The sequence below is a fragment of the Aotus nancymaae genome, unplaced genomic scaffold, assembly GCF_030222135.1.
Source record: "Aotus nancymaae isolate 86718 unplaced genomic scaffold, 86718_ANA_hifiasm-v0.15.2.pri h1tg000036l, whole genome shotgun sequence".
NCBI lineage: Eukaryota > Metazoa > Chordata > Mammalia > Primates > Aotidae > Aotus > Aotus nancymaae.
The window spans coordinates 91,413,383-91,534,824 of record NW_026988450.1 but is presented as its reverse complement, the minus strand read 5'-3'; the positions used below and the strand labels follow the sequence as shown (position 1 = coordinate 91,534,824).

At 58.4% G+C, this 121,442-nt stretch overlaps 2 protein-coding genes, 1 long non-coding RNA gene and 1 other non-coding gene across 4 annotated transcripts; 3 read left to right on the top strand and 1 right to left on the bottom strand.

Annotated features, from left to right (window-relative positions):
* Positions 1-1,146: 1,146 nt before the first annotated feature.
* LOC135277994 (uncharacterized) lies at positions 1,147-4,627 on the bottom strand. Its single transcript, XR_010345520.1, has 2 exons — positions 4,584-4,627; positions 1,147-4,066 (listed from the first exon to the last, which is right to left on the bottom strand). It is a non-coding gene; the product is annotated as an uncharacterized LOC135277994 (long non-coding RNA).
* Positions 4,628-12,128: 7,501 nt separating this feature from the next.
* Positions 12,129-106,340, top strand: ZC3H3 (zinc finger CCCH-type containing 3). The gene is made up of 12 exons (XM_064384677.1): positions 12,129-12,212; positions 13,770-15,087; positions 16,607-16,803; positions 43,153-43,306; positions 73,425-73,612; positions 80,079-80,121; positions 80,198-80,356; positions 80,459-80,528; positions 83,019-83,150; positions 103,235-103,419; positions 103,971-104,317; positions 105,942-106,340. The coding sequence occupies exons 1-12, from the start codon at positions 12,167-12,169 to the stop codon at positions 105,971-105,973; spliced, it is 2,871 nt and encodes a 956-aa protein (XP_064240747.1). The 5' UTR covers positions 12,129-12,166; the 3' UTR covers positions 105,974-106,340.
* LOC135278226 (U4 spliceosomal RNA) lies at positions 19,607-19,747 on the top strand. The gene has a single exon (XR_010345762.1). It is a non-coding gene; the product is annotated as a U4 spliceosomal RNA (small nuclear RNA).
* A 7,670-nt stretch (positions 106,341-114,010) lies between the features above and the next one.
* Positions 114,011-115,075, top strand: MAFA (MAF bZIP transcription factor A). Its single transcript, XM_021672068.2, has one exon. The coding sequence runs from the start codon at positions 114,011-114,013 to the stop codon at positions 115,073-115,075; it is 1,065 nt and encodes a 354-aa protein (XP_021527743.2).
* The last annotated feature ends 6,367 nt before the right edge of the window (positions 115,076-121,442 follow it).

Sequence of the window (121,442 nt, the reverse complement as noted above, 5' to 3'; positions counted from 1 at the left end):
CTTACAGGCATGTAGTACACTCTATGTCCTTGTACCTTAACCAGGATATCTGTGCTGGACGTGCTCACAGGCATGTCCCAGCTCTCCATGGCTTTTACCTGTTTAGAAAAGTTGTAAGTTGTTAGCCAATTGGGTTTTAGTTTAGATTGTGCGGTCTGGCTCCAGCCAATGAAGATCAGACACAGCAGTAAGGACGACCCCAAATGCATAAGGAGTAAATTTGTGTGTTTCCCTTTGTTCATTGTACTCATGTGGCATGATGGCTAGCGAGGTACCCTTCCTGCAGTCCAGGAAGTAAAAATTGCATTGCTGGAAGATCCTTTGTCTCAGTGTTGATTTTTCTTTGTGGCACTGAGCATCTATTTCCAACATCTGCTATCAATAGACACCCGTTTATTCCTTTACTCTCTCTCTCTTTTTTTTTTTTTTGAGATGGAGTCTTGCTCTGTTGCCCAGGCTGGAGTGCAGTGGCATGATCTAGGCTCACTGCAACCTCTGCCTCCTAGGTTCCAGCAATTCTCCTGCCTCTCAGTCTCCCGAGTAGCTGGGATTACAGTCATGCACCACCACATCTGGCTAATTTTTGCATTTTTATTTTATTTTATTATTATTTATTATTATTATTATTTTTTTGAGACGGAGTTTCGCTCTTGTTACCCAGGCTGGAGTGCAATGGCGCAATCTCGGCTCACCGCAACCTCCGTCTCCTGGGTTCAGGCAATTCTCCTGCCTCAGCCTCCTGAGTAGCTGGGACTACAGACATGCACCACTGTGCCCAGCTAATTTTTTGTATTTTTAGTAGAGATGGGGTTTCACCATGTTGACCAGGATGGTCTCGATCTCTTGACCTCGTGATCCACCTGCCTCGGCCTCCTAAAGTTATGGGATTATAGGCGTGAGCCACTGTGCCCGGCCCGGAATTTTTGTATTTTTAGTAGAGACGGGGTTTCACCTTGTTGACCAGGATGGTCTCGATCTCTTGACCTTGTGATCCACCCGCCTCGCCCTCCCAAAGTGCTGGGATTATAGGTATTCCTTTATTTTCTTAATACAGCTGTGTAGGGGGAAGACTCCGCAACTGCCGTGGCAAGGTCTGAAGCTTCAGCCTGTTCCCATATAAATAGTGATTTAGAAAAGAATTAGAAATGTAGGCACATAGTTATTCCTTTATATAATCATATAATCTTATAGTTACTCACTTATAAAGATATATACTCAATATAACCTTTAATTTTACTAATGACTATTGGGTTATGAAGCATAGAACTGAGGTGACATCGTGAACAAAGTGACCCTAAGGCAAGATGCTCTAAGCCCTCTGTCACGTCCGCATAAGGGCTGCTGGATGGCACCTTGGCTGTTAGGCAGCACCAGCACTGGGAAAGCCCTGCTGTTTAGCCAGCTAGGGGAGGAGATGCCCAAAATGGCCGAGACATCTCCTTCCTGGGGAAGTTAGGAGAAACCTCTGCTTCTCCACGCCGTTGTCGTAGGCCTGACAGGTATCTGGGGGCTTAACTGTCTCTGTGTGACGCTGTGCTTCAGTGGTCACGTTCCATGTCCACTCTCACGCTCTCCTTCCGCACCTGGTTTCTCTTTTTCTCAGAAGATAAGAATTAACGTTTGACGCTTCTAACAAATATGCAAAGAGCCCTGACACATTAGGTTTTCTCCTTGCCTGGGCTACTTGAAAGCCCTGGGCCCCCTATCTCCAAGACACGTGATTTACCTTGTTATACCTGAGCGAGTTAAGGAATGCGCCACACTCTTGAGATTGAATTATGAGTCCTTTAGTTTAGCCGGCGACTGAGAGGTGGCCAATGCCCAAAATTCTCTAGGCTCTGAAGAAAGAGTCGGGGGGTTTCTTATACCCCAGTTTGAAAAGGGAGGGGAGAACCCAGCTGAAGTAATTTTTTCACAGAAGCAGTGTAAGCAAAAAGTTAAAAGATAAACTAGTACGTGAGAAATAAAACAGTGCCAGGTGCAAGGGCTAGAGCTGCCGTAAAAAGACATACAACTTACAGATATGGGGGCTCTGGGCACTCGATGCATTCCCAGGCTCTGCTGGTGCAGCTTGACTCGGCCTCTCATCAGCAAATGCACTCCAGGATGCGCCCAGGTCATCCCGCCCCAGCTACATGCTACAGTTGCATACTTAATGAGTGGAATCACTAAAATGAAGAGGCTAAGATGGAGTCTGTCCGGCTCAACAAGCTAACATGAGGCCCAAACAGTTCTTAGCTAAGAGAGAGTCAGTTTAAGCTAACAAAAAGCAGGTTATCACATTCCCCACTTGTGTTTTTGGGGCTTCAAATCATTGATTCCTCAGTTATAGTGATGGGGTTATATTGGGTTCTAAGATACATAAGTTTAACGGAAGCTATGTGCTGTTTTACAGAATTAATAAATCAATTTAATAGACAGGGCCTGAAAGTTAACCCCAACAAGAGGAGGAGCAGAGGTCCTGCTAATCCAGTTATTGAAGTAGTCAGCCAAGGGGTCCAGCTAAACATGCTTTCGTACCATGGCGTGCTTTTTTTCTCGCTCCTGTTGGCGTCTATCTAAATTTTCTCCAACGCTTTGAAGAGTATCCCTTATGACTCCAGACTGGCTAGCATAAAAACAAGAGCTTTCCCCTAACGCTGCACGTAAACCCCTTTGGGAGAGAAACACCAGGTCCAGGCCTTGGTGGTTTTGAAGGATAACTTCGGCTAAGGAGTCTACCTGGGCATGCAGTGTATTTATGGCTGATTGGAGATTTCTTAAGTCAGCATCTACTTGTTGAGTTAAGGACATTAGTCCAGTTTCTCCTCAGACTAGGGTGGCAGTGCCGATTGCTGCTGACCCAGCCACACTAAGGCCGGCCAGAAGGGGCACCAGGAGTGGGGCATCCCAGCGAACCTGTGTGGGGATCGCTCCCATGTGAAGCCCCTCGGAATTGGGCCTCACCATATGGTGAGCTTGAGCCCAGACACAGTTTCCCGTTGGAGGCAGTCGAGATCTGGGAAAGTTAAACCGAGATCAAAGGATATCTAAAAACAACTTTGCTAGACGATAAGGTGATACCTATGTGGTCTGAGAAGACATGGTGTTTATTTTCTGTTTCTGCATTTTATGACTTTGTCTACCCATTTGCTGGGTCCTGTGCTTGTTCTTGTGACTGCTGTTTGCATAGATAACAGGCTTACTGCCTCTCTGGTGCCCTGCATAGATAGTTAACTTTTTAACTTTAGCCTTCACTGCTGTTTGCACAGTTAACAGGCTTACTGCCTCTTTGGTGCCTTGCATAGATAGTTAACTTTTTAACTTTAGGTTTCCCCAACCTGATAATGAGACCCACCTGGACGACTTGATTGTATCCGATTATGTACCTGATTTTACTATTGTGTTATCTGCTGCCTAAGCTTGTATCCTGAGGACTTTCTGTTCCCTTTGATGTATGAGATAATGGTGTCTGTTCCTGCAAACGAAGTAGGACAAAGATATATATACTAACTGTGTGCAAAATAAATTTGCTGTTTGAGCAATCGCTTACTCAGTCCTCCAGACCTCGCTTTCTCTCTTTTCTTCCTGCACACTCCCCTATTCAGGTTGGAACCCTCTTGCTGGCCAAGAGTCCCCGGCAGATGTGCCGGCCTCTCGGGAACACAGAGACCTGCGGTGCAGTTCAGGCAGGGCGATATGGAGTTGTCCCTCTGGTCCGCTGAACACATAAACCTGGGGAAGCACGTGAATAACACGCACAGGAGAGGCCCAGGTTCAGTCCCGGTGACGCGATGGCTGAGGCCCGAGGTGCAAGCCCGTCATGTACTGTTGGGTTTTGTTGGCCTTTTTGATGTGAGAGTGGTGAATTCAAGCAGGAATGCCGTCAACTTTTAGGGCTGTGGGTGTGGTGATGATGGCAGTGTGAGGTTCTTTCCAAGCAGGGACGAGTCCTTCCCTTTGAAACTTTTGACATACACCAGGTTACCGGGACGGAAGGGGTGGCAGGGCCCCATCGGGTCAGGAACTGGAGTAGGGGTGCTCCCCGGATGAGCAGCTGGATGTTATCTTGAACCTGTTGGAGAGACTGCAGGTACCGTAACAAGTTAGCCTGGGATAGCTCTGCTATCTGGGTGTCCCTCAGTTTAGGTAAGACAGGAGGGGCCCTCCCATACATGATTTCAAAAGGAGCGATCCTGCCTTATAAGGGGTGCATCTAACTGTGAGAAGGGCTAAAGGAAGGAGCTTTATCCAATTTTCACCAGTCTCCAAAATTAATTTTGTAAGAGTACTTTTTAAGGTACGATTCATGCGTTCTACCTGGCCAGAGCTCTGGGGTCGGTAGGCACAATGGGGTTTCCATTGAATATTTAATGCCTTGCTGACCAATTGAACTGGTGAAGGCTGGCCCGTTATCAGACCCTCTGGTGACAGGCAGCCTGTATCGAGGGATAATTTCATTGAGCAGGAACTTAACTACCATAGTGGCAGTTTTGTTCTTGGTGGCAAATGCCTCAGTCCATCCAGAAAAGGTGTTTACCAGCACCAGGAGGTAACTGTACCCCGCCTGGTGTGGGTTTACTTCGGTGAAGTCAACTTCCCACCTTTCTCCTGGGCTACATCCTCAGAGACGATGGCCCAATTCAAGCTTTGGACCTGGCTTGGCATTCATCTGGGCACATGCTGTGCACTGGGAGGCCACTTGAGTAGTTAAGTCCTGGAGGTGTGGAAACTTAAAATGGCTCCTTAGAAGCTGGGCTAGCATTGTTCCTCCCAGGCGGGTGGATGAGTGGAGGCAGCTGACCAACGCTTCTCCGAGGGCTCAGGGCAGGAAGATCCAGGAGTCTGGGAGGATCCACCATCCATCCTGATTTTTACTGGTCTGAAGATCCGATGCTTGCTTCTCTTCTTCAAAGGAGTATGTCGGGTGGTCGGGTAGGTCAGGCTGTGGGAAAGAGACGGCTGGAAGCAGAGTTAATGGGGTAACTGGGACAGCAGCAGCTTCACAGGCTGCAGAACCCGCCTTTTGGTTTCCCCGGGCAACAGCGGTGTTTTCCTTCTGACGTCCTTTGCAATGAGTTATAGCCACCTGTAGGGGGAGCCAGACAGCCTCGAACGGGGCTAAAATCTCTTCCTTGTTTTTAATACTTTCTTGCTGAAGTGAGTAGCCCCGGCTCCTGATAAATGGCCCCGTGATCATGCACAGTAGCGAAGGCATATCGGCTATCAGTGTAGATGTTAACACGTTTGCCCTTACCCCATCGGAGGGCTTGAGTGAGGGCGATTAACTCAGCCTTCTGTGCAGAGGTGCCAGCTGGCAGTGCCTGGGCCCACAGTACGTCAGTCTCCGTGGTAACGGCCACACCAGCTTTTCTCAACCCTTGCTCAAGGAAACTGCTACCGTCTGTACACACGGTGGCATCCGCCTTTTTTAAAGGAGTGTCCTGGAGATCAGGTCTACCCGTCTCTGTGGTTTCTAGTAATTCCTGGTAGTCATGGTTAAGGGTGGTGAAGTGTGGATCAGGGAGCAGAGTAGCTGGATTTGAACACCTTGTCGGGGAGAAAGTTAAGCGAGGCTGATCTGACAGCAAACTCTGATACTGCAGGATGCGGGCATTAGACGTTCATTTGCCAGGAGCACCTCGTAGCAGTGCCTCTATGGCACGCGGTGCCGTGAGGGTTAAATTCTGGCCCAGAGTGAGCTCATCGCCTCGGGAACTAGGCTCGCAGACAACCTGGCCATCCGGAGGCCACAGGGTCTAATCTTTTAGACAGATATGCTACTGGGTGTCGCCATGGCCCCAAGGTTTGAGTGAGCACCCCTTTAGCCACTCCCTGCTTTTCATGGACAAACAGGTGAAAGGGTTTTGAGATATTTGGGAGGGTTAAAGCAGGGGCCTCAGTTAGCGCATTCTTTAAGTTGTGGAAGACCTGTTCTTCTGTGTCAGTCCAAACTAAAGGGCCACTTCCTCCTGTAGCCGTGTACAGAGGCTTGGCAATTTCAGCAAACCCCAATATCCACAGGCGGCAGGATCTCACGGCCCCCAAGTATTCATGTGCCTGTCTTTTGGTAGTGGGGGTGGGGACCCGCAAGGTGGCCTCCTCTCCAGCACTGGCGAGCGCTCTTTTCCCTTGGTTTAGTTCATAGCCCAGATAGGAGACCCTAGAAAGACAAAGCTGGGCCTTTTTGGCTGAGACCTGGTACCCAAGCTCCTGGAGGAGGTGAAGAAAGTCTTAGTATGTTGCAGGCAGCTTTCAGTAGTTTCAGTAGCCAATAACAAGTTGTTCATGTACTGAAGCAAAGCACAGTTGGGGTGACTGGCTTGGAACATCACAAGGTCCTGCTGAAGAGTTTCCCCGAAGAGTGGGGCAACTCTTCTGAAAATCCTGAGGCAACCGAGTTTAAGTTTATCGGGTTGTTTCCTGAACCAATGTCTGTTCATTCGAAAGCACAAATAGGTTAGCTTTCAGGAGCCCGAGGAATGGCGAAGAAAGCATTTCTCAAGTCCAGGACGGTGTACATGGTGTGTTCTGGTGGCAGCCAGCTGAGCAGTGTGTCAGGGTTAGGGACAGTTGGGTGGACTGAGACTGTCCGCTTGTTACCTTCCTGTAAGTCCTGCACTGGCCTGTAATCATCTGTCCCGGCTTTCTGAACCGGCAGGAATGGAGTGTTCTAAGCAGACTGGCAAGGTGTAAGTATATTGGCTTGTAAGAGCCTTGAATGTGGGGGCTGGTTCCCTCTCTAACTCGCTGACTCACAGGATATTGCTTGACCGGAACAGGCAGGGCAGCAGCCAGAAGTTCTACAACTACCGACGGATGGTGCTTTGCCAGTCCTGGAGGATTGGCAAGGCCTGTTTGCATGTTTAGCTGGACCCCTTGGCTGACTACTTCAATAACTGGATTAGCAGGACCTCTGCTCCCCCTCTTGTTGGGGTTAACTTTCAGGCCCTGTCTATCCTCTGCCCAGACCCAGGGAAAAAGAGTTTGCAGATCTAGTAGGAGAGGGTTAGTTTTGTCCTTTTTTGGCTGTGAGGACAAGACTAAGCTATTCCTCTGACGGGGGCAGTCCGCAGGAGCTGAGCAGGAGGGGCCTCTGTGTCCCCTAACTTGAGACGAACTTGCTGAGCTGAGAAACAGATGGATGCCTGCAACTCGTGAAGCAGGTTTTGCCCAAGGAGAGGGAAGGGGCACTCTGGAACTACCAGAAATGAATGAGCTACTCTCTTTTGACCTAAGTTCACCTCACATGAACGGGTGACAGGATATTCCTGAATAGCTCCAGTAGCCCCCTGTGCAGCCACCCTTCTGTTAGAGACGCTGCCCAAGGGTGTTTGCAGTATAGAATGTTCAGCCCTGTGTCGATTAGAAAACGTACAGGCTGGCCCCGCTGTTGGCTTGCTCTTAAATTCTTTCCTGTGTGAACTCAAGAACCCACGTGCCCTCCTGGCCTGAGCCCCAGTCTGGCGGTTTACCCTGTGACACACAGACACACAGTCACTTGTTTTCTCTTCTTTCTCTTTCGTTCTCTTTCTCTCTCTCTCTCCCCCAACCTTCTTTTTCCCTTTCTTTCTTTCTTGCTTTTTTTGAAACAGGATCTCGCTCTGTTGCCCAGGCTGGAGTGCAGTGGTGTGATCACAGCTCACTGCAGCCTCGACCTCCTGAGTTCAATCAATCCTCCCACCTCAGCCTCCCTGGTAGCTGGGACTACAGGTACACAGCATCATGCCTAGCTGATTTTTGGTATTTTTCATAGAGATGGGGTTTCACTATGTTGTCTAGGCTGGTCTTGAACTCCTGGGCTCAAGTGATCTGCCTGTCTGGATCTTCCAAAGTGCTAGGATTGCAGGCATGAGCCACCACTCCTCGCCTAACTGTCATCTTACTGTGTTATCACATGGCGGAGAAAAGAGAGCTAGTCTCTGGCGGCTGCTGTGCTGCGGCTTTTTTTTTTTTTTTTTTTGAGATAAGAGTCCTGCTCTGTCACCGAGGCTGGAGTGCAGTGGCGAAATCTCGGCTCACTGCAACCTTCGCGTCCCTGGTTCAAGCCATTCTCCTGCCTCAGCCTCCTGAGTAGCTGGGACTACAGGCATCTGCCACCACGCCTGGATAATTTTTTTTTAGATGAAATCTTGCTCTGTCACCTAGGCTGGACCACAATGGCGCAATCTTGGCTCACTTCAACCTCCCTGTCTCAGGTTCAAGCGATTCTCCTACCTTAGTCTCCCCAGTAGCTGGGACTATGGGTGCACGCCACCACACCTGGCTAATTTTTGTATGTTTAGTAGAGAATAATGTTCACTATGTTGGCCAGGATAGTCCCAAACTCCTCGTGATCCGCCCACCTTGACCTCCCCAAGTGCTGGGATTACAGATGTGAGCCACGGCACCCAGCCCCACCGTTGCTTCCTACAGGGCACTAGTCCCATTCATGAGGGCTCCACTTTCATGACCTAACCACCTTCCAGAGGCCCCACTGCCTGATACGATCACATTGATGGTCAGGATTTCAACAGATGAATTGGGCACGTGGGGACTCACATCTTCTGTTCTCAGTGCTCCACATGTGCTGGTCATGGCCGAGCAGGCCAGCCCCAGCTGTCACGAGGTAACGGTCACAAGTCCTGAGGGAAATGCGACAGGGCTAGTTCACTGCATGAGTGCTCATCAAGACCTCTGATGGGAAATTTCATCCCATTCATTCTCAGAGTCCTCTCATGGTGGCCCACAGGCCTGTCTACAGGCCACTCCTGGCCACCTGGAAGGAGAGAGGCAGAAACCCTAGCTAAGTGTTCAGCCGGGAGTGTTGCAGTGGGAGAGGAGGAGGACGAGGAGGGAGCATAGGACTGGGTGGTGCCTGGATGGGGTCTGCAAGGCAGCAGGAAGCAAAGATGGCTTCAGATGGATTCCGCCTCTCCCTAGATCCACCTGGGCTAGGTGGGAGTCCTGGCTGGGGGTCCCATGGCCTGAGTTGGCCTGCTCTACTGCATCGGCTTCCCAGCCTCCACTCGTCCTTCTGCTTGGGGAGCCAGCCCTCTCCAGCCAGCAAGCTGTCTTTGCCGCAACCACTAGAGAAGCCCCCACAGTGCCTGTCACTGTATGTGAGGTAGAGTGATGCCAGCCCCCAGTGGGAGGTTCAGATGCTGGTCTTGGGAGCAGGCCAGAGGCAGGCTGGGTGGAGGCCACGGACTGCATCCTTACCGGTGTGCGCAGGGGCTTCTCAGATGCACCGTGCACGTGAGTCCTCTGTGCCGCTGCTGCCGCATGTTTCACATCTACATGTTAGAAACCTTGATGTCTTATTTTTGCTGCACCTACTTGTTTTATAGAAAATAAAATTTTTTCTAACACATTTCTCATTTCCTATACTCTTCCATCTTGTCTGAGTCTCCATATTGTATCACCTTGTATCATCTTCAGCCTGAAGAAGTTTTTTTTTTTGAGATGGAATGTTACTCTGTTTCCCAGGCTGGAATGCAATGGCATGGTCTTGGCCCACTACAACTTCCACCTCCCAGGTTCAAGCAATTCTCCCGAGTTCAAGCAATTCTCCCGCCTCAGCCTCTGAGCAGCTGGGACTACAGGTACGAGACACCACACCCTGCTAATTTTTGTGTTTTTAGTTGAGACGGGGTTTCACTATGTTGGCCAGGCTGGTCTCGAACTCCTGACCTTGTGATCTACCCACCTCGGCCTCCCAAATTGCTGGGATCCCAGGCATGCACCACCATGCCCGGCCTTCTTTTTTTTTGAGATGGAGTTTCACTCTTGTTGCCCAGGCTGGAGTGCAACGGTGCGATCTTGGCTCACTGCAACCTCCACCTCCTGGCTTCAAGTGATTCTCCTGCCTTAGCCTCTTGAGTAGCTGGGATTACAGGTGCCTGCCACCATGCCCAGCTAATTTTTCAATTTTCAGTAGAGACAGGTTTCACCGTGTTGGTCAGGCTGGTCTCTAACTCCTGACTTCAGGTGATCCGCCCACCTCAGCCTCCGAAAGTGCTGGGGTTACAGGCGTGACCACTGCACCAGGCCTGAAGAACTTTAATACTGCTTATTCCTTATTCACTGTAGTAAAATTTTTACAGCATAAAAGTTGTCATTTTAGTCTTTTTTTTTTTTCTTAGAGTCTTGCTTCGTCCCCCAGGCTAGAGTGAGTGGCACCATTTTGGCTCGCTGCAACCTCTGCCTCCAGGTTCAAGCAATTCTCCTGCCTCAGCCTCCTGAGTAGCTGGAATCACAGGTGCCTGCCACCATGCCCTGCTAGGTTTTGTATCTTTAGTAGAGACAGGGTTTTGCCATGTTGGCCAGGCTGGTCTTGAACTCCTGACCTCATGATCCGCCCACCTTGGTCTCCCAAAGTGCTGGGATTGCAGGAGTGAGCCACCTGGCCCAGCCTAGCCATTTTAATGTGTACAATTCAGTGGCATTATTACCGTCACAACTTTGTATAACCATCACCACTACTTTCAAAACGTTTTCATCACTCCACAAACAGAAACACTACACCCATTAAACAATGCTTCTTCAATCCTCCTTACCCCAGCCCCTGAACCTTTAACCTAATCTACCTTCTGTCTCTAAGAATCTTCATTCTAGATACTCCATGTAAGTATACCACACAGCATCTGTCTTTTTGCGAGTGGCTTATTTTACATAGCATAATGTTTTCAGGGTTTATCCATGGTATATCCTGTGTTAGAACTTCCTTCCTTTTTAAGGGTGAAAAATATTTCATCGTTTGTATGGACCACATTTTGTTTATCCTTGCATCCACCCATGGACACATGGGCTGTTTCCCTTTGGCTCTTGTGAAAAATGCTGCAGTGAACATGGGGGACACAAATTATGTCTGAGCCTCTGATTTCCATTCTTTTGGGACTATAGCCGGAAGTAGGGTTGCTGGATCATACGGTAGAAAGGCAGATTGTCACATGCAGCGCCTCATCTGGATGTGTTTGGAGTCTTGACAACCCTACGTTCTCCTACAAATGGACCCTGAGCGCTGGTTTGGAGGTTCTAGCGGGGGAGCGCAGCTCCTCTCTCGGGTATGGTCGTCCTCTTCGACCGAGCCGCAGCTTCGGGAGGGACGCACGCGAAGCGCTGAGGAAGGAAGGGATACCTGCCCAGCCAGCCAGAGCAGCCAAATCAACCCTGGCGGTTACTGGGGTGACAGATGTCGTAGCCAGATCACCCTCACGTCCGGCAGTTCTACTTTTTTTTTTTTTTTTTTTTTGAGACGGAGTTTCGCTCTTGTTACCCAGGCTGGAGTGCAATGGCGCGAGCTCGGCTCACCACAACCTCCGCCTCCCGGGTTCAAGCAATTCTCTTGCCTCAGCCTCCTGAGTAGCTGGGATTACAGGCACGCGCCACCATGCCCAGCTAATTTTTGTATTTTTAGTAGAGACGGGGTTTCACCATGTTGACCAGGATGGTCTCGATCTCTTGACCTCGTGATCCACCCGCCTCGGCCTCCCAGAGTGCTGGGATTATAGGCGTGAGCCACCGCGCCCGGCTCAGTTCTACTTTGAACCTCTTGAGGAATCTCACTAGTTTTCTGCGGCGCTGCGCCATTTACATTCCCACCAACAGCGCACGGAGGTTTACACTGGAACACGTTTCTACTGACGAACCAAAAGCTTTCATGCTTTCAGAGCTACAACATGTCTATCCAAGGAACCTTGCTCTCCTACGTCTTCTCCTCCGGCCACAGTAAAAGAGCGTCCACAGAGCTTCCCGGGTCAACAGTAACTGTTAACCGGCCCTTCTCCCATGGGGCCCCCGCGTAGAGCCTAACTCTCAACCGGCGCGAAATGAAACGCAGGGACGTGGGAAGGAGCTGCGGTGCGGCCTGCGACGGCCCCAGGTCTCGCCCCTCCGGCAGTCTCTCAAGGGGACGCGAGCCCGCGCGGCACAATCCGAGCCGCACGACGCCCCACAGCCCGAGCCGCGGCTTTCCAGTCACGACCGGGCCACTTCCGGGCGCTCACTAGTGACGTCCCGCCTTCTCTGCGCGTGTGCGGCTCCGCCTCCCGCTGCCACTGCCAGGGCGACGGCGGGTCGCAGCGGCCGGCAGACGTCCGGGCCTGCTCCCCGCGGCTCCGCCCCGGCCCGCTCCGCCCGCCCGCGGGGAAACGGTCGCGGAGCGATGACGTCGCGGGGGCCTGGCCGGGCGTCGGGGACTCAGGAGATGGAGGAAAAGGAGATCTTACGGCGGCAGATCCGCCTCCTGCAGGGTAGGTCCTACCGGGGCCGGGATGCGAGTCCCTTCTTTCCCCCTCACCTCGCGGCGGGTCCCCAGCCCCCCTCGTCGGAGGGGTCGCTCTCCGTCCGCGGGCTCCGAGTGTCGGCTGGGCTGGGGACGGTAGGGTCTGTCAGGACTTGCGGGCCGGCCCGGGGCGCGGGTCAGTCCCCTGCTCCAGCTTTGTCGAGGGAGCGGTGCTGGCCCTGCGGGGGCTGCGGAACGTGGAGGCGGGGCCGTCGCTTAGTGACCCGCGGGAGGCGGCGGCCCACCCACCTTCTGAGCTGCTGGGTTCCCCGGTGCCCACCCTCTCTCCCCGCGCCCCGCTGCGGGGCTGGGACTGGTTCCTGGCTCACTGCGGCAGAGCAGGCTCGGGGCGCACGCAGGTTCCTTCCTTGACGCCCATTTTTATTTATTTGTTTGTTTTTTAGAGACAGGCTTGCTCTGTCGCCCAAGCTGGAGTGCAGTGGCGCGATCTCGGCTCACTCTAACCTCCGCCTCCCTGTTCAAGCGATTCTCCTGCTTCAGCCTCCCCAGTAGCTGGGATTAAAGGCACGCGCCACCACGCCCAGCTAATTTTTATATTTTTAGTAGAGACGGGGTTTCACCATATTGGTCAGGCTGGTCTCTAACTCCTGACCTCAGGTGATCCACTCGCCTCGGCCTCCCAGAGTGTTAGGATTACAGGCGTGAGCCACCGCGCCTGGCCTCGACTCCTGGTTTTGATGCCCCTTTTCTCCATACGGTCGCATTCCCCTTGCTATTCCAGGCACAGACTCAACAGGCTTCAGCTTCCACACTTAAACATTTTAAAACCCAAACTGGTCTTTCCAAACTTAAACAAAATAAAACAAAAAAAATTCATGGGCAGATGCAGTGGCCCATGCCTGTAATCCCAGCATTTGAGAGGCCGTGGCAGGAGGATGGCTTGAGCCCAGGAGTTTGAGACCTTCCTGGGCAACCTGGCGAGACCCTGTCTCTACAGAAAAATGTTAAAAAAATGAGATGGGCATGGTGGCTCACGCCTGTAGTGCCAGCTACTCAGAGGCTGAGGTGGAAGGTTCGCTTGTGCCCAGGAGGTCCTGGCTGCAGTGAGCTGCATTTGGGCCTCTGCTCTCTAGCCTGGGCAACAGTGAAATCCGTCTCAAATAAAAAGCCAAAACCAACCAACCAAACAAAGACTAATAAAATGAAAGTGAAAAACCCTTTTTGCTTTTATTCTCACAAAGGAAAGGCTTAAGGATTGAAAGCGTGTATGGAGGAGAGGCCAGGTGGGCTGCCTCCCACTCGGGGCCACTTCTCGTTTCCGTGTTAAGCAGGCAAAACTAGGACTGACGTGGAGCTGAGGGAGAAAAGGCTCATGGAAGCGACAAGCCCACGTGCCATGGGCTGAGTTGTCAGTGAGTCCCAGGCACTGGGGGCTGTCCCTCCTGAAACTGGCAGGGGCTCAGACGTGAGACGGGGTCTGGGGGTGTCTTGCCACTGATGCCCTTCGGGAGCGGTCTGTTGCGTTACCCTCTGGCTAGCTGAGCCTGTGGTTCTGTCTTCTCAGGGCTGATTGATGACTACAAAACCCTCCACGGCAATGCCCCAGCCCCAGGCACGCCAGCAGCTTCCCAGTGGCAGCCACCCACTTACCACAGTGGTAGGGCCTTCAGTGCCCGCTACCCTCGTCCAAGCCGGAGGGGCTACTCCTCACACCATGGGACTTCGTGGCGCAAGAAATACTCCCTCGTGAATCGGCCTCCGGGACCCTCAGACCCACCTGGCGACCAGGCTGTGCAGCCGTTGCACAGGGCCAGGGGGTGCCGGGCTCCTGACCCACGGCAGCATGTCCTTGAGAGACAGGTCCAGCTCAGTCAGGGTCAGAACATGGTCATCAAAATTAAACCACCATCAAAGTCTGGCTCTGCTAAGGCTTCAGGGGCCCAGCGGGGCTCTTTGGAAGAATATGAGGACACCCCCTGGAGTGACCAAAGGCCCCAGGAAGGTGAAAGTGAACTCCCTGGGGGACAGCTGCAGCCCTCAAGACTAGCAAGAGCCAGGGGCACCTGCAGTGTGGAAGATCCTCTTCTGGTCTGCCAGAAGGAGCCTGGTAAGCCCAGGGTGGTGAAGTCTGTGGGCAATGTAGGCGACAGCCCCCTGGAGCCCTGCCAGACTGTCAGTGAGAGTGTGATTGCCGTCAAGGCCAGCTTCCCATCCTCTACTCTGCCCCCGTGTGCTGGCATGGCCCTGGGCCGGAAGGTGGGTTCTTATTCTGTGCCCAGCTGTGCTGCACAGCTCCTTGGGGACGGGAGAGTAGATACCGGCCACGCAAATCAGCCAGTTCCGTCTGGCTCAGTGGTGGGCCCAGCCAGACCGGCCTCAGGACCCAGGCAGGCCCGGGAGGCCTCGCTGCTTGTGTCCTGTCGAACTAACAAGTTCCAGAAAAACAACTACAAATGGGTGGCCGCCTCTGCGAAGAGTCCTCGGGCCGCTCGGAGGGCGCTCAGTCCCAGAGTGGCTGCGGAGAATGTGTGCAGGGCTGCAGCCAGCACGGCAGGCAAGGTGGAGAAGCCGCAACTCGGAGCCGACCCAGAGCTCAAGCCCAGGAAGCCAGCCGCGTCCTCCCAGCCAGGGTCCGCCCCCAGCAAGTACAGGTGGAAGGCATCCAGCCCCTCTGCCTCCTCCTCTTCCTCCTTCCATTGGCAGTCGGAGGCCGGCAGCAAAGAATGTGCCTCCCAGCTCTCCCCAGTCCTGTCTAGGTCCCCGTCGGGGGACAGACCAGCAGTAGGACCCAGTGGCTTGAAGCCCCTCTCTGGGGAGACCTCACTCTCAGCTTACAAAGTGAAGAGCCGCACCAAGATCGTCCGGAGGCGGGGCAGCACGAGGTGGGCGTCTCAGTCGGCCGGGGTGGAGTGTGAGGGGCTGTGAGGAGGGTTTGTTGGCACTCAGGTGCATCCGCTGAGCTCGGAGCTTCGCCTGCAGTCAGGTTCACGTTTCCAGCAAGGAATGAGGCAGGGAGTGCTACTGTCTGGCAGAGCTTGTGGGTCAGGCTCAGGGTGGTTCGGGGGCTTGCCTAGGGCCCAGCACAGACTGGGGAGGGCAGGTGCCTCTCCCTCATGGTGCTGGTAAGCCCGTCCTTTCTCCTGCTGGTGAGAGACGAGAAGGTTGCTGGGGGCAGCTTCTGTTCCAGTTGCCCAGGGTTCACAGATGGAAGGCTTTGTGCTAGGCCAGGTGCAGGGGGAACAGCCCCCAGGGACCAGACCAGGGTCCATGTGTCCCGGGAGGTGAGACAGTGAGAGCAATGTGTCTGCCCCTGGCCTGGAGCTGCCGGCCACAGGTCTGTGCTGGGAAGTGGACTGGGGCTCTGGGTCCTGCCAGGGGTGCCTGGTTTTTCCTGCATGCCCTGAATCTGGGGCTTGGGCTCCAGGAGGCCTGGCCTTTGCTGCCCCCAGGCTGAGGGCTGCTCCTGCTGGGCTGAGTGGGTGGAGGCTGGGGGGTGCTGGTAGGCGGCAGCCTCCTTGGGCGTTCTTGGTTTTGGGCTCTGTGGCCTCCCTCGAAGAGTGCGGAGGCCGCAGTTGGCCTTTGGCTCCAGGGTGGGCAGATTGCTGTTAGGTCCCAGCCCCCTTGGCCAGGCAGCTGGGCAGAGTCACTCCCTTGCTTGGCACACATCTCTCCTGGCCTTCCACCCTTGCGGACTTGGGATGAGACTCAGAGATGGTGTCATGGCAGTGCTTGGTCTGGGCTCAGGGACTCCCAGCAGGTCGGCAGCTGAGGTGGTGGCTGCACCTGCTGGGCAGAGGGCAGAGGTCCTGCCTTCATCGTCAGACACGGTGGCACCCCGTCTCAGAGGCACCTCCTTGCTGTGAACCCCTGCTGCCTGGCCTAGGTTGCTGGCTTGTGTAGCTCATTCTCTCTGGCCCTGGTCCCTCAGACAGGCACTGTCTCGAGGCTCAGAGGCACCCGGATCCTGCTCCTGGCAGCGCTGATGTAAACCATGCTGGTGGCTCTCTCTGTCCAGGAATTGTGGAGAGGGAGTGTAGAGAAGCTGCTCCCTTACCGAGGGGGCTCGGAAGGCCACGTGGAGCCGGCGGCCGCTCTCCTTGCCCCACGCAGGGGCTCCTCTGGCCTGGGCCGATGGGGAGGAGGTGGCACGCAGGTGGGGATGGGGCACTGAGGCCCCTCTTCTCACCGTGGCAGCCTGTCCTAGCTCGGGAGTCATCTGGGCTTGTGGGTTCAAGCCCACCACCTCAGCCTGGCTGCGGAGGGTGAGCTGAGCTGCTCTCCGGGAGGCCTGGCCCTGACCTTCTGGGGGCTGCTTCCATGCCTCTTGAGTCCTGGCGAGGAAGGGTGAGTGGGCAGAGCCCCCAGGGCCTGTTGAGAGCTGCCTGCATTGTGTCTCCACAGCCTTCCTGGAGACAAGAAGAGCAGCCCCTCACTTGCCACCACTGCCAAGAGCCACCTCAGCCTCCGGCGGAGACAGGCCCTCCGGGGGAAGAGCAGCCCCGTCCTGAAGAAGACCCCCAACAAGGGCCTGGTACAGGTCACCACACACCGGCTGTGCCGCCTGTCCCCGAGCCGGGCCCACCTCCCCACCAAGGAAGGTACGATGGGGACAGCGGCGCTGGGCGCTGGGGCTGGGCACGCCTGCACTGGCCCTGCCGGCCTGTTGGGAGCCATGGGCACCTTCCCTGTCTCGTGCTGTTAGGGGCCCTGGCCAGGAGGGCACTGCCTGGCAGGCAGTGGGTGGTGGGCTGGCGGGTAGAGGAGAGGGCCTGGGTGCTGTACCCTGTGGTCCGAGTGTGGGACGTGTTGCTGGACAGGCGCTGTGGCCTTTTCCATGTGTCCCTTGGTGTGTACCCAGCTCTGTCCCTCCTGAGGGAGGAGAGGGTGGCTGCTGAGCCCTGAGGGGGGGTGAAGCCCTCGCTTGTGCTGTGCTGGGCACCCCCAGGCCTCTGGCTCCTCCAGGGCCCTTCTGTGCTCTTCCGGCTGAGGCTGCAGACCTGCCTGCCCTGCCCTTTCTGAGTGTCACATGTGCTGTTGTGTGTTTTTTCTTGAGACAGAATCTTGCTCTCGCCAGGCTCAGCTCACTGCAACCTCCAGCTCCTGGGTTCAAGTCATTCTCCTGCCTCAGCCTCCCGAGTAGCTGGGACCATAGGCGTGCACTACCTCGCCCGGATAATTTTTGTATTTTTAGTAGAGACAGGGTTTCACCCTGTTGGCCAGGCTGGTGTTGATCTTTTAACCTCGTGATCTGCATGCCTTGGCTTCCCAAAGTGCTGGGATTACAGGTGTGAGCCATGGTGCCTGGCTCATGTGAGTGTTTTGAGTGGCCTCACAGCCGGTGTGGTCTCCTGCCATATCACTCAGAGTGTGCCTGGTCCCGTCTGGAGAGAGCTGGTCTGAGCCCCTGTGGTGGCCTGGGAAGGCCCTGGCCTGCAGGTTGTGGGGCATAGCCCTTTTGAGGTTGACCCTACCTGCACTGTAGTGATGGTGCCAGGACACACTGGGGGTGCGGCCTCCAGGCGGGCACGTGTTTGGAAGATCTGGAGCCCTTGGATGTGGCACCCCCCAGACACTGTGGGCGTCAACATGGAGCCACGTGCACCTGGTCCTGTGCAGCTCTGTGGTTCCCCTGGGCACGTTAGGGCAGTGGCTTCCCAAGTTCGTATTTGTGATGTCTGGGGAAGGTGGGGCGTTGGGGATTGAGCAGGCTTGGACCTGGGCATGCTGACTGGGAACTGGTGCTCAGAAATCCAGCCAAGGCTGGGCGTGGTTGCTCACTCCTGTAATCCCAGCTCTTTGGGGGGCCAAAGCGGGAGGATCACTTGAGGCCAGGAGTTCAAGACCAGCCTGGCCAATGTGACAAAACCCCGTTTCTGGCTGGGCGTGCTGGCTTATGCCTGTAATCCCAGCCCTTTGGGAGTTCGAGGCGGGCGGATCATGAGGTCAAAAATTGAGACCATCCTGGCCAACATGGTGAAACCCCGTCTCTGCTATAAATACAAAAATTAGCTGGGTGTGGTGGCACGTGCCTGTAGTCTCAGCTACTTGGGAGGCTGAGGCAGGAGAATCGCTTAAACCCGGGAGGCGGAGATTGCAGTGGGCCGAGATCGCGCCACTGCACTTCAGCCTGGTGACAGAGTGAGACTCCATCTCAAAAATAAATAAATAAATAACCCATCTCTACCAAAAATACAAAAATTAGCCAGGCATGGCAGCACACACCTGTAATCTCAGCTACTGGGGAGGCTGAGGCACGAGAGCTGCTTGAGTCTGGGAGGCTGCAGTGAGCCGAGATTGCACCACTGCACTCTAGCCTGGGCGACAGCACGAGACTCTGTCTTAAAAAAAAAGAAGAAACCCAGCCAAGGGTACTATCATCTGGGGAGGCTTCAGAAGGCTCAGGAAGGAGTGGGGCCTGGGCAGAGCCAAGAGCTGTGTGGGGGCTGCCACGGAAGGGCAGGGCTTGGGGTCCCAGAGGGAGGGCTGCCGCACAGGAGGAAGTGAGGCTGGGGAGGTGCTGGCTGGCTGTCCCCATTAGGTGACACCTGCTGCATGCCAGGACACATGTGAATTTCATCCTGGTGATAGGGAGCAAGCAGAGACCCACAGGGTCCCGGGCGGCCACAGTGAGGTGGCCGGAAGGGGCTTAGGTCTGGAAGTGGACAGTGGGTGGTACCCCCTGGCACTTGGGGAGGCGGGGTCAAGGAGGCCTCCAGCTACGGGAGGCCAGCAGGGGCTGCTGAGTGGGAGGCCAAGGCTTGCAGATGGCGTGGTGGTTGGGGTGACAGGCTCCCCACTGGGCGCAGGGTCAGCCCTACTCACCTGGCCTGTTCCCTCTTCAGGCCTTTAGTAGAGTGGGGCATAGGCCAGGGACGGTAGAGGCTGCTCCTGCTGGCAGGGCCTTGCTTGGCCCCCCCTGGATGCCTGCAGGGAGGAGTGTGGGCTTGGGAGGCCACCAGCTTTACCGGCTGAGCGTTTCCTAGTGTACAGCTGAGGGGCTGCTGCAACCCTGCCTCCCTGGGGGAGGGTGTAATTGATCTCATCGTTGTTTTTTTTTAATTTAATGTTTTTAGAAACAGGGCCTTCTCTCCCAGGCTGGAGTACAGTGGTCCAATCACGGCTCACTGCAGACGCCCTGGCCGTGCCTCACCCTCCTGGGCTTAAGTGATCCTGCTGGGTAGCTGGGACTACAGGTGCATGTCACTATGCCTGGCTAATTTTTAATTTTTTGTAGGGACAGGATCTTGCTACGTTGCAACACATAGTCCTAGGCTTGGCAACATAGCAAGACCCTGTCTTGAACTCCTGGGCTCAAGTGATCCCTCTGTCTTAGTCTCTTAAAGTGCTGGGCTTACTGGTGTGAGCCACTGGGCCTAGCCACACTCGTAAAGACCAACATGAAGCTTTGCGCAGCGACAGCATTGTAGCCTATGAGGTTTATCTGAGGCGCGATTATTGCTAATTGAAAACTTTTCCCAATACCCTGCCATGATGACTTGAAATATAGTCGGCACTGGCAATTTTTGCCAGTCTCTATGGAGACTGAATTAAAAAAAAAGGGAAAAAATAAAAAAAGACCAACACGAGGCTGGGCGTGGTGGCTCATGCCTGTAATCCCAGCACATGGGGAGGCTGAGGTGGGTGGATCATGTGAAGTCAGGAGTTTAAGACCAGCCTCGGCAACGTGGAGAAACCCCGTCTCTACTAAACATACAAAAATTAGCCAGGTGTACTGGCGAGCGCCTGTAATCCTGGAACTTGGGAGGCTGAGGCAGGGGAATTGCTTGAATCCAGGAGGCAGAGGTTGCAGTGAGCCGAGATCGCGCCATTGCACTTCAGCCTGGGTGACACAGTAAGATTCCGTCTCAAAGAAAAAGAAAAAAGACCAGCATGATGACTGCATGGAGCGAGAGGAGAAGGTCCTGTGTGAGGAAGGGCTGGGGAGGTGTCTCACTCACTCGACCACCACTGGCCCGTCTGGCAAGTTGACCCACTGTGCCTGGCAGCCTGCTGGCTGCTGGGGATACTGCGGTGAAGGTGAAGAAAAGATGAGGCTGGAGACGCTTTCCACTGGTGGAGACAGGCAGCCACCAGAATGCTTGTACATAGGCCAGAAACGTGCTTCAGGCGGAAAATGCCTTCTGAGGAACAGGCAGGGGCATAGCATTGGGCTAGCTGCAGAGAGCTGCTCTCCGGATGGGAGGGCTTCTCTGAGGAGGGGACCTGAGCAGAGAGGAGGGAACAGGGCTCAGCTCTGCAGGCTGAGGTGGAGGTGGGAACAAACTTACTGTGTTCCAGGAGCACAGGGAGGCTGTGGGGCCAGTTCACTGTCCAGGAGTGTGGCTTGGAGGGGATGGAGCCAGCGGGGCAGAGGACCAGGGCCCAGGAAAGGGTCTTGTAGGCCACAGGAGGGAAAGGGGGTTGGTTCTGGTTACTTGGGAAGCCAGGGAGGTACAGGAGAGGACCCTTGGAGGGGAGGATTCAGGGCCCCAGGGTGTCTGGCCTGAGTGGGCAGTGAGTCAGGAGGGCCTCTGTGTAAGGCTGTGGACACCAGGCCGAGGAGCAGAGCCTGCAAGCTCTGAAGCGGGCTGGGAGTGCGTGGAGGTGAGAGGCCAAGCCTGGCCACTCACCTTGGTGTGGCCACTCAGGTAGCTGGCTGCAGGGGAGATGGGCATGGCCAGGGCATCTGCTGAGGAGATGGGAGGCTGGGGCCCAGGAAGTGGGTGCGTGGGTCCCTCAGGTACCCTCCTGCAAGGCCCACCATCTCCCTCCCTGCCTGCCTAAGAACTGACGTCTGCCTATCCTCAGCCCTGGCCACGTGGGCTCCTGGGCAGGGCCCAGCTTTGTTTCGTTTAATGCTGCAGTGTCTGGAGAGCCAGTGAGCTCTTCCCAGACCCTCCCTCAGCCCTCCTGGGTGGCCAAGGCCTCCATCAGCTGGAGCGTTGCTGGATGCTGCTGTTGTGTGGGCTGTGGATAGGGCTGTCAGGTGGGGCTGCTCCTTCATTTGACTGCTTGGAGTTTTCTCTTTCCCCGTTTTCTGCCCAGCAAAAGCTCAGTTCCAGCTCCACCTTTCCTCTTAGGGAGACTGCAGTGTCCCAGTGTCCAACGGGGACTGCCCTGTGGGCTCCTGCACTAGGGACAGGGGCTTCTGGAAGAAGCCAGACAGCGCTGCTGTGCTGCCCAGTGGCCAGCAGAGGGCGCGCTTGCCCCTCCTATCCGCTCTATCCGCCCTTTTTTGGTAATTGATCGCCTAATTTCCTCTTTATGTGAAAGAAAGCAGATATCAAGTAATTTGCAGCAATAACCTGCTAATGCTGGGCCAGTATCGAAACTCCCCTGTTCATTTCAAGTGGTAGATAAAACGCTAATACATAATTATCCTTGCAAATTGGATTATTTTAAATAACCAAAAGGCTACGACCAGGAGAAAGCGATCCCATCTCCCCTGAGTTACTATTGCAGCATAATTGCCGCGTTCAATCAATTTCCCTGGCATTAGAAATTCCATCACAATCAACATTAAGCTTTATTCATTGTGATGGCTAAGAGCCGGGCCATTTCTCCTCTTTTTCTTAACTGGCAAAATTAATCAGGGAAAAGATTTTAAACATTTACCCGTGCGAAAGAGGTCAGCTCTGCCACTATATTGTTCAGCAGATAAGGGGACTAATAAAAAGAAAATTGAATTACTAATGATCACCAAGAACAGAGTATATAAAACCTGGCAATCGCCAGTGCAGGAAGAGGGAGAATCAATTTTCTCAGGACAAGGTGCGTTCATTTTTTATTTTGGCGCATATGATCAGCAATTTAATTTGAGAGGCATAAACAGGAGGAAACAGTTAGGAAATAATGAGCCTGGAGGTGTAAAGTGCTGCAGGATATATGCTGTACACAATTTATTTGGCACAACAGATAATCGCTTTAATTGAATTCAAAAGTGCATTGTTCAGCAGCAGTGTGGCCGCTCACGCCTGGGGACTGAGGCTGTTAGGAAGGTTGCAGCCTGACTCTTCGGTGCCTCTCCTCCCCTCCCTGCCTCCCCGGCCCTCCAGAGTCCTCTGGGCCTGGAGTCAGACCTCGGCTGGAGGCGGGGCAGGAGATTCCTGGGGGTCTGTCCCTCTGCTGTCCATGTGCCCCTTGCCTTCTGATTCTTCCTTCCCTTTTCTCCCGGGGATGGGTCTGTTGGCAGCTGTGGGATGAGGATATGAGACACTGGCCAGGCACTGAGGCTCATACCTGGAATCCCAACCCTTTGGGAGGCTGAGGCAGATGATTGCTTGAACCCAGGGGCTCAAGAGCCTGGGCAACATGGCAAAACTCCATCTCTACAAAAAACACAAGAATTAGCCAGATGTGGTGGCACATGCCTGTAGTCCCAGCTACTCAGGAGGTTGAAGTGAGAAGATTGCTTAGGTCTGAGAGTTTGAGGGTTATAGTGAGCTGTGACTGGCACCACTGCACCCCAGCCTGCGTGACAGAATGAGACCCAGTGTGGGGGATGTGGGGCCAGCTTCGTGGTGCGTCCTCCTGGGGCCTGTCGCTGTGCTCGGCCACCTTGAGAGGACAGGCATGATGCCCTGAGCCTGGCCGGCCTGTGCAGAGGGGTGCTGTCCAGGCTGTACACTTTGGGCCAGGCCAGCTCTCCCACCCATCACCCTGCACCCAGGCTGGGGAACTTCTTGGTGGCAGGAGGTGATGGGGCTCCTACCAGCCACGTGGAAACGTCTGCTGTTTTATGCCAATGAAAGGTCGTGGCAGGTGGGTGGGCAGTGGTGTCGTCATCTGCTGGGATGGGAGGGCCCTCTGCTGCATTCACCTGGGACGGGGGACACATGCCGGTGGCCTGCCCCCTTCCCTTATGGCCTGGGATGAGCCCTGGGCCCTGCCTGGGAAGTGGCCGCCTTTCCAGATTCGTCGCCAGCATACTGGGTGAGCATGCGGGCCTGGCAGGGCCTGGGCACACCTGTGGTGGACAGAAAGGGCCCAGCTTGCAGAGTGGACTCATGTGGACAACCAGGCTGACTTGAGGCCTGCTGACTGCCCAGGCTTTGACGGGAGCCAGACCAGGCATCTGCATCTGGCCCAGAGCTTGGTGGACACATGAAGGGCGTTTCCTACCTGACCCTCAGTCTGCTGTGCCGGCCCCGGGGCGTGGAGGAACTGCTGTCAGCTTTCCCAGAGGAGAAGCAGAGTCTCCACTCACCCCAGGTCACTGGCAGCAAGGGCAGGTCTGGGTCTTGGACCCTACTCTGGCTGGTGTCGGCAGGTTCCAGGGCCGCCCTGCCTGGGTGAGTCTGCTGGGGCCCAGATGCCCATCCTCATCAGCCCGGATGCTTGTGAGTCCGAGTTTCTCTGAAAAAGTGCCCAGGGAGACCCTGTGTGAGCCGTTGCCCCTCAGCCCCTCCCTGCTACTAGGTGGTCATCATGGCCTTCCCCAGCCCCAGCCCAGGACCCAGAGTGGGACTTGAGGGGCTGGGGTCCCTTGATCACACGGTGCTCCCTGGATACTGGGTCTCACACTCTTGCCCTGGCAAAGCCGAAGGCAGCCTCCCCAGGGCCCTGGCCGCCCGCCCAGTCCTGTGTGGGGTCCCCCCTACTGTGGTGGGACAGTTCCTGGACTGCTGCCTCCTGGCTGCTGGGTCTCGAAAGGGCCTGCCTTGGCGGCTGTTCAGAGGGCTGTGACCCCTCTGAGTCCTCAGCGGTCCCTAGGGCCCTCCCTGTGTCCTCGGGTTCTCCCCGGGCACATGGGTCTTTTCTGTGTTGCCTCCCAGTACCTTGGGGAGGGGGCGGTTTGCCAGGCAGCCCTGCGTCAGAGGCCTGGCTGGATTCTGCACCCAGCCCATGCTGTGGCTTTGCACTGTTTGGCCACAGATACTTATGGGGATGTCATTGAGCAGGCACCTGCTTGGGAGTATGATGGCCCCTCTGCCCCTCTGTCCCCAGCAGCTTCTCCCAGTGGCCACCGCAGCCTGTGGATTCCGGTGTGTGGGAAAAACCCAACTGCTTTCTCTCGACTGACCCTGCCCCCTCTCGAAGGCCCTGCCCAGCTCCAACCAGGCCCGCCCTCTGGCCAGGCCCCTCCCCATCCATAGGTGTGCACAGTTTGCTCCCCTCATTCAGGAGTCTGTTAGGTGGGCCGTGGTCTGTCTTCCTGGGCCAGCTCCTCGCTCCGCCACCAGGGGCATTCCTTCCTCCTGCCTGTTTCCTATTGCAGGAGTTGCTGTGTATTGTCCATCCTGCCTGTTAGGAAGGTTCTTTGGGGAGCACCCTGGCTGCCCTGTGTGCAGGACGGTCACCACACTCAGTGGGCAACTGAGGGGTGAGGGCCTGGCAGAGGGCTGCTGCCCAGCAGAAGGAAAAGCCACAGGGTTCCCTGCCCAGCCACTGTCCTGCCCCTTTGAACGATGCAGGCTGGTGGAGGTGGGCAGCAGCACTCAGAGACCCGGTGAGCGAGCCCCGGGTCTGGTGCTTGTGGCCTCGATCTTCGCTGGATGCCAGGAGGATGGTTATGAGCCCCCAGGCGTGGTGCAGGCATGGCCTGGCGGGAGACTTTGGGTCCCATCCGTCTGTTCTTGCCGGTGCTCGGTTCCGTATCTGCGAATGGGGTCGAGAGTTGTTGCTGTGGGGCTGAGCGGTGCCTTCGGGTGCTGTCCCCGGTGTGGTGTTCCTGCCGGGCTGTGCTGGCGGCTAGCGTTGGCCACCTGGGAGGCTCTGCCTGGCGCCTCTGGGGTCTGCGATCCACCATCGCTTGCTGTATGCAGCTGGGCTGTTCGATTTTACTCTGGTGAACCCCGTGAAAGGGCATGAGAGCAGTTACATCTGGAGTCCTGCTTTCATAAGGAAAAAAGAAAATGCTGAATTAGCCTTCAGGAAAGGCAGCCACAGCGATCCTTGAATGTTGCATAAATTATCAGACATGCTGGAGGCCTCCACGGAACTGGTGTGGGATCGCGTGCATGCTGTGGTGGTGCTGCACTGGTCTGTGGGCGCAGAGCTGAAGACCTGGGCTGCCTGGTCAGGGTGGCATTCTCAGGAGAGCCAGAACTCACACTGCCGCAGGTCCCTGGGTCCCCAGGCTGGGACAGCATGGGCTACTCCTTTTGTTGAATGGATTGTCCCTCTCCTCCCAGCCCAGGGCTGGCACATCCCCCAATCACGTGTCCTGGCAGACTTTGAGTTGAGTGCAGGACACCTACCCGAGAGCCCAGGCGGGTCCCTCTCACCCTGGCGGCCTCTCTCAGGAGCCCACCGGGCAGTGGGCACTGGGGTTCAGGACACAGGCTCTGCTGCCACCTGTGTTGGGGCTGCATGAGCCCTGCCACCTGCTGACCCTCACCAGGCAGCCAGGGGCACACTGCCAAGTGCTTGGGTGGCTGGGGGACACGGCCCACGGCTGTCCCCATGGCCACGTCTGCTGGCCTGGTCCTCCTCCCACTCTGCCCGCCTGTGCTCTTCTGTGGGCGGCCTCTCAGGGGTCTGTCTCCAGCATGGCCAGTGCACCTGCCCCCTGCTTGCCTCCTGGCAGTGTCTTTTCACCAGCGCTCGGTTCTCCTACCTGGGGAACGGGGGATATGGCTCTGCTAGCCTCAGCCGGCCTTCTGTTGAGGGGATGGGGAGGGAGTGTGGCTTTGGGTGCCGAGGCGGCCTCCTGCTGGGGATGAATGTGGCCTGCGCCTTCTGGGATTTGGCCCCATCTCTGCATAGGGTCAGGATGTTGCTGGGCCCCCGTCTAGGCCCCTGCTGGGGCTGTAGCCTCCTGTGCCCCATCTGCTGCCCATAAGCGGCCCCTGCCAGCCTCCTCTGTCTCTCCAACTTGACCCTTGCCTGAGGGCACTGCTGTGGCACCGCTGGGTGGTGACAGTGCTGGGTGTGGTCAGAGTCCACGTGGACTTGGGCATCGGCTGGGACCCCTGTGATCCCCACTGGTTGTTTCCCCTGCACGAAGTTCACATGCGTGTTGGGCGGGGTTCTGATGGGGAGTCCTGCTTCCCCGAGGGGTTTCCTGCTCTGCACCAGCAGGTCTGGGAGAGGAAGCAGCCTCTCAGCCCAGTGTCTCCTGCCCACGGGCACCTGGTCTTCCTGCCACTCATCCCCCAGAGCTGACCCTGCCTTTGTTCACTGGGCATCCACTGAGCTCTGGTGCTATGCTGGGACTGTGGCTGGTGAGCCAGTCTGGCCCGGCAAGGTCCTGATGGCACCGCTGCGGCTCTTGGTGGGAGGTGCTGGGCTCTTGCCTGATGGCAGACAAAGAATGTCCAGCCAAGGTCTCTCCCACTGGACCCCACTGAAGTCAGTGCCCTCTGTGGCCCCATTGGGGCAGCAGCCTGCACCCTAGCGTGGGTTTTGATGTGGCCCTGGGTGGACTTGAACTGTGGTGGCTGTGGGGGTTCTCTAGGCCCCCTACACCTTCAGTGGGTGTACCAGCCGCCTGGCCTCTGGGCCAGCCGCAGGCAAATGCCACTGAAGTGGGGCCAGTGCCAGGCCCAGGCAGATGGCAGGCTTTGGGTTGTGTGGCAGGCATGGCATCCAGATGGGTGGGGAGGCCTTTTGGGAGGGTGGTGCAGAGGCACTGCCCGCCCCCCAGCCCCGGCCTGGCCGGTTCCCTGTCCTCTTGTCCCTTGGTACAGATCTGCCACAGTGCATGGCCAGCTCTGGTCACTGCGTGTGTACTGGGTGGCGGAATCCCAGCTGGCCATCGAGCCGTGCTCCCTGTAGAGAGGCGTGTGGGAAGGCGTAGCAGGAAGACCGGGGCTGTCTGTAGCACCCTTGATTGGTGCTCCCTTTCCAGGGCTGGGCCCGGTGACTGCAGCCTCTGGTCCGTGTCCTCATGGGAGCAGGGTGACGTGCAAGGAGCCCCCTCACATGGGCCCCAGAGACGCTTCTCTCCCAGCTGAGACCTCCCCTTTCTGTGCTGTGGGGTCCCTTGGGTGGCTCTGCCTTGGGAGGGACACAGACTCTAGTCTGTGGGTCCAGCTGTTCTGGAAAGCGCTGGGCCACGTGTTCCACTTCTGCTGCTAGGGCTTCTAGACAGCCACGGGAATCCTGAAGAGGAGCCTGCGCCACCCGCCACCCCTCAGGGCCTCCTTTCTCCTCTCTCACCCATGGCTCTTCAAGGCTGTGCTGATCCTGCTGTCCGGAGCCATCACTCAGCAGGAGGCTGGCACTGTCATCAGCTCCTGGAGGAGCCTCAGGCCAGGCAGAGCCCTGCTGTGAGGTGTCGCCCAGCCCAGGAGAAGCCAAGAAAGTGCCATGGCTGCATCTGGTCCGGCTGGAGATGCCCAGGCACAACTGCATGGCCCGGGCCTTCTCAGGGCTCACAGAGAGAGTAGATGGAATTTCAAAGGAAATCTGTAGCTAGATATGATGACTGCAAATTCAGCAGCTTTTGGGCACTAAGTGTCAAGTTATCTGTTGGTTTGCCTGAGTGTCTGCTATGGAGCCCTGTCTCGGACATCAGCCCCGGGCCCCCAGGTTCCCATCTGGCTCCTTTGACCCAGGGGCTGGCAACGATGTGCATCCAGGCCAGGGGCTGGCGTGGTCTGTGTACCTGCTTCTGCTGCTGGCTGGTCTGCACAGTATGGATACAGAGCATGGGCTTGGGGAGGCTGGCAGGTCCCCCGCTGTGGGGTCTTGTGGGCAGAAGCATCGACTGCCCTCCCTGTTCCTCTCAGTCCTCTTCCTCCAGGGAGCTGAAGGCCAGGGCCATGCAGCCAGCAATGCGGGGAAGCCGGCGGTGCGGGGAGGCCGGCGGTGTGGGGGAGGCCGGCGGTGCGGGGAGGCCGGCGGTGGGGGGAGGCCGGCGGTGCGGGGGAGGCCGGCGGTGCGGGGAGGCCGGCGGTGCGGGGGAGGCCGGCGGTGTCGGGAGGCCGGCGGTGCGGGGGAGGCCGGCGGTGCGGGGAGGCCGGCGGTGCGGGGGAGGCCGGCGGTGCGGGGGGAGGCCGGCGGTGCGGGGGGAGGCCGGCGGTGCGGGGAGGCTGGCTGTGCAGGGGAGCACTGCTCACCCTGCTTTGCGTCAGAGGCGCTGCCCAGGAGCCAGGTGTCAGGTATGTGCCTGGAGCTCACGGGCCAGTCTCCTCTCCCCGGGCCAGGGCCAGCTGCTATTGGCCCTTCCTTGACCCATCTGCGTGCAGCTTGCTTGCCACTAGTGTGATGGGGTTGGGGCTGGCTCTGGGGCTGCGGCCTCATGGCCAAGCCAGGGTTTCTTTGAGGCAGGCCAGCGGGCAGTGAACTCTGGGCCCCTCAGCTGGGTGTCTGACCAGCATAGTCAGGCATGAAGTACTGAGGCTGCCCTGCGCTTGTGGTGGCATGGCTCCTGGCAGAGCATGGCACGTCAGGGGCTCTGGGACTCAGCCTCAGCCCCCGGGGAGTTCTCCCCTAGGGCTTGGGATCATAGACTGGACTCAGTAGCTGTGGACTCTGGGACTGCATCCCCACCTGTGGCAGTTGTGGGAGGGCTGAGGAGTGGGCTCAGAGCCCACCAGGATCCGCTCTGTGCTGGCCACATTGCTGCAGGGTCCATCCCTGGTTTTGAACTCCTGACCTCAGGTAACCTTCCTGCCTCAGCCTCTCAAAGTGCTGGGATTACAGGTGTGAGCCACTGCGTCTGGCTTCCAATAAATTTTTTTTTTTTTGAGACAGAGTCTCGCACTGTCACCCAGGCTGTGTGCAGTGGTGTGATCTTGGCTCGCTGCAGTCTCCGTCTCCTGGGTTCAAGCAATTCTCCTGCCTCAGCCTCCAGAGTAGCTGGGACTACAGGTGTGTGCCACCATGCTCTGCTAATTTGTTTGTGTTTTTAGTAGAGACGGGGTTTCACCATGTTGGCCAGGATGGTCTTGATTTCCTGACCTCATGATCCACCTGCCTTGGCCTCCCACAGTGCTGGGATTGCAGGTGTGAGCCACCGCGCCTGGCTTCCAATACATTTTTAATGAGCCGGAGGAAGTAGGTCTGTAGTCAGGTCAGGGAGTCTTCTGTGCTGTGTGGTGCTGCGGCCCACAGGGTTGTGTGTGGCCCATGTAAAGGCTTGTCAGGAGCCACAGTGACATCTGCAGCGAGCCAGGCTCTGCTGAGGCCACAGGTCATCAGGTTCTATTTCAGGGGTAAACTTGGATCCTGAGGGAAGGCTGGCAGAGGACCAGGCCTCAAAGGGTTCAACGCCGGGCCACACGCTTCCAGGGTGGCCAGCAGGAGAGGGACCCCAGACACACACCTGGGCAGGCATACCCCTTCCAGTACGACCCTCCACAGAGGGCACTTCGTGGGGATCCCCTGAGCCCCCAGCAGGGAGAACCCCCAAGGCAGCTGTGCCCGTCGATGTCCCCTCTGTGGCCAGAGGCCGGGGCTGCATGGGTGGGGTGAGGGGTGGGGAACAGAAAAACCCTCCCTCCTGTTCCAGCACCCCTAAAAGATGCATGCGTGCTCAGTTTATGTTCTTCCTGGGGACCCCCTTGGGCTCAAGCTCTGAGAGCTCCAGGCAGGTGTACTGACAGGAAGTGGGCTCGTGTCCTGGCCTCACTGCTGTGGGGTGAGAATGCAGTGAGGCGGTGCAGGAAGGGTGCTTGGATAGGGCTGGCCTCCCAGGCCGTCCTCCATGCCCATCCCACCTCCTGCCTGCTCCAGTGGGTGCCCGGGCGGGGATGGGGGATGGCTGCAGGTGTGGCTTGTTTCCGGACCCTTTGAAAACACAGGTAGCAGATGCCCCGTGTGCAGGAGGCCTGGAGCTGCTCCAGTCTGGGCTTCCTGCCCGCAGTCAGTCCCCTGGCCTGCTGGGAGCTCCCCAGAGGCGGACATAGTGCTGGGGGTAGGGCCGTTGGCCCCTTCCTGCCCAACGGGGCAGTAGGACTTGAGGAGCTCTCAAGGCCTGGGAGGAGGTCCCACTGGGTGGAGGGTGGGGTCAGTCCCTTGAGCGCTTCAAGGCTCCACACCACGTGTCTGCACTCTTGAGGCCTGGGTCTCAGTGTGCTCAGTAGCCCCTTGACCTTGGCCAGTGCCTCCACCCCACGTCTCCAGGTTCCTTGCGTCGACTTACTGGCAAAGGCCTCTTGGGAGGAGCCAGGCTGCCAGGCCATGGTTTTCTTGTTGAGAACCCTCTGGACTGGGCAGGGCTGCGGTGGGTCTGGGCTCACCCCGCCTAGGGTCTGTTTCTGTGTCCAGGCCAGCTGTTTGTGCTGAGAACCTGGTGGGCTTGGTGGGTAGTCTGCCTGTATGCCGGAAAACCTGCTGCTGTGAACCTGATGCCCTCTCTGGGAGTTCAGGCCAGAAACCTAGCCTTGGGGGCACTGCTGGGCAGAGGTCATAGTTCCCAGCCAGCAAGGCTAGAGGATGAGGCCAGGGACGGGGAGGTTCCCGCCTAGCTCCTGGGCTGGGGTGGGCCCTTGTGGGCACAGTGAGCTGCCCCTCAGTGGGAAATTAGATGTTCTGCCCAAGGATGCTATGAGATTTAGCCCCATAGCCTTGTGAGTGGGGCAGTGCCTGCCAGCTGGGATCTGGTATGTCTCGGGGTGGATGCCCACAAAACATGGAAAGGCCTGGAACCTTGTGGGAAATGGAAACGGCTCAGCCTGGGCTCTGCCTGAGGGTTGGAGGATGCAAAGCTCGGCTCCAGCTAGACACTCACAGGGCTGGGTAATCTGGGTGTGTCTGGGTGGGTCCCCCTGAAACCAGCACCCTGACCTGCACCCCAGTGCTTCCCTGCCAGTTCCTACTGTGTGGGCCTGGGAGGCTGAAGCAGTACCAGGGCTGGGTGGGGCACAGGGTGGGCGGCTGGCCATTGGCTCCACCGCCCCCTGGCCTTCCCTGCGGCCTCAGCTGCCCCTCCCACCACATGCGTGGCTGGGGTGGCCCCGTAAGGGTGGTCTCACCTCCTCCCAAGTCAGGGCCTGGCAGGGGAGCCTGTGCCCAGCCTGCCCTCTCAGCCGCCTGTGTTCTGTTGAGGAGGAGACCCCACCTGCCTCTTCCTCATGGCGGCCCCTGGGCAGCATTTTCATGATGCTGGCCATGTGTCCAGGGCCGGGGCTGCTGTGCAGATCTCTGGGCACCCCCACTGCTCCTGCTTCCTGCCAGGGCCCCTCTTTGGATCCCAAAGAAGTCCACCCAGCTCCATTGTGCCTTCATGTGGGACCCTGGGGCTGAAGGAAGAGGGTGGGGCAATCAGTGGTGTTCCAGTCTTGCCAGGCCTGGGGGGCGGCCTTGGGCAGGCTAGGGGGCTGTTTGCATCTGCTGGGCTGGCATGGGGCTGACTAGCTTTGCTGTGATACTTTCTGGCTCAGAGGTGCTGGGCCGTGGCTTCCCACAGGCGGGGCCCTTCTGGGCCCTGGTGTCATGTGTCCCCTGCAGCGCAGCCTTCGGGCCGGTGATGAGTCCTGTGCGTGGGATGAAGTGGCGGCCTTGGCTGCCCTGGGGCCTGGTCAGGCTGTTATCCCCAGGTGGCCTGCCCGTGGGGCCTGTGGCTGTGAAAGGTGAGGCCGGCCACTTGCCCTGTGCTGCTGTGTGGGCCGCTGTGGCTCACGTGCACACACACAGCGCTGCATGCTCACCTGTCCTTGTGTGAGCACACGTGCCCGCTGGTCAGATCCTGCCCGCACTTGGGGCTCGCCTCCGCAGCCCGAGCCTCGGTTTCTGCAGCTGTGATGTGGGGTGCTCGGACCTGGGGTAATGAGAAATGTGGGGCTTAGTCATTCTCGACCTTTGTGCTTTCAAGACACATGAGCTCGTCTTACTGAAAGATGCTCTTACGACCCCAGGTCCCGCCCAGTGCACTGTGGCACCCTGAGGGCCAGAGGCTGGCACTGGCCTGGTAGTTATCACCCCCGCCTTCCCTGCCTGGCCCTGAAGGCTGGAGCCCCAGGGCATTGGCCAGGAGTCTAGTTAGGGGAGTGGAGCTGGTGCGGGGCCTGTCTGCAGCCTGCCTCCCTGGCTCCTACCCTAACCCAAATGCTGGGCCACTGCCTGTCTGGCCCTGTGCCCCACTGCCCCCTGTCAGCCCTCAGCACACTTGCTGCCTCCCCTCCCCTATCCTTCAGAGGGCCGTTGAGTCCCCTTCCTGGGGAGGCTGGGGTAGTGCCCCCTGCACCCTGGCCTGGCCTCAGCCCCCACAGGGCCCCTCGCTCACTGTGCACTGGGGAGGCATCGCCGGATGGCGGCTGCGCTTTGTGCTTGGGAGTGGAGGGTCCAGAGGAGCAGAGATGGGCCTCCCTCAAAGGTAAGGGCTGCCTGCCGGGCTGCTGCCACCGCAGCCAAGGCCCGGGGAACCTCTGTGCCTTCCCCCTGTGGCCCCCATTGGGTGGGTTGAGGGTGGGGGAGCCCCTTGCTGCCTTCTCAGGGTCCCCAGTGCACGTGTGTGTGCCAGAGGGAGCACAAGCAGGCGAGCCAGTGCTGCTGAGACTGCGGTCGTGGCTCCCACGCGCCATCTCCGGCCTCGGTGGGCTTGGCCCCCATGCTGTGCTGCCAAGACCAGCCCTGGAGGAGGCCCTCGGGACACACCCGGTGCCTGGCACCTAGGGTCTCTCCTCTGCGGCCTGCCCACTGTCCTGCAGCCATCAGAAAGGCCAGGAGTGGCCCAGAGGAGAGCGGCGTGTGGCTGGGGTCCTGGCAGCCTGTGGCTTCTGAGTGGGATATGCGGTTTCTGTAGAGGGTGTTGCCAGGGCTCTCTCCAGAGTCTTTCCCAGGCTGTGCTTAGAGGTAGCAAAGGAGGGTTCCTGAGAGAAGGCCGTGCCGCATGGTGGAGCTGGGTCTCCATGCTGCCTGGCAGCCACTCGGCCCCAGATCTGTTCTACTGACCTCGGGATCCAGCCAGGCCCAGCCATGTGAAGGTCGGGTGGGCTGGGAGGGAAGGGCCTGGGACTCCCTGGGTTAGGCTGAGGCCGTTCCCAGCCCAGTCTGTCCAGTGGAATCACCTGGTTCTCTGAGACGGGAGCTTGACTGCGCTAGGCCATGCTGGCCCAGGAGCTGCTCACTGGCCCGCAGCACCAGCCTCTCCTGCAGCACCAGGGCATGGCGCTCATGCAGAAGGCCAGGTCCTGTGGACTGGGAGACCTGAGGCTGTGCTGAGCGGCTGCCTGTAGGTCCTGTCCCTTGAGACCTGGTGGGCAGGGCCTCAGGGCTCGGCTGTGGCTCACTCAGAGCCTGGAGCTGCTGTCCTGGCCCTGAGCAGGTCTGTCCTCTGGGAGCTGCTCTTTTGCCCTCAAATACCTGGGTGCCCCCAGTAATGTGTGTGGGGCAGGTGGGAGCAGGGTCAAAGCAGAGACGAGCCGAAGAGGCGTTCTCAATCCTGTCAGAGCTCCCAGCCCTGGGAAGGGCTCATCCCAGGTGCCCCTTAGGGCCCAAGGGCCAGATGGGCAGCAGGTGAGCCATAGGCCTGGGTCCTGGGCACACAGGCTCTCTCCAGGCTGGCCGGGGCTGCAGGCTGGTGAGGAGAGCTTGGGGGACATGGTTCACGAAGCATGTGGCCTGGGATCTGGTCTCCTCCTTTGTGAAGTGGGGGTTGAGACTGGGTGCACACCTGGCTGGGCCCAAGCCCAGCTGTCGCTCACTGCAGCCTGCCTGCCCCGAGCCTACCACACCTGCTCAGAGCGCGGCCTGGGGTGCAGGCCCAGCTTGGTCCTGTTTCCTCCTGCTCCTCTATGCCCTGCCCAAGGCCTGTGTTCAGCTTTTTTGAGAACCCCCTTAGCTGCCTGCTACGCCGTCCCCTGCAGCTGTGGAGGGCAGGGAGGCCCCCTCGGGCAGCCCGCCTTCTGACCCCTCGGCTCAGGGACTGGTGGGTTCCAGGGGTGGGTGGCGCTGCTTTGCCCCTTTTCCCCTGCACCTGAGGCTGGTGGAGCAGTGGGAAGAGGGGAGGAAGCCCCACCCTCCACAATCTATAGCGACTGTCGAGGAGCAAACTACTCCCATTTCGTACAGACGGGTCAGGTGTCGGCGTGCGATCGATGGCTGGCGCACAATAATTACAGGAACTAGCAGCTTGTGTTGCTTGAGTGACTTTAAGAAGAGTAGGGTCTCAATCTTCCCTTTAATAGGGCTCTGACAGTCGCGGCGGCGGCGGCTTCGGTGGTGCTGCGTCTCGGGCTGACAGTGTTGTCATTAAACACCAGGTAGTGTGGAACAACAGAGAGCACGGATCCCACACGGGGGGACAGGGCGGCTGACGGCGGTCATTTGTCATCACCGAGCTGCCCAAGCTCCTCAGACTGCACTGCGGACAGCTGCTTAGGGTGACTTACGGTGCTGTCGGGCTGCTGTTGTGATTTGATAATCCGTAAATGTTTGTCAGAGATGAATCCCTGGATCCCACGGGGCTGTGGCTGAGGGCCCCGAGGCCAGGGCGTGAAGGCTGAGGGGCCATCCGCTGGTGCGGCCAGCTGCGAGCTGCCCACCTACGGAGGTGCTGGGGCCCAGCCTCCCGGAACAGGCTGGGTGCAGCTGTGCCTCCTCTCCCAGGGCTGGGGTCTTCTGCCGTCTCTGTTGTAGGGTGAGTGTGTGCATGAGAGTGAGTGTGTGAGTGTGTGTGTGTGTAACTGCAAAGTTTCCGTTCATGCTGACTAGGCTTTGGGGCAAGTTTTTCTGCCAATGTGGGATTCTGGCAGGGAGGGCCTAATTGCAGCGGCCAGCAGGCCTCTGCTCTCCACCCTGCTGAGCGGCCTCAGGTGCAGGGCCAGAGGGTTTGAGGTGCTCAGGGCCCCGTGGCCCTGCTCCCGGCCACCACCACCACACACAGGGGCTCCTGCCCTCCATCTGCAGCGCTTGAGGTGCTGGGAGCCATCACGCACAAGAAAAGTGGAGTGATTTATTAGACTCATAAAAATTCATACTTTGTGGTTCTAGTCATCCCACATCTGAAGCTTGTTAGAGCGCGGTCCTGGCAGCTCCCGCCGCGCCAGTGTGGGGGTGGTGCACTCACCAGGCGCCCCCTGCCTCGGCTGCCATCAAGGCTCATTTAGAGAAATGGACGGGCCTGAAGCACGCATGCAGCCACACAAGGGCAGGGCTGGGGGGCCGAGGGCTGGGCCACGTCACCTGCACACTCCCTGCACCTGCGGGGCCTGGGCCGGAGCCAGTGGGGCTGGCCAGATGCCAGGGTGCTGAGTGTGGGTAACCCCTGGGGCTGGCTCCAGACAGGCAGTGAGCCTGTGCCTGTACAGCCACGGGTCTGTCCACATGGACGGTGGCCCTGGTGCATATGTGGAGGTGGCTGGTGTTTCCAGCCGTCTTCAGGGACGGAGGTGGAGCGCCTGTGCTGGTGTTTCCAGGCTCCGTGCCCCCCAGAGGTGCCCACAGAGGCTCCTTGGCCCAGCACCTGCCTGGCCCAGCTGTGACATCCGACGGCATCGTGGGCAAGTGTTGTCCTCTAGGCCTTGGCCATATTTCCACATGCAGGCCGAGGGGGTGAGGTGCCCTCAGCTGACGTGGCTGGCATTGTGATTCTGTGTGGTGGCCAGGAGGGGCAGAGGCACCTCCCTTCTCGTGATGGGGACATTCTGCTTGAGCTGGCTAGAATCAGGCAGGAGTCCTACCTGGGTCTTTCCCTCCAAACAGTGGAGGGGCCTGGGAGGCCTGTTCGGGCGGGAGGGGCTGAGCTTCCCGTGGTGCCCGCTTGGATTCCACTTTTCCGCACAACTTCAGGGTTCCCGCAGCCTGCCAGTGCCGTCTGCAGGAAGCTGGTGTCACGCATGACCAGCTGAGGTCGTGTGCTCGTCAGTACTAATCACCACAGCCTCTCACTGTGCCCCAGGGGCTCTGCCGTTGACCCGCCTGGCTGGCGTGATGGAGGGCCGAGGCGTTGCAGGCAGGGGAGCGTGGCTGCAGCACAGGCTGACTCTGTCCTGCCCTTCTTGGTGTCTGGATGAGAAAAGCAGCTGGGAACTGCCCGTGCGTGGCTGGGGAGCAGAAGAGCAGAGGCTGGGCTTCTGGATTGGGGGCGGGGTGGGAGCCCCATAGCAGGCCTGGACCCCAGAGACTGACCCTCATGTTTCTTGGAACCCAGCGGTAGGGACTGGTGAGTCTAGACAGTGGGGGCAGGGCAGAGCAGGGTCCCTGAGCCCCCAGCATCCAGGGTAGGGGGGAGTGTGTCTGCAGGATAGTGGGGGCACTGGGCCGGGCACACGCCTCACCCTATGGGAGCAAACATGCAGGACCACAGCAGAGGCAGCAGCCAGGCCTAGCTGCACATGGGCCAGACAGGAAGGGACCGAGGAGGGCAGATAGAAGAAACAGACAAAAAACCAAGGAGGCCTTTCCTGTCTTGCCTCGGACAGTGGCCTTGGAGAGTGGCCGTGCAGTCCCGCTTCGCCGGGTGCCGGTAGAAATTAGTTTGTTGGTCCTGCAGATGGGCGTCCTGCAGATGCACGTCCAGGCGGTGAGCCCAGCTCCTGGGCTGGGCCATGTTGGAGCTACTGTTCCCTCTGAGCCTGGGATAGGGAGCACGATGCCCGGCCCCTGCACGGCCTGGCTGGGCACAAAACTCCAGGGCCTGAGGGGAGTGAGGGCAGGGTACAGGTTTGTGGGGTGAGCAACCCAGCCCTGTCCTGGCTGCTAGGGGCTAGAGCCACCAGAGCAGAATGACCACACACGTTCTCACGCACGTGTGCATGGCCACTGTGTGCATGTAACTCCCTGCGTGTGCTACTGGGTGCACTTGCACGTCCTGGCATGTTCACGCTTGCTGTGTGGTACCACCGAGTGGACGCTATGAGGCAGCCTGGGTGGGCCGGTGGCTCCAGACTGGCTCCACTGTGGACGCTGCAGACACTGGGGAGACAAGGGCCCCAGTGGGGCCAGGGTGGGGCCTGCAGTGGCAGCCTGGGTGGGAGTGGAGGGGACCCACAGCCTGAGGCTCCTGGGAAAGAGGGCAGTCTCCTGTGGACCTCACTGTGGCACTTGAGTGCCAGAGGCCCTCCGTTTGACTTCACTGCCCCTTGTACATGGTGGGCCTTGGGGGAGCTGCTCCTCCTTATGACCCCTAGGGCCTGCCCACCCCTCCTTAGAGGCCAGAGTCCATGTCAGCCCCAATGTAGCCTTGACCTTGCCACCTTCAGGACCTGGCACATAGAAGTGCCACGGGTGAGCACCAGGCTCTCAAGGTGGTGACTGGGCGGCTTCAGAAAGGGCCTGCTGAACTCAGACTCGGCTGACTTTAGAAAGGGCCTTGTGGAGAGGCTCTTGTATGCAGGCCCTGGCAAGCTGTGCTGGTCAGGGGCCAGGCTGGGTTTTAGCTGCTCCACAGCCCTGCACCTTGGCCTCTACCCTGTATACCCCTGCCAGCCTCAGTGGGGGCTGTTAGGAGCTGCCGAGGCCCAGTTGCCTTCCAGGAGGTGCCCCAGACTAGGCCTGGCTGCGCAGGGAAGGGCATCTCTGCTCAAGGTGGGCAGAGCCTCCTGCCCCAGCAACAGTGAGAGCTGTTGCCTGAGCTGCGCTCAAAGAGACAGACAGTTATGCGGATGCTGCCTCCCACCCAGCACAGACATACGTCACGGTCTGAAATGCAAAAGCCTGGGACCCTTGGGGACATGGGCCACATGCTCTGTCGGAGTTTTCATGGCTGTTTCTCAAAGAGCGTGCTCAGCCGCTATCAGGGACGCTGCCTGGTTGGGCTCTGTGAGCTTGAGTCTCCAGCATAGGGCCTGTGCTGGGTGTGCAGCAGCCTTGGTGGGGGCTGCAGCAGAGGAGATGGGGCACCTGGCTCACTCGCCTTGCCCGCCCGCCTGGATCTTGCCTGTTTCCTTCCCTGGGGTTCCCCCTGCTCCCCTGCCTTTTCTTCTTAGCACTCTCCTAGCCTAGTTGGGAAGGTTGGGGGTGTGAGGGCCTTTAAGTTGGGCCTGTGCTGGGCAGGTGCTTCCTGAGGGCAGCATGGTGCCAGAGGCTGTGGAGCCAGCTGAGGCTGCGGGTGCAAGCGTGGTGCCAGCCATGCAGCAGTGCTGGGTGGGCCTGACCCTGACTCCCGTCACCCCCAGCTCTTCTCCCCCTCCCGCCCCGACTTCCCCAGCAGTGCCTGGGCACCCCCTGCCCAGGCCGTCCTGGCCTCTTGCAGCCCCCACTCCTCCAGCCCTGGGCCTGTGCCCTGCTATCTCCTCTACCCGGAACCCTGGGCTCTGCTCTTTCCAGGCAGGCTCAGCTGTCTTGGAGGGGCACTTCCAGGGGTCCCGCCCGCCGCTTGTACCTCCCCGCACCACTGAGCGCTCTCTGTTGTAATCACAGCTCTAATTAGGCGATTAATCGTGGGAACTCTGCTCTCTGGGAGGAGATGTTGCCTTGTCCTTGGCGCCCTCTTGCGGCTGTGCGGCTGAAGACGCAACCCCTGAGCCCTGGGCCGGTGAGTGGAGTGGGGTGTGTGACTGGAGCTGTGTCGGGGCGCCGGGTGAACTCTGTTTCTAGGGACGGCACTGGGCCTCCCGCCTTCTCTCTAGGCTGTGTCCTGTTTGCCTGCAGGGCACTCATGGCCCTGCCTAAGGGTGCCATTCCCAGTCTATGCTGCTGCCCTGCCCCTCCTGCCTCGTGCTCAGGGCAGCGGGGCTAGAGACCTGGGCTGGCACAGAGTTGGCACCGCCTTAAAAACTGCAGCAGGACTGGAAAGACACAGATCCGATCACAGGCACCAGGAAAAGTGGGTTTGCACCTGTGCATGCTGCCTTTAGTCAAAGAAGGGCATAGCGGCATGCATATGTCCGGGAGGTGTCAGGGCCTGTTTATAAAAAGCAGATCAGGCAATGTGCAAAGGTGGAATCGCCAGGAATTAGGGACGAGGGGCCTGGCTGGGCGCAATGTCCTTGGCTCGCAGCCGTCCGTTTCCCTGGGCAGCTCGGCAGTGGCCCGGGGGCTGCACCTGGGCTGGCCCCTTCCCTGCCCGCTCTCCTTGCACGTAGGGTCTGGGTTGCCCTATGTCTATCCGTGGGCCTGGTCCATCCTGGCCGCTCCCTGCTGCCACTCATCTGGGGAACTTGGTGTGGTGCTAGGTATCTGTTGGGCAGGTCAACATCATCCCTTCGTGGGCCCCACGCTGTCCTGTCTGCTGGTGTGGGGGTGGCTGTGGCCAATTCCAGAAAATCCCGTGCCAGTCTTTGGCCTTCTGCTCAACTGTCCCCATTCCCTAGCTGGGATGAAGCCTGCGGAGGCTTGGGGAAGGGGCTTCTAGAACCAGGGTACTTCTTGGACCAGCAGCCCAGTGGTGACAGTTCTGCTGTCTTTGTGCTGGGCTCGTCTGCACCTGGGCCTGCTGTTCTGGAGGACCCGGTGCTTCCATCTCTGTAGCGACTGGATGAGGCCCAGGGGCTGGTGGATGCTGGCCTGGGGCACAGTCAGAGGCCTTCTGGGTCTCCACCCCAGTTGATGGGTGAGGCCCTCCCTGATGGAGCTGGTCCTGTTCCCGTCGGCAGCCTGGGAGCTGGACAGACAGCTGGACGGCTGCCTGGGACACTCGTCTTGGCCCTGGTGGACTGGACAGTGGAGTGAGGGAGCAGCCTTCTCTACTTCATGGCAGCCTCAGGCAGTTCTTTCCACAGAGTAGTAATTCTAGTTTCATCTTATTCATTAACCAATTGTGAAATTAGCAACTCATTTTCTTTCTAGTTATTTCCCTTTGAAGTTCCATAAAAATCTGAACTCTCCCTCAACTCCTGCTCTGCATAAAACAGAGCAAAGCCGCGACCTCCATCTGATCAAATCAGCCATCTGTGTTGGAATTGTCCGAGGAGAGCAAGCTGGGTGGGCAGGGCCAGACTCTGCAGACGGAGCAGCTCTGCTGGGGGTGGGACCAGACTCCTGGGCCCCCGATGGCCAGGCCCAGCCGCGACGGCCGCCCTCCTGACAGCGCATCGTTGGCATGTGGTGCTTGGTGCACAGCAGGGCTCTTGGGATGCCCGAGGGCCGCCCCACCTGGCCCCCGGCCTGAGGGCATGGTGCTGTGTGCAAGAGCTGGAACCCTGCTGATGGATGGGCTCATATCCCATCACATATGATGCCAGCAGCTTTTTCGTAGTTTGTCTTCCATTGCGGTAGTAAAGTTTTTAATTAGGAAAGCTAATGAGATCGATTAGTCATTAGAAGTGACCTCTGGATGGCGGGCGGAGAGGACGGTGTGTGTGGGGCTGATAACGCGGGCCGGGGCAGCGCTGGCAATAAAGGCGCAAGGGGCTTGATGTGTGCGGAGCGTGCTGTGGGGATGTATCACGCGGAGAAAAAAATTACAGCCCTGGGAGTCTGTAATGAAGGGAATTAAACCAACATCCTATCTAAATAACACAACTATCTACACAAACTCCAGCCAGCTAGGAGGGATGGGCACCTGGGCCGGTGTCCTCAGGGAGGAGGGCAGAGGCCTGTTTCTGCCTGGGTCCTTCTTGGACACACAGCAGCGTCCTGGAGCCTCCCAAGCCTTGCCACCTGTCCACCCCATTGCTGCACACCCTGGGGAACAGGGCCAGAGAGGGACTCTTCCTTCCTCCAGCCCTGTCTGGGTCCGTGTGCCGGGCATGGTCTTAGGAGCCCTTGCTCCTGCCAGCCGCTGGGGGCCCGGCTCGGAATTCATCCCCCACTACCAGTCTGTATGGCTGTGCCCTGCTGATCCTGGGTCGTCATGAACTTGTCTGAGCTGCCCATTTGGGAATGAAAGGGACTGCCCGTGGTCTGCAGGGCAGGCTGTGGGGGACACAGCCTTGCTATGGGGGTGGGGTGCAGTCCTGGACCTTCACTGGTTGCCGTCTCCCCACTTTGAGCCCCTTGAAGTGCCCCCACTCTGGTGGGGACTGTGGGAGAGGGTCTATCTAGGGTGACGTGCAGGACATACCTGCCCAGCCTGACTGGGCTGTGACAAGAGGCCGGGACTGCATTATTACCATGTGGTTTGCAGGAATGACGCTTGGACACTAAGAAGTAACACGTAGTGAGGCAAAGAAGCCTGACCTGACCTGACTGCCGCCTGTGCCACACAGGAGTGTGATCGTGCTGCCGCTGCCTGCCGGGTCCTGCCTGCCCCAAGCTGCCCCTCCTGGGCAGGAGTGTTCTAGAATGCAGCATCCAGTCCTGCGTGCAGTGGGGGTTGGGACTTCCTACAGGAGGTGGCATGTGCTGGACCTGGGAGGGAGGGTGAGCTCTGGTCCCCAAGGTTAGAGGTGATTTTAGTCAAAGGGATGCTGTGCACTTGGCGATGGGAATGGAGCTGGCTCAGGTCTGGGGCCTCCCGTGCTCAGAATTTGGGGAAGAGGTTGAGGAGGGGAACACGAAGCCCCAGGGCCCCAGCGTGGCCCAGTGTCCCTCCTGCCTTGCTGGGCACTGCCTGGCTTCTGAGCAGGATTGTGCCCTAGCTTTGTTGTGCCATGGCTCCATGGGGCCAGCATCGCCCCAGGCTCTACGTCCCAGAGCGGCAGGCATTGGGCGACCTGGGAGGCTTGTGAGCAGGCCACGGTGGGAAGCAGGCTGCAGGCTGGCATGTGGGTCACCTGGGCACTCTGGGGTTGGGAGTGGGCAGGTGGCAGCCTCGAGCCCCGGCCCCGTGGCTGGTGGTGCTCCAGTGGGTGCACTGACTGCCCAGGTGCTGAGGCTGGCTCCTAACTTGGCCCAAGTGGGGCAGGAGCATCCCAAGCAGCCCGTGTCCTCCTCAGGCAGAAGCAGGGCGCCTGCAGCAGGGCTGGAAGCTGACGCATCACCTCGGGGTTGTTGATAACTGAAGGACTTCGATGTTTTCTGGCTCTTAGTTGGAATAAGCTATTATTGATGTTTTGGCCGGTCTCTCTTTGCTTGTAAGACTTGAAAATTCAATTGGCAGACTCTCTGCTGTGGACTTGGGGGGCTCTTGGGAAGGCTTTGATGCCATGTTGGGTCCAAGTGTTCCTGACTTGCTCCCGTGCAGGCTGACAGGTGCCTGGGTGGAGGCTGCAGCTTGGACGGTGCTGGGACACACCTGCAGGAGGGGATCTTTGTCGACAGCTGGACAGGCCAGTGCAGGCAGGAGGGTGCGAGAGCCCGTGGAGAGATGGGCAGAAGCGGGGCTCAGGGAGGGGCCCTGGCTGCCTGAGGTCCGGTAGGTTTAGGGCCTCAGAGATTTCGGGAAACGATAACAGTTTCTGGTCCTGTCTAAGGAGCGGGGTGCCTCAAGGGCTATTTGGCTGTGGGACCAAGGAGATGTGAGGGAGGGGCTCTGCTGACATCTGGACATCTCATGTGGGATCTCCTGGGCCTTGGGCTTTGAGGGGAGCTGTTAGGAGGGCGGGCCTGCGCCCACTGCTGTGTTGGCTTTAATTATCTGGGCAGTCAGAGCTATACATGATGGAAGTTGGGCAATTAGACACGATCCTTGAAGCTCTGGATAAATTGCCGGCTATCAAGTGGAAGAGAACTCGGGCAAAACAGATTCCTGTTAATTGCATGAAACGTTCAGCAGGAAAAAGCCATTTTGTCTATCACCCTGCAAAATGTTATGAAAACAGTGATTAAGTACATAAATCTGTCTGGGCACGGCAGTGAGGAGATGCCCCTTGAGGAGGTGAGTGCTCCAGCGCCCCTCCCATGTACAGGGCACAGGCCAGGAGCCTACCTTGCTGTCTTGGGTGGAGGTGGCCCATCTGCCTTCCTCACTGCTCTGCTGGGAGTCAGTCATTCACCTCGAGTCTCCCTGGTGCGGATACTGTCTAGGGGCCTCCAAGGTGTCCCTGGCTGCCAGGCCCCTGGCTTCTCCTGGTTCTCCCATGGGCGGTCCCTTGCTTCTCCTGATGGCTAGAGGGTGTGTGGGGCCGGTGCCCGCCTCTCCTGGAGGCTGCACTGGTCAGCTCCTGAAGCACTGGCTGCCAGGCACCCTGGGGATATGTGTGCCACATGGGGTGGGGGTTCCATCTAGAGGGTGACAGAGAGTCTTCAAGCCCCAGAGGAGGCAGCAGGCAGGGTTGGCACCGTGGGCATCCTCTCTGACCCTGCCCTTGCCGACCTTCCCTGACCTGTGTCTGTGCCCTGGGTTTTCTCTGCAGCATCCAGCCTGCATGCCCTGCGGACTCCACCCACTAGCAAGGTGATCAAGACCCGCTACCGCATCGTCAAGAAGACCCCGGCCTCATCTCTCAGCGCCCCGCCCTTCCCCCTGTCTCTGCCCTCCTGGCGGGCCTGGCGGCTCTCACTATCCAGGTAGGAAGGCCTCCTCCATGCTCCTGCAGGCCTGGGGACTGGGCTGTCTGGACCCTGCCCTGCAGCCGGGGGAGCTGAGCGCATTCCAGAACTGCTTGGTGTTTGGCTCTTGGCTGGGGACCAGCTTGATTTTTCTGTTTCTTTAGCAATTTCTGTAGCCAGTAGGAGGCCAGCCTGTGTATACCACACATACATGAGGACGGACGGACACACACACACACACAGGCCCTGCTGTTCTCAGTGAGCCTGTCAGCTGGTGGGGGCTCTGTGCCATGGAAGCATCGCCGCCCAGACGGTCAGGGCCCACGCCATGTGCTGTCTGAGCATCTCTCAGGGAGAAGCTTCTGGTGGGAGAGGCTGGGCCTTGAGTGGCCTGGCTGGAAGCTGTCAATGTGTGATTGTCAGGGTGGCGATGTGGGCTCCTCCTTTCCCTGCCCGCCTACGGTCTGGCCCCCACCCGCACTCTGACCTCCAAGCAGGCTAGGAGGACGGCTCCATCGGTGAGGAATTGCTCTTGCCTTCCTGGGGTCCCCCCTCTAGGAAGCTGTGCCACCCACTGAGTTGAGGTTGCTCAGCCTCTGGGCCTCAGGAGGCCTGGCCCTGGGGATTGGTCCTTCCTTTGCTTGGTGGGAGTGTCCATCTCCATGCTTGGGAGAGGGTGAGAGCCCTGGCAGCAGATGGGAAGCAGGCAGTGGCATACCCTCCCTCTGTCCTCTGACCCTCCCTGTGGGAGCCTGCTCTCCTGGAGGAGTGGCATGGGCAGAGACGGTTGACAGGGCCACGGGGCAAGCAGCCACAGTGCAGGGCACGGCCCCCCACCGTACCGTGGCCATCTGGTGGGTCCCTGCTAGAGGTTCCCAGGACTGAGGCTAACCCCAGGGGATCCACCCACTGGTGCGGACAGCCCTGCATGGCTCCAGGGCCTGTGGCAGGTCAGGCAGCTGGTGAGCCCACTGGGCGGTGCCCTGCTGCCTCCTGGATCACCACGCCGCACTCAGCATGGCCCTGCCGCCGACTTTTCTGGAGGCAATAGCTAGAGTATATTTTAAATTAATTTTACTGCACTTTTTGTAATATTTTTGTTTTAAATAGATTTATAAGCATCTCGGGGGCTATTTCTACAAATTTATGAAGATAATTTTTATTCTCTCGATAAGGTTAAATTTACACCTGCTATTTCCATATTAATTCACAGTGCTAAGTGGATCTAATTTTCTTCCGTTCTTCTATCTGGTGAGCATGGCCTTTCCTAATGCAATTTCCCCCTCAGTAAATCATTGTGATCGGGAGTCATGATCGAGCTAAATTAACTTAAATTAATTTACTTAATAAGAGCCCCGGATCATCGGGAATGAGGTTCAGATTTATGGATTCTCCACTCCTGCCCTCCTCCTGTGGTCGTCGTCAGGCCGGCGTCGAGGGTCCACCTCTCCCAGGGGCACGACTGGGGGCCGAGTGTTGATGCTCCTCGGGGCAGACCCAGCAGAGCCCTTCCCTCTGGATCCTTAGGCCAGGAAGGCCTTGGGTTTGGGTCTGACTGGGCCCTGACCGTGTCGTTGTACACCCCGGCTCTGGGACTGGGGAGGCTGGGAGGAGGAGGAGTCGGCAGCCAGCCCAGTGCCCAGGCCTCCTGTTGGCGCCGTGCAGCTGAGAGCTGCGGGTCAGCTGAGAGGCTCCTTCCAAGCTCCCTGTCCCTTCAACGTGGAGCCTGGCCGGCTGCCCTGCGGGGAGCAGCCATGGCTCTCTGAGTGCCTGGGTGTAGGGGCTAGACCACAGGCATGGGTGCACAGGAGGTGGAGCAGGCACCAGCTTTGATGGCTCAAGGCCCCAGCACCAGGATCCCGAATTCAGCCCACCCCTGGAGGCCCTGGCTGTGGCTGGTGGCCATGGGCTCCAGGCCTCCAGGCCTCAGTGTCCTCCCTGTGTGTGAAGGCCAGGCTGAGCCCACCCCAGGATGCACACATGGCTAAGGGGGCGTGTGAGGGGCCCCTCCTCGCTGTCCTGCCCACCTCAGCCCAGTCCTGTTCCACCCCTTGCCAGGCATCTGGGACCCTTCGGGGCATGAGCCCTGGGCTTGTGGATGGGATGTGGGGGTGCGGGGGAGGGTGCTGAGCTAAGGAGCACGACTCTCAGGAGGCCCTGGGAAGAGTGGCTACCAGCAGGCTGGTCCTTCGTCACCCAGGTTTACCTGCATCCCAGTGTGGCTGCTGGGCCTGCTGCTGGCTCAGGGTTGTTGAGACAGGAAGGGCCTGTCTGGCCAGTGGCTGGTCTGGCTTGGCCCATGCACCGTCTCCCTCGCTCCATCTGAGTCAGGCTGCCTGCATGTGGCTGGACCCTCAGCCCTCCCTGGGCAGGCCCCGGCCACCCTTCACTAAGAGCTGCCATGGAGAGGAGAAGGCAGACTGTCCTGCCAGGCAGCTGGCTGGAGCCTGAGACCAGGGCTATCTTTGGGCCCCAGCTCCCTCCTCGATCCCTAGAGGGGCTGGCGGGCAGGCCTCAGCAGTCCTGGAAGCCACGGTGGTCAGAGTTGGCAGGCGTTGGTGGACACACGGGAGGGGAGGGAGGCAGGCAGGGTGACCAGCGGCTGAGGGCCAGTGCTGGTGTGGGACACCCCCTGCCCACCCCTCACTGTGATGGAGATCTGGTCATCCCGAGAGGAAATCATGTGTGGGCATGGGGCCTGCTGCCCCTCGAGGCCCTGGAAGGCCTCTTCCCCTCACAGCCTCAGCGTCTTGCTCTGTTCTTAAAGCAGACACGCGGGTTCTGAGCGTGGAGCTGGCCTACTCTCTGTGAAGCCCCAGTTCCCGGGAGATGGATGGCACCGGTAGCACTGCTCTGGGCGGAGAGGGAGCCGCCGGCAGAGGCCCTGCGAGGGCACAACGGTGGGGAGCGCAGCGAGGCCCAGGGGGCTGAGTGTTGAGGGAAGGCCTTGGGGGTCTGGGCAGGGGTCCCGGAGGTCCCAGGGCTGCTGCGGGGAGCGGCCGAGCATCCTGAGCAGGGCGTGGCTAGGGGCAGTGAGGTGCGAACCTGATGGCCTGTCCCTGCCTGCCTGTGCCATGGGGAATGGGTTAGGGTCTCTAGGCTCGATTCTGGTGGGGGGCTCAGGACAGGGCCTGCCTCTCAAAGGGCTGGAACCCCAAAGAAGGAGGAGGGGCAGGACCCCCACCACCCCTGTCCTGAGAGGGATGGGACCGGGCCCTGCTCAGGGGGGCAAGAAACTGTAACACAGGCTGCCGCAGTGAGGCTTGCATGGCTCTGCTGCTGACAATAGCCCTCACCTTGTCCCCTCTCTGCCCCTGTCCCTGGAACTTCCCCTCCCCTCCCTTCCCCTTCCCTCCCCCTCCCCTCCCTTTCCCTCCCCCTAGCTGTGATGCTCATGGCGGGGACTGTACCGCCCTGAGGGAGGGGGTTGCTCTCCTGGCCATGAGGCCCCAGGACCCCTCTGCAGCTACTCTTGGCTTTCGGTCGGAGAGCCCCAGGTCCTGAGCTGTTGGTGGTAGCTCTGCCCTGGGCATTGGGGAGGGCGCAGGGTGATTAGGGCTGTTCCCTCCTCTGGGAAGCTCTAGAAACTGCCCTTCCCTGCAGCCCGAGGGAGGAAGGGTGGGTGAGTGGGTACCTGGTCTGAGCCCAGGCTTCTGCCCTGTCCCAGGGGGTGATTTGGTATGCACCCTCACTCTCTCCCTCCTGATTTAAGTAGAAACTTGCTGTCGACCCAGTGGTCACGTTGGGCCTATGTGGGAGGCTGGAGGGCAGCGTCAGGGTCCCTTGACAGCTGGGTTTGTAGTAGAGGCCGGGACCTCTCCTCCCTCTCAGCAGCTTCTCTGGGCCTGTACATGGAGGAACTGGTGGGAGAGCCAGCTGGATGCCGGCCTGTGGCCTCATGTTCGTGGCTGGCCAGTACTCGTCCTTGTCAGGTGGAAAGCAGGAGCTGCTGCGTGCTGCCAGCCAGGGTCTCTGAGGATGGCACACCATTGAGGCATGCACCAGATAGTGCGCGGAGATGGGGGCGGGGCAGAAGGGGAGGAGAGAAGGAGCAGTGCCTGTGTGCCACGGGCAGGGCGGGACTCCTGCCCTGAGGGGCAGCATCCATGGTGCCACCTCTGCTGCCCGTCAGGGTCCGTGTTGCCTGTCGCCCTGGCCTGCAGATGTCCGGCCGTGTGGCTGGGTGGGGCAGGGCAACAGCTGACAGGGGCTTGCTAGTGGTGTCCTGGCCACGTACCACCTCTCCCTGGAGGCTTGAGGCATGGGACCGGGCTGTTCTGCCGAGCGTGGTGCCCATCACATCTGCCACATACACGGGATGGGGCCATTGCTCTGGCCCAGGGCCCCTGGGAGCTTCCTGCACCCACATGCGCCTCAGCCCTGCTGAGTGGTCCCCAAGAGCCAGCCCTGGCCAGTCCTCCCCGGTGCCACAGGACTACTGCCTTTACCTGGGGCCTGTCCCAGGGGCACCAGGCCCAGAGCCAGCCCAGGGGCTCAGAGGGTGTCCGTGCAGGCCTGGGGTGCAGGGGCACAAGGCGGAAGATTCGTGAAGGGTTTCAGAGGAGCCACCGTGAGGGCTGAGGCTCTGCTGAGAGGATTTAATTTTTTTGTTGTTCTTAGATTTGTGGATTTGCCAGTGCCCTCGCCGGCTTCAGCAAGTTCATTAATCTGAACTGAAGCTGAAATGTGACTTATATCCCTAACTGCCTGACACTTTTTTTCTCTTTCCAAATTCATTTGACATGAAAGTGCGAAATAAACAGAAGCTGCTGTGCTGAAGCAGATGAATCGGAGGCTTCTCCGTCCTGACTACAAATGGTCCTGTCACAGGGCTGCCGCTCGCTGGGCTGCCTTACTTTATTTTGTTTCATTTTATTTTGCGTCTGTGCGGTAAATCTTAAGTAATCTGTGCAGTTTTGACGAGGGTTAGGCCAGGATTTTGAAGGGCTCTGAAACGCTTCTCCAAAGTGACGTCTCATTAAAGAGGAATTCAGCCCAGGGAAGGGAGGGGTCCCCACGGTGCTGCTGCGCTCCCCGTGCGTGTCTCCTTAATGAGCAGGTGAGCCTGCACAGCCCCCAGGATGCCAGCCGCCTCGCCCTGCCTTCCACCCGCCTTCTGGTTTGGGCACTGTCGGCTCTGGCTCCGTCACACAGTAGCACAGACTGGGGCTTCGGTCGCAGACGCTGACTTCTCACAGTCCTGGTTGGACGTTCAAGACAGGGTGCTGGGCAGACGTGGTGTCTGGCGAGGGCCTTCTTCCAGGTTTACAGACAGCTGTCTTCCCACGTGTCATCACGTGGCCCACAGAGCAGGGGAGAGCGTGGTGAGTGCGTGTGCGCTCTGGGGGTCTCTTCTTATGAGGACGCTCGTCCCATCACAAGGGCCCCACCTCAGGACTGCATCTCACCTCATCACCTCCAAAGGCCCTGTGTCCTCACACCGTTCCCCTGGGGTCAGGGCTTCAGCATCAGGATTTCAAGGGATCACAAACATTCAGTCCACAGCAGGGTTCCTGCCACATTCTGACGTGCCCCGAAGGGTGTGCGAGTCAGAGGAACTTGGGATGAATTATTATGTAAAACCAGTGCTCCGTGGCCAAGCATGGTGGCTCACACCTGTAATCCCAGGACTTTGGGAGGCCGAGGCAGGTGGACTGCTTGAGCCCTGGATTGAGCCCTGGAGTTCAAGACCAGCTAGGGAAACATGGGGAGGCCCCATCTCTACAAAAAGTACAAAAATTAGCTGGGCGTGATGGCTTGTGCCTGTGGGCCCAGCTACTTGAAAGGCTGAGGCAGGAGGATCACTTGAACCCAGGAGGTTGAGGCTGCAGGCAGCCATGATCATGCCACTGTACTCTAGCCTGGGCAACAGAGCAAGACCCTGTCTCAAACAAAACAAAACAAAGCAATCCAGCACTCCATCATGGCTCAGCTCTGGGTCCCCTGGTATGAATGTCTCCTCCAAAACTTATGTTGAAATCTAATATACGTGGCCAGGTGGAGTGGCTCACGCCTGTAATCCCAGCACTTTGGGAAGCCGAGGCAGGCTGATCACTTAAGGTCAGGAGTTCAAGACCAGCCTAGCCAACATGGTGAAACCCTGTCTTTACTAAAAAAAGAAAAAATTAGTCGTGGATAGTCAGTGCTCCGTGGTGGGAGGGGGCCTCCGTGGATGGGTCAGTGCCGCGTGGTGGGAGGGGCTCCTGGTCAGAAAGTCTGGGCATAGCATGACATGATTCCTTGCCGTCTCAGGCACCTGCTTGTGTTTTGCGGTAAGAAAACCCTCACCAGGTGCCAGCCCCGTGTTCTTGGACTTCTTCGGCCTCCAGAATTGTGGGCCAAATACACTTCTTTTCTGTACGAATTACCCAGGTTGTGTTATTCTGTTATAGCAGCAGAAAATGGACTTAGACTTCAGGGCTTGCTCTGCGTCTGGTGAGAGCCACAGAAAGGCCCTGCCCACCCATGCTGGCAGTGTGCAGAGGCTCTGCTCACCAACCTCAGGCCCAGGACCCTGTTACAGGCTGGCGTGGGGAGGTCCCAGACACCAAAGGGATGTCAGTGTGTAGGTTCAGTTGTCGAGTGCCCGGCACTGGCTGGGTATGGCTCCCCCCACCCACAGATACCTGGGCAGCGGGCAGCCTCAGGGCCTCAGCAGTCAGGCTCTGCCCACAGTGCTCTCCTCCTGGCGGGGGCGCTCAGGAAGCAAGCAGACACCAGAAGCAGATAGTTCTGTGGCTGCCGGATGTGTGAGGCCCACCCAGGATGGATCTGTGGGGGGCTCAGAGAACGCCTCTTTGGGGGCAGGAGCCTGTGGGGGGTTGAGTGACCAGCCTGGCCACCCCATGAAGGGTCTGGAGTGTCTGCAGAGAGGATGGGGGCTGGGGAGAGGTGTTGAAGGTGGGATCTACAGCATGGCCGCTGCACTGGTTGGGGGCCGGAGGGCATCAATAGCAGGCCTGCCGAGTGGGCCTCCTCAGCTGTGAGGGCTGGTGTGGCTCTAAGGCACGTTTCCCGGGTGTCTGCTGCCGCCCTGCCACCTCCCCTCTGACATGGAACCTGAGGAGCTTGGGTCTTTGCCAAGAGTGCTGAAGCCCTGGCGTCTGCCCATGCCCAGCTTGACCCGGTCCCCAGGGCCTCCATGGAGAGTGGAAGCAGCCTGCCTGTGTCCTTGCTGCCCCGTCACAGCTCTGCTGTGAACACCTCATACAAACAGCCTGGGGAGGCCCGAGGCCAAGGGCGGCCCTGAATGCTCTGAAAATGCTGAAGAGTGATGGCATTGGCGCTCCTGATTCTGGTTAATGCACTTGCTGAGTTTCGATTGATTCTGTTCAAAGCAGGTGTTGGTTTTTCGGGAGGAGAGATGCGCCCACTGCGTTTGCACTGACCACCGGCTGGGCTCAGGTCTGCGTGCCCACTCAGGACAGAGAGGCAACGGCCAGGGCCAGAGCATAGCAGGAGCTGGGAGCCCCGGGTCCTGGCTGCTGGGAGGGTGGGGCTGGGAGCCCCGGGGCCTGGCTGCTGGGAGGGAGGGGCTGGGAGCCCCGGGGCCTGGCTGCTGGGAGGGAGGGGCTGGGAGCCCCGGGGCCTGGCTGCTGGGAGACAGGGGCTGGGAGCCCCGGGGCCTAGCTGCTGGGAGGGAGGGGCTGGGAGCCCTTCCTGCTGCCTTCCTGGCTCCCACCATGCTCTGGCCCTGGATGTTGATGCTCTGCACTGCACGGCATCGTCAACCGCCAGGCCCCCTCTTCCCTCTGTCCTGAGAACCCAGGACATGAGGTTCTCCCTCCCGGGTTTCCCTCATGGCCAGGAGCTTGCCTGTGCTGAGTGCTTCGGTGTTTGCAGCCTTGGGCTTGGCAGTGGTCCTGGCCGGCGAAAGGCCCAGAAACGCGGCTTGTGTGGTTTTGGCAGCTCTTGGTCCCTTCTCAGGGGAGGCTCACATTGGTGGCTTGCATTTGAGCCATGGCTCTGCCCCTGCCCGCCCTGTGCTCCTCTGCCCCTGCTTCCCATCCCCCTCGGGATGTGCCTGCCACACTCTGCGAGGGCCCTCGACCTGGCTTCGTTTGGTCCCCACAGCAGTGTGGGGGCCAGCAGGCCCAGGGTGGCGAGTGGGCAGAACACGGGGTGACCCCCTCTAGCCAGGGAGGACAGGGCTGTGTGGGGCAGGAAGCTGGTTGGGAGCACTGCCGCCTACCTTGTTGTCCTCGCGCTGCTCTGGGGGCGGCTTGGAGCCACCACGGACTCCGTGGCCTTTCCTTACCATGGTGGCAGGACAGCAGGCTGGCAAGGCAGGATGCCCGGTGAGTGGGCCACGCCCAGAGGCTGTGGACTCAGGTCAGGGGGTCTGGGTGCAAGTGACCCTAAGTACCGGGGTCTTCCGATTCCCCTGAGCCAGGAGGGTGGGGAGGCTCCAGCACTGAGGGTTCTGGGAGTACCCGGCCTCCGACAAGGCTCCACACAGGGTGGTGGTTTGGGTTGTGATTTTTCACTGGGTAGGAGCCTTGAGTCTATTGGGTTTTGTGGGTGCTGCCACTCACGCTGAGGCCAGGCTTCTTGACGACCTTTGCAGGGTCCCCCAGGCAGGCGGCCGTAGGGGCCGTGGCAACCCCTGCCCCGGGCTCCACTGCACGGCCCAGCCAGTTCTTGCCTTTCTCCTTCGCTCGTTCACATTTGCTCACTCGGTGTGTTTGGAGGGCCTCCCTGTGTCCAGCCCAGGCTGCAGGGAAGCTGCGGTTCCGTGGGGACTTAGGGACAGGCTTTCGGGGCCTCTTCGTAGCTGTGGTGCCTGCCAGGCAGAGAGGGGACTCTCTTGGGGAAGGAAGCAGCTGGCACAGCACTGGGGAGTCTCAGAAAGCCTGTGGGAGGCACAGTGTGTTCAAGCGCAGAGGGCTGGCCTCAGGTAACAGATGTGAGACCCGGAGACCACTGATGGACTTGGACTTGGCAGTGCCAGACAGCCGTGTAGTGACGGCCCTGGTTCAGCTCTTGCTGTGGGGCTGCTGGCCGGCAGGTGTGACATCCGTGTCCAGGCTTGCCCTGACCCCTGGCTGCCCAGGGCCCTCCTAATCACAGCATCACGTCTGTGCTCTGCCTACTCCAGGACCTCACCGAGACCTTGGCCTACAGATGGCTGCAGTCAGCTCCAAAAGACCGTAGCTGCCAGGACGGGGCAGGGGCAGGTGGTGCTGGTCCTGGGCTGTAGCCCGTCCGAGGTGGGGCTGCTCTGTGGCTTGTGGCCACGTGGACCCCAGGCTGCCCCTCTGGCTTTGTGGTGCACCTTCAGTGGCAGCTTCCTGCTGCTACCCACCCAGCTGCAGAGATGAGGTGGCCGTGACTGGCAGTGGGGTTGTGGGGGACGGGGAAGGGGGCGTCACATGGTGGACAGGTGAGTGCAGAAGCCTCGGGGCAGGCCTGGGTGCCGAGTCCCCCTGTCCTGGCTGTTCTGGGAACCCCTGGGAGGAAGGATGGCAGCCGTGTGGCTCCTGGGCTCGCTCTTCTTTCCTCTGTTACGAGCTTCTTGCGTTTAAGTGTTCGGGATAACTTTTTATTTTGATAGACTTTTGCAGTTACAGAAGTTGCAGAAGTAGTACCCAGGACTCGGTTACCGAGACTCCCTAGTTTGTATTCTGTTTCTTCACATTTGTGGTATTGCTTCTCTGCAGTTTTAGATGCGCTTTTGCACAGAAGCGGGAGCCTTGGTGTCCCGGAGCCTGGTGCTTTGGGGGTGTCTCTGTGGCCATGAGCAGTTCTCCGGTGCTGGAAGGGCTGGGAGTCTGGCCAGGAGAGGCCAGCTATTTTGTGGACTTTTCCTTCCACTGGGCTTATCTGATGTTGTTTTGTGATGAGATGCAGATTCCCCGTTTTGGTGGGAAAGCTGTGGCGACTCTGGCGTGGCCTCGGGCTGCTGGGCGCGGCGGTGCTGGCCTGATCACTGGGTCATGCCGTCCGTTAGTTTTTCTATGGGGCAGGTTACTTTGGGTGATTGTTGGGGGGAAGGGTGAGGACTGAGGGAGCATCCTATTTCTTATTGGCCTTCTGTCTACTCATTCTAGATCTTGGACGGCTTTCCCACCCCTCCTTCCATCCTGTGAGTCGCGGCCTTCCCTGTCCCTTTTGCCCTGAGTTGCCATTGATTTGTTTTAACAGTGCGGACTCAGGAGTCTTACTCCACGTGATAGGCTGTAATCTGCTCTGACTGTGATTTTGGTTCTCAGTTGGTCCCAGCCTTGACTGGTGGAAGCCTCCACAGGCTGGCCTGCATCCTTTCGGTGTGTCCCTTCATTCCTGGGCACATCCTCACGTTCTGCACGGCAGGTGCTCCAGGCTCACGCTGGAGTCAGCTTTTTCTCCGCAGAACCCTGGCTCCTTGGGGTGCAGTGGCCCTCGGCCCTCCATAGCCGAGAATCCTGAGGCCACAGGTATCGGTGGTGCCAAGGTGCCAGCCTGGGGGCTCACGCTGCTGCCCTCTTGAGTCAGAACCAGGGCACTGAGTGTCTGCTCCCCCGCCATGCACACCCCGACCCTGACAGCAGGAGCTCCGCTCCAACTCTGCAGGTTCACTGGCCTTCCCCCATTCCATGTTCCTGGCTCTTGTCCAGCCACGAGGCACCTGCCATCACCCTTAGTCTGTCTGCTCATTTGCTCAGGCCTAGCGCACAAGCTTCAATACTGTTAACAGATACCATGGAGCAAAGCAGGGCTGCTAACTAGAGGTCCACATTTGTTCACGGTTCTTTTCTAGGTAGAATTTACATACGGTGGGAGGTATAAATCTAACAGTCTATGAGTTCTAACAAATGAGTCACCAGGTGCAGTGGCTTGTGCCTGTAATCACAGCACTTTGGGAGGCTGAGACAGGAGGGGAGGTGAGCCTACGAGTTCGAAGACCAGCTTGGGCGACGTAGTGAGACCTCTGTCTCTACAGTTTAAAAAGAAAAAGAAAAGAAAAATTGGCTGAGTCTGCTGGCTCATGCCTGTAATCCCAGCACTTTGGGAGGCCACCTGAGGTCAGGATCACCTGAGGTTAGGAGTTTGAGCCCAGCCTGGCCAACACAGTGAAACCTTGTCTTATTGGAAAAAAAAAAAAAAAAAAAAAAAGAAAAATTAGCCAGGCATGGTGGCATGCACTTGTACCCCAGCTACTCAGGAGGCTGAGTTGGGAGGATCGGTAGAGCCCAGGAGGTCAAGGTTACACTGAGCCATCATTGACACTGCGCTGCAGCCTGGGCCAAAAAGTTAGACTGTCTCAAAAACAACAACAACGGAAACCCCCAGTGCATTTACCTGTGCAACACGTACCTCATGGAGATAAAGAACATTGCCATTTCCCTTCTCTATCCCCTTCCCGATGGAGGCCTCCATCCCCAGAGGCAGCCCTGGCTCTGATTCTCTCACTGTGGATTAGCCGCCTGTTCTGGAGCAGCCTGTGGCTCTGATTCTCACTGTGGATTAGCTGCCTGCTCTGGAGCAGCCTGTGGCTCTGATTCTCACTGTGGATTAGCTGCCTGTTCTGGAGCAGCCTGTGGCTCTGATTCTCTCACTGTGGATTAACTGCCTGTTCTGGAGCAGCCTGAGGCTCTGATTCTCTCTCTGTGGATTAGCTGCCTGTTCTGGAGCAGCCTGTGGCTCTGATTCTCTCTCTGTGGATTAGCTGCCTGTTCTGGAGCAGCCTGTGGCTCTGATTCTCACTGTGGATTAGCTGCCTGTTCTGGAGCAGCCTGAGGCTCTGATTCTCACTGTGGGTTAGCTGCCTGCTCTGGAGCAGCCTGTGGCTCTGATTCTCTCACTGTGGATTAGCTGCATGTTCTGGAGCAGCCTGAGGCTCTGATTCTCACTGTGGGTTAGCTGCCTGTTCTGGAGCAGCCTGTGGCTCTGATTCTTACTGTGGATTAGCTGCCTGTTCTGGAGCAGCCTGTGGCTCTGATTCTCTCACTGTGGATTAGCTGCCTGTTCTGGAGCAGCCTGTGGCTCTGATTCTCACTCTGGATTAGCTGCCTGCTCTGGAGCAGCCTGTAGCTCTGATTCTCTCTCTGTGGATTAGCTGCCTGTTCTGGAGCAGCCTGTGGCTCTGCTTCTCTCTGTGGATTAGCTGCCTGTTCTGGAGCAGCCTGAGGCTCTGATTCTCACTGTGGGTTAGCTGCCTGTTCTGGAGCAGCCTGTGGCTCTGATTCTCACTGTGGATTAGCTGCCTGCTCTGGAGCATCTGTAAATGGAGTCAGATGTTCTCGCATTGCTTCCAGCTTGGCTCACTCCACTTGGCACCTGATTCAGGCTCGTGTCATTGCTGGCTTCACTATGCACTTCTCATCTTTGCCAGGCAGCCTTCCTGTCTTGTTCCACACTTTATTAATTTTACTTGAGTCCCTTGCAGTTTGGGGTGACTGTGAACAAGCCTGCCTCTCACTTGGTTTAAATTTGCGTTTCCCTCTATCCAGTAATGTTGAGTACTTACTCAGGGGCTAACATAAGGCCGTTTGCTGTCTTCCTGTGTGAAAGATCTGCTCAGGCTGTTTGCCTCTTTGTGACCGGTATTCTGTCTCCTCATTCTTTTTTTTTTTTTTTTTGAGACAGAGTCTTGCTCTGTTGCCAGACTGGAGTGCGGTGGCCCAATTTCGGCTCACTGCAACCTCCGCCTCCTGGACTCAATTGATTCTCCTGCCTCAGCCGCCCGAGCAGCTGGGATTCCAGGCGTGAGCCACGGGGAGCCTGGCCCTCACTCTTGGCTGCAGGAGCCCTTCTCTCCCTTGCTCAGGCAGCGTCACCCGGTGGAATGAGGCCTTTGTTCCTATGCAGGGCCTCCGGGTGACTGCCGGGGGCCGTGTTCCTGTGCTCCCGTCCCCTCATGTGTCTGCCTGCAGCACCCCCCATCCCCGGACCTACCACTTCCCTCCCATCCTGACTGGCGCTTGCTCTGGGCTCTGCCAGTGCCGCTGTGCTCTGAAGCCTTGGCCTTCTCAGGCCTTGCGTGGGCCTGTTTGCAGGGGAGTCACAGGCTCTTGCACTGTGGTGTGGGGTCATCTGCAGGAGCCTGTTCTCCAGGCTGGCAGGTGTTTGTGCTTTTCCCAGCCAGAGCCTGGGGCCTGGTCAGAGGGAGGGCTGGCGGGTGTGTCTGCGGGGCTGCCACTGGTCCAGGGCTTCTCATTCATGCTCTCTGAGATGCTCTGGAATTTAAGAAAACTGGTAAATAAATCAAAGCAGGAAGTTCAGCCTGAGGGTGGCAAGGAGTCTCTGCTGGAGCTAGGAGGGTCCAGGGCACTCTCTGGGCCTCTGTGGGATGTGAGCAGGCACCAGTTGTGGACAGCTTGTGGGGTCCTGGGGCCCATCCTGGCTCTAGGGAGGGCCGGTGGGGACACCTCCCAGAGCTCCTCTTCCTTCCCACTCCCAGGCTTCCCCACGTGGTGCTGAGAAAGGACTCCGGCAGGTTTTTTAGAGTTTTATTTTATGGGAACAGGCGGCTACGGCTCCCCAAGTGCTGTAAAAGTTAATGTGATGGCCTCCCTGTGCCTGTGCTCATTTTTATAATTTTTTATTTTATGAAACAGGACAGGGAGCTTAGTGACTTATTACTATTCATTTCGTTTCAATGCAGTAAATATTGATTCAGTTGGGGGTTTTCAATTTAAACCACTCGGCGATTATATAAAATATTACTGGCCTCTGAAATTATGCTTACCGATCCCTTCGGCTGCTCATTAAGGAAGGAGTGCAATTTTTAGATCCCTTTGCCTTCATCATTCTAATAAATGGGCTGAGATACGGTTTTGCACGGAAGGTGCCACAGAAGCTGCTAGCAGGGGCTCGACAGCATGGATGCAGCTCTTAATTTGGAAGTCGTTTCAAAGTGTGCTGTGGCGCTTTCTTTCTTTCTCTGTTTGTTTGAGGCAGGCAGGCAGGCCTTCCAGCTTGCGCTCTTTGGCAGTGCCCGTGGCAGCAGGGCTGAGCTGGCATCCTCCCGAGCCTGCATACCTGCCACCTTCTCCAAGTGTGGCCGAGGGCCAGAGCCCTCCTGCGGCCTCGGCCTTGGTAGTTTGGGGCAGGGAAGAGGAGGAGAGCCAGTCTTGCAGGCCGTGAGCTAGCCCGTGTCCACACCGGGGCAGGGATGTCCCTAAGGGACACCTCTGATCCTTTGGGACTTTTTCCATACAAAGGGAGAGGGACTTTTTCCGGATCTTAGACCCCACCCTTCACTGGCAGGCAGGGCAGATCAGGCCCAGGACACAGGACCCTGAGGAGGGAGCCCCTGGGACCGGGGTGCCTTCTTTCTTTGCAGGACCAGCAGGACGTGCGTGCAGTTAGATGCCCACACAGGTGTGGGTGCGAGGTGAGGCCCTCCGGGGCCCTTGTGACATCAGTCTCTTGGGAGCTGAGCATGAAGCCGGCAGTGGCTCTGGGTCCAGGTCTGTTTGCTGGCTCAGTCCCTGTCCCTGCAGGTGGGCTGCTCTTGGCAGGGAGCTCAGGATGGTCCTGTGGTCAGTGCTGCAGAGGGTCAGGCCAGTGTGTCCTGGACTGAGGGTCCAGATGGTGGGAGTGATGCAGGCTGAGGCCCCAGTGGGAAGAAGGAGGTGGCCGGCACCGAGTCTCTCTCACTGGGCCAGTCCGTGGTGTGTGTCCCCCGAGTATAGTGTTTTCAGTGGGTGGCTGGTGAGGAGCGGGTGCCTGGAGGCCACCAAGGCCAGCACACTCCTCCCCCACCCCAGGCTCTGCCGCCCGACCGGGGCCTATTGGCCCCCGAGTCTCTGTGCCTCTTAGGCCCCCACCCTTTGGTCCCATGCACATCTGTTTTTCCCCTCTTGTTTCTCCATCCCCTCTCTCCACGAGTGTGCCCATCTCTCTATGGTGTGGCCTCTCTCTACCCTCACCTCTTCTATGCCCTCCCTCCTGGGGGAAGAAGCTGCACTCAGGAAACGCTCCTATGGGGTGGGCTGCCAGGAACAGGGTGGCTGAGGGCTTCCTAGCAAAGAGGGAGGCCACGAGGAGTAGGTGCTGTGAGCGGAGGGTGTCCTGTGCCCGCAGGACTGAGGGAGTCGTGCCCTGTTCTGCTTCTTCTCCAGGGCCCATCCTGCACCTGGCCCGCAGCCCTGCCGCCCTCCGGGGTGGCTCTGCCCAGTCCACCCATTCCTGCTGTGTGAGCATGGCCTGCTGGGCAAAGGTGGCAGAGGGACCCGAGAGTCCAGGACAGCGGGTCCTCTGGTGATGGGGCGTGTGCCCCGAGCTGAGTGTGGCACGCTGTGTCTCAGCTGTGGGGCTCAAGATGCTGCTTTGCCCTTTTGGGCTGGCTCCTGTGGGGTCAGGCGGGTGCGAGCCTCGTCCAGGCCCAGCTGTGGGTGACTGTCTCCGTCCCATTGTGGGCAAGCCCTTGGGACAGGACGGAGGAGCTCCCTGGTGAGATGCTGCCACCTCGGCAGAACCACAGGCCATGGCATGGCTCCCTGGGGACCAGCAGTGGCATCACAGGGGCAGGCTGCAGGGAGTCTCTGCTGACAAATCTGGAGGGAGCCTTCCTTTAGTCTACACGAGGACCATCAGGGAGGGAGCCCAAGGGTCCGCTGGGTTTCCTGTGGGATCCATGGAATTCCCCTTAGTCTGGGGAGGGCAGAGCCCCCTCTGCCTGGGCCCTCCTGCCCCATGTGCCCAGCTGTGGACACATGTGTGTCTGCCAGTTGGTGCCTGGGCTCCCTGGAGGGAAGGACACTCGTGGACATACCTGGAAACTGAAAAACCACCCCCGACTGGAAGAAATAAATGTCCTTTTCACCTGGTGCTACCTGGTGCCTTACACAGCTAAACGCCATTTTAATTCCACTTTGCCTTGGTTTTAGAGGTGTTAGTAAAGTATCATTTAAATAGTCTATATATATATATATATATATATAGTTTGGTTTTTTTTTTTTGAGATGGAACCTTGCTTTGTTGCCCAGGCTGGAGTGCAGTGGCACGATCTCTGCTCGCTGCAGTCTCTGCCTCCCGGGCTTAAGCGATTCTCCAGCCTCAGCCTCTGGAGTAGCTGGGATTACAGGTGCCCACCACTACGCACAGCTAATTTTTGTATTTTTAGTAGAGATGGGGTTTCACCATGTTGGCCAGGCTGGTTTTGAACTCCCGACCTTAAGTGATCCACCCGCCTTGGCCTCCCAAAGTGTTGGGATTACAGGCGTGAGCCACTGCGCCAGGCCATCACTATCATATTTAACTCCTTGAATGTATCAACCCTCCAGCCAGTTCTCACACCAAAACGTGATTCACCTCTCAGGGCTGGGCTGAGTATTTGGCGGATGGACAGGGTCAGTGCATTGCACTAAGACCTGGGGGCCCTTCCAGAACAGCAGGCGTGGCAGCTGCGTTGTCTGCCTGCCTCACCCCAGTGCCCCATTGGGGAGGAGGGTGGCAGCAGGTTCTCTGGGCTGGGCCTGGGTGGCCACTGCAGTTGGCATGTGGACAGTGCCTGACGGAGGACTGAGGCCCCCACAGGGGACAGGAGTGCTCAGAAGAGCTGGGCCTGTTGAGGTGGGAGTCCTTCGCCTGGCCACCCCCAACCCCGGCCTCCCTACCTCTTTTCTGTTGTATTGCTGTGTGGGCCCTCAGAGATGGGACTCTGGGTGAGACTCCCACAGCGTCCAGGCCCCAGGGACCTTGCAGCTCCTGAGTACCGTGCAGCCCACCCACCTTCCGCACGGCCCCTTCCCCTGGCCCCCAGCACCTGCTAAGGCCCTGCATCAGGTGCCTGCTGGGTGTGGTTTAGGAACCGCGGGTGTTTCCCTGGAACCGTGTGGCCTGGAGTGTGGGTGGGGGGTGCAGTTCCAGGGACCCGTGGCTCAGGGACAGGCCCAGGGACCGCGGCGGTGGGACGCGCCCAGCACTCTCCTGACTTTCCTGCAAGTCAGCAAGGGTTCCTTGGCCCCGCCCACTCCCCAGAGTCAGGCGCGGTTTAATTTGCGGTTGGACGTCTGCTAAGATTTCGTCCACTTCCCAAGTCAGCACTTAATTGGCAAGGCGCTTGATTTAACAGCGTGGGAGCCTCCACCGGAAAAATGGCTTGAATAAATCACCGCCTGACGCCAGAAAATAGATATAATCTCAGCATTAACTACATTAATAGTAGCAGGAGCCGAATTAAGAAAGCCATAAAGCATAGGCGGGTGGGCATAAATTATGGCCCCAGCTCAGTACCCTCAGTGCTCTGGCTCACAGGGGCCGTCCTGGGGCGGCACTGGGGCGAGGCACCCCTCCCCCGCCCCCAGGCTGCTTCCTGCCGGCTCCTCCCCTGACCTGGGTGGTGGTGGGTTGGTGGGTGGGGCCGGGTGGTGGTGGGTGGGGCCGGGTGGTGGTGGGCGGGGCTCTGTGGCCATGGTGGGAGGGTGCATCCCCCACCCCCATCAGCAAAGAGTTGGCTGAGGGACCCCAGCTCTCTCCTTTCCATTGGCTGCATGTCCTCCAGGACTCCCCCACCCCACCCCACCCAGCTTCCTGGGGCCAGGCTGAGCACTTCCCACCGGGGGTGTCTCCTGCCCAGTGGGTACCAGCAGTCATGGAGGGTGGCAGAGCAGGGGTAGGATTCAGTGAGGGCAGGTACCAGACCCAGCTCCAACCTTTCTCTGGTGTCTGCAGCCTAGAAGGGGATGACATTTGGCTTGCCAGGTAGACACAACTTGATCCCCACCCAGGCCCCATCTCACTCCTCTCATTGCTGGTCTTACGCCCGCCCCAGAGAAGTGCCTTCATCCGGATGAACAGTCCTGGGGGTCAGCACTGCCACTGGCTTGGGGGGCAGAGGGAGCATGGACTGCTGGCCCCTCCTGGCCTCATCAGCATCAGCAGCCATGGGCAGAAAGGTGGACAGCAGAGCAGAGGAGGGTGCCCTCCAGGCTTAACTAATTCTTGGTCAAGTTCAACATGGCTTGTGTTCCCTGTTCCCTTGTCTCCAGCTGGCTTGTTTCTTACAGATTCATGGAACTCCAAGTGTTCAGGGGGGTCACTCTTTGTCATTTTCTCACTTTTAATTTCATGAGGATTTTTACAGAAGCTTTTTCTGTGCACTTAAATTGGTCAGTCTCTTGAAACTTCATGTTTTGATGTGCTTAGAACTGCCTTTCCTACCGAAGATGGCATGAGTTCTAGAAGATTCTCTCGGGCCCTTCCCACTCACACCTACCCCACCAACACCTGCTCTTCTTCTCGCTGCATACCTATGGGCTTTGCCTGTTCCTGAGCTTCGTAGTGATGGGAGCGTGCAGCAGATGCTGTCCCGTGTCTGAGCTTCGTGGTGACGGGATCGTGCAGCAGATGCTGTCCCATGTCTGAGCTTCGTGGTGATGGGATCGTGCAGCAGGTGCTGTCCTACGTCTGAGCTTCGTGGTGACGGGATCGTGCAGCAGGTGCTGTCCCGTGTCTGAGCTTCGTGGTGACGGGATCGTGCAGCAGGTGCTGTCTTGCGTCTGAGCTTCATGGTGACGGGAGCGTGCAGCAGGTGCTGTCCCGTGTCTGAGCTTCGTGGTGACGGGAGCGTGCAGCAGGTGCTGTCCCGTGTCTGAGCTTCGTGGTGACGGGAGCGTGCAGCAGGTGCTGTCCCGTGTCTGAGCTTCGTGGTGACGGGAGCGTGCAGCAGGTGCTGTCCCGTGTCTGAGCTTCGTGGTGACGGGAGCGTGCAGCAGGTGCTGTCCCGTGTCTGAGCTTCGTGGTGACGGGATCGTGCAGCAGGTGCTGTCCTGCATCTGAGCTTCGTGGTGATGGGATCGTGCAGCAGGTGCGGTCCCGCATCTGAGCTTCGTGGTGACGGGATCGTGCAGCAGGTGCTGTCCTGCGTCTGAGCTTCGTGGTGACGGGAACGTTCAGCAGGTGCTGTCCTGTGTCTGAGCTTCGTGGTGATTGGGCCATGTAGGAGGTGCTGTTCTGTGTCTGACTTCTTTTGTTCATCATTTTTCGTGGACTGAGTTGTCTCCCCCAAAATTCATAGATTGAAACCCTAACTAACCTCCAGTGTGACTGCGTATGGGGATGGAGTCTTCAAACAGGTAATTGAGGTTAAATGTGATTATATATGTGTGTGGCTGAAATCACAAGAAGAAAATGCAGTTCTCTGATTTGGAGGCTGGTTCCTTGGTGAGGCCGAGAACCTGGCCCAGTATTTCTAAGGTGCTCTGGAAGAGTAAGCGTTCAGGAATAATGAAGGGCACAGACAGATGAGTCAATGGTGAAGACCAAGAGTCTGGGAGCAGCCCAGACATCTGCTCACCCGAGTGACGTGGGCGCCCCTGGGCCTGAGTGGGTCGGGGGCTTATTTCAATCCACGTGTCTCGATGGGGGACAAAGGCACGTCGGCCCCTGCCTCGGAGCACACGGAAGTCACTTCAGGAGGCCCAGGGCTCGGTACGTAAAAGCTAAATTAACCGAGCTTTCAGAGGAAAACATGAACGTGGGGTAGACAACTATCTCTTAAACAGGGCACAAAGAGTACTACTCATAAAAGAAAAGGCTGGAAACCAGACACTGTGGAAGAGCAAGCCCTCGGAGGCCAGCAGGCGTGTGGGGGTGGAAGACGTCCCTAACAGAAACGAGTTCCCGCAAATCAGCAGAAAGGCGAAGCACATGAAGCAGGCCAACGCCCAAAGTGCCCTTTACAGAAGGGCCCCACCGCGAGGCCCGAGTGAAGAAAAAGATGCCTGGCAGTGGCCGCCGTTGGGACGGGCATGAGGACCCACACTCCACAGCGTGGTGAGAACAGGAGACGGGCCTGCGAATGCTGGCCACGGCCACGGGACGTCCCCAGTGCTCACGTACTGCTGCTTGCGGGCTGGGGCAACTACGGGGAAACGCGTTGGCTTCATCTACCACAGCTCAGAGTCCATCACCCTCTGAGGCAGCAGCTCCACAGAAGTGGTCTAGCAGGCACCCAGAGACATGCCCGAGACAGCAGCTTCATAACTGGCAAAGACGGGAGAGACCCCAGACACCCACCCATCAACTGTGGACACACACAGCGTGTCCATATCATGGAACACTACACAGCAGAGAAAAAGAACGAGTTCCTGCCACGTGCGGTGCTGCAGTGGAGTGACGCGCGCTGGCCCTCCGCCTGCCTGGAAGGCTCCGCACTGGGCGGCTTCGACAACAGAAACACTTTCTCACAAGGCAGGGGGCGCCACATCGAGGTGTTGGCAAGGCTGGTTTCTGGTGGGGTCTCCCTTCATGGCGTGCACTGTTCTCCTGAGGCTTTTCCTCTGGGTGTGTGACCCCGGTGGCACTGTTTCTTCTTGTAAGGACATTAGTCTTGTAAGGACTGGGTCGGGTTCTCGGCCTCACCAAGGAACCAGTCTCCAAATCAGAGAATTGCATTTTCTTTTTCTTGGCATTTCAGCCACACCCATGAGTACCTTGAGCGCCGGGCCCGTCTGTCTCCCTCCTGTTCTCTGCTCCGTCCCATGCTCTGTCAGGCACACCTGCTGTGGATTTTTCCTAAGTTATTTTAGCGTTTTGATGGATTTTCTTTGTATGTTCTGACTGGTTTTTGCCGGTGTCTTGCAAGGTTGGTTTTCACACGTCTTGACTTCATAATTAGTTCCTGGTTATCCCTCTTAAGCGAGTGGGTTTTTGTTGTTGAGGCTTGTGGGTCTTTCCGTGGGTTTTGTAGATACCACTGTCCTTGCAAGGGCTGCACGAAGTTTGCTGAGGTCACCGCCCCTCTCCAGGGGAGCTGAGCTGGATTTGCTGTGTGGTCTTTGGAGGGGCTTTCCCAGGGTCTGGGAGTGGGGAGATGTCTGCTGAGTCTCTTTAGACAGCAGTGACCTGTGGGGTCCTTGAGGGCCTAGGCAGGATTCCTGGCCAGCCTGCCCCTCAGTAGCCAGCACAGGCAGAGTGGTTCCTGGGCTGATGACCCAGCCCAGAGGGTGGCACAGGTGCAGAGGGTCGAGGGCCCACCAAGGACGGCTGCACCTGGCCGCCTGGCCCCTCTGCCAGATGAACTCAGAGTGGGACTGTAAAGTCCCAGTAATACTTGTTTTTTGCAGTTGCCATACAGAACACCAATAGCTTCAGCTGAAATGGATTTTTAAAAGTGTCATTTTATGGAGAATTTTACTTTCCATCTTGTTGTTTATTAGGCTCTTAAAGGGAAAGCTTGTAATGCATCCATTGATCGAAATACCAATTGAATAGATGTGAGGCCATAAAATGCATAAAATAGTCCCAGCCCCTCATAATGGAGCATGATGTTTGTAACGGAGGCAATGCAATTAGTATTGCCCCCTGCCACCCAGCCAGGCTGCAGGGACACCCCTCAATCCTCCTTTTTTTTTTTTTTTTTTTTGAGACGGAGTCTCGCTCTGCCACCCAGGCTGGAGTGCAGTGACATGATCTCGGCTCACTGCAACCTCTGCCTTCTGGGTTCAGGCAGTTCTCTGCCTCAGCCTTCCGAGTAGCTGGGATTGCGGGCACCTGCCACCATGCCCAGCTAATTTTTTTGTATATTTAGTAGAGACAGGGTTTCATCATCTTGGCCAGGCTGGTCTTGAACTCCTAACCTTGTGGTCCACCCACCTCAATCAGTCTCCCAAAGTGCTGGGATTACAGGCATGAGCCACTGCACCCAGCCTCCTGAATCCTTCTTATTCATTACTGGAGTGAGATGGGGCAGGAGTGCCCTTGGAAGGAGCAGTGCCCATTGAGGATGTCCTCAGGTGTCACAGAAGAGCCTCTGCCCCATGAGTCAGCCTGGGGCCCTAGGGAGCCAGCCCTGCCCAGCCTCAGCTGGACCAGCTCCACTCAAGGCTGTCCCCGTCCTCTGGGGTCCCCAAACAAGGCTACTGTCCCCAAGGCCACATGGCTCTTTCTGCTCATGGTGCCCCTGGCCTCTGGTGCAGGGGTCTCAGCTCTCACCCAGGCCTATAACCCTGCCTGCCTGCTGGAGGTGTATCCTGGAAAGCCCAGGAGCTGGCCAGTCTCTGCAGGCTCCCATGCTGGGAGGTAGATGCTGCGGGTGGTGGGGTGGTGACAGCAGGAGACTAGAGGGCCCATCTGGCCGTGGTGCCGGAGCCCCTGCTAAACAGCAGCTGCTGCCCCAGGTATCTGGGGGACCCTTGGAGCTGGCGAGGGTCCCATGGTCTGGGTATACGAGATTGGAGGACGGAGAGCCAGACTTGTGTGAGTAAGTTAGGTGGTTGGAGGAGGCTCCTTCCTGTGAGATCAGGTGGTCATAGCCATCGTGAGGCCTGTGTGGCCACCACGTAGTCAAATTGCAGTCCTGGCAGCCTCGAGCCCTTGGACACCCAGCCCTGCCCCTTAGACCATGGGGGCAGGATCCAGGAGATGAGAGCCCATCTAGCACCCCCACCATATGCCTCTACTCTGTCCAGCCTGCTCGCCCCTCCCTGCCGGCCCCTTGGAGCTGGGGAGGGCTCTGTCTTCAGGACATTCTATGGGTCCTTGTCCAGTAGAATCACCTCTCCTGCATTGTCCTAGGCTGACCGGGCTAGGCTTCTCCAGGTGAGGGTCCCATGTAGCCTGGCCAACCCACTTGGGGGCTGCAGCAGCTCAGCACCAGAAGCTGGAAGGGAGGCTTCCAGCCAGCTCCGCACGTGCACACCCATGGACGCACATGCATGCTCGCCCCCCTGAGCCAGCACTGTGATGGGGGCATCAGCGTTTCCAGTGGAAAGCCCCACTTAAGCAGTTTAGTGCCTGTCACGGCGAGGCTCTGCCTGACCTACTTGGGGATTTGCTGCGGCGCCACCTCCCCCGGCCGCTCCTCTTCTGCTGACTTCGCACTCCCCGCTTGGGCTCCGAGCCTCGAGAAATTGTGTTCCATTTCCTGAAAAATGCTTCCCCTGTTGTTTTCCCTGTGTCCCAGCTGGCCTGCCTGTCTCCTGCATGTCGCCGCTGGCCCGGGCGGCCTGGCCCGGTTTGCCAGGTCCCCGGCCCACACACACGGGTGTAAACCTGGAGGTCGTGTCCCCACGGCCTGGTGTCTGCTTCTGCGCTCCTGCGTCTTCTGGCTGCCAGGGCCAGGCTGAGACCGCTCCGCCCTCGGCCTCTCCTGCGTCACCCTGCGCTCCTGTGTCTTCTGGCTGCCAGGGCCAGGCTGACACCCCTCAGCCCTCGGCCTCTCCTGCTGTCACCCTGCGCTCCTGCCTCTTCTGGCTGCCAGGGCCAGGCTGACACCGCTCTGCCCTCGGCCTCTCCTGCTGTCACCATACTTGTGCCCCCGAGGGTCTTTCTACATCTGCATGTTGCACGTCCCCATGTCACCTCCATAGCACCCTGGCCGTCGTCCCAGGGAGGCAGGGACAGGCTTGGCCTCCTCGGGGCTCTCAGTACCAGAGATCTGACCCTGCCTTCCTCCCTGAGCCCCGCTGCTCCCTTTGTTCTCAGAGAGCCCATCTCGCCCCAGCCTGCATTCCCAGCACCTGGCCCTTGCTGCCTGAGCCCGCTCCCTGCATCTGCTGACCAAGCCCCCTTGCCCATCTCCCGACTGCTGGACACCTCCCTGCCACAGGTCTCCTTCCTGTCTGCAATTGACCAGGGCCTCCTGACGCTTCCCCACCCCATGCGGAGCCCCAGAGTGGCACACACTTAGGTGTGTTCTCGCAACACACATTTACAGAGCCCCCTGCATGCCCGGCACATCTTCAGGCCAGGGGCACAGCTGCAATCTTGGCAGATATGGGAGCCCCTGTGCTCAGCATCCCCAGTGGTAGGTAGGGCCAGCCTCCCCAGTGCTGTGACATCTGTGCTTGGCCTCAGGCCTTCCCTGGGATCTGGACAGAGGGACAGCATGTGCAAAGACCTGGCGCCAGGAGGGAGCACGGTGCTTTCCAGAAACAGGAACTTCCCAGGGGGACTGGAGTTCTAGGCTGGAGGGAGGCTGCACGGGGGCCATGGCCAGCGAGGACCTGAGTGCCTGGCCCCTCAGGGCCTTCTGACATGGTCAGAAGGGGGACCCACTGCAGGGTCTTGGCAGGGACTTGATCAGATGTACAGTTTTCAAACCAACTGGCAGGGCAGGATGGGTGCAGCCCCATTTTCAGCTGTGAACCAGGGCGGTGACCCAGCGGGCTCATGCAGGCCTGGGGCTCTGAGTGGCATGTGCAGGCCCTGGGTGTTGTCTCAGAGCGGGACTTCTGTCAGAGGTGAGGCTGAGGGCCCTGGGCATGGGGTCCGAGTAGAGGCTAATAAGGTCCCTCGTGGGAAGAACTGCTGGCTGGAGCTGGCTCCTGGGCCTGGCTGTGGGAGCAGGAGGGCCAGCCGGGGCTGCCTGTGTTTAACATACAAGACTGGACCTGGATTGGCAGCAGTGGAAGGTTCAGGGCAGCAACTTGAGGGTCCTGGATGGTTCTTGCTGTTCCTCTCTGCCTTTGGTTTCTCTTCCAGGGTCTGATGTCCTCTCGCTGGCTCCACTCTGTGGCGGTGGCTAGCAGGAAGAAAACTAAATCCCAGCCCTCCTTGCTGTGAGCCCCTGGCAGGTCTGGAGGGTCTGAGCAGCTCTTCCCTCTGCTGGGCACGGGGCCACCTCTCTGTTCCCAGGGCTTCTCCTCAAGCACAGACACAACCTGACGGAGTTCTCAGGGGCTCTCGTGGCGGGGCGGCGGGGGGGCGTCTCCGAGACTGGCATGGGGACTTCAGGAGGGTGGGAGGGAAGGATGCTGAGCGGCTGTGGGGAAGGAGCCCCTGGTTCCCGTCAGTGTCTCTCTCTGGCTGAGGGTCTCTGGTCCCACTCTGGTCTGTGTTGGCCTTTGTGCAGCCCTAGGTGGCAGCACTGGCCCCAGGAGCTGGGTTGGGAGGATGCTCCGGAGAGGCCTGGCCTTCCCAGGGCTGCCTGCAATCTGGCCTAGGCCTGGAACCCCTGGCCACATGACCCCAGGCCTTGGAAGACCCCCGCCCTGTTGAACAAGCCACAGACCCTCAGGGAAGGCCTCCTGGGCGGCGTGTATCTGAAGGTGCTGTGGGACTGGGGAATTGCACGTGTCCGGCCAGGGCATCCTGGGGGCTGGGCTTCCAGGGGCTGTAGGGTGGAGGAGGCCTCCCCCAGTCCCCGTACCACCTGTGCCTGAGTCAGGAGAGCAGGCCTCTTTCCCGGCCTGCCCACCACACCCCTGTGCCACCGTCACGCCAACTGCCAGGCCCAGCACTCTCTGATTGGCCTTGAGGCTGGGTCCCGTGGCATGGAGACACCACAGGCAGCACGCACAGCAGGGCGCAGGGTTGCTCAGAGGGCTGCACTTGCCTGAGGAGCCACGTCAGTTTGTCAGATGTGTTTCTGCTGAACTGGGGCTTCTGCTACTGGGAGCATGAGTGCTGAGGCCGTCATCCCGGGGCAGGCAGTGCACGGGTGCTGTGTGCTGTTCATGCACTGCCCTGGCCTCAAGGCCACTGGTCTGGTCTGTGTGTGTGCGTGCGCATCTGTGCCTGGGAGCCATGACGTGGCCTGGGGTGAGGCCCCTCTCAGCCTGCATGGCCCATGCTACACGGCCAGGGGCTGCTCTGACTTGCCACCGGCCATGCCCTTAGGGAACGTGTAGAGAGTGGGTGTCCAGGGTTGGCCCTCAAAGTCCTTGTGTGGGCTACCTGGCAGCAGTGGCCCAGGCTGGGGCTTGCAGGCCCAGGAGGCTGGCACCTGGCAGGCTGTGCGTGGGCATGCCTTGTGGATGCCAGCAAGGGCTGCGCCAGGTTTGCCCCTGGGCTTTCAGGAAAACCAACACCTCAGAGCGAGCCTCTCTTCCATCTTGCCCAGGTCCCCAGCACCACTGAAATCCTGGGACAGGCGGAAGGAGCCCCTGTTGCTCCCTGTGCCCAGTGGGGCTGGCAGCACTCAGGAGAACAGAGGGGCCTAGGCTGAGGCAGACAGGGGCTTTCAGAGACAGGAGGTCCTGGGCTCAGCCCTCCAGGTGCCCTCACTGCCCTTCGCCAGCCCGGACAGCCTGTGGCCTGGAAGTTTCCAGCTCCTCCTCAGGCCGTGCTGCATGGACAGCTTCTTTATAAACCCACTTCTGTGGTGTGTGTGTCTTTCTCCCCATTACCGCTGCTTTTCATTTAAAATGTTATCTCCCCCTCCTGGCCTTCGTGCCCCCCCAGGGGGGAGAGGGGAGGCCCAGCCTCGCCCTGGTGTAGTCAAGGTTATGGTGATAAATCCTGGGGCATTGTCACTTCTATTCGGAGTAAATTGGCTGGCCGCTTTCGGGCTGAAGGAAAGATAATTTGCTGTAGTATTTCAAATGGATTAGAAATGGATTTGAAGGGAAAGTTCATGCCTCCCATTACAAAGGCGAGAAAGAAGACTATCTTAAGGCACTGTTCCCTCCCTGGCCTTCATTATCCACGCTTAATACCTTTCCTATTTTCCAGCGTTAATGAAATTTCCTGGCGGCGTGGGCCTGCCGGACGGATGGGAGAGGCCTTTAGATCCGCAGCTCCCGTTGCAGAAAAGGAATTACAGAGCCTTGCCGTGAGGGCAGATGCGCGCTCCGGGTCCTTGGCCCTGCTATTATCTCATTAATTTCATCCCCCTTCTCAATGTAGTTCGTTTCCAAAGGCCGTCCTCTCCATTAGGGTCACAATTTACTGGAGTGCTGTGACACCCACGGGTGTGAAAATGGTACAAGGCCCTCGCCCCACGCCCTCCCAGCACCCTCCTGCCTCAGGTTCCAAAGCCAGCCAGGCAGCCAGGGCAAGGTAAGGGGCGAGGGCAACCCCAGACAACTCTCTATCACCCCCACCAACCTGCGCAGGCCCTGAGGTTCCACCACACATCTTCCCAGGATGCAGCTTCTTGGAGTGAGGCTCCCGGGCTGGATGTGCTGAGCCCTGGGAAGCACCCTGCCCCATTCCCAAGGCCCTGGGCTCCGAGGCGGGGGGCTGGGAACATTCTCAGGCGTGGAGAGCAGGCACAGAGCCTGGGGCGGCTTGGCAGGGGCTGCCACACCCCCATTCTGCCCAGATCCACGAATGTCCTGTGGGTGCCCTCCAACTCCAGTAAGTTGTTTTTTTAGGAGAGAAGAGAAGGGGACAAGCTAATTGTTCGTGTTTGTCCATAAGAATGAGCGGGGACATGGCCGCCACAGCGCCTAGCCAGACCGAGCTGAGGGCAGCCCTGGTGGGTGGGGTGGTCCTAGAAGCTCCCTGACCCCCACAGGCCCTGTGCCTCTGCACCCACCAGCCTTTCCCTGGGCCTGGCCAGCTGTGGCTGCCCCTGAGGGAGGGGAGCAGGTGCTACAGCTAGGCCTCGCCCTTCCCCGGTGCCTTTGGAGAGCCACAGAGGGAGTGGGGGTGGCCCGTGCTCACGTGAGCCTCAGTCAGGGGCACACTCCCGCAGGTGGGTCCTTGCAGGCCTGGGTTCCAGGCCTCCCTCCCCGCCGTCTCCTCAGGGCATCCTGGCCAGAGGCGGAGAGCTGGGTCAGCCCTGCTACCTGCTTGTCCCTCTTGCTTTGTGGCGGCTGGGGTTGAATCTAGCCTGTGCTGTGGGCACGGTTGGGCACGCAGGAGTGGGTGTTTTTCCTGAGTGTGCAGCCACTCACCAGAGCCTGTGGGAAGGCAGGGAGCTGGGGGCTCCCAGGAGCAAGTTCAGGCTGGCCCTGAGTGGCCCCTCGCCCTGGCCCCAATTGTGTGATGGCCAGAGGCTCTGTGAGTGGCCAGTGCACCCTGGCCACCGGCCCCTTCACCCTCCCAGTCCTGCCCAGCCCTGGGCTGGCGTAGGAAGAAGCAGCTGCCCTGTGGGCAGTAAGACCCCTATGCCTCTGTGTACCGAAGGGCTGGTGTGGAAGCTGTCCCAGGGGCCTGCCAGCCATCTGTAGTGGCCAGGGCCCTGCGCTCAGCCTGACCATGGGATTTAGGGTCAAGCTGAGTGTCCCTCAGGCAGTGGCCATAGCTCTTGTGGAAGGTCAGAACCTGCGTCTGAGCCCCCAGGGCTGATGGGGTTCTCCGGCTGAGGAGCTGGTGCAGGAGGTCTCGCCCTGCCTAGCCCTCCTTCAGGTCTGGTGCCAGGGCAAGGCGGAGGTTGCCTGCAGGCGCCCAGAGGCCAGGGCTGCACTGGGACCCCAAGGTCTGATGAGAGGCTGGGGGTCTGAGTCTGGCTGGCAGGATGCACATCCTCTGACCCAGACAGTGCCCGGGGGGCAGCTGGAGTGTGCAGGGCACAGACAGGATGGGTGGGAGGCAGGGGCCAGCAGACCACTCAGCACTGCTAGACCCCTTGGTGGGCTCTTTCCCGCCAAGATTGGTGTTTGTGAACTTGAATTGTAATTAAAGGAAACTGGGTTAAGTGCTCTGGCCGCCGTGCTTGTACTTACCCTCAGCTCCGTCCTGGCGCCGGGCTCTCTCTGCTCCCATTCTCTCTCTAATGGGCCCTTGGAGGCCCCCAGCTGCCGAGAATTACCCCAGCTTGCAGGCAGAGAGACCAAGGCCCGGAGGGCTTGCAGTGCTGAGAGGTGGGGATGACGGCTGAACCCGACAGCGGGGCTGCCCCATTCCCAGTACCCCCAGGTCTGTGGGCTCCTCGAGGGTGGCTTCGATACCACCAGGTCTGTCAGCTCCTCTCGGGTGGCTCTGATACCCCCAGGTCTGTTGGCTCCTTGAAGGTGGCTTTGAGGACTGTGCTGCTGTCCGCCTGCACCTGCCCCATCCAGCCAGACAAGTGAGCCCCACCTTGATGCATGCTGCATGCCTGGGTCCAGGGGTACCCTACCCTGGCCAAGACCAGCTGGATAAAGGTCTCCTACAGCTGTGGCAGGGTTGGGGCCCGTGTACTCCACAGCAGAGGGGCCTGTGCAGCTGTGGCAGGGTTGGGGCCCCCGTGTACTCCACGGCAGAGGGGCCTGTGGCAGCTACAGGGTCAAGGGGACCCATGTGGCACGGGGCACTCTGGCCTGACCTGCCCATCCATGCCTCCCACTTGGCTGGTCCCTCTGCCGCCTGCCTACTCATGGCTACCTGGGAGGGATGGCCCAGCACATGCCTGCCCAGATTACTGAGGGCTGTGGTGTCCACTGCACGGGTCATGGCAGCCCGAGCTTAGTGTGAGCTAATATGGAATGAAGCTCAATTTGCATGAGCAAATCACTGCCGAAATGTACTCTGGCAGCTCCGTGCCCTGCAGAGGGCTATGCCAGGCCCTGAGCCCCCACCTTGGGGCTGCCTGCCCGTGGCGCTGCAGGGCTGTGGGTGTGGCCAGCAGCTTCGGGGAGATGCCTCTGGAGTACAGCTCAGGCCCCTCCTGTCTTGCTCTGTCCCCGGGCTTCCCCAGGAGCTGTGGGGTATCTGGCAGGAGTAGGGGCTGGCAGGGCTCAGGGTCCACTGGCCTCGGTCTCCTCCTCTAACCGGGGTCATTGGCTCAGCTAACTCCAGGGACTTTTCCGGCCTCTTCAGCCCTTGGACTTGAGGCAACATCAGTGTTTCCCCAAACAGCCTGCCTGGCTGGGGGTCTGTGAGGCTGCCCCTGTGCACGCTCAGTGCAGGGCTCTCTGAGCTGTGGGTGAAGGGGAGGCAGGATAGGTGGAGGGGAGAAGAGGCAGGGCAGCCTGCCGACCCTATGGTGTCTGTGGTCCTGAAGGCCAGGATGGCATGTGCCGGGGCCATGTTGGTAGAAACAGCCCCAGCCTTGAAGCAGACTCAAGGGGAGCCTCAGCCCAGGTGCCAGGGGCCATGTGTGCTTCTCATCAACACGTGGACACCTTGCAGCCCCTCTGCCCTGCATCCCCAGGGACCCTTGCCCCGCAGTGCACAGCCAGGTGGTCAGGGCCCAGGGGTAGTTACATCCACGGGAGAGGTATGCACTGGAGGAGCATGCTGCCCCCTCACTGTGTTCCCAACCTCATAAGTGGGGTTGGGGGCGCCATCTCCTGGGACTCCTTGTCAGCATTCCCTGATGACAGCCAAAATGTCCCTGATGTGAGGGTTGGGGACCAGAGGGGGACAGAGGTCTCTCGGCAGCTGGGCCGATGGCCTGTGGTCGCCCCAGCTGCGAAGGTTGGGAGTAGGTGGGGGACAGAGGTCTCTTGGCAGCTGGGCCAGTGGTCCGTGGTCGCCCCAGCTGCAGTGTGTACCCACCGTGAGTGCTGCTGTCCCCCTTGGGAGGCCGGCCTGGGCTTGGCCCCTGGCACTGACCTCCAGAGCTGTAGTCTGTCCTGGGGCGAGGTTTGAGGGGCATTTCCTGTCTCTGCAGGTCGCTGGTGCTGAACCGCCTGCGTCCAGTTGCCATCGGGGGTGGGAAAGCCCAACCAGGCTCCCCTCGGTGGCGGAACAAAGGCTACCGCTGCATCGGAGGGGTCCTCTACAAAGTGTCTGCCAACAAGCTCTCCAAGACCTCCGGCCAGCCTGGTGATGCGGGCAGCAGGCCTCTCCTCCGCACAGGTGAGAGGTGAGGGTGGGGGCGCCAGGGGATGACACCGTCCAACCAGTGTGTGGTGGGCACTGCAGACCAGACCCCCTAACCTCCGACATGCCATGGCTACTCCAGGCCTTGGCTCAGGCCCCTGTCTTGGGGAGGTGGTCAGGGGCCTCAAGCTTCCAGGGAGCCAGTCCAAACAAGCACTTCCCAAATGGGTCACGTCCCAGCCTGGGAGTTAATTTCACTCTTCATACACCCAGTGCCTTCATAGCCATCCCTAGTGAGAGCGACAGGGCAGCTGGAGATTGGAGGGTGCCAGGAGGCCTTCCTGTGCCATCCCCCGGGAAGGGCCCTGGAGTGGCGACCGGCTCGCCTGGCTGAGTGGCCCCTGATTTTCCGTGGGGTGGGGGAGAGTTGCTCACTAGCGCCCTGTTTCGCTTTTGGACAAAGGATAAGGCCAGGTACGGTAAACACGCCCGGGCGAGCGCACACCTGGGGCCGCGGTGCCCGTAATCACATTGGCAACGCCTCGACAACTGTGTCTGGAGGCAGCTGGCGCCGCTGCCTCGCACCCTCCCAGCCCAGGGAAACAGGCTCAGGAGAAGGAAATGCTTTGGATTCACTTATCCTACAAATTAACTAGAAAAATATTTTTGTTTCAGTCCAATTTTACCCCTTCTTGTCCATCAAAAAAAAAACGTGGGGAGATTGCAAGTGGTGTTGAGGTTGCAGAGGCTGGGCGGTGCCAGCTCCTCAACCCACCTGGAGCCTGGAGGGAGAAAAGGTTTAGCACCTGGAGGAGGTAGACTCTGAGGGCAGGGTCTGCGGGGGTCAGAGGAGAGGCAGGGAGCATCCCTCCCTGGAAGCCTGCCTCACTGGCCGCCCTGCCAGGCTCTGCTCCTAACGTCCATCTCTGGGCTCCAGGGGCTTCCAGGCTGCTTCCCAGGCAGAGTCGCTGGGCACGTGTTCCCAAGGAGCAGCATGGGGGCCCTGGCACCTGCCTCGCAGGGCTTTCTGAGCCACACTGGCTGGCCAGTGCCTGTGCCCATGCCTGCAGTTGGTGGCTGGGGCTGGGGGACCCAGTGAACTGAGCAGGAATAAGCCCCCACTCGCTGAGGATCTAGTGAGAAGCCCTGGGTCCCCACCTAGGCATTGTGTGACCCCAGCATGTGCCTTGAGGGACTGGGCTGTGTGATCTATGCGTGTGGCCTCATCTCTGCTTTACCCTGGTGATCAGTGCAGGAGCTGGCTCAGAACATGGGGGCCTTGGTGAGGCTCTGCCTCTGGGGGATGCTGCCATGGGTTGGGGGACAGGTCCTCCTGTCACCCAGCAAGGCCTGCTATGGTTACCTGTGACCCCAGAGCTTAGTGGTCCATGGGGCCCTACACACAGCTGTTGGTATCATGGAGGGCAGCAGCCTCGGGTTCCTCTCCAGCAGGCGCCTCCCTGAGTGAACAGAAGCCCATGCCCAGTCTCTCGCATGCCCAGTCTCTCCCAGGTGCCTGCGGCGTCCAGCAGCCACTAGCCATGTGGCCCACAGGGAGCCTGAGCAGAGGAGCCCCTGGGGCCGGCAGCTGGTGCTCTGAAGACACTGTGCTTGGCCTCCCGGGATGAAGCCAAGAGGTGGCCTCTCTGCTCATGCCGGCTGGTCCCACCTTCCCCCGAGGCCTCCTTGGCACAGGCCAAGCTCCATGCTGGCTGGCACGGTCCTGAGTGCACTGACCCTGCAGGCGCGGTCCCTGCACTGGCTTTCCTCTCTGGTCCTGGAGGCGGTGGGCAGAGCAGCCAGGCTGATCCCTCTGCCCACGGAAGGGCACCCCAAGCCCTCACCTGCCTGCCCAGGTGGGAGGGTGCCCTGCACCTTCCACGGATGCTCCCTCTGATGTCCTAGTGCAGGGGGCACAGGCCGAACATGAGTGAGGATTCCGGGGGCCCAGAGGTGTAACTACGCAGACTTGTGTCCAGTCAGGCGGTCAGGGAGGCTTTTCTCATGAGCTAAAACCTGAGAGGAGGCCAGAAGGGATGGGAACAGCAAGAACCTCCCCAGGCAGCCGTGTGGAGGCATCACCGGGCATCGCAGGACCCTGCGCACAGCCGGCGGGGCAGGGTCATCTGCCTGGCACCACTGCACCCCGTTGAGAAAGCTCCTGGTAGTAATGATGATAATAATGACTGAGGTTGCTGGTTAAGGGCCAAGACAGCAGCCATGGAGACCGTGACGTCCTGATGTTCCTGAGAGCCCCAGGCGGCCAGGACAGGAAGTCAGTCGGTAGGCCCTGCCCTGCTGCGAAAGCTGGAGCTTGGGAGGGGATGCCCACTGTCCTTTCTAGATCCAGAGCCCATTCGAGGGACCCACCCACTCAGGGAGCAGCCCCCACCGTAGCAGCTACTTCCCACTCCCTGCACAGCGCCAAGGCCGGCCCCGCCTCTTCACACCAGGTCCAGTGTGTCCTCGAGACTCTCTCCCCCATCTTCAGGCTCACACACCATGCACTTATGGGACCCACGGAGGGGCTAGTGGCTTGGGTCCGTCTCAGCCCTCGCTGGGATCCCGCGGCCCGTGTGTGTTGGGCTGGGTGGGCCTGTGGGGGAAGGTGTACCTGGTGCCCCGGCTCCTCCCATCCCTCAGTGTCCACAAGACGCCTGTGGCAGGCAGCAGGCAGGTGGCAGGCTTGCACTTAGCCCCCCTAAACACGGTGCCCACCACCTGGACGGCGCAGGGTCTGAGCTTTGGGAAGGAGGGACTGTATGGCTGGCCGCTCAGCAGTGGGGAGGAGAGGGAGGGGCCTCCACACTCCTCCCTGGGAGGCTGCGGGCTGCTGCGCCTCCCCTCCAGTGCCAAGAGCTGAGCTCCGCAGAATCTCGCCTTCCCATTTACACACATGGCAGAGTCCCGGCGGGCGCAGAGCCCCTGACATCACCTCACTGTGAACAGTCCATCCTGTGCACTCTTGCCCACTGGCCCCTGCCTCTGTTGGCCCTTCCTCTGCCCCAGAGCCATCTGAGAGCCAGTCTGGTCCCCCCAGCCCTTCTGGGCCCATCTCACCCCTGCACCAGCAGCAACCCAGAGCTCCCTTGGTCAGCCTCAGCAATGCAAGCAAGGAGGACCTGGTGCACAGAGGCCGGTGTCAGCCAGGGTGGGCGGTGGTCCCGGGGCCTCCTTGCTCCCACCTCTGTCTCTGGGAAGGTCCCACCTGCTGTCAGTTAGGGCTAGGGCTGCCGGTGTCCTGCTGGCCAGCCTTGGTGGCGACTGTGGCAGTCCTGGGGCTGTGCAGCACCCAGGGAGCCCATACCTGCCCTTTGGGTTGGCAGGCGAAACCACTGCTCCAGATGCCTGGGCCCCCACCAGTCCCGCCTCATCGTGAGGAAGGTAGATGGCTCCCAGCTGTGGGATACTGCTGATCGGCCCACTTAGAGAAACGATAATTAAAGAAATAAATTTTCTCCCCTAGTGTCAGCAGAAATTTGACTTCAACAAAAAAGCGCAGCCTTCTTGGAAGGGGTAGGGGCGCTGTCCTGGCTGGCCCCGGGCTCTGGGCCCCTGATGGCAGAGGGTAGTGTGGCTCTACCCCAGCTTCCCTACTCCCTGAAGCCCAGCCCTTCCTCCCGGTCCGCCTGCCACCTGAAGGGCTCAGCTCCAGGGCCCCTCCCTACATACTCCGGTGTGAGTACCCAACGGGCAGGGCCCACGTGTGGCCACTGAGAGCCTGACGGTCCTTGTGGAGGAGCTGTCTCAGGCCACAGGACTGGCTTTGGCTGGTTCTGTGTCCCCAAAGCCCCCAGGCCAGAGTGAGGCACCTGTGGCCATGGCCCTCCCTGCTGCTGGCCAGCTGCTCCGTGTTTCCGGCACGTGGGGCCTCTGCGCACCTCTGCACACCTCTACACCTCCCCTGCTCGTCACCTGCCCAGCCTCTCTGAGACGATGAGGAAGGCCCTATCCGCACGCCCCCACATCGCCTCTCCTGGGGCATCCTCTGCTGCTGGCCGCCTTCTGCCAAGGGTGCCGCTTCCATGTGGCAGATGGATATGCCCTGGAGGACCTGGTGGGCGTGCTCTGAGCAGACCAGGGCTTGGTGCAGCTCTGCCTGACTTCCTGGGAGAGGGCCGGCCTGGGGGTTGGGGCTGCCTGTGTGCCCTGCTTGTCATGGACATTGTCCCCCGGGCCAGGCAGCAGCCATCCATGGGGTGCTGGCCGGAACGGGCTGGAGGTGCTGAGGAAGCCCTGACCGCAGGCCCCCATCCCACTTACCCTGCAGAGCCTGACATGAGCAGTGCCCAATATCAGGAGGAGCCCGGCCCAGAGCGGAACTGGGGCACTGAGGCACTGAGCAGGGGGTGGGGCTGGTGGGGGCCATGTCTATTCTAGGAAGGTCCTGGGGAAGTGAGGGTTCTCTGAGTGCATGACACCTTCTGCTGTGGAGTTGCTGGGGGTTATTCAGTTGAACTTTTTAGCACCTCAGGCAGCCCTTGCCTCGTTTCCAGCCAGCTACTTTGTGCATTTTTTAACACTGCAAAGCATTTGAAAAAGTGCCTCCTGTTCTTCTCAGAACTCCTGCCGTGAGCCTCACGCTGGCGTTTTTTTTAAAGAGCGCAGAGTGGAAAGGGAAGTAACAACCCCGAACCCCGGTCCTGCCAGGCAGGCGCGTGACTCCAGCGTGTCCCTGGCTGGGAGCAGATGGCGCCGTGCTGTCACCGGCAGCCGGGTGAGAGCCTGGGAACCAGCATCGCCGACAGGCTGCCACGTTGCCCGTCCCTCACCACACCGTGCTGCCTGGACGGGGGCCTGCTGCCCACTCGAGGACAAGCGTCCTGTCCCAGCCTGAGAACCCCTCCCGCATTAGCCCCCAGCGCCAAGACCCTCATCACCCTCCCCACACCCCCCAGGTTTCTGCCTTCCTCAGCGCCCCCTTTCCTGCCCCCAGGCACCATTACTAGCTCCTGCTTCTGCCCAGCCAGGTCCTCCACTCAGCTCTGGAGCTGCCCTTTGAAACTTGAGATGGACTGAGAGTGGGGCAGTAGGCAGGGTCCCAGAGGGCAAAGGGCAGCAGCACCACTGACCCCAGCCAGCGAGCTCGGGGCTGGATGCAAAGCACAAAGTGAGGAGTGTGGGAGGCTCCAGCCTGGGGGTGCAAAGGAGCGGGAGCCTGTGGTGCTGGGCAACCTGGGAGAGTGAAGACAAGGCTGCTCTCTGGTGCTCAGAGTGGGACAGGGCGGGGCAGCTGTGGGACATCCCTTTTTAAACCAGGATGGCTTTGTCATCACCTCAGGTTCCCAGAATTTCTGCGTGATGTCACCTCTGCCTGTTAACCATAGTGTCTATTTCAGCATTTGCCCTGTAGGAAATCGGATCTGGTCTGGACAGGGTCATGTGTGTATTTGAGGAACCCGGGAAAGCCGCCCTCAGCAGGCTTGTCCTGCCCTGCCCACCCCGTGATCCTGGGGGTGACCTCTGTAAAAGGCAGGCAGGGCTGTGCCACCAGAGCAGACCCTCCTCCTGCACCCGGGGCCCCTCCCTGCCTCTTCCCCGTGGCTCTCAGGCCTCGCAGCGCTCGGCGGTGTCCAGCCCCAAGATCCATTCCCTTCCCGCCAGCGCCGCCCCCTCAGGCCGTGTGTGCAGTTTCAGAAAGGCTGGGGTGGTCCTCATACTCGAGGAGCATCTGATGAGGCACCTCCAAAATTTAGAGCAGCAGGCACCGCCAGGATCTGCCAGGGCCAGCCAGGGCCTCGGGGACAGACCCCTTCCCCAGGAGCCCACAGCTGCAGTGGGCAGAAGCCGCCTCTGACCGGGCTTCGCCCCAGCACCTTCTCCGCTGCATTTCTTTAGTTTTGGTTTTACAACCCTCTAAAAATCAGAAGCTGCTCTTGCTCCTAAAAGGCCTGGTCACAGGTGCCCATGGGCCATATTCATGCCCTGGTCAGCAACCCCACAGGGTCCCACAAGCCCTGGGCCAGGCCCTGGAGAGGGAGGTGTTGCTGTTAATGGCTGCGCTATTTACAGGGCAGCTTCCCTGTGGCCAGGGCTGAGGAGAGAGTCAGGAGCAGTGTCCATGGGCCAGTCACTGCCTCGGCCCAGGGTGGGCACCCAGGGGCATGAGGAGGCCAGGAGGGGAGGTCCAGCCAGCAGAGTGTGGCCCTGGGGAGCCTCTCCAGGGAGGCAGCAGGAACAGACGGGCAGCACCAGCCCACGTGGCTGAGCCCTCCGCAGGTGCTGCCTGGCTTTGTCAGCTCTGAGGGCATGGACAGGAGCCCTGCCCGGCCCCTGCCCTGAAGAGGAGCCAGACACTGGGCCCAGCAGCTCCCCACCCTCAGTGCTGTATCCTCAGTGTGGCCTGGCAGGGCCCAGGAGGGCCTCTGACCCACTGTGGGGAGGGGAGGCTGTGCCTGAGCTGAGTGCTGGGACCTCGGAGGGCCTTGGCTAAGGGGTCAGCAGGGACAGGATGTGCAGGCCAGGCTGTGGCCCGCTGTGACTCAGGCCTTTCTCCCCACAGGCCGGCTGGACCCTGCAGGCAGCTGCAGCCGTTCCCTGGCCAGGTACTTCCTTCGGGCCGGGCAGTGGGTGGGCTCCCTGCTCGCCCTCGGGCTCACGCCCCTCTCTCCCTGTCTGCAGCCGGGCCGTGCAGCGCAGCCTGGCCATCATCCGTCAGGCGCGGCAGCGGAGGGAGAAGAGGAAGGAGTTCTGCATGTACTACAACCGCTTCGGCAGGTGCAACCGCGGCGAGCGCTGCCCCTACATCCACGACCCTGAGAAGGTGGCCGTGTGCACCAGGTGCCCTCCTGCCCTCGCCGCGGGGCCGGGGGAGGTTCTGAGCGGGCCCTGCTCTCGGTCCCTGCTGGCCCCTCCTCACACCCTTCTCTCCTGGTGCTGCAGGTTTCTCCGGGGCACCTGCAAGAAGACGGACGGGACCTGCCCCTTCTCCCACCACGTGTCCAAGGAGAAGGTGAGTGTGGCACCGGCAGCCCTGCCCTTTCTTCCACCACGTGTCCAAGGAGAAGGTGAGTGTGGCGCCGGCAGCCCTGCCCCTTCTCCCACCACGTGTCCAAGGAGAAGGTGAGTGTGGTGCCAGCAGCCCTGCCCCTTCTCCCACCACGTGTCCAAGGAGAAGGTGAGTGTGGCGCCGGCAGCCCTGCCCCTTCTCCCACCACGTGTCCAAGGAGAAGGTGAGTGTGGCGCTGGCAGCCCTGCTCCCATTCACATTTCTCTGGGGCCTTGGCCGCCCGGCCCCCGGGTAGATGGTGCCCACCGCTTTCCCTGGGCTTAGGACGTGCAGATCCTGGCCCTGGCGTCCTTAGAGGCTGCCGCGCCACCTCCACCCCGCTGTGGGCTGTGCCGCCGGGCTCCCTCTTCCCGCCAAATCGGTACTGATGGGTCCCCCCTCACCACATGCCGGGATCCCTTTTCCCTTCTGGCAGCAGCAGGCCTCACCAGATCCCCAGACCCCCCATACACACGCCCAGGGGAAGCTGGCTTTACAGGCGCCCCTGTGGATCCAGGGCTGAGGCCTCAGGGTGGGGGAGGCTGTGTGTGAGGGACTCAAGGGGAGGCTGCCTGAGCAGAGGGCGGGAGGGAGAGGCTGGACACTTGCACAGCAGGGCTCCTGGCTCATGGGGGTGTTCCCACCACCCAAAACCCCACAGACTCACTTTGAGCCAAGGTGGGTCCCAGCTGGGAAGAAGCAAGAGAGCTCTGGGGCCGGGGTCAGGGGTCAGTGCTGGCAGGGACACACGTAGCTCCTGTGCCCTGGACTCGGCCGCAGTGTGGTCACGGCGTGCCAGTGGAGTGGCGGCTGCCTTGGGTGAGGGAGGCGGCATCGGGCAGGGGTGCTGCTGCTGCAACAGCTTTTCCCCTTGAGGAACTTGAGAAGAATCAGCATTTTTCTCCCTAATAGAGCTTCAGAACTCTGTTGTGAGCAATTTGGAAATTCACGTCGAGTTTCGGGTTCATTAGCTCCCAGCTCCAAAGCCGGAGCACATTCCAAGCTGTCTAATGTGGACGCCCCGCACCAGTGCCCTGAATTAATGTTATTGTTATTTGTGTGGACGTGGTGGGGTGCAAACAAGGTTAATTGAAATGAGAATGCAGTTTCCTCTTGATAACAGCCCCGCTCTGACAGCCAGGAGGAGCTCCGTTTGGTGGAGATTTGGCTTTATCATCCCTTTTTATTAGAGCTAATTTGGGCTCTATATCAAAAACCACATTAAGGGAATTGTCTACAGCCCACCACTGCCAGCCCCAAACGGGCCCCCAGCCCCTCTCCCCTCTGCGGCTGCAGTTAAAAGACAATTAGAAATAAACTCCCGCTCGTTAAATCACCCTTTGTTTCTCTGCCTCCTCCCTCCCTCTCAGCCCTGTCCGCTGGCTCTCTGGACCCTTTCTTCCCCCTTGGCCTTAGACAAGTTCCTCTCCCCTCCCCAACCTCACCCAGAAAAGTGACTTTTTAAAGTCTCTGGGTCTGCCTAGCTTCCCCAGGGCTCTGGGAAGGGGAGGGACCCAGGGCGGGGTGGGGGCGGGGAGGGTGGTCTGGCCCTGGAGGGAGGTTGGGGCTGTGCTCCACAGAGGCCATTGGAGGGAACAGGAATAGCCAGGGGAGTGGCTGGAGACCCTGGGGTGCCGGCAGGGGTTCTGTGGGGGCTCCATGCTGAGGCAGGACATCCCCGTTCTGGACACCCAGGCAGCCCAGGAGGAGCCCGTGGTGGCCCACGAGGGGCAGGGAGGTGTCTCCTGGAGATGGCAGGAGGCCCCTGCTTCCCTCCCTAGGTGGCCCTAGCCCCGCCAGTGCTCCTCAGGCCTCAGGTTCCCCAGATGGGAGGACAGTGCGTCTCTTCCGTCTCACAGCCCAGGTGGTGACAGCAAGCCCTGACTGTGGCCAGCGGCCCTGTGCTGGGGAGGAGGATGCTGCTGGGCCTTCCTGCTGACAGGCCTCAGCCCCCACAGTGCTGGCCTGCAGCCAGAGCCACACCAGGCCTGCTCCCAGATGGCCCTGCCCACCAGAGCCCAGGGACACTGCTGTGGCCCACAGGTCAGGTGCCTAGGGGGCCCTCTGTTGGCTGCTGGCCCGGTCGTCCTCCCATCCGGACACTGGCCCCATGGCCTGAGGGGCTCTGAGGGCAGCGCTGGCCACAGGCTAGTGGTTGGGAGCCCTGGCCGCCCTTTTGCCCTAGATGGTGGACAGGCTCAGAACAGGTGAGGGACTTAGAGGGGAGTGCCCCTGAGGCTGAGCCACAGGGCTGTAGGCTGCTCTGTGCTTCCTCTCCACAGAGCAAGGGCTGGGGTGCGGCTCCCCTGGGGAGGCCGGGCCCACTCCGAGCGGCAGCTTCCCTGCCCCGCAGCTCCTGGTGGCTGCCCTTCCTGCCAGCCGGCCGGCGTGTCCATCTCTGCCCTGGAGAATGGCCACCCACTGGTCCTCACTGCCCCTCCCTTTCCCCCACAGATGCCAGTGTGCTCGTACTTTCTGAAGGGCATCTGCAGCAACAGCAACTGCCCCTACAGCCACGTGTACGTGTCCCGCAAGGCCGAGGTCTGCAGCGACTTCCTCAAAGGCTACTGCCCACTGGGTGCAAAGGTGAGGGGTCCATGGGGCCCGAGTGGGTGCGTTCCGGTGGCTTGGTCGTCCTCTGCTCACTCCTGGGTGCCTGCCGTGGTGGCTGGATGACCCTTCTGCAGCCCTGAGGTGGTCAGTGTCATCACCTCCACCTCACAGGTGACTCAGAGGTCCAGCAGCTTTCCCGGGGTTGCACAGCACCAGCACAGGGTGGGGTTTGAACCGTGGGAAGGTGAGTTACAGAGGACCTCGACTTCCAGGTGCAGCGTGCGTAGCCGTGGGAGCTGTCCCTGGATGGTGGGGGTGTGGCGGCTGGGCCGGGACAGCCCCTGGGATGTTGCTGGGGTGGCAGTGTGATGAAGGGGATATTGGAGGCCGGGGACCGGCAGGGCTGCAGGTGGATATGCGGCCAGCAGTTTCCCCAGGAAGGCAGGGGTGGACAGGACACTCCCACACAGCCTGGGACAGGGGTGGGCCAGGCAGAGCTGAGGGGGCCACCTGAGCCGTGGCTGGCGAGGCTGGAGTAAGCTGGCACTGGAGTTCATTGTGGGGCACCACTGCTGGGTGGGGAATTGGGGCCCTGGGCTGCAAGGTTCACCTGCGGCTGATGGCTCCGACTCCCCTCTTCTGGGGGCATGGCTGACTTCTGCACTCCAGAGGCTCTCATAGGCTCACTTGTCTGAGAGATTCCCGGCAGTGGAGCTGGCTCCTTCCCCTCTGCCTCACCTGCCCTCCTGGCTTCACCAGGACTCCCCACCCCAAGCACTGTGGCCTCAGCCACCCCAGTGATCCTGGTCCCAGGTATAAGCCCCCTCTCCCCCAGCCTCTCACGCCTGTGGCTCTCCCTCCCCTGGGGACTCCTGCACCTGGCCTATTGCTGGTGGCTGAGTCTGGGGCCTCCTGGCTCAGGCAGGGGAGGGGCCAGTAGACGGCTGCAAGGGAAGCTGTGGCCCAGAGCTGGGGGACTGGAGATGCCTCTTAGTCCCTGGCACCTTGAGAGGGAGCCCCGGGGCCTGCAGCAAGGCCCACTGCCACCTAGTCCTCACACCTTGTGAATGTCGGCACTGCCTCAGGGTCTGAAATCCCCATGAAGCCGAGAACACCAGGCACCCCAAGAACCCTTTCCCAGCCCACCCGCAAGGATGCCAGCCCTAGGCTCCAGTGTCTCTCCTGCCCAGCGAGGGTCCTGTAGAAGCTGTGCCACGCACTCCCTGTGCACAGCGTTCTGTTGTGGGTCGGGCCCTCTGCAAGCATCCTCTCCCTCATCCTCAGTCCTCATGCCCACTTCCTGGGAGGAGCCAGCCCCCAGCTCCTCCTGCTGCCAGGCCAAGGGTTGGCCAGGCCGGGCTCCCCAATCTGGAGCCTGGCAGGGAAGCCCCTTCAGGGAGGCAGGGTCTGGCTGGGGCAGCCCCAGACCCTGTAGGGGTGGTGGCAGGATCCCCATGGAGGCCATGGCTGATTATTGTAAACTGTTTCAATTTAAATGAAAATATCAAAGTGATATTTAGGTCCCGCTTCTATTAGTGGAAGTGCTTACTGCTGCCTTTCCGCGTGTCCGCGCCGCGGCACCCGCATGATGGATCGCAGCTTGTAATTATATATGGGAAAGCGCTGAGCCGGCCAGATCCAGCGGGGACAGGCGGCTGCCCGGGCCTGCGAGGGTTAATTTTATTCTCTAAATAATGTGAAAAGTGCTGAGTCGTCACCTCGCGCCTGAAGTAGAAGTCCTCAAATGGGCCCCAGAGAGTTTATAATATTCCACTGAATCAAGTGAAATTGTTAACCTTGCTTCATAAAGCGATGGCTTGTTAAAGAGGCACGTTCCCTTTTCTTGTGAATAATTTAGGCTGGGAGTAAATCTCCGCTCCTTCCCCTTTTGGGGGGCCACAGCTGCGGCTCAGGGGTCGGCCTCTGCCAGACGCCGCCTGTCCGGGATTTCAGGATGGGATGACTTGAGACTGCCTGTTTGCGCACCTGCAGGGCCTGCCGCGCGTCTCCCCGGTTCACGTCACCGTCCGGGTGCAGCGCCGCTTTCCTCCCTTGCCTTGGGCGCTCGCCCCGTCTGCGTCAAAGGGATCTCCCTGGCTGATGCATTTGCGGGGGGGAGACTTTGAGATTAGAAAACCCCACCTTCTCCCCTTAGTCTTAATAGCCAGCCGTGTCTGTCAAATTCTGATCTGCTGCCAGCGTCCTCGAACGGAAGAGTTCTTCCTCCTCCTCCTCAATCACCACCTACCTGTGTGTGTCCACGGGTGTGTCTGGCTGTGTTCACTGCCATCACCTTTTAATTTAATGCTCACGCTGCCCCTGCCCCTCCCTTAAAGGTTCCTCTCTTTGTGATGCACCTGACAATTTCTGCACATTTTCTGGCACCCAGATGCTTCCAGCACCCGGCTGCTCTGGGACAGCTGCTCCTGCAGGGCGCCCTGGCTCCTTCTGGGTGTGTGTAAGACTCAGGGTCTGGGTGCTGCTTCCGATGGCTCTGGGTGGGTCAGCTGCTCCTGCAGGGCGCCCTGGCTTCTTCTGGGTGTGTTTAAGACTCAGGGTCTGGGTACTGCTTCTGGCAGCTCTGGGTGGGTGGGTGAGCCGCTTCTGCAGGGCGCCCTGGCTCCTTCTGGGTGTGTTTAAGTCCCAGGGTCTGGGTGCTGCCTCCGATGGCTCTGGGTGGGTCAGCTGCTCCTGCAGGGCACCCTGGCTTCTTCTGGGTGTGTTTAAGACTCAGGGTCTGGGTACTGCTTCTGGCAGCTCTGGGTGGGTGGGTGAGCCGCTTCTGCAGGGCGCCCTGGCTCCTTCTGGGTGTGTTTAGGACTCAGGGTCTGGGTACTGCTTCTGATGGCTCTGGGTGGGTCAGCTGCTCCTACAGGGCACCCTGGCTCCTTCTGGGTGTGTTTAAGACTCAGGGTCTGGGTACTGCTTCCGGCAGCTCTGGGTGGGTGGGTCAGCTGCTCCTGCAGGGCGCCCTGGCTCCTTCTGGGTGTGTTTAGGACTCGGTCTGGGCGCTGCGTGTGCTAGTTGCAGCTGTGGGGTGTTGCTGCTGCTAGCACCCAGGGCTGGGAGCATCATGTGCACGTGTGCAGGGCGACAGCGACTCCATCCCCAGCTCTGCGCTGAGAGCTCCCGCATACCTTGGCCCTCTCGCATCTGCAGTGCCTGCTCTGTGAGCCTCCACGCTGCTGGTTTCTCCATGCCCTGCATGTGGTTGGTGCCTGTCCGCAGGGAGCTGCCGAGAGAGGGGGAGCCCTGGCTAGGTCTTGGGTTTCAGCTCCCCAGTTTGAGCTGATTGCTGAGTCACCTGGGATTCCGCTCGTGCTCGCCCTGGCTTCATCCTTCAGGCTCGCTGGGGCCGCCGTGTCCTCTGAACAGCACCTTTCTTGGTTTTGGTCACGCAGCGCTTCTCTGTCGTTCATCCTTTATGAGGCAGGGTCCTGACATCCTTTGCCCTGTGATTTGTGCTCAGGGGTCTTATTTAGGACCCATCCCCACCCACGGTCAGAGTGCCTCCTGCGTCGCCCGCTGCTGGCTCAGGACGCAGCTGTGCGTGTAGCTTGTCCCTGCACAGTTACTTCCTCCTCTGGCCTCAATCTCCTTTTTCATACAATTGGGATAACAGCACTGCCTACCTTGAATGGGCTTGGTGACTATTCAGGGGTCACAGTGGACCTGGCAGGCCTGGGTGGCCGCAGCATGGGAGCCTCCCCTATGAGTCCGCTGCTGTTCGTTATTTGTGCATTGTGTGTGAGGTGGGGCCCCACTTAATCGTTCTTCATGTCGTGGGCCCAGTGCCGTCAACAGCAGTCTAACCCTTTGATTTGTGGTGTCAGCTTAAAAAAAACCAAACAGCTTTCTTGAAGTACAGTTTCCCTCGCACACGATTCCTCCACTATAGTTGTATGGTTCTGTGGGTTTTAGTAAACTTAGGTTCCTGGCCGGGCACAGTGGCTCATGCCTGTAATCCCAGCACTTTGGGAAGCGGAGGCAACAGATCACCTGAGGTCGGGAGTTCGAGACCAGCCTGATCAACATGGAGAAACACTGTCTCTACTAAAAATACCAAATTAGCCGGGTGTGGTGGCGCACACCTGTAATCCCAGCTACTCGGGAGGCTGAGGCAGGAGAATGGCTTCCACCCAGGAGGCGGAGGTTACGGTGAGCCGAGATCAAGCCATTGCACTCCAGCCTGGGCAACAAGAGTGAAACAACGTCTCAAAAAAAAAAAATTAAACTTCAAGTCATACAGCCGCACCACAACGCAGCTGTTGAACGTTTTCATTGCCGCTAGAATTCCCTCAGCTCTTTCCACCATCGGTGCCGGCCCCGCTCTCCTCCCACCCCAGCCCTTACGCTCATCCACTTCTGTCTCTGTACGTTTCTTCTGTGGGCCTTCCGTGTAACTGGAACCATATGGCACGTGGTCATTTGGTGTCTTTGATTTTGCATCATGTTTGGAGGTCCGTCCCCAGCACCTCAGCGCTGCACCCTTTTATTACAGAGTAAAAGCCACTGCAGAGACTCATCACGCTTTGTGTCTGTTCCTGAGTGGGGGACATTTGGGTTGTCGTGAGTAACGCTGCCTTGAACGCCGGCTCACAAGCCTTCGTGTGGCCGATGCTTTTGCTTCTCTTGGGTAGACACCTAGGAGTGGAATCGCAGGGTCAAGGGTCACTCTGCGTTACCAGCCACCTGCCTGTTTTCTCAAACAGCTTCACTGTTTTACACTCCTACCAATAGCCAGCGAGGCTTTCGTCTTCTTCCTTCCTTGCTGGCTCTTGGTATCTGTCTTTCTCGCCCAGCCGTTCTGGGTGTGGCGCCATCTCCCTGGGGTTTCGGTTTGTATTTTCCTGATGGCGTGGGCATACAGAGGGTGCTTATGGGCCACGCCTATGTTTTTTGAAAAATAGCTTTATTGAGAGATGATTCACATACCACATAATCCACCCATTTAACTACAATTCAGTGGCTTTGGTACGCTATGTTACTTTTTAAATTGTGGTAAAATATATATAACATAAATTTTGACCTTTCTTTTCTTTTTGAGACAGTCTTGCTCTGTCGCCCAGGCTGGAGTACAGTGGCACGATCTTGGCTCACAGCAACTCTGCCTCCCAGGTTCAAGTGATTCTTCTGCCTCAGCCTCCTGAGTAGCTGGGACTGCAGGCGCATGCCATCATGCCCGGCTAATTTTTGTATTTTTAGTAGAGACGGGGTTTCACCATGTTGGCCAGGCTGGTTTTGAACTTCAGACCTCATTATCCACCCACCTTGGTCTCCTAAAGTGCTGGGATTACAGGCGTGAGCCACTGCGCCCGGCCAATTTTGACCTTTGTTAAGTGTCAAAATGGCACTTAGTTCAACAGCATTAACTACATTCACAACACTCTGCACCATCACCACTACTTCCAAAATTTTTACCACCCCTGACAGAAATACTAGTAAGCAACAGCTCTCCATTCCCCACTGCCCAAACCCTGGTTAGACAACTAACCAGTTGTCTCAGGGACGTCGCCTGCTCTGGGTATGTCCCATAAGTGGAATGTACAGTATCTGTCCTTTGGCATCTGGCTTCTTTCACTCAGCATCACGTCTTGTGTGCGCGCTGAGTTTTGTTTGTCCCGTCATGTGTTGGGTACGCGGCTGCTGTGAATGGTGCTGCAGTGCTCACTGACAGGCAGGCGTCTATTTCAGTCCCTGCTTCCACTTCCTTTGGGTGTACATTAAGGAGTGGAGTTGCTGGAGTCTGGGTAATTCTGTTTAGCTTTTTGAGGAATTGACAAACTATTTTCTGTTGTGGCTGTACCATTTTACATTCCCACCACCAGTCACAAGGGCTCCGGTTTCTCCACACCCTCCCCACCACTTGTTGTGCTTGAATTAATTTATTCTAACGTGCGTGTGTGTGTGGATTCTTTAGGGTTTTCTTACACATAAGATCATGTCATTGGCAAACATAATTTTACTTCTCTCTTTTCAATTTGGATGCCTTTTATTTCTCCCTCCCCCTCCCCCTCCCCCTCCCCTCCCTCTCCCCTCCCTCTCCCCCTCTCCCTCCCCTCCCCCTCCCCTTCTCCCTCCCCTTTCCTTTCTCCTTTCTTTTCCTTTCCTTTCTTCATAGTCTCACTGTGTCACCCAGGCTGGAGTGCAGTGATGTGATCTCACCTCACTGCAACCTCCACCTCCTGGGTTCAAGTGATTCTCCTGCTTCAGCCTCCCGAGTAGCTGGGACTACAGGTGTGTGCCACCACACCTGGCTGAATTTTGTATTTTTAGTAGAGACGGGGTTTCAGCATGTTGGCCAGGGTGGTCCCAGACTCCTGATCTCAGGTGATCACCTACCTCAGCCTCCCAAAGTGTTGGGATTACAGGCATGAGCCACCGTGCTCGGCCTCTAGCTAGAACTTTAATACTATGTTGAATTAAAATGGCTACTGTGGGCATCCTTATCTTTCATCATCTTAGAAGAAAAGCTTTCCTTTTTCACCATTGAATATGACATTAGCTATGGGCTTTTATGTGTGGTGTTTACTACGTTGAGAAAGTTGCCTTCTATCCTATTTATTGTTTTTCGTTTTTTGTTTTTTCATCCCGAAATGATGTTGAATTTTGTCAGGTCTTTTTCTATATCATCTGAAATGATCTTGTGGTCTTTTTCCTTATTCTATTAAGGTGGTCAGCTCATGACACCACATCGAATCACAATCTCATTCATTGATTTTTGTTTATGAAACCATCCTTGCATCTGGGAATAAATTCCACTTGGTTATGATGTGTAATCCTTTGTTTTTTTTTTCTTTGAGACAGGGTCTCACTCTGTCACCCAGGCTGGAGTGTAGTGGCGCCATCTTGGCTCACTGCACCCTCTGCCTCCCAAGTTTAAGCTATCCTCCTGCCTTAGTCTCCCAAGTAGCTGGGACTACAGGCATAAGCCACCACGCCCAGCTAATTTTTGTATTTTTAGTAGAGACGGGGTTTTACTAAGTTGGCCAGGCTGGTGTCAAACTCCTGACCTTAGGTGATCCACCCGCCTCAGCCTCCCAAAGTGCTAGGATTACAGGTGTGAGCCACCATGCCCAGACTTTTTTTTTTTTTTTTTTTTTTTTTGAGATAGAGTTTCTCTCTTGTCGCCCAGGCTAGAGGGCAGTGGCGCCATCTTGGCTCACTGCAACCTCCGCCTCCTGGATTCAAGCAATTCTCCTGCCTCAGCCTCACAAGTAGCTGGGATTTCAGGCGCATACTGCCACACCTGGCTAATTTTTGTATTTGTAGTAGAGACGAGGTTTTGCCACGTTGGCCAGGCTGATGTCAAGCTCCTGACCGCAGGCGATCCACCCGCCTCAGCCTCCTGAGTGTGGGGATGACAGGCGTGAGCCTGGGCCTTGGTGTGTGATCCCTTCAGTGTGATCCACCCACCTCAGCCTCCTGAGTGCGGGGATGACAGGCGTGAGCCTGGGCCTTGGTGTGTGATCCCTTCAGCGTGTGGCTGCACTGTTTTGCCGAGGATTTTTGCGTCAGTATTCATAAAATATATTGCTTGGTAGTTTCCTTTTCTTGTGTCTTTGTCTAGTTTTGTTATCAGGGTAATACTGGCCTCACAGAATGAATTAGGAAACGTTTCCTTCTCTTAAACATTTTGTAAGAGTTTGAGAAGAATTGGTATTCTTCTTTTAAATGTTTTAGTAGAATTCACCAATGAAGCCATCTGCTCCTGTGCTTCTGTGCTTTGCTTTTCTTTCTTTTTTTTTTTTTTTTTTTGGAGAAGAGGGTCTTGCCATATTGCCCAGGCAGGTCTTGAACTCCTGGGCTCAAGCGATCCTCCCACCCCTGCCTCCCTAAGTGGTGGGGGTTACAGGCATGAGCTGCTGTGCGCAGCTGTGTCTTGGGCTTTTCTTTCTTGGGAGATTTTTTTTTTTTTTTTTTTTTTTTTTTTTTTGAGACGGAGTTTCGCTCTTGATACCCAGGCTGGAGCGCAATGGCGCGATCTCGGCTCACCGCAATCTCCGCCTCCTGGGTTCAGGCAATTCTCCTGCCTCAGCCTCCTGAGTAGCTGGGATTACAGGCACGCGCCACCGTGCCCAGCTAATTTTTTGTATTAGTAGAGACGGGGTTTCACCATGTTGACCAGGATGGTCTCGATCTCTTGACCTCGTGATCCACCCGCCTCGGCCTCCCAAAGTGCTGGGATTACAGGCTTGAGCCACCGCGCCCGGCCTTCTTGGGAGATTTTTGATTACTGACTCAGTCTCCTTGCCACGTAGGTCTGGTCAGATTGTCTCCTTTTCAGTCAGTTTTGTTGGATTGCATATTTCTAGGAACTGGTCCATTTCATCTAAGTTGTCAATTTTAGGTGTGTACAACTGTTTGAAGTTTTCCTAATTGTCCTTTTGATGTCTGCAGAATCTGTAGTGATACTGGAAATTTCATTTCTCTAACTGGAAGTTTGTGACTTCATTTTCTCATTGTTTGTTTTGCTGGAGGTTTGTCAATGTATTGATCTTAGTTTTACTGATTTTTCTCTATTGGCTTTCTGTTTTCGATTTCATTGGGCTTTCTGCTCTTACTCTTTCTTTCTGCTTACTTGTGGTTTATTTTGCTGTTTTTTTCCCTCTACATTCTTGAAATGGGAGCTGAGATTATTGATTTGAATAATTTGAATATTTTCCCCTTTCTTTGAGACAGGGTCTCACTCTCACCCAGGCTGGAGCGAGTGGTGCAATCATATCTCACTGCAGCCTCAACCTCCTGGACTGAAGCAATCCTCTTGCTTCAACCTCCTCAGTAGCTGGGATTACAGGTGCACACCAACACACCCGGTTAATTTTTAAAATTTTCTGTAAGACAGACTCTTGCTCTGTCACCCAGGCTGATCTCAAACTCCCAGCCTCAAGCAGTCTTCCCACCTTAGCCTCCCAAGTAGCTGGGACAGTATGGGTGCATGCCACTAAGCCTGGCTGATGTTTGTATTTTGTATAGAGATAGACTCTCACTGTATTGCCCAGGTTGCTCTCCAACTCAGGAGCTTTGGCAATCCATCCGCCTCGGCCTCCCCAAGCGCTGTGGTTATAGGTGTGAGCCACGAAGCCCAGCTCTTGGGGATTTTCGTTTTTTTATTTCCCTGAAGATTTTCTCTTTGCCCTATGAATTATTTAATAAAAGGCAAAAGAGTCGTACAATCTGAAGAGAAACCAGAGTATTGCCTATGGATTATTTAAAAGTTTGTTATGTAGTTTCCAAGTGTTTAGAGATTTTCCTGTTACCTTTCTTTCATTGATTTCTAGTTTGATCTGTATTGATTAAAATCACACAGATTTAATTCTAAGCTTCTCAAAGTTTGTTTTCTGGCTGAGGATGTGGTCTGTCTTGGTGTGTGTTCCATGGGCACTGCTGCTGGTGCTCTATAAATGTTGTCCCGTAGATCTTGCTGGTTAAAGGTGTTTTTGAGTTCTTCTGTATCCTTGACCGTGCTCGGTCTAGTTTTCATTGTTGAGAGAGGTGTTGAAGTCTCAGTGGATTTTTCTGTTTCTCTTTGCATAGCTATCAGTTCCTGCTTCATGTATTACAGCTTTTTTGTTTGGTGCACATACATTAGAATTGTTGTGCATTCTTTTCGTTGTTGTTTATGTAGAGACTGGGTCTCCCTCTGCTGCCCAGGCTGGAGCTCAGTGGCACAGAGTTCACACAGAGTTCACTGCAACCTCAAACTCCTGAGCTCCACTGATCCTCCCGCCTCAGCCTCTTGAGTAGCCAGGACTACAGGCAGGTATAATGTTTCTCTCTGTCTCTGATGATTTTCTTCGCTTTGAAGTCATTTTTTTCTAATGTTAGTGTAGCCACTCCTGTTTTCTTTGAGTCAAATTTTCATGATATGTTTTTTTTTCTTTTTATTTTAAATTTACCTATGTGTCATATTTGAAGTGACTTTCTTGTAGACAGCAGATAGGTCAATCCTTTTTTAAAATTCACTCTGCCTGTCTCTTTTAGTTGATGTATTTAGGACATTTACATTTAATGTGGTTATTGCTGTATTAGGGCTTAAGTGTATCATTTGACATCCTTTGTTTTCTGTTAGTTCTTTTTCCCTCTGGGTATTTCGCCCCGGCTTCCTATGGGTTACTTGAACAGTTTTTGGAACTTTTATTTGATTTACTTACAGTGTTTTTCAGTATAGATCTTTATGCAGGAGTCTCCCCTCCTCCGTGGGGTTACCTTCTAAGATATGGATACCTGAACCCATGGGTAGCATGGAACCCGATTGCTGTCATTTGGAACATGTTTCTGTTGGGTCATCCACCCACAAATCGAATGCCTTTTCAAATCTTTTTTTTTTTTTTAAGGAAGAAAGAAAGAAAGAAAGAAAAAAGAATGAATAAGAGGAAGAAAAAGGAAGAGAAAGAGAGAGAGAGAGAATGGGAGTATTGCTTTCTTGCCCAGGCTAGAATGCAGTTTAGAAATGGGTATTGAAAACCTCTTTTATACCAATAGTTATACTTAATGATGTAGACAGGAAGGAATAAGGGAAGAAAATAACAAACAAGCAGCCAACCAATATTTCATTTAAACCTATGAAATGCTATGCGATTACTGAGGAGTGATTTACTTCCAATTATGTAGTCACTTTTAGAATAGGTGTGAGGTGGTAATGTGTGTTTTGTGTATTTAAAGTGGAGAGTTCTATAAATGTTTATTAAGTTTACTTGTTCTGGGTCTGAGTTCAAGTCCTGGATGTCCTTGTTAATTTTCTGTCTCGTCGATCTATAGAATCATTAGCTCTTCTTGTTACATTGATCCTTTTGCCATTATGTAATGTCCTTCTTTGCCTCTTTTGCTCTCTGTTGCTTTAAAGTCTACTTTATCAGAGGCGAGAATTGCATCTCCTACTTTTTATTTATTTGTTTATTTTTACTCTCTGTTTGGTTGATAAATCTTCCTCCTTCTTTTTGTTTTGAGTCTTTGTGTATCGTTGCATGTGAGATGGGTCTCGATGCAGCATACTGATGGGTTTTGGCTTTTTGTCCAATTTGAATATATATGAGTTTAATACTGCCATTTGATGCTAGCTGGCTGTTTTGCCCATTAGTTGGTGTAAATTTTTCGTTGTGTTGATGCTCTTTGCTTTTTGATATATTTTTGGAAACGCTGATATTGGTTGTTCCTTTATATGTATAGTGCTTCTTTCAGAAGCTCTTGTAAAGCAGGCCTGGTGGTGGTGAAATCTCTAAGTACTTGCTTGTTCGCAAAAAATTTAATTTTTCCTTGCTTGTAAAGCTTAGTTTGGCTGGATAGGAAATTCTGGGTTGAAAGTTCTTTTCTTTAAGGATGTTAAATATTGGTCCCCACTCTTTTCTGGCTTGTAGAGTTTCTGCTGAGAGATCTGCTGTAAGTCTGATAGGTTTCCCTTTGTGGGTAACCTGACCTTTCTCTCTGGCTGCCCTTAGTATTTTCTCCTTCATTTCAACCCTAATAAATCTGGCGATTATGTGCCTTGGGGTTGGTCTTCTTGAAGAATATCTTTGTGGTGTTCTCTGTATTACCTGGAGTTGAATATTACCCTGCCTTGCTAGGTTGGGAAAGTTTTCCTGAATGATATCCTGAAGAGTATTTTCCAACTTGGATTCATTCTCTTCGTCACATTCAGGTACACCTATCAAACGTAGATTAGGTCTTTTCACATAGTCCCATATTTCCTGGAGACTTTGCTCATTCCTTTTTATCCTTTTTTCTCCAATCTTGTCTTCTCGTTTCATTTCACTGAGCTGGTCCTCGACATCTGATATCCTTTCTTCTGCTTGATCAATTCGACTGTTTAAACTTGTGCATGCTTCACGAAGTTCTCGTGTTGTGTTTTTCAGCTCCATCAATTCACTTATATTCCTCTCTAAATTGTCCATTCTTGTTAGCATTTCATCAAACCTTTTTTCAAGGTTCTTAGTTTCTTTGCATTGGGTTAGAACAAGTTCTTTTAATTCACAGAAGTTTCTTATCACACACCTTTTGAAACCTGCTTCTGATGATGGAACACACTCGTTCTCCATTAAGCCTTGTTCCGTTGCTGATGAGGAACTGCGATCCCCTGTAGAGGGAGAGGCATTCTGATTTTGAGTATTCTCTGCCTTTTTAGGCTGGTTTCTTCCCTTCATCGTATATTTATCTCTCTGTCGTCTTTGTAATTACCGACTTTCTAACTAGGTCTCTGAGCGGACGTTCAACTTGTTGATTCCCAGCACCGAAATCTGAGCAATCCACTGCGCCGGCCAAAACAGCGGTGTTAAAATTGATGGTGCTTTTCTGCCCGGGAATCTGCGGACTCTGCACCAAAAACTGCCGCGCTAAGGCGCCAGCAAAACTGCTGCGCCAGCCACAAGAGTCGCCCTGGCGACCCGTGGGGCTCCTCCACTGGGAATCTCCTGGTCCGTGAGCAACAAATATTCGTCTGAAAGTGTGGCGTCCTCTCGTTCTCTGCGCTTTCACTGGGAGCTACGTGCCCGAGCTGCTAGTGATCAGCCATCTTGGATCTCTCTCCCTTTTTAAATCTTGACTAAACATTTATCACGCGCTGTTGTCCTGACTTTTGCAGTTTGTGGTATGACAGCAAAACTAGCATGAATTTCCTTTTCTTCACAATTTCATGGATAGAAGATTCATTCTTACTATAGATCTCAGCAACCTCAGAATATTATTATTATTATTTTGAGACCAAGTCTTGCTCTGTCACGCAGGCTGGAGTGCAGTGGTGCAATATCTGCCCACTGCAGCCTTTGCTTTCCTGGTTTAAGCGATTCTCCTGCCTCAGCCTCCCACATAGCTGGAATTACAGGCACCCACCATGATGCCTGGCTAATTTTTATATTTCAGTAGAGGCAAGGTTTTGCCATGTTGGCCAGGCTGGTCTCAAACTCCTCACCTCAAGTGATCTGCCCTCCTCAGCCTCCCAAAGTGCAGGGATTACAGGTGTGAGCCACCATGCCCAGTCTATTTTTTTTTTTTTTTTCATTTTTAAGCCGAGAACTTTCACCTAAAGGAAGCATTTTAGAGCTTGTCTTATCCAGATTGTTAGCATCACTACTGTTGCACTTTGGAGTCATTTTTTATTAAAATAAGGGTTACTTGGACCCAAGTGCTGCAGTACCGCGAGAGTCTGTCTGGCGAGTGAGACAGCTACTGTGTGACTGATGGGCAGGTGGTGAGTACAGTGTGGAAAAGGGAACGGTTCATGTCCTGGGCAGGACGGAGTGTGACAGTGCAAGATGTCATCACACTACTCAGAATGGCATGCATTTAAAAGTGTATGAATTGTTGGACGGGCATGGTGGCTTACACCTGTAATCCCAGCACTTTTGGAGGCCAAGGTGAGTGGATCACCTGAGGTCAGAAGTTCAAGACCAGCCTGGTCAACATGGTGAAACCCCATCTCTACTAACAAAAAAAAGTAGCTGGGCATGGTGGTGGGCGCCTGAAATCCCACCTACATGGGAGGCTGAGGCAGGAGAATCACTTGAACCCGGGAAGTGGAGGTTGCAGTGAGCCAAGATCACGCCACTACACTCCAGCCTGGGCAACAAGAGTGAAACTCCATCTCAAAAAAAAAAAAAATTATAAATTGTTTATTTTTGGAATTTTCCATTTAATATTTTTGGACCACTGTTGACTGAAGGTAATCGAAACTGCAGAGAGTGAAACAGTGGAGAAGCGAGGACCACCATGTAGCTTGTTTAGTGATTACCCTGGGGATTATTTTATATTTGCATGAATGATCAACGTCTACTGGTGGTAGCATTTTACCAGTTTGAGTGAAGCGAGGGAAGGCTGCCTTCCCTTATCTCCCTTAACCGCCCCCTTTTGTAACTGTCTGGAATACTTCCTCTACACAAGTTAGAGCTGCAGCAAACATGGTTATAGTTTTTACTTTAAGCATCAAACATGATTTAGAAAACTCACGAATTGAGATGGAGAGTCTAGAATGCTTACCCGCAGTTTTGCTTATCTCGTTCTTTATTCCTTCCTGTTGTTCCAGGCGTTTTTCTTTGGTTTCCTTTTTGTTTGGAGAACTTTAACCATTTTTTAGGGTAGAACTGGGGGTGACAAATTGTTTTTCTTCATCAGAAAATGTCTTGATTTCCCCTTTATTCCAGAAGTATAATTCACTGAGTATGGGATTCTGTGTTGACAGTTCCTTCTGTTCAGCTTGAAAAATGTTACGCCTCTTCCTTATGCCCTCACGGTGTCTAGTTAGAAATCTGCTGCTTGGACTTTTCCTCCATAGGTAATATGCAGGGTGCTGTGACTCATGCCTATAATTCCAACACCTTAGGAGATCCAGGTGGGCGAATTGCTTGAGCCCAAGAGTTTGAGATTAGCCTGGGCAACGTGGCAAAGTCCATCTCTTAAAAAAAAAAAAAAAAAAAAAAAATTAGCCAAACATGGTGGCATGCGCCCGTGGTCCCAGCTACTACTCAGGTGGCTGAGTTGGGAGGATTGCTTGAGCCCTGGAGGCCAAGGCTGCCGTGAGCTGTGATCGTACCACTAGGCAATAGAGTGAGACCCTGTCTCAAAAAAACAAAATGTAGTTTCTCTCTGGCCGCTTTGAGGATTATTTCTTTGTCTTTAACTTTTATTAGTCTGACTATCATGTATTCTGGGGTAGATTCTCTTTTTTTTTTTTTTTTTTTGAGACAGAGTCTCACTCTGTTGCCCAGGTGCCCAGGCTGGAGTGCAACGGCACGATCTTGGCTCACTGCAACCTCCGTCTCCCGGGTTCAAGCGATTCGCCTGCCTCAGCCTCCCGAGTAGCTGGGATTACAGGCATGTGCCACCATGCTTGGCTAATTTTTTGTATTTTTAGTAGAGACGGAGTTTCATTGTGTTAGCCAGGATGGTCTCGATCTCCTGACCTTGTGATCCGCCCACCTCAAGCTCCCAAAGCACTGGGATTACAGGCATGAGCCACCATGCTTGGCCTCTGGGACAGATTTCTTTGGTCTGTCCTGTCTGAGGCTTCTTGAATCTGTAGGCTTATGTGTTTTACCAAATTGGTAAAGTTTTTATTATTTCTTTGAGCTCTTTTTCCTCTGCTTCTGAATCTCCAGTTGGTCTTTTGTTGTGGTACCAAGGTCCCCAAGGCTCTGTTCATTTTTTAAACCTATTTTCTTTCTCTTGTTCAGATGGGTTAATTTCCGTTATTCTGTCTTCTAGTTCTCTGTCTCATCCGTTCAGCTGTTGAGCCATACACTGAGTTTCTTATTTTTAGTTGTAGAATTTTCATTTGGTTCTACTGTATCTGCTTCTTCTCTGCTGTACTTTCTATTTCTTTTGTTTCAAGCATGTTTGTATTACATCTAGAAGTGTCTTTGTGATGCTGCCCTGGCGTCTTGATGAGATAATTCTGATACCCCGTCTCTCAGCATTGGCGCGTGCTGCTATCTCTCCTCATTGAGCTTCAAGTCTCCCTTGTTCTTAGTGTGAGCGCCACTTTCTGTTGAGCTTAGTTGTGCTGGCTGTTACTGGGTGGAGGTGCTGCCTCCTTCTTGCCAGCTGGGAGTAGAAACCCATTTCCCTGAACTTGGCCTCACTGACGCTGTGCAGGATGGCGTGGAAAACAGGCCTTCCATGAAGCCTCCCTCCTGGATAGGGGGAGGGAGTTCCACAATATTCCTCCCACATGGCCTCCATGGACTCTGCTGCTGGGATGGGGGAGAGGTGAACGTCTTGGCTTTTCACCATCCTGGCAAGGAGGGGAAGGGCCTGGGATGCAGGCTGGAATAGGGTGGTGGTTGTCCGAGAGCTCTGTCTTGCTGGGCTGCCCTTCGCCTGTTCCTGTTGGCATTTCTGTGCTTCTTTGACTCCTAGTCTTAGATGGGGACAGGAAGCAGCTCAAGGGAGCCCAGCACCAGTCGTGCCTTGATCCCAGTCATCAGCACCTTCTCTGCAGCCCAGAGATGGCTTGAGTTTGTTATGGTAGCACTTGGCAGGAAGTACAGGGACGGTACTTTGGGTCTGTCTTCCCAGCAATGCAAGTTCCTTCTTTTTTTTTGAGATAGAATCATATGTTTTCTTTAACCCAGCCTATCAAAAGTTTCAACATGTAATCAAGGTTAAAAAAGAATACACCAGAGCAGATGAGGTGGAGTCTCTGTCACCAGGCTGGAGTGCAGTGGTGCAATCTCAGCTCACTGCAACCTCTACCTTCTGGGTTCAAGCAATTCTCCCTCCTCAGCCTCCAGAGTAGCTGGGATTACAAGCATGTGCCACCACGCCCAGCTAATTTTGTGTTTTTAGTAGAGACGGGGTTTCACCAAGTTGGCCAGGCTGGTCTCCCAACTCCTGACCTCCCAAAGTGCTGGGATTACAGGTGTGAGCCACTGTACCCAGCCTACTTCTTTCTAATACCAGTTTTGGCTTATTTTCCCCCAGAAACTGATCGATTTTACTAAGGTTTGCAATGTATCGGTGCATGTTAGTGTGTCTGCAACATCCTTCATTGCGTCTAGAGTGTTCTTCATCTGTATTTAATTTGCGTTTTCTCACTTGTTTCTGGAAACAGTCTTGCTGGGGGCGTGACTGTCTTACTGCCCTTTTCAGACAACCAGCTTTGGGTTTTGCTGGTATTCTGTGCTGCTCGTTTCTTTTCTTCTTCGTTGACTTCTGTTGTTCTTTATTAGTCCCTCCTTGCTGTTGGTCTTCCCCGGGCTCCTTTCCTGCTTCCTGCCTTCTGCTCTGGGGACTGTTGGGAACGAAATGATTGGATTTTGAAATAGGAGAAAGACCTGAGATTTGGGAGGGACCAGGGTGGAATCAGATGGTTTGGATCTTCTGTGTGCCTGCCAGTTTCTTTCTTTTTTTTTTTTTTAGATGGAGTCTTGCTCTGTCGCTCAGACTGGAGTGCAGCGGTGCAATCTCAGCTCCCTGCAACCTCTGCCTCCCGGGTTCAAGCAATTCTTCTGCCTCAGCCTCCTGAGTAGCTGGGACTACAGGCACATGCCACTACGCCTGTGCTAAATTTTTTTTTGTATTTAGTAGAGATGGAGTTTCACTGTATTGCCCAGGCGAACTCCTGAGCTCAGGCAATCTGCCCACCTCAGCCTCCCAAAGTGTTGGATTACAGGCATGAGCCACTGCACCTGGCCTGATTTTCTAGTATTAAACCAACCTTGCATTCCTGAGGTAAACCCAACTTGGTCCTTTATATATTAGTGTTTTTACACATTGCAAGACTCTTTATCATTTATGTAGAACTTTTGCATTCTTTTCATGAGCGATAATTGGCCTAAATGTTCTTTTCCCATATAGTCCTGGTCAGATTTGGTTTCAAGATTATTCTGGCCCCATAAGCTGAGCAGTGTTCTTTGTTTTTCTATACTGTGGATTTGTTCATGGAAGACTGGAATTGTACATCTGGAGTATTTGGTAGAACGACAAGTAAAACCCTTTGGGTTGGAGCTTTACGTTTTAACTGCTGATTCCAGTTTCTTCATGGTTATAGAAATACTTGGATTTATTTTTCTTCCTGTCAGTTTTTCTAGAATTTGTCAGTTAACTAGTGTTTTTAAATGTCCTGGCGTGATGTTTGCTATCACAGCATGTGGCGTCTCTCATCATATGCAGCATCTTTAGTTACACCTCCCGGCATTGTTTACGTCTTCCTTCTCTGCGTTTCCTGATTAATCCTATTGGACACATTTATTACTGTTTTCAAAGAAGCAGCTTTTAACTCTCTTGGTTTTAATTCTTGTTTTATTTTTCTTTCCCTCTGCTTTGAGTTCATTTGCTGTTTTTCCCCTACCTTTTAAGGCAGGTCTTCTGTTGTGATATAAGCATTTAATGCTATACATTTACCTCTAAGCCCTGCTTTAGCTGTTTCACAGATGGTGATACATTTCCAGATCTTTGGGGGGTTTTCTGGGGGTTTTGTTTGGCTTGTTTGGGTTTTCCATTAGTGAACATTGAAGACTAAATGAACATGAGGTGAAGGTCTCAGGCCTTTTGAAACTGAAGATTCACTTCACGGCCTCTTCTTGTATATTTTCTTGTATCATTTTACTTTCCTCATAGCTCCTAGGTAATTTCAAAAAGTTACTTTATTTTTAGAGACAGTGTCTCACTCTGTTGCTTAGGCTGAAGTGCAGTGGTGCAATCTGGGCTCACTGCAACCTCTACCACCCAGGTTCAAGTGAGTCTTTGTGTCAGCCTCCCGAGTAGCTGGGACTACAGATGTGTGCCACCATGCCTAGCTAATTTTTGTGTTTTTAGGAGAGGCAGTTAAGCCATGTTGGCCAGGCTGGTCTTGAACTCCTGACCTCAAGTGATCTACCTGCCTTGCACTCCCAAAGTGCTGGGATGACAGGTGTGAGTCGCTGTGCTGGGCCTCGGAAAGTTCTTTTTGGTCCTGGGTATTTGGTTGTGTTCTGCAGGAGGGTTAGTTCTGACCGGCGCTGTCCAGTACAAACGTGTGAGTCATATGTGAATTTCAACTTTTCTAGTAGCCACCTTTAAAAGGTTAAAAAAGAATACACCAGAGCAGATGTAATCATATGTTTTATTTAACCCAACCTATCAAAAATTTCAACATGGAATCAAGGAAAAAGAAACGTGTATTTTACATTCTTTTGTTTCTACTCTCTCAGCCCCGGCACATGGTTTTCACCAACACCCACACCTCAGTCACACTGGCTGTGTGGCCGGTGCCTTCTGGCACCTCAGCTGGTACTCTGCATCCAGTGTTGACAGCAGCCGTTGTTGGAGCCGCGGCTGCCTCTGATAAAATGGACCCGCATGCCCCCAGGCTCGTCCCAGTGCCATGTGTGATGCCTGTGCTGGGGGCGGGGCTTTCCTTGTCAGGCACAGCCACTGCCCCCGCCCCCCAGGAGGCCTCGCCCTCAGGTCCCTGCAGGACCCAGCATCTCTCCAGCCGCAGGCTCCTGAGCAGCCCATGGGTCTCTGGGCCCCACAGCACTGCCAGGCCCTGTGTAGAGGGACTCAGACTCCATGTAGCAGGAATGAGTGAGCAAGTGAGCAAGGGTGTGAGCACTAGCCTGAGCCTGGCTTCCACCTGGGGGCGCGGCAGGGGCCACACCACAGGAGCCGGGGAAGGTATGGGGTGCAATGGGGCCTGGCTCTGGTACAGGAGCAGCACCTAAGATCACAGATTCTTAGGTCAGGTGCCCAGCAAGCAGGGGCCATGTGGCTGGGAGGACATGGGTTCAAGGCTGTGGCAGCCCACGAGCTGGAAGCACTCCGGCCACTCCAGTGCCGTGGCAGGTTTGAGCCACTCTTGGTGGGTTAGGCAGGGAGCTTGTCACCGTTTGCGCTGGTCCCATGAAGAGCAGTTTGGGCGCCCCATGCAGTGGGCTCTGCAGGGCGGCGGGGAGGGAATACCCTCCCTGAAAGGCCTTGGGCACGAGGTGGGCAGGCAGCTGGGCTGCAGAGCACAGGCCAGAAGCGGTGGGCAGAGGAAGGGCAGGCTGGGCACCCTGCTCCCTGAGCTGGGCTCAGCCATTGGAGCCTTGGGCAGCCTCTTCGTGTTTCCCTGTGGGCCTGGAAGGAGAGCTGGGGCCACGTTGCTGCCCAGAGCACCTGCTGGCTGGCACGCCCCCCACCCCTCGGGTATAATTAGCGCTGTGACAGGTGCTAGGGATCGCGTGCCTAGCCCAGCCCTGACCCAGTGCGGCCTGGCCTCAGCTGACCTGCCCCCCTCCCTGACCCAGCTCAAGCCCCCCACTCCCCCCGCAGCCAGTCTCTAGCCACATCCACCTTCCCAGGCTCCCTCTGGGCTGCCTGGATGGGCGGACTGGGGTCTGGCAGAGGTAGCGGGCGGGCAGAGCCCTGAGCCATGGCCTGGCGGAAGGCTCTGGGAGTCCCCAGGCTGGCCCCGCCCCACCATGCTCTCAGTCTGTGCCTAGGGCCTCCAGTGCTCAGGGCCTCTTACAGGTGGGTGAGGGCCCACGTGGAGCCTCTCTGGCCTGGTGGCCTCGACCTTCCAAAAGGAAACCTTTGGCCCCAAGACTTGGGCAGAGCCTGTGGGCCCGTCGGCACTCAGGGGGCTGGCCTGGCCCTCCTTGCTCTCCCCGTGCAGGGCCACAGCCTCCCGCCAGCCCACCCAGCTGCACCCCTTCTCTCTGCAGTGCAAGAAGAAACACACACTGCTGTGCCCTGACTTCGCCCGCAGGGGGTCGTGTCCCCGGGGCACCCAGTGCCAGCTGCTCCACCGCACCCAGAAACGCCACAGTCGGCGGGCAGCCACATCCCCCGCCCCAGGACCCAGCGACACTGCTGCCAGGAGCAGGGCCTCGGCCAGCCACGGGCCCAGGTGATGGGGCAGTGGGCACTGTACATGTGAGCCTGGGTGGCCCCTCCCTGTCTGGGGAGATGCTCAGGGCCCTCTGGGTAAGCTACCCCGCCCCCGACTCCAGCTCTTCAGGCTTCAGATCCAGAAAGGAATCCCAAGCCAAGGCTGGGGTCACGTGACCTCCAGAGCTACCCCTACCCGAGTTCCAAGTCTGGACAGAGCCAAGGGCATCCCTCACCCATGGAGGAAGGTGGGGCTTCACAGAGACCTACTCACCGGGAGAGGGTGGGAGGTCCAGCTCCTGGAGGAGTCTGGGGCTCCCTCGTCCAGCCCCCATGCAGACCAGGAAGCCAAGGCCCTGGAGGTGAAGGGCAGGCTTGGTGTGGAGCTGGGGCCTTCCCCGCACCTGGCCTGTCCTTGTGGCCAAGGGCCAGGCTTGACCTGTGCCTCCAGCTCTGCCTTGAGTTCAAGGGGGCGCAGAGGCAGGAAGCAGCTGAGAGCATGAGTGGCCTGTTGCTGGGACCCCTACCCATCATCCCCTCCTCACACATCTGCCCCTTCCTTCCCTGCAGGAAGCCCTTGGCAGCCCAGCGCCCCATCAGGCAGATGCCCAGCTCTCCTGCCCTCCCCGCGGCTGCCCTGGCTGCGCCTCCCGACTCCCCAGGGGTGTCAGCCTCTCCCTCATCCTCCAAGGCTTCCTCCTCCTCTTCTCCTTCCTCCTCTTCCTCCTCCCCCTCCTCCCTGTCCCCTCTCAATTCCTTGGACCAGGAGGCCCCCTCTCTCCAGGAGGCTGCCTCAGCGGTGGCCCACTCCAGCAGGCTCTGCAAGCTGCCTTCCTTCATCTCCCTGCAGTCGTCGCCAAGCCCAGGAGGCCAGCCCAGGGCCCGGGTCCCCAGGGTCCCCCTGACCAAGGACTCAGGTAGGCAGCATGGCCTGGCTCGGGCACAGGGGAGTTTTAAATGCCCATCTCAGACCACTACGTCAGAATCTCCAGGTGGAGCCTGGGTGAGTCCTGAGGGCGCCAGGTGTGCACCTGCCAGCCCGGGGGGCAGGGCCAGCCGAGGGCGAGTGCAGCGGTGGCCACTGCGCAGTCGGCCCCAGCTGAGGGCTGATTTAATTAGAAAGCACCCATTTCTGTTAATTTGTTCTGGAAGATCACGGCGCACTCCTGGAGAGAACAGATGTTCCCTCTCCCACAGTGAGCATTTGGGGCTTGGTAAATGGCTCCACTCAGCCTTGTTTAGGAGAGAAAAGAGGATTTTATGGCTGCAAACGACCCTTTCTGTAAACATTTTACAGCTCTCCGCGCGTTTGAGTGACGATAAACCCCACGCAGCTCGGCGGGCTGCAAATTTGCGACCATACGGCTATCATTTTATTGTCATATTTCACGGTCGTAACGTTAATGGAAGATGCTTGCTGCAGCCTTCTCCAGCAACTCCGCTGAGCACGCTCAAACGCCTGCCTCGGAGGGGCTGCCTCCTGCTCACAGCCTCCACGTTGGGCATGGAGTGTGGCCAGACCCCGCCCCACGAGACCTGGGCACCCGCTCCCTCCATCTGGGTGGGCCTCTCTGGGGTGGGGGAGCAGATAGGCCCCCAGTCAGCCACCTCTTCTATATTTAAGATCAGGAACCCAGCAGCCAATTCCAGAGCCAGCAGAGGTGGGCAGGGTGCTGAGGGGTCCCATGTGCAGCTTGGGCGGGCCCCTCAAAAGGCTGACGTGGCCGGGCACTCGGGCAGCTGGAGGTGCCGGGACGGTTTCTGGGTAGGAAGCTGGGCTGCAGTGCTGGTGCCGCCGCAGAGGCAGGCTGACAGGTCAGAGCCAGGTAGTCTGCTGCCTGGGCCCACAGCTGCGTGCAGGCGAGTGGGCTCGTCTGCCCTGAAGAGGGTCACTGGGGCAGGGCCAGTTCTGGGGCAGCTACACGGAGGTGTCTGTATTCAGTGGGCCGCTGTGGTGCCTGTGGGGTGGTCTGGAGGAGATCCGGGGAGGGAGGAGGGGCGCTGACACCTAGTGAGTGAGCACTCATGGGGCGGGAGCCCCCCAGGTCCCCCGCTGTGGGGAGCTGCTCCGTCCCACACCGCCTGCCTCCAGGCCCTGCCCTGCCCCTCCGCCACAGCTTGTGTGCACCCCGGCTTTCCACGTGGAAGGTGCAGCATGGCCGCCTCACTGCAGGTGTGAGTGTGTGGGGTTGTCCGGTGCTGTGTGTGCTGGGACCGATGGCTTAATTTGCAGACCCTGTGGCTAGGACCGCTGCCCCTACCAGGAGGACCCTTGGATTGCAGGCAGAAGCCTCAGTCAACCCCATAGACTGAGCCTGCACCATGGTCGGACAGGCACGGTGGCTCACCAGGACCCGTTGGCAGTGGGGGCAGGAGCTGAGGCCTGTGGCCTGTGTGTGCTCTTCTCTCTCCAACTCAGACCCTGCTGTGTGTGCTTGGGCTGACAGAGCCGCCCCATCCTGAGCCCCAGACCAGGAGCGTTGCAGACTGGGGAGGGTCTTCTAGGGCTTTCCTGGCACCTGACTTTTGCCTCTTGCACAGGGAAGCCTCTGCACATCAAGCCACGTTTGTGAGGACCCCAGGAACCGGCCTGCACCTACCTCAGACCCTCGTCCTCGGAGAGGAAAGAGGCTCTGTCTGCCACTCTGCCCCAGAGGAGGGCCACCCACCACCAAGCCCCACCTGGGGCCACAGGGACACTGTTCTGCCTGCCTGGAAACTTCCATGACCAGTGTGTGCCCAGGGCCTGTCCCCTGTCCCCACCCACCACCCTCCAGGGTGCCAGGCAGGGGTGGCCTCCAGGCCTGTTCCCCACAGCCGTTGGCAGCAGTGGCCCTGCGGCACCCCAGCCCTCTCCACCCAGGTCTTGAGCCCAGTGAAGAGGCCGCTGGCCAGGCCTCCCAGGCAGGTGTTTTATGTTCAGCAATAAAGGCTCTGTCCAAACCTGGTGACTTGTCCTGACTGCTGCCACACCACCACCAGGCGGTTGGCACCGCCCCTGTGGGCAGGAGCGTGGGGCCCCTTTCCTACCTCCCAGGATAGTTTGGAGGTCAGAAGGAACTTCTCCCCAGGCCTGAGCCAGTGCCATCTGGGGTGGGGAAGGCCTGGGGGGCACTCTGGGGACCTGGGTGCAAAAGGCTGGGGCCATGGTGAGCGGGGCAGCTCGGCTGGCTCCCAGCTCCCCCGTCCTGCAAAGGTGCCCGTGCTGGAGGGGCCTGGCCAGGAGGCCTGGCTGAGGTTGTGTCAGGGACCTGGATTGGGAGAGGCAAGGCCTGGAGGGGCCCAGGCTCCTCTGGGGGTCTGCTCCCCACTTCTCTCACCTCCAGAGAATAGAGGGTGGCCCCTGGGTGAGGCAGGCCAGCAACTTTCAGGGGCCCCACAGCGCAGCCTGGAGTCAGATGCTCGTCTCGTGCCCTCTGCCCGCCTGGGCTCCAAGTGGGTGGCCGTGCCACTGCCAACCCCACACCCCGCGGGGCCCCTTGGCCTGGTCCACACGCTGGGTGGGGAGAAGGCTCTGTCCCCTCAAGGTCCTGGCCTCCACCCTGGAGTGGGGCATCCTGACATTGGCATCAGAGGGCATGAGGCGTGCGAGGCTCACAGGACAGTTCCACCAGAGCTAGTGCTGGGTGACACGGCGGTTTCCAGTTATCTCCGTGGTGGCCATTGCCATGACGTCTTCTCTGCGCTCCTGGGCCCCAGCCTGTGGCCTTGGTCCTGCTGCAGCTGGACTGGGTGGGACAGTGGATTCTGGATGCCAGCGCTGTGGGTGGGGTGTGCCCAGCTGGCTTCAGTCCCCTCCAGCACTGGCCTGGCTCACCCAGACACAGGGTCCCAGACACAGGGGCTCGTGTCCATGCTCAGGGCCCCTCATGCCCACTTGGAGCAGTAGGCAAACTGGCCGCTCTCAGCCACACCCTCCTTTCCCCAGGAGCAGAGGGGGCCGTGGGTCCGGCACTGGGCTGATGAGGGGAGACCAGGGACACAGCTTGCAGCTGGCAGCAGCAGGCACCAAAACCAGCAGCCTCGGCCTGCGGGGCCTGCTTCCCAGGCCGGTTGCACAGAACGCCAGGGCTGGCGGAGGCAAGGCGTCGGGGCCACCGATGGGCCCAAGCCTCCTACGCCCGTGGGGCCCCTCAGCCTTGTGCCTTCTCCCCCTGGCTCATCGTGAGGGGCTACCAGGCAGGACTGGGGGTCCCAAGCTGTGGCCACCTCTTAAAATCACCTCCCTGCCTCCCTCCTGGGCCACTTGATAAATGGGGTCATGGGCTTGCACCTCAGACTGGGCTCTCTGGGACCACTCATGGGCACCGGGTGGACACGAGGCGGCTGACCCTCTAACCTCACTTTGTGCCACCGGCAGTGTCTGCGCAGGCCCCGTGGGCAGCTGGACCCACCCATGGGTGACACTGCCTTCAGCCACCCTGGGGCTGGCACACGGCCCCTGAAACATGAAATGTTTGTGGGTGGTTGGGGGTGGGGAAAAGGCTCCCCGTCCACCCAGTCAGTGCCTGCCTGGGACTGTGAGCTCTGCCATCTGCCACATGGCACGGCCACTAGCAGGCCCCAGGCATTGCTCCTGGACAAGGGGGTGTGATGGCAGTTCAGGGCTAGGCCCACTGTCCCCAGATGCAGCCCCTGCCCAGGAGTGGCCAGCAGGAAGGCTCAGAAAAGGCTGGACACTGCCTTTGGTGGGGCCACCATAGGGTCCCAGTCCCCCACCTGGGGACCTTGTGCAGCCTGGGCTCTGCCTGGTCACTAGTCCCTGCTTGTCCCCCGCATGGATGGAGTGTGCCCATTTGGTCAGATGGGGACCCTCATGCCAAGGGGCAGCTGGCAGCAGACCAGCGACTGCTCTGCCAGAGCACCTGGCCCAGGGACCCAGGAGGGCGGAACTAGGGGAGTCCCTGTCCCTGCACTGACCATGGCCCAAGGTGAGGACAGTCTAGTGGACTGTCCTCTGCTGGGGTGGTTGGAACAGGGAAGTCCTCCTGAGGAGAGAGGGGAAGCCTGCACCCAAGCCCATGTGTGCAGCAGAGTGGCGTGTGCTGGGGCAGCTGGATGGAGACCCCACAGCGGAAGCACACATCCCCCAGGGGAATCCTCAGCCCTGGCGGGGCATGGCCGGGTCTCAGGCAGGCAAAGCGTCCCCCAGCGCCAAGAGGATGGGTCTTAGGGCTGCTACCTCATCTGAGGGAGATGTGATGGCTGCAGAGGTGGGAGCCGTGGGCAGAGTCCATGGCCCCTGGGGAAGGTGGATGGGTGGGCAGGGGGTGCAGCAGTGATTTCTGAGTGTGGATCTGTGCCCCCTGTGTCTATAGGGGTGCTGGCTGGGCAGTCGGATGCTGGCCTGGACCCCCCTAGGGGCTGGGAGGTGACGGAAGGGAGAGTGTCTGGGGGTCAGCCGGGAGCCCCTGCACCTTCCTGGGCTAGGCCTGTGCCCATCCTGCCTCTGAGCTGAGGGTGCTGACCCTGCCTCACTTAGTGCCCACCAGCACGGGAGCTCCAGGAGGGCAGGGAGCTTGGGCTTGCTCACTCATGGCTGAGCGAGCGCCCTAACTGGCGCCTGGCATACAGCAGGTGCACCATACGTGCTTGAGTAGGGGCACAAGGAAGGGGCGGAGCAGTGGGCAGGCTGAGGAGGGGCTCTCCGGAGGCCCTGGGTTTGTTTTTTTGGTTGTTTTGCTTTTTAACTGCAAGTCAGCCCCTGCGTGGAAGAGGCCCCCTCCCCAGCAGCAGGAGCAGGGTGCGGGTGGAGGCAGCCCCAGCAGGCCCCCAGCCCAGAAGACGCTGAGCCTCTGTCTGTGGGACAGAGAAGGTTCCATCTGCCATGGTAACTTCCACACAGGCAACGCTGGCACTGGGGGAGTGTGTAGCACGTGGCTCCCTGCTCAGGCTTTCCCACCTACATAAATGCCACAAAAATGACACTCCAGACTCTACGAGAGGCTCTGCGCAGAGCACTTACTGTTGGGGTGGCAGGGTGGGGGCTCCGGAGGCTCACGCGGCGGCAGGGTAGGGGCTCCGGAGGCCCACGCGGCGGCAGGGTGGGGGTTCCTGAGGCCCACGCGGCGGCAGGGTGGGGTTCCGGAGGCCCACGCGGCGGCAGGGTGGGGTTCCGGAGGCCCACGCGGCGGCAGGGTGGGGGTTCCCGAGGCCCACGCGGCGGCAGGGTGGTGTTCCGGAGGCCCACGCGGCGGCAGGGTGGGGGTTCCCGAGGCCCACGCGGCGGCAGGGTGGGGGTTCCCGAGGCCCACGCGGCGGCAGGGTGGGGGTTCCCGAGGCCCACGCGGCGGCAGGGTGGGGGTTCCCGAGGCCCACGCGGCGGCAGGGTGGGGGTTCCCGAGGCCCACGCGGCGGCAGGGTGGGGGTTCCCGAGGCCCACACGTGGCCTGGCACGGTCAGCTCAGCCCTCCTGTGCGGCTGCGCTCTGGCAGGGATGGAGGAGCTGTGCCGGACAGTCCCCTCTGGCCCCTTCCCGCAGTAAAATGCGTGAGCTCAGGGCCCCAGCAGACAGCAGACTGCGTGGGGTCCCATGGTGGACAGCAGAGGGGGCCGCAGGGGTCAGGTTGTGGGCACCCCAATGTCCCTGTCCCTCCTCATACCAGGTTTCCCTCCACCCAGAGCCCTCTGGGAGCCCATGATGACTTCCTGGGCCCTGCACCAGCCTCCTCGGGCTCAGATCTTGACCCAGCCACCTTGGGCCCTTCCATGTCCCTCCCAGGCAGGGGCTCTGGGCCCCTGCTCCCAGCCTGAAGGGCTTGACCCCTCCATCTGCTCAGGTGTCCATGAGGTCCCACCAGCCCCACCAACCCAGCACTCCCCACCCAGCCAACCTTCCACCTTCTCACAAACGTGCGTGGGGGACAGGCCCTAAAGTGGCCTCGTGAACCCCCTAGTGTTGGGTGACCCCTTTCCACCAACAAACTCCAGGAGGGTGGCTGGATGCTACAGCTGTGATCACAGTACCTTATGCCCCGCTGAGAGTCTCTCCTGGCTAGCCCAAGGAGCAGGGCCTGTGCTGGGGACACCTGGTGAGGAGCTCAGGGAGGCCTCTAGCCAGCAAGAAGCCAGGCCTCAGTTCTACAGACCTGAGGAAATAATTCTGCCAACAGCCTGATGGTGCCTGGTGACAGAGCGCTCCCCATCCCACATTGAGACTGCAGCCTGGCCACCTCCTAGACTGCATGCTGGACAAGGGGCCCCTGCTAAGCCCTGCCTGGACTTGGCCCACAGAAGCCACGAGACCACAAATGTGTGTTAAGTTTCTAAACGTGAGGTAATTTGTGAGACAGCAAGAGAAAGCAAATCCACTATCATTTTACTTATTTTTATAGCTGACGTTCTGTTCTCTGAGGCCTACTCAGGAGACTGTATTTTCCAAAAACTGCAACAGTGTGTCCCAGCCCACATGCCCCTTCCTCACAGATAATGTTGGTGCTCCTGCCCAGGGGGTTGGCTGACCTCTACGCACGAGGACCACCAGCACAGTGCAGCAGCTTCTAAGGCACATGTGTCCCTCCACCTTCCTCTCTGGGACACAGACACTGGGAACCAGCAGCCATGCTGTGAGGAAGCCCAACCAGCCACGGGGAGCAGCCCTGTGGAGGCATCACAAGCGGCTGTTTTGGCAGACAGCTGCCACCATCTGCCAGGCCTGGGTGTGAAGAAGCTACTCAGTGGCACCATCTGTCAGCTGTCCCATCACCCCAGATCCCAAGTCCTCCCACTGTCAGGATCAGAGGCAAGCTGTGCCCCTATTGCCAGGACACATCTCCCCAGAGCCCATGGATGAAATAATTCTGCCTTGTGCTGTCAAGTTTCAGGAGGCTTCTCAACAAGGGACCCTGGCCACCTCCCTGATGGAATGTGCCCCCTAGGCAGACGGGCTGATGTACACTAGCTGTTCAAGAGAAGCCCGTTGAGTGCATTGAGTTACCCAGCCACACAGGCTGCCCCTGTGGAATTCTGTGAGGACCAAATGCTGAAAGTTTGGAGGGTGTGAGAAGCCCTTGGGTTGGGAGGCTGGCGGGAAGGGAGAGCGCCTCTCCTGGGAGCCCAGGGAAGAGTGACTTCTAGGCAGCCAGTCTGGCCTTGAGGTTGGGGTGGGTGGGTTAGGGCAGATCTTTGAGGCCACCCCAGCCTCCGCCAGCTTCTGCCCCATCTCAGAGCAAGATGAGTCACTAGTGCTTCCTGTGCCAGAGTCCAAGCATGGCTGGGGGCTCAGCAGTCAGCGTCCCTCGGCCTGAGGTCAGGAGCTATGGCCCCCAGAAGGGCTCTCACTGCAACAGCCTGGGGTCAGGCACCTCCTTCATTCCCACGGGTGTGCCGGAGTCCTACTGGGCTGGTGAACGAACACCCTCCCCTGGTCTACTTGGCCTGGCAGGAGGCACAATGCGACGGGGAGCCGGCGGGGATGGCGGAGGCACAGCCCGATGCAAATACTCTCTCCTTCCTCCTCAGCCCCCATTCCAGCGAGCCCAGGGCCGCCAGGGTGTGGTGCCCAGAAATGCGGCTACACCCTCGGAGGGCAGTGTAAGGGCCCTCCAGCCCCAGCGACTCTTGCTGGGCTGCAGGTGCAGACAGCGTGACTACCACCAGCTCCACCGCACGGGGGCGTCTCCCTCCCGGGCCTCCCTCCCTCTCAACACCGGGTGCCATCAAGGAAACCCCACACCCTGGCTGGCTGACCACTCATGTGGTCTCGAGTCCAGGTACCTGGCATGGGGACTTGACCCTGCCGTGTGCCCACTTTTCTGGGCCTTCATTTCTTCATCTGTGGAAGGCTGATGATACTGGGATGGTGGCTGTGAGCTAGCCATGGGAGATGGGCTCCAGCATTGAGTCCTGAACGAGCTGAAGCAGGTAGGGAGCTCGGAGCCCTGGCTGGGACAGGATCGGGGCAGAGGGGTCCCTGCATGTGGGTCTCATGTTTTCCTTGGCCCTGTCACAGGGAGGAAGGCCTGGCCTTCCTGAATCTGCAGTCCCAGCTCTGCCCAGAGGAGTGGGAGGGCCAGGGGCGGGCCAGGGACACCTGGGACACCATGGGAAGCAGGTGTTCAGTCCTCACCGCATGGCCGTCTTCTTGCTGTAAAATCATAGACATCTGCAGAGGGAGAGAAAGGCTGGTTCAAAACCCGTGGCACCCTGACCAGGCCTTCCTCTGGCCTCTGCCCAACTCTTGCAGGCTTTTTTCTCTATGCAGGTGGTTACATTTTAGATTTTTTTTTTAAATTGTTAAAGTCATAGAACAGCAATGGAGAAAATTGAGAGAGAAAATAGTAGGCCCACTTCGGGTCACCCGCCCTGTAACTCCTGGTGCCCGCCTCCCATAGCCACTCGCTGGCTCAGGGACCTGGGGTCACAGGCCCACCGCCCACCGTCGCCGCCTTTGCCCCGTTTCCCCGAGCTGTCTCCTCCCAGCAAGTGCAAGGCCGCCAGGTGGAAATCCCTGCCTTCCCGTCTCAGTTACCCCGGTGCCACTGCTGGCCCAGCAAGGCGCCTCCAGCCCCGGGCGGTGGGCAGCTGGGGCCCGGGGTTCCTAACGCCCTCAGGGGCCCTGCCCCCGCCGCTCTCACCCACCCGCGTCGTTCCGCGACCCCCACAGTCCTGCGCCCCCCGCGGGCCCCCACACGCCAGCTCTCCGTTCCTGGCCCCACGCGCATGTCCCCCTCCTCCCGCCCCGCGTGTCCTGGCGCCCGGAGGTGCCGGCAACTTTGTTGACCAAATTCCTGAACGCGCTGAGCCGCAGGCTAAAAATAACCGGCTCAGCGCGTCTCGCCCTGCCGGGCCGCGCGGTATCACCCGTGTCCAGAGGCCCGAAGGTCCCGCAGCCGCCGCTAGCGGAGCTGCTGGCGGAGTCCAGGCCGGGCCGCGAACCCAGGGGGCCGAGGACCGCCCCGCCGCGTGGCCCGAGGTGGACGAGGCCCCGAGGGAGTCCCCGGGCGCGGCCCCGCTCTGCTCCCCCGGACTCTCCGGCCGCCGGATCCCGGAGCTGAGGCCCCTGGGAACCGCGGTTACCCCCGCGCCCCCAGTGCGCCCTCTGCCCGTGCAGTGCCCCGTGATGGCCGCCAGAGGGCCCTGTCCCCTCCTCTCGCCAGCGGCCGGTCCCCACCCCTTCCCACAGCTGTTTCCCGCAGGAGATTGACAGCTGGGCTCCGAGTTGCCATGGGGATAGGCAAATGAGGGCGGCGGGGCCGGGGCTCCAATTGGCCCGGGGGCGCGCGCCCCTCCCGGGGAGGCGGGCCCGGGCGTCTGGCTCTATAAAGGGGCGCGCGCCGCTCGGCGTTCAGCCGTGGGAGGCGGGGCCGGCCGGCGGCGCGAGTGGGGCGCGGGAGCCGAAACGGAGCAGCCCGAGGCGGCGGCCGCGAGGAGGCGGCGGTAGCGCGGGCCCTGAGCCGCCCGAGACACCCGGCCGGCGGCGCCCCCAGCGCGCCGCCCTTCAGTTACCCACGTGAAACTTTTCCCTGCGCCCCTCGGCGCGCAGCTCCGAGCCGGCGCCCCCCCGCCCTCGCCGGGACCGCCGCCCGCGGGGAGCAGGGGGGGGAGAGGCCCGCGGCTCCCCCCCCACCAACGCCACCCGTCGGGGCGCGGCCGGGCGCGGGCCCCGGGCGATGGCCGCGGAGCTGGCGATGGGCGCCGAGCTGCCCAGCAGCCCTCTGGCCATCGAGTACGTCAACGACTTCGACCTGATGAAGTTCGAGGTGAAGAAGGAGCCGCCCGAGGCCGAGCGCTTCTGCCACCGCCTGCCGCCCGGCTCGCTGTCCTCGACGCCGCTCAGCACGCCCTGCTCCTCCGTGCCCTCCTCGCCCAGCTTCTGCGCGCCCAGCCCGGGCACCGGCGGCGGGGGCGGCGGCGCGGGGGGCGGCGGCGCGTCTCAGGCCGGGGGCGCCCCGGGGCCGCAGAGCGGGGGCCCCGGCGCCGTCGGGGGCGCGTCGGGGAAGCCGGCGCTGGAGGATCTGTACTGGATGAGTGGCTACCAGCACCACCTGAACCCCGAGGCGCTCAACCTGACGCCCGAGGACGCGGTGGAGGCGCTCATCGGCAGCGGCCACCACGGCGCGCACCACCCGGCGGCCGCCGCGGCCTACGAGGCTTTCCGGGGCCAGGGCTTCGCGGGCAGCGGCGGCGGCGCGGACGACATGGGCGCCGGCCACCACCACGGCGCAAACCACGCCGCCCACCACCACCACGCCGCCCACCACCACCACCACAACCACCACGGCGGTAGCGCGGGCCACGGCCACGGCCACGGCCACGGCGGCGCGGGCCACCACGTGCGCCTGGAGGAGCGCTTCTCCGACGACCAGCTGGTGTCCATGTCGGTACGCGAGCTGAACCGGCAGCTCCGCGGCTTCAGCAAGGAGGAGGTCATCCGGCTCAAGCAGAAGCGGCGCACGCTCAAGAACCGCGGCTACGCGCAGTCATGCCGCTTCAAGCGGGTGCAGCAGCGGCACATTCTGGAGAGCGAGAAGTGCCAGCTCCAGAGCCAGGTGGAGCAGCTGAAGCTGGAGGTGGGGCGCCTGGCCAAGGAGCGGGACCAGTACAAGGAGAAATACGAGAAGCTGGCGGGCCGGGGCGGCCCCGGGGGCGCGGGCGGGGCTGGTTTCCCGCGGGAGCCTTCGCCGCCGCAGGCCGGGCCCGGCGGGGCCAAGGGCGCGCCCGACTTCTTCCTGTAAGCGCCAGACCCCGAGCCCGCGCCGCCGTCGCCGGGGACAAGTTCGCGCAGGCCTCCCGGGGCTGGGCTCGGACTCTGCGGTCCCGGACGTGCGAAGTCTGCGGGCGCGGGGCTGGAGGCCCCTTGGCTCCCGGCCCCAGTTCGCGCGCGTCTGCCCGGGTCGCCGTCCTGACGTTGCGCGGAGGACGGTGATTTCCAAGGAAACTTGAGCCAGGTCTAACTTCTTTCCGAGCGTCCACTTGTACATATGTCGAGCGCGGTTCTCCGTTCCCACTGTCGCCCTGCCCGCCGAGGGGCCGCGCAGCCGTCCGTCCCTTCCCGGGTAGCCCCTGCCTGCCCCGGCCCTCCTCCTCCATTCTCGTCTCAGCTTCCCTTTCCTTGCCTTTTTAAACTCCTCCTCCCCGTTTTAAAATCAGTCTTATTTTCGAAGTATTTATATTTATTATGCTTGGTGATTGCGAAAGAAAACCTCGGAGGAAGCCCCTTCCTTCCCCAGCCGGCCCCGCCCTCAGTCGCGAGTCGCAGCATGTGTGCTCGCCAGGAGAGACCCGGCCCCTGCCTGCCCCTCCCCGCTTGCCCCCGACCCTGCTACTGGCGTTCCCTGGGGGCGAAGCCAGGGACGTCACCTGTGCCGTGTCCAGGCCTGCTGTCCTACTATGCTCATGGGGGGAGGGGGGTGGGTCCTGTGCTCAGCCGGGTGGGGCTGGCCCGGACCACGAGCTGCTGTCTCTATGCACCAGAAGGTATCTGTGACTCCTGGGAAAATATATCTTATTTTAATCTTCAAGAGAAGTGAAAGAAAAAAGTAATGCAGAGTATTTCTAGCAGAAAAAAAAATTTTTTAAGAGGAGGCTTTGGCCAGAGCCTCCTGGCATGGGGCGGGTGGAGAAAGTGTTTTTATTTTAATTTAAATTGTGTTTCGTTTTGTTTGTGGAGTCTTTCTTTAATGCTTCATCACTTTTTTGGACTAGCGGGGAGAGCGAGCGAGGAGGCGGGTGCTCCGGCCCCTGTAGGCTGGGCCAGGCCCCTGGGGGGACCTGCCCAGTTTTCTGGGGCCCTCAGGGGCCTTCTCCGGGATTGCAGCCGGTCCGCACCCCTCCCCTGAGCACTCGGAGTGGAGGACGCGCCGACTCGTTGAGAGTTTTGTTGTGTTGTTGGTTTTCGTTGGGTTCTTTTTTCATTTGCTACGAAACTGAGAAAAAGAAAAAAATACACACACAAAATAAATCCGTTTAGCTCCAAGTCACTGCGGCCTGGCTGGTTTGTCGGCGGCTTTCGGCTTTGCCGTGTTTCTCCCCGAATCGAAGGAAGAGGAGGGCCCTGCATTGGGCTTGGTGCTGGCCCTGGGTGACGGACGGGCCCTCGGTGACACTGAGCAGCGAGGCGACGTCCAGCCCGCACCCTGCAGACCTGCGCCCTCTGCGGCTGCCCTCGGAGAGGAAGGCCAGGGGACTTTTGGGGAGAGTCACTGAGGCAGGCTGGGGGCACAGGGCAGGAGGCGTCCCTGGGGAGACGCACTGCTGCATCCTGTTGGCCAGAACTGTCCCCAGGCCTCAGAGCCCGCCCGTCTCCTCCCCCACCTGAAGGTGCAGCCTGCCCTCTGTCCTCTGAACTGCTGGCTAGGCATGGACTGGGGTCACCGGGAAGGAGGCAGCACCCCAGAAACCTCACCCCACAGGGCCCCAGGGCAGCCGCAGGACGTGTCATGGACGGTTCCCTCCCTCCACTGCCGGAAGAGAGGCAGGCGAGGGTCCGTGGTTTGCAAATTTTGAGCAAGGGCTCCTGGCCTGCAAGGGCTCCCCAAACTCGCCTTCCTTGGGAGGAGGCGGCGCTGCTTTTCTGTCTGGGGGAAGCAGAGGTTCTTTCTGGGGATGGGACAGAGTTCTCCGCGAGTGAGTCTCCTGAGGTGGTTTTGTCGTTTCAAGCGGAGAGACCTGGAGGAACGGCCCCGCCCGCCTCCGCCTTTGCCTTCGGGTCTCTGTGGGAGTTCCAGCAGGACCCTAGCAGGGGAGCCGCCGGGCTGGCGTCTGAGGTAGAAAGTGCTGGTGGGAATTAAAGAAACGTGGGTCGGAAGAGGAGCTGAAGGGACGAAACCGGCAGAGACTGGTGGGTTCCAGCCCGCCTCGGGTGGCTCGGATGCCAGGGGCTCTGCCCGGTCCGGCTTTCGCTCACAGAGGCCATCCCTCCCCGAGGAGGGGCAGGGAGCCTTGGGCACATTCTCCAATGGGAATCAGCTGGCTCATTTCTTGTAGTCCGAAGTTGTAAAGAGCAGAGGACATGGGACACCTGAGTTTTCACCATCGCTGCCCTGAGGAGCCCTTTGTACAGAACCTTTCTCCTGGCTGAGAAAGTGCAGGACCCAGCGACTCCTGGCAGCCCGGCTCAGAGGCCGCCTTTTTGGGGTGGTGGTGGTCACCCTCCCTACTCCTTCCCCCCACCCCAGGTGTCTGGGAGCCCTGCACTCAGGGGCCAGAACTGGACCTCCCGGGGCATGGAGCCTGGGGACCCTGCTGGAGGCTTCCTGGGTTTGGGACTCAGAGGAGCCCAGGGACCCTCTGCTGTGCGCGCCGGCCCTGGGGGCCTCAGCGGCTCCGGCTACCGCTGCTGATGTCAATTCACTTTGCTATTTTCTGTTTTCTCTCCTTCTCTGTCTTTCTCTTTCATCTGTCCCCCTCCCCGCCCCCCACCACACACAAGGTACAGCAGTCAGGTGAGCATGGGGACGAAGGGACCCCTGTGGGGTCTGCTTATTCCTGTGTTCAGAGACAGAGTTTTTCTGAAAACCATTCTCGGGGAGCCGTGAACCCCGAGGAAAGACAAGATGGCCATGTGCGGAAAGCGCCTTTGGCTGCAGGAGCACTCTCGACCACCCACAGGGCGCACCCCGACTCAGAGCTCCGCACAGCTCCAAGGGATGGCTGGAGGCCTCGGTTTGCCCTGAGGGCGTCCCTGGGGCCAGTGTGACCCTTCTGAGGCCCTGCTGCAGACAGCGGGGGTGGGGTGGGTGGGCAGCTCTGGGGTTCCTGGCTGAGGGAGGTTGGGTGGACACGGAACCGGGGAATTGGACCCCTCAGCTCCTCCTCGCTGGGCCTGGGGCCCTGGAGGGCAGCAGAGCTAGAGTGCCAACAGGACTCCTGAGCATGTGTGTCCCCGTGCGTGTGGAGGCAGCTCCAAGGTGCCCGAGTCTGAAGGCAGCTGGAGGGCACCGGGAAGGGGCAACCTCGGCATCCTCAGCTCAGCTCCCGGGACCCCAGCCCCTGACCCGTTCTGGAAGGCAGCTGACCTCATGCACGCCTGGGTGCCCCTAGAGGTCAGTGATGGTGCCTGGCCTGGGTGTCCCCGCCCCTCGTCACTCGGAGCCAGAGCAGGCAGGGCCTCCTGGCACCTCGAAGGTGCTGTCCTCTGCCTTCCTGGAGGAGGCTGCCTGGGCCCACAGGGTAGGGCTTGTCTCCCACACACCCTGGCCACTACCCCACCCACCCCACGTGCCCACCAGGGGCCCACAGCAGGGACCCAGGTGACAGTCCTGCCCAAGAGCTCCTGAGGGAGGCACCAACCTGAGTGTCCTGCGCGGCCCCCACGAGAGCCCTGTGTGAAAGCGGGAGCCTGGGGCCTGAGGCTGCCTTTAACAGGGCCATGCAGCCTGAGAACCTCGTGTTCCCAGGGCAGCTCAGATACATGGCCCCAGGAGTCGTGTCCCACCTCCTACCGGTGGGAGCTGCCATTTCCCAGAGAGCAGGGAGAGGCTGAAGGGGCTGGGGTCAAGACCCTGGGCCTGGGTGGACACCCACAGCACACGCTGGACACGTGCCCAGAAGCATGGGCTGCACTCAGCCCTCCACACTCGCCTGTACCCAGCAGCCCACCTGGATGGGCATCGGCCTCCTGCCTTAAGCACCCATCAGCCACACGCAGGGCTTGGGCTGGGGGTGCTCACGGAAAACGGGCCTGCCTGGGCTTCACCTCCTTCCCCTGCAATTCCCAGGCACTGGGCCGAGTGTGCCCTGTCTGCAGCCTGCAGCCCCAGTCTTTGTCGCCCCCTCCTCCACAGCCCCCCAGCTCACCACAGGGCCCTCCCCGGCCTCCTATAGAGCCGGCTCTGAGATTACGGCCAGCACCAAGCTGAGGTGTCCTCTTCCCCAGCCCCAGCCTAAGGCTGGGTACACTGTGGCACGTGCACACAGGCACAGCACGCAGGCATGCAGACAGCCCAGCATGTGGGAGCAGATGCACGCGCACACAGACTGTACCACACAGACACACACAGCAGACACGCCTGTGGCCCTGCGTACGCGCACGTGTGCACCTGGCCAGCACATGTGAGGGTGGACTGAACCCAGACACACACCTGTGGATCCTGCGCCCCACGTGCACACTGACTCGTGGTTTTGTCTGTGCCAGTCCTTCCTGCCAAGCCCACCTGGCCACAGCGGGCTCCTGACACGGGCCCCTCCAGTGAAGTGGGGTCTTCAGCCACTGTCCACTCAGTTCAGCCCAGCCCACCCTGTCCGGGCAGAGGGGTCCTGGCCCCGCCCTGCCTCTCTTTGCCACCTCTCTCCCAGCCCTGGTTCTTGGAGCTGCTGTGAGGGGCTGAGATGCCCTCCAGGATGGAGGCCTCGTCCTCCACGGCCAGGCTGAGGGCTCCCTAGGGTCACGCCCTCTTCCAGGGATGGATGTGGGGTGCAAGGCCCAGCCGCCCGTTGGTTGGAACAATCACTAAGCAGCCCAACCAACTGTGTCGGGGCTGAGGGCTCCACTGGCTCAGCAGGGCCTTGGCTTAGCCCTGGACACCCTGAAGGGGCCTGTCCAACAGATAGGCCTACGGCAGGTCACAGTGTCACGAAGGGACTTGGCCCGGGGCCAGCACTGACCTGCGCCTGGGTATGGCTGGGAGCCTGGGGACCCAACACCCCCACCCTAGATCTCGAGGAAGGGCAAAGCCATCCCTGGCCCAGGGCCTGGGGATGTGGACGGGGATGGGTGTCAGGAAGAGCCAGGCCTTCTCCCCAAGAAGCCTCGGCCCATCTGCCAGCCACTCTGGGAAGCAGACACTTGGGAGCTTTGAGACAGCCATAGAGGCGATGAGGACATTTGGAGAACAGGAAAGGGCCACTGTCCCTGTGGGGTCCATGCTCTCCCTTGTCCAGCCCCCACCCCTCCCCGCTGTCTCACAGCTGGACCAGCCCTGCCGCTCCCGTCCCTGGGCCTGGCTGCCTGGTCAGCACTTCCCAGCCACGGAGTCCAGCCGAGGGCTGGGGAGGCCCAGCAAGGGTGCGGGGCAGGGTCTGAGCCCAGCCTGGCTCCACCCTCACAGGGCCCACCTCCCTAAGGCTGAGGGTCCTGGCAGGTTACAGGGGGGCAGCAAAGGCTGAGGTGAGGGCAAGGGCTGGGGTGGTCCATCTGGGAGACTGTGGATGGGGCGGACCTGGGGGAGACCTTTCTGAACAGGAACTGGGAGGGGCATGGAAGTAGAGGGGTAGATGCAGGGTCTGGGTTCCACCTTGATGGTGGAAACCCTGGGGTTGCACGGGGAGGGGCAGCACAGGGTGGACTTTGGGGGTGCAGCGTGTGGGTCAGCAGGCAGAGCCCGAGACTGTGGGCCAAGCCGGAAAGGGTGGAGGTCTGTGGGGTCCGGGCTGAGCCTGGCTCCTGGGGGGGTGGTCTCAAGGTGGGGGCGGGCGGCTCTGAAAGGAGTGTCCTCTGGGGTCCCTGAGAGGAGGTATTTGGATCCCCGGGGTCCCTGGGAGAGGGTGGCAGCCAGGGGAGTCTGAATTAGGGAGTCTGGGGTGGCGGGGAGTAGGGGCAGCCAGGGCCTGGGAAGTGAGACCGGTCCTCGGAGGGCTGGGCAGTTGTGGAGGAGGCAGGGCCTGGGCGGGGTCCGAGAGCGAGGCTGACCTAGGAAGAGGGAAACCTGCTTCATCACCTGGAAGGAGGAGGAGGTGGGGGGTGGAGGAAGAGAGTATACCCCCAATCAGGAGGTGGCAGGAAGGTGGAAGTAGCTAGGACCCCACACCCTCGACCCCCACATGAAGTCGGCAGCCACACGGGGAGCAGTGACAGTGTAATTTGCGGCTGGCGGGCTCAGTGCCTGCCTAATTCGCAGTGACACCGCTCAGCTGCCCAGGGCTCCAGCTGTCACAGCCAATTAGCCCGAGGCCAGGGAGGAGGGGAGGGCGGGGCGGGCATGAAGGGGTCAGCGGGAGAGGCCACGGGGGTCGCAGGAGGGGCGGGCACGGGAGGGGGCCTCTAGCCTTCAGGCCCGCCTGCCCCCCCAGGCACCCTAAACCGGCTATGGAGAGCAGAAAGGTGAGGCAGCCCCAGGAGCAGCCCAGCAGGCCTGAAGCCCCTCAGCCCAGCCTCCGCTGTCC

What these genes read in the sequence shown, in the direction of transcription:
- ZC3H3 (XM_064384677.1), top strand. Translation starts at nt 12,167, where the DNA reads ATGGAGGAAAAGGAGATCTTACGGCGGCAGATCCGCCTCCTGCAGG. An exon ending in AAGGTGGCCGTGTGCACCAG is followed by an intron (nt 80,357 to 80,458) that starts GTGCCCTCCTGC and finishes CTGGTGCTGCAG; the next exon opens with GTTTCTCCGGGGCACCTGCA. An exon ending in TCGGCCAGCCACGGGCCCAG is followed by an intron (nt 103,420 to 103,970) that starts GTGATGGGGCAG and finishes CCTTCCCTGCAG; the next exon opens with GAAGCCCTTGGCAGCCCAGC.
- MAFA (XM_021672068.2), top strand. Translation starts at nt 114,011, where the DNA reads ATGGCCGCGGAGCTGGCGATGGGCGCCGAGCTGCCCAGCAGCCCTCTG.